The sequence below is a fragment of the Emys orbicularis genome, chromosome 25 (assembly GCF_028017835.1).
Source record: "Emys orbicularis isolate rEmyOrb1 chromosome 25, rEmyOrb1.hap1, whole genome shotgun sequence".
NCBI classification, from domain to species: domain Eukaryota; kingdom Metazoa; phylum Chordata; order Testudines; family Emydidae; genus Emys; species Emys orbicularis.
Window position 1 is genome coordinate 615430 of NC_088707.1, and position 143077 is coordinate 758506.

The 143077-nt window shown below is 46.3% G+C and overlaps 3 protein-coding genes across 4 annotated transcripts in view; 1 reads left to right on the top strand and 2 right to left on the bottom strand.

Moving 5' to 3' along the window:
- Positions 1–12468, bottom strand: part of TMEM106A (transmembrane protein 106A) — a 14762-nt gene extending 2294 nt beyond the window's left edge. Inside the window, exons 1-7 of the mRNA XM_065422616.1 lie at positions 12437–12468; positions 4957–5196; positions 4431–4494; positions 3768–3927; positions 3039–3179; positions 2535–2578; positions 1537–1590 (exon numbers count right to left, since the gene is read on the bottom strand). Coding sequence (XP_065278688.1) covers positions 1537–1590; positions 2535–2578; positions 3039–3179; positions 3768–3927; positions 4431–4494; positions 4957–5176 — 683 coding nt within the window. The 5' untranslated portion in view covers positions 5177–5196; positions 12437–12468. The remainder of the gene's footprint in view (positions 1–1536; positions 1591–2534; positions 2579–3038; positions 3180–3767; positions 3928–4430; positions 4495–4956; positions 5197–12436) is intronic.
- Positions 12469–14762: 2294 nt separating this feature from the next.
- Positions 14763–49930, bottom strand: NBR1 (NBR1 autophagy cargo receptor). 2 transcript variants are annotated; one of them, XM_065422801.1, is made up of 22 exons: positions 49824–49930; positions 47454–47564; positions 44515–44577; positions 43088–43106; positions 42333–42355; positions 41315–41533; positions 40478–40552; positions 38295–38512; positions 37106–37270; positions 36295–36501; positions 34892–35051; positions 34068–34355; positions 33281–33427; positions 32657–32732; positions 31981–32091; positions 31113–31274; positions 30852–30986; positions 23181–23544; positions 22812–22906; positions 21750–21831; positions 20798–20903; positions 14763–17683 (listed from the first exon to the last, which is right to left on the bottom strand). In XM_065422801.1, exons 2-22 carry the CDS (start codon positions 47553–47555, stop codon positions 17510–17512), a joined length of 2991 nt encoding a protein of 996 aa, XP_065278873.1. In that variant the 5' UTR covers positions 47556–47564; positions 49824–49930; the 3' UTR covers positions 14763–17509. The 2 variants fall into 2 exon arrangements, with proteins under 2 accessions (XP_065278873.1, XP_065278872.1); XM_065422800.1 differs by having other exon boundaries at positions 14763–17686.
- Positions 49931–52125: 2195 nt separating this feature from the next.
- BRCA1 (BRCA1 DNA repair associated) lies at positions 52126–98316 on the top strand. Its single transcript, XM_065422547.1, has 23 exons — positions 52126–52209; positions 53773–53872; positions 59225–59278; positions 59630–59710; positions 60250–60338; positions 61528–61667; positions 62700–62805; positions 63788–63833; positions 67248–67393; positions 68756–72214; positions 73425–73510; positions 75647–75821; positions 77394–77526; positions 80597–80796; positions 81332–81657; positions 83566–83653; positions 85244–85321; positions 85626–85666; positions 89633–89716; positions 93486–93540; positions 96391–96464; positions 97032–97092; positions 98210–98316. The coding sequence occupies exons 2-23, from the start codon at positions 53793–53795 to the stop codon at positions 98314–98316; spliced, it is 5709 nt and encodes a 1902-aa protein (XP_065278619.1). The 5' UTR covers positions 52126–52209; positions 53773–53792.
- Positions 98317–143077: the final 44761 nt, after the last annotated feature.

The following is a 143077-nucleotide window of genomic DNA, read 5'->3' on the forward strand; positions in this document are numbered from 1 at the left end:
CATGCCAAACAAACCGAGCACTTGCGTAGTCGAAGCGACAACGTAGCGCGACAGCAGCACCTACCTTCCCAGTCTGTTCTCAGTGTTACAGCAAAGAACAGGTTGTACCCTACCATGCCAGGCACCACAGGGCTAACGCCACTGGGAAGTGGCACAACACAGAAGAGAGGCAGCAAAGGTCACCTCCTGCGAGTGACAACGATGGCCAGCAGATAGATGGTATGGCTGCAGGAGCTGTGGCCGCTTGGCCCAGCGCCACTGCAGATATTCACACCATCCTACTCGATACTCAGCCCCGGCAACACCAGGTCTCAGTACAGAGGGGATACAGATTGTTTACCTGCTAGAGCAGACGGGCCAAACCATTCTCATCCCAGAATGTACCACAAGGACTTGGCCGCACTATGTCTAAGCCAGTGGTTCTCAACTTATTTACCATTGCGGGCTGCATATGCAGCCCACAATGTGTTATGTGGGCCGCATCCAATACTACCTGTATGGCCCCGAGGATGTCACATGGGCCGCAGCTGAGAGCCGCACTCTAAGCCATGGTTCAAGAACAGTGTTGGAAATGGGTTTGTCGTCACTGCTCCATTGGCCGCCAGACAGGAAACTGCTGTCAATGGCAGGTCAGTTTCTGGGTCATGTTACTGACCAACCCCTGGGAAGGATTGTGTGGGCCCACACTCACTCCCACCTCCGTAGGAGGCGGCGGCAATGCTTTCTTGGTTTGCCTGGTGTGGGCTGCTCTCACTGGCTCATTCAAAATACAGCACAATTCATGTGCAGTCAAGCTGAGTGCAATGCACTCAGGCCATCTTCCTGGCCAGGACCTCCCCTGCGGCCAGGGCAGGCTGGCTGCAGGAGATGGGGCCAGGGCAGGCTGGCTGCAGGAGATGGGGCCAGGGCAGGCTGGCTGCAGGAGATGGGGCCAGGGCAGGCTGGCTGCAGGAGATGGGGCCAGGGCAGGCTGGCTGCAGGAGATGGGGCCAGGGCAGGCTGGCTGCAGAAGAGAGAATGTGCTTTGTTCCTTCACACCCTGGTATCTCAGCCATCCGAGCAGCTGGGGTCTTTGTTCCAATGCTGAAGACCTCAAGCACCAGTCTGAGTCACTCTGCCCCAACACGGTGGATGTACAGGATCTATCCTCTGGGGAACAGGCCAACTCATTCTCCCCCTGCACCATTCACCCCAGACACAGGTATAGCTGTTCCCAATGCAGGCAGAAACAGTACCACTGTACAAGTCACCTCACCAACACGCTGGGTTTGCACTGCTGGAGCTCCCTGGGGGCTGAAGTCCAGGCATGCTCCTCTGCACCAATAGCTTGGGTGACTTTCCCCTTGAAATTAAAATAACTGTGACACCCACGCCAACAGTTGCAAACCTACCTGAGGAAAGACTAATTACAACTTCAAACAGTCTTGGTCTCTGAAAACACTAATACAAAGGGAAATCCAGATTGCCTCAGTGAGGAATGTTTGGGACCGCGCAGATCAACAGCGAGTGATTCGCTTTTAACCAAATGCCACTTACTGTATGTGCAGTAGAACGTTGTGGACTTTGATTTTGATCCAGGTGCAGATGTTGCTTAGGAGACAGAAAATAGAGAATTAATTTTGCAGTACAATGTTTTCATCACACAAGACCCGTCCTGCACCACAGAGCAACCCAGGCCTGGGGAGAGAGCGCAAGCTTCTCCGAAGTGCTTCTCCGATCAGGTCTACACTTGGAAGACTTTGCCTATGTGGCTGGACCGATCGGCTTACTTGGCAAAGCACTCCTTGTATGGAGACTGCTTATACTGGCAAACCTTATTCCTTTAAACCTTTAGCTGACAAAGCTTATTCCAGCCATGCCCCCCTCTCCTCCTTGAGCAATATAAGCTATTCTGGTGAAAGTGCCATTTTGCCAGTATAACTGCATCTACATCAGGCGCTTTTACTGACGCAGCTAATTTGGTCAGAGATCACAACCTCAACAGACATAGCTATGCAGCAGAAGTTTGTAGTGTAGACCTGACACCCTTCCTGCAAATGCATCAAGCAGAACAAGATGGGAGAATTCACATTCCGGCAACACCTGACATCTCCCCACCATGGGCAGCGCAGGAAACAGATCGCCCAAGGTGCCTGTGGAGAATCAGCAAACTGCTCATTCACAGAGATTGGGGTGGTAGATACACTTAACTGCACACAGATGGACTAATTTGTATCAGGCATTTCCAAATCAGATTTATTAATCTGTGGGGGGTATTAGATTTGAAAGTGATACAGTCTTGTCAGTTGCAGGCTGGGAAAACATTTAATGCAGAAGAACTAGAAAGGAATGTAAAATGGACATGCTGGGTTTCTGTCCCAACATGATTACATACACGAAAATCAAAGGGACACATTCTCAGCTGCACTGCAGGGTCAGATAGAATGAGGCTACTGCCCAAGTTATAAATTTATGCCAGACTGCCCCTTGAGAAAAGCCCAGAAACATTAATGCTACTTATCAGCCAGGAAAGTAAGTCTCTGAGAAATACTTACTAGGTACTATAGTCCCGTATAATACTGGAGACTGCATAATAGATCTGCAAGTAAAACAGACGAGTTAGTTGGAGATTTACAGAGATTACAGTAACCATGTACAGGTGCAGCCCAGAGAGCCGAGCACAGAGAGAATTAAAGATGATCCCATCAATTCCACACAGCTCAGAGCCAGTATTTAAAATCCAATCCACATTGTGTTGGGACCAAGTTACAACATGGCAGATCTCGACAGAGTTACAATACGCAGCATGAACCGGTGCAGGAAACACCCATATGAGACCTCAGCATTCGGTCTTTTGCCTCCCGTGTTTGCTAAGTACTGCCCTGGGCCAGCAAGTGAATGGGCACCTGGAAAGACAGAAATGGGGGGGGAGGCAGTAAAGGGACGCTCTGCCCCTGGGGCAATAGAACTACAAGGCGACAGAGAAGGGGACCACTATTTCTCCCCACCCAAAGGGGGCCAGACATTTCGATAGGGCAGCAAGAGGCAGCAGCACCCACCTGGCCGCTGTGCAAAGGGCCGATATTCAGCAGGTACTTCTTGGTGGTTTTCCCTATCACCACGGACAGGTGTAAGACCTCAATGTCCAGTTGGGTGACAGTGACTGGGTAGAAGTTGTTGTTGGTTACATTCAACACGTTCTAAGGAGAGAGACAAACTCAGCCCGAAGCCCTCACACAGCGAGGGTAACGCGTGTGCTGGATTTCCATACAGTGACCTTGCAGCAGCACACTCCTCCAAACGCCAGTCCTCAGACACTCGTAGCTGGGCCGTGGCAATTCCCCTCTGCTGAGGATTGTCCCAAGGAAACACCCAACATCACATTTGGGTGAGAGTCACTAGCTCTTTACAGGAGCAAAGCTGCTCACCTGCCCCAGAGCTGCTCTGGGGATCACTTGCCCCCTGCTCTGCTCCCTGTGCCGCACAGTCATGGCTGGGCTGAAAGCGGAGGGAAGATGCAACACACAGCGACAAAATTCCCAACATTTGTTACATAGCTCACTTCCACCCAGCAGCACCTCCTGCTCCATCACACACTGCTCCAACATGCCTCATTTCTGATGGGCCACTCCAGTCTTGCCTGCTGTCCCGCTATGTGCGCACAGCTCTGCCACCTAGCTCACTACTGACCTGCCGCGCTATCCTCAAGGCTTAGAAGCGAGCCAAGCTATGGACTGATAATGAGATACGAGCTCAATGTCACCGTATGCGCCGCGCTGAGAACTCACTGTCATGTTGAGATTGATACTGGGAACGGTGGAATCAAAGGCAATGGAGGAGGCATTCAGCCCTGCGGGCTGCACAGCAATGGAGCGAGGGAACAGGAAGAATATGATGAGAGATGACATCAGCAGGCAAATCGTCACGGCAAGGGACACATAGAGCTTCCTGCAAGACAGCATCAAAGGACCATAACTCGCCTGGTCCAGCACTGCCTGCAGCACTGTCTCTACAGGGCTGGACAAGCACAGGGTGGCGTGAGCGCCAGCTCAGACACAGTAAGCACCAAGACATGAGGGCCTGCAAAGGGATTGTGTAGTAGTGGCAGCACGTTCACCTTGGGGCCAGGAGGGGGTGGGTTTCAGACCCAGAAACATGCTGCTTGTCACTGCTGGAAGTTAGCAGTCCCACGTGGCCCTTTTCAAACAGAACTAGTCCAGAATCGCAGCCCACAGTCCCTCCTGCATCAAGAAGTGCTAGTACAGCCCACTGCCAACACAGAACAGATGCCCTGCAGGCATCAAACCCACCGCAGCTCGGGGCCCAATGAGCAACGAAGCTTTTAAATGAACCTCTGCAAACAGATTCCTCCTGTAATGCTGCGCCCCCCAGCTGCACCCATTTCAACGCAGCCAGAGCATTAAAAGAACAAGGGAGAAACAGGACTTTACGTTCGTCTGGGCTTCAGCCTCTGGTCACCGTATGGAATCAGAGCCACCAACTGCTTCTCCTGCTCTGAAAGACAGAAGAGAAGAGGCGCAGGTCAGAAGAGCTGCATCGCACTGGGTGCAGTAGTGAACGGCACATCAGGCCGCAGAGCACCACACTACAGTTTAGGGTCCATCAGCATTCTCGTTACAAATGCTGCCCCATTCAGAGGGATGCAGGGGTCTAACTCAAATAACCCTTGTTGGCTTCGACCAAGCACAGAGACAGACTGAGTTTTGCTAACTTAGGGCTGCACGGATACCTTCCAACAGCCCCAGGTCTTGCACTGATTAACACAAGATGGAGCCGATTGCAGGCTCTCTCTTTAGTACAGAGATGGAGCCTGCAGGTCACAGCATGCAATGCTCCATCATGACTGGTGTTCCATAGGGCACACAGCTGAGCGAGACGCAACAAGCAGAGGTCTGTTTGGTGAAGTGCCTGGAAAGGCTGGAAACCACTGACCAAGCACACACAAGAACCACCTACCCCTGGGGATCCTTCCCGTTCCCTGGCACGTTGGGCAGTTGATGCAGCCCCGACTCACAGTGCCCACACAGGGCATGCAGGATGCGGCAGAGTCTCCTCCATTGATAGTGCCATAATTGGTGACTTCATCCTCATCAGCCGATTTCCTGCGCAGAATCGATTTCCCTCCCCTCTCCTTCTGGTCAGAGACCTTCCAGAACTGGGAGAACGTTTCGCCCATAGTTGAAAGAGAATTTTTCACTAGATCCAAAACCAAAAAACATTCCAGAAAAAAGTCTCTTTATTAATCAATCCTGCTAACTCTTGTGTTTTTAATAGCAAATATTGCACTAGTTGGAGTACTTCCTAAAACCCCACCTCCTGGAGTCATGGGAATGTGTCAGAATCTCAGCTTTCAATTTAAAAAAATTAAAAGTAAGTTTTTTCTAGCCCTAGTGGTTACAGGGAAAAACTTGACTCGAGCGTGAGCTAATGGCTACAAAAACAGAAGGTAAATAAAAAGAACCCATGTGTTTTGTTTTTTCCAATCATTAATTTTGGGGGTCTGACTCATGAATTTTTGAATTCTAGGGGGTGGCAACAACACTGCAAAAATCTACAAGTAACAATTCCGAGGTTCTTTTCATATGGCAGATCACTCACCCAATTGGCAGCAAGAATACTACACACACACTCACTCACTTTTGAATGCATCAACCCCTCACCAAACTTAACCTTACTAAACAAATGTCTAATTAAAATCAGATCAGTGTTTGTCTCTCCCCTTTAGTTTAAACCAAAATGACTTCTCAGATCCTCTTCCTGGCTCACTGCAGCCACTTGCAATCAGAAACTCGTGAATCAGCTGTCGTAATGAGCCCACAGCCAGGCTTATTATTAAAGAGAATTTGCAACAAAAGAAAAAAAATAGCAGAAGCGAAAGAACAATATTCTACCACCAGACCATCTGAATGCAGCTTCCTCCATGATGTCAGCAGCCAGCAGAAAGGAGCGAGGATTGCTCCCTAGTCTAGGCAGCCTTGCTTTAATGACTGAGAGACAGGCTGCTTCTCAACAGAAAGGGCCTAAAGGAAGACTAATTGCACTCACCGAGAAGGTTGAGAGGCTGGACATAAAGAACCACTCTTGATTCTTGCTTGAAACGTGCTGGAGAAAAGAACTTGGGGATGTGGGGTGCAACACCCACGGACACATCCAGACCTCTCCTTTAGTCCCCAGACCTCAGAGACCAGCGCTGCTGAGAGCTCAGTCTCAGAGTCTCAGCAAACTCCGCTTATATTTACCAGGTGGAGGCAAGCAGTGATATTCCTGGTGACAAAGGAAGCCTCTGGACTTCATTCAAGTAAGGAGGTAAGATAATCAACAGTGCTGCAGTGGTTTGATCACAAGGGGATCTCCCCACAGCAGCTCCCCGAGACCCCATTTGCTGAGTTACTGCATCCACTGAGCACCCAACCCTTTTGCAGTCCTGCAGTTTGGAAGGTTGTAGGGGAGAACATGGGCCCTGAGGCCGGAAAGATTCCAGTGACTCTGCGATTTTTGATCCCAGGCTTTTCTGCTAAGGACCCATCCCCTGCTCTGCAGCTTCCTTTGGAAAGCTAGGCAGTGGTTCTCAAACTTCATTGCACCATGACCCCCTTCTGACAACAAAAATTACTACGTGACTCCAGGTGGGAGGGGGCCAGAGCCTGAGCCCCCCCACCCTGGGTTGAGTTGGGGGGGCAGAGCCCTGCTGCCCCAGGCTCAAGCCCTCCAGCTTCAGCCCCAAGCAGCGGGGCCCAGCGAGTGTAACGCTGGCTCTGGTGACCCCATTAAAATGGGGTCGCAACCCATAGTTTGAGAACCGCTGAGCTAGAGGCTTCAAAGATTCCTCTGGCCAGTTCGGTCTCAGCCTCTTACCCTATTAATACCTGTACTTTGTTTTCCTGTTCCAGGAGTAAAAAATTAGGAGGAGGAATTAAAGAGGTGGTTTTTCATCAACTAGGACAAAAGACTATAGGGGCTGGGAAACCCCTGCTGATGTCAAGGGAAAGCCAAGCATAAGATTAACCCTTTCCTTTGCTGATTTGCAGTACATTAGAACAGCACTCTTAGCTGTGACTTTCATTCCCAGTATAAAATCACTCTTATATGCTTAACCCCTGAGGGAGAGAGCTTGGGCTGGTGTAGTTTGCAAGGTACAAAAAGATGTCCTAATAACGTATGTAGATAATCTGGGTGCTGGGAAGAAGCCGCACTGACTGTGTAACTATTATTATTTATACAGCACCGTGTGCGTGCATGGCACTTTACAGACAAGAAAAGAGCAACTCCTTGATCAAAGAACAAAACACATTTGAAGGATGGTGCTGGAAGCTGATAAACAAGTATCTTTTCAAAAGGCCCAAAGGACTGACAGCTTGCTGCCTATCACAACAGACAAGTGCATCACTAGTGATGCTGCATGCAAATGCTAGGCCAAAGGGGCAGGAAGGCTTTGCTTGTTAAAAGCAGCAACCTGGGTTGGAGTTACTGAAGGCAGCTATAGAAAATAATAAATGGAAGAAAGGGGAAGCTGATGGTAATGTATATAAATTAGAACTAAGGAACTGTAGAAAATCAATAAGGGAAGCACAAGGAGAAATCTATGGCCAGCAGAGTTAAGGATAGTAAGAAGTTTTTTTTAAATATATTAGCAAAAAGAATCCTGACAATGGTATTGGTCAATTGCTAGATGGAAACAGTAAAACTCAGCAATAATGCAGAAAAGGCAGAAGTGTTGGATAAATATTTCTGTTCTGTATTTAGGGGGGGGGGGGGGGGGGAAGAGAGACGGACAAATGGTGCAGTCTCTTCCTAGAGTGATATCATTCCAGTAATATCTCTGGAGGATGTTAAACAGAATCTACTAAAATCAGAGGTTTTTAAATCAGCAGGTCCAGATGACTTACTCCCAAGAGTTTTAAAAGAGCTGCTGATGAGCTCTCTGGACTGTTAATGATGATTTTCAGTAAGTCTTGGAGCACCAGGGAAGTTCCAGGAGACTGGAAGAAAGCTAATGTTGTGTCAATTTTTAAAAACAGTAAATGGGATGACTTGGCTAATTACAGGCATGTCAATCTCACATGGATCCTGGGCAAGATAATGGAGCTGCTGATATGGGACTCAATTAATTAAAGGAGGTAATGTAATTAATGCCAGTCACTAGGGGTTTTAGAAAATAGATCCTGTCAAACTAACTTGGTATCTTTTTTTGACAGGATGACAAGTTTGGTAGATAAAGGTAACAGTGTTAACATAGTATACTTAGACTTCTGCAAGGTGTTTGGCTTGGTATCACATGACATTTTGATTAAAAAAAATCTAACAATATAAAATTAACACAGCACACATCACATGGATTAAAAACTGGTTAACTGGTAGATTTCAAAATGTGAATGTAAACGGAATCATTATCAAGCAGGTGCGTTTCCCGCAGGGCTTTGGAGCAGAGCCTGGAGCTGGAGCACGGAGCTGCAGGTTTTTGCCTGGAGCTGGAGCGGAGCCAGAGCACAGCTCCAAAGCCCTGGACTCCCGTGGGGTCCTACAGAGACTGATTTTCTGCCCTAAGCTATTTAACATTTTTATCAATGACCTGGAAGAAAACATAAAATAATCACTGATTAAGTTATTTACCAAAAATTGGGAGAGTGGTAAATAATGAAGTGGGTAAATCACTGATTTAGATCGCTTGGCCAACTGGGTGAAAGCAAACAATGCGTTTTAATACAGATAAATGGAAATGTATCCATCTGGAAACAAAGAACGTAGGCCATACTAACAGGATGGGGGACTATATGCTGGAGACCAGTAACTGAAAAATATTTGGGGAGGCATCATGCTGGACTGCTGCTGGAATACTGTGTCCAGGTCTGATGCCCACAATTCAAGGACATCGATAAACTGGAGCGGGTTCAGAGAAGAGCCACGAGAACAATTAAAAGACTGGAAATGCTGCCTTACAATGACAGACTCATTATTCAGCTTAACAAAGAGAAGGTTGAGGGGTGACTCCATTACAGTCTAGAAGAACTTACACAGGAACAGAAATTTGATAATGGGCTCTTCGATCTAGCAGACAAAGGTCTAACATGTGACCGCAATGGCTGGAAGTTGAAGCTAGACAAATTCAGCCTGGAAATAAGGTGTGTGTTATTAACAGAGAGGATAATTCGCCACTGGAACAATTTACCGAAGGTTGGGGTGGATTCTCCATCACTGACCATTTTTAAATATAGACTGGATGTTTTTCCAGAAGATCTGCTCTAGGAATTATTGTGGGGCAGGTCTCTGCCCTGCGTTATGCAGGAGATCAGACCAGATGGTCACTGTGTTCCCTTCTGGCCTTGGAATCTATAGATTACTGGCCTCCAATAGGTATAGCAGAAGCCCCATAGGAGGCAACACTGCTTCCCCAAGAGGGAGATTGTGTCTGGGTTTGGGAACTTCTACCATGATTTCTGTTCAGTTCTCTCAGTCACACGGGGTTTCCTCGGGATGGGCAGCAAAGGGGTTTGAACTACAGGCTGGTTTGGCAGGGATGACACAGCTCTAGACATCCAAGGGTGCCATTCTCACCTCTGCAGTGCCTACTAAACATGCTGCCATTCGCTTGCCTGGTTAGTATTGAACGTCTGCCCCGCCATTTGCAATAGTACGGTCCTGTAGGCTGCCCCAGCACCTGTGCCATTCGCTCCTCTGTTCCACTGTGGTGTTTGTGAGCTTGCACCAGTGGCTAGGAAAGAGCAGGACCCCTTTTCACAGGGGCCTATGGGCTGGGGCTGCATGAGATTTTTCAAGCTCAGCCCTTTTATTTGGGACATGTTTCTTGCTGACAGGGCTCATCGGTTTCCTGCTTCTTTAGGAGCCAGTTTCAGTGTTTTCAAACAGAGCTATGTCATTTCCTACAGGCCCTATGGGGTGAGGGGAGGAGGTAACAGATTTGGGGGTTGGATTTATCTGGCAGGGATCCCCCACTGCTGGCTCTGTGCATGGGGAACAGGGCACCAGTGTATTGGAGGCAGGAGGTGCCAGTACAAGGGGAGCAAGTTACAAGTATTGGGGAGGGTGTGGGGGCAAGGTTCCTCTATAGCTAGCTCTGGGCACAGGGCTGGGGGTGGCTGGGCCTTGGCATGTCTGTAGAAGGGAGCTGAGAGTACATGTAATGGGAGGGCAGTTCTGGGTGATGGGATCCCCCACACAGGGCAGGGCCCACATGGCTGTGACTGGGGGTGTCTGCAGAAGGGACTGGAGGTACATGTGACGGGGTGGTGCTGGGTGAAGGGGTCCCCCACACAGGGCAGGGCCCCCATGGCTGTGACTGGGGGTGTCTGCAGAAGGGACTGGAGGTACATGTGACGGGGTGGTGCTGGGTGAAGGGGTCCCCCTCACAGGGCAGGGCCCCCATGGCTGGCTGGTCCTAGGGGTGTCTGTGGAAGGGAGCTGGGGGTACATGTAACTGGGGGCAGTGCTGGGGTCCCCCACACAGGGCAGGGCCCCCATGGCTGGCTGGGCCTGGGGGTGTCTGTGGAAGGGAACTGGGGGTACAGGTAACAGGGGGCGGTGCTGGGGTCCCCCACATGGGGCAGGGCCCCCATGGCTGGCTGGGCCTGGGGGTGTCTGTGGAAGGGATCTGGGGGCACAGGGAACAGGGGGCAGTGTTGGGGTCCCCCACACAGGGCAGGACCCCCATGGCTGGCTCGGGGTGTCTGTGGAAGGGAACTGGGGGTACAGGTAACAGGGGGTGGTGCTGGGGACCCCCACACAGGGCAGGGCCCCCATGGCTGTGACTGGGGGTGTCTGCAGAAGGGACTGGAGGTACATGTGACGGGGTGGTGCTGGGTGAAGGGGTCCCCCTCACAGGGCAGGGCCCCCATGGCTGGCTGGTCCTAGGGGTGTCTGTGGAAGGGAGCTGGGGCTACATGTAACTGGGGGCAGTGCTGGGGTCCCCCACACAGGGCAGGGCCCCCATGGCTGGCTGGGCGTGTCTGTGGAAGGGAACTGGGGGTACAGGTAACAGGGGGCGGTGCTGGGGTCCCCCACATGGGGCAGGGCCCCCATGGCTGGCTGGGCCTGGGGGTGTCTGTGGAAGGGATCTGGGGGCACAGGGAACAGGGGGCAGTGCTGGGGTCCCCCACATGGGGCAGGACCCCCAAGGCTGGCTCGGGGTGTCTGTATAAGGGAACTGGGGGTACAGGTAACGGGGGGCAGTGCTGGGGTCCCGCACACGGGGCAGGACCCCCATGGCTGGCTGGGCCTGGGGGTGTCTGTGGAAGGGAGCTGGGGGTACAGGGAACAGGGTGGTGCTGGGGTCCCCCACACGGGGCAGGACCCCCATGGCTGGCTGGGCCTGGGGGTGTCTGTAGAAGGGAACTGGAAGTACAGGTAACAGGGGGCGGTGCTGGGGTCCCCCACACAGGGCAGGGCCCCCATGGCTGGCTGGGGGTGTCTGTGGAAGGGAGCTGTGGGTACAGGGAATGGGGTGGTGCTGGGGTCCCCCACACAGGGCAGGGCCCCCATGGCTGGCTGGGCCTGGGGGTGTCTGTGGAAGGGAACTGGGGGTACAGGTAACAGGGGGCGGTGCTGGGGTCCCCCACATGGTGCAGGGCCCCCATGGCTGGCTGGGCCTGGGGGTGTCTGTGGAAGGGATCTGGGGGCACAGGGAACAGGGGGCAGTGCTGGGGTCCCCCACATGGGGCAGGACCCCCAAGGCTGGCTCAGGGTGTCTGTATAAGGGAACTGGGGGAACAGGGGGCAGTGCTGGGGTCCCCCACACAGGGCAGGACCCCCATGGCTGGCTGGGCCTGGGGGTGTCTGTGGAAGGGAGCTGGGGGAACAGGGGGCAGTGCTGGGGTCCCCCACACGGGGAAGGACCCCCATGGCTGGCTGGGGGTGTCTGTGGAAGGGAGCTAGGGGTACAGGGAACAGGGGGTGGTGCTGGGGTCCCCCACACGGGGCAGGACCCCCATGGCTGGCTGGGCCTGGGGGTGTCTGTGGAAGGGAACTGGGGATACAGGTAACAGGGGGCGGTGCTGGGGTCCCCCACACGGGGCAGGACCCCCATGGCTGGCTCAGGGTGTCTGTATAAGGAAACTGGGGGAACAGGGGGCAGTGCTGGGGTCCCCCACACGGGGCAGAACCCCCATGGCTGGCTGGGCCTGGGGGTGTCTGTGGAAGGGATCTGGGGGAACAGGGGGCAGTGCTGGGGTCCCCCACACGGGGCAGGGCCCCCATGGCTGGCTGGGGGTGTCTGTGGAAGGGAGCTAGGGGTACAGGGAACAGGGGGTGGTGCTGGGGTCCCCCACACGGGGCAGGACCCCCATGGCTGGCTGGGCCTGGGACGGGGGTACGTTTGGGACGGAGGCGAAACCAGGGCAAGGGGCGGCCAGTTTCCGGGGGCGGCTGGGCCGCTCAGGTCCCCCCGGGATCCTCCCCCGGCCAGGGGCCAGGCCCGGTCTCTTACCCCGGCGGCGGCTCCTCCAGGCCCGCGGCGGCAGCAGCAGCCGAGCCAGCCCCGCTCGGGCCCGGGGCAAAGCGGAACCAAAAGCGCCTCCGGCTGGGGGCGGGCCGGACCGGCCCCGCCCCGGCTCCCCGCCCCCGCCGGCAGGTGCAGCGCGTGGTTCCCCGCCCAGGCGGCGCAGGCCCGGGGAGCCCCGCCAGGGCCCGCGGCGCCGCTCCCTGGGGAGCGGGGCCCCGAATCGCGAGGGCCTGGGGGCAGTCTGTGCCCGGCAGGTCGGGGCCTGCGGGTTTCGGTTCCCCCGCGGCCACAGCCGGGGGCGCGGGAACAGTTTGTACAGAGAACAGCCAGACCGGGTCAGACCCAGGGTCCATCCAACCCAGTGTCCTGTCCTCCGACAGCAGCCAGGGCCAGGTGCCCCAGAGGGGATGAACAGACAGGAATCATCAAGTGACCCATCCCCTGTCGCCCATTCCCAGCTTCTGGCACCCAGAGCCTAGGGATACCATCCCTGCCCAGCCTGGCTACTCGCCATGTATCCTCCAGGAATTTATCTAGTTCTTTTTTTAACCCTGTTATAGTCTTGGCCTTCACAACATCCTCTGGCAAAGAGTTCCACAGGTTGACAGTGGGGGTGCTGAGAGCCATTGAACCAAACGGTAAACCCTGCATATAATGGAAACTACTTCAACCCCCGGGGGTGTGGCAGCACCTTCAATTCCAGCACATCTGGCCCTTGCATCTAAGCACCCTTTGAAATCCCAGCCCCACCCTTGGATTTTACACAGCAGGAACAGAGCAGCTCTACAGCCCCTCTCAGCCCACTAGTGGGTTTCAGAAGTTTCCTTACACCTACGACCCACTTCCTCATAGATTCTAGGACTGGAAGGGACCTCAAGAGATCATCGAGTCCAGTCCCCTGCCCTCATGGCAGGACCAAATACTGTCTAGACCATCCCTGATAGACATTTATCTAACTACTCTTAAATATCTCCAGAGATGGAGATTCCACAGCCTCCCTAGGCAATTTATTCCAGTGTTTAACCCATCAAGTGGGCCCTTTGGAGGTGGAAATGTATTTCTGAGATTGGGACCAGGGAGCAGGAGTAGGGAAGCATGCCATACTCCCACAGCAACACCAGGGGTGTTTTTGTGCAGGTGTGCAGCAAGCCTGTAGCCTCATCAGTCCACTGCCAGGGAGCAAACTGTGCCCTTTAACAGAAAAGAGAAGAAACTTTATGCCTATATGCAGAATTCTGTACAGTAGCAGAGGGTGGTTTAACATTGATATTACCACCACTGGCAGATTTGGTGCAGACTGCACAAAAATTTCACTGACAGGGGTGTCATAGGAAGATTGATGCTGGCTGAGAGAGGAGAATGTTTCAGGAAAGTTGAAACAGTAATTAGATAGAAAGGAATAATACAAATAAATACCAAATGGATTTTACCTGCCAACACTACAAAAGGATGATAGAGTAGATCAGCACATTTGGGTCCATTATGTGATAATGTAATCCAGCAGGCACAGCTACGGTTATGCTATGGCCACAATCACACTTCATTATTTTGGTGTTTAACATTGTCTACACAGGACTTTTAATCCCCTGCTGTAGCTCCCCCACTACTACTGTAAAGAATTGCTGAGTATCTAGGATTAGATAAAGGTGTCCTGTTTATACCATTCTTATTCTCCAGCACTGCCTCCAGCTATGGAATTGCAGAGGGTTGTACAACAGTGGGAAGTTTTAGGCTGTGTCATAGCCTATGTGTCGCTGTTCTTACTTGGTTGGCTCAGGGCCTCAGCACGCCTTTGGACACTGGTTGCAGCTCAACAGAACTATGATAAAAGTCAAGCAGCAGCAGTTTCTACCAGAACAATAGTAACAGAATGAGGAAATGAACCAAGATGTCCACTTAAATCACAGCTGGGAGTAAGAAGTTTGGCACAGACTACATCTGCAGAGTCATAATGCTCAGCAGCTCTATAGAAACATTAGTTAAGTGACCTCACCATCTTTATTTACCCTTGCTGTATTTCTCCCCTTATCCGTCAAAGGGATCGCACAAGGGCCCTCACCAAAGCTGTGCCAAAACTGGAATTGTTCAGATGCTTTGTTCCCTGCTTCCTGCTCTCAACCCTGCTATCTAACGTAAATGAACTTGTTTCTTGATAAGTAATCTGCATAGTGGGATATCAATCACTAGTTAAGTGAAAGAAAAAAAAAAGACAAGGTATCCTACTAGTTCATAATATTAAAATGGTACTTGTCACCCCCATGGTATCACTGCAAGGCTACCAAGTGCGCTTTAAGAGTTTGATGAACAACAAATAGTTAAGAATTTTATTATAAGGACTGAGGCAAAGATTTTTTTTAATTTTTTTTTTACATCACATTTGAAGACTTTAAAGTGCTTATTCTAAATAATATACAAAGACCTTATCTGCACTATGGAATATATTATAAATTATATCATGCATCCATTAACAAAATATACAAAGCCAACAGAAATATATCTTAAGTCCAAGCATACATTATCTAAAACGATCAGGATACAGGAGAATGGCTTAGAGTTATAACAGTAAAACTAACCCAAGCATTATGGAGGGGGAAACTAAAGAGAATAGGTCTTGCAAACTTGAAAAGGTTTCAATCTCAAATGAAGTGAGTTACTTGCAAATCCTTCAGTGTTTAACAATTACTTAAAGTAGCTCAAATGGAAAGTTGTTTAAAAAGGAACCAAAAAAAAACAAAACAAAAACCACCCACTCTCAGTATGAAGGTATGTATTAAGAGCAAAAAGTTTTTCTTGTTGAACAATCCATTTCAAAGTAAGATGCTTACCAGCATGAACTTCATCCTCACCATTTCATTCTCTGTAAGCTTGAGCTACAACACTACACATACAGTTTGCACACATACTGTAGGCAGTAGCGTAGCTGGGGGGGAGCGGGGCAGCGGCCGCTCCCCCACTGAGCATCTTGGCGTCTTTTTAATTTTTACTCACCCGGCAGCGCTTCGGCGGCACGCCCTCACTCACTCCAGGTGTCTTCGGCGGCACTGAAGGAAATGCCGCCGAAGACCCGCGGAGCGAGTGAAGGTCCCGCCGCCGAGGTGCCGCCGAAGACCCGGAGCGCCGCCGGGTGAGTAAAAGCACCGTCCCGTCAGTAAAAGCACAGCAGCGGGTGGCGCCTTCTTTTTTGATGCTCCCCCTGTTCCCTCCACCTGGCTACGCCACTGACTGTAGGTGATGGAAAAGTATTAAACTGCAGTTTTATCAAGTGAGGAATTATCTAGAATTGGTCCACAGCAGATAGAAATGTACTGGGGAAAAACACTGCAAAATAGTCTCACTGTATTTCAAAATAAATGTTTAACAATTTGTTATCTTGCATCTTCTATAAAAATAGGTTTTAAACAACAAAATTGTATCTGATACATATTTTCTTTTAATACTTTATTTAATAGAATCTAATTTATATTTGTACGGCTAATGATTATTATATAGTCAATCACAATACTGATACTGCTTTGGACTCTTTAGCCACATCCTGTCAAAATATTAACACCTTAAATAGAAGCAGCAGAGATCAGAATTTAATATGTTTTCAATACTGTCAATGGTCTGAGTTTTGCTGTAGCAAGGAAAAAAATTCACTTAAACCATGACAGATTCAAAATAAGAATGTAGTCAACACTGCCGTCAAATCCAAATGGCTGGGTTCCAAGTTACAAAGTACCGGCACACTACTGCACAGCAGTGGATACTGATGGTTTCTTGTCATTCCCAAGAATCAAACCCTAGCCCTGACAGGTTTCAAGGGGAATTATTTTCTCAGGTTTTCATCTTTCTCAAATACTGCACATAAGCCGCAATGGCATTGTATCATACAGTATAACTGTATACAATATACTGTAATTGTTACACAGTATAACCTGATTCATCAAGAGACTGGGTAGTTAATGCTGCTGGAGTTAATGCTTTTTTTAAAACCAGAAGTCAACCAAATCCTACCTCTCACTCCCACTCACATTCCCAAACATAACTAGAATTCACACCCCCATATAGGCCTGACCTATCACATTCTTCAGTTCTTTATCACTAAAACAGAAGGTTTGCACTGCAGTGATTTGGAAAAAGTAAGTGTCAAACCTTCATCCTTTGCAAAAGGTCCCTAAGGATTCATAGGTGGACTTTTTCCTACAGTTCTATTCCCCTTTTAGGAAAATATCTTATGTAGGCTATGTGACTTTTTGTTTCTTTGCTGAAGAAATACATTTTGTACTATTCACCATTACAGATACTGTTCAGAAGCTGCTGGTGAATTAATTCTCATGCTTCATTCTATCTACAATGAAATTAAACAATGAAATTCCTGACCTTCATTAAGTACATTTAAATTAACATTGGTTATACTTTCAGTATTTTAAAATAAATTTTAATCATGGGTTTTTTTAGGTGTCTTTCATGTGAGCACCCCCCTTTTAAAAAAAAAAAAAAAAAAAAAAGTGCTTAGGATGTATTTTTAATCTATTAGTACTTCTATCATGCATTAGAAATGTCAATTACTTTAAAAAAAAATCTCAGCAGAAGTGCCAACCTGCTAGCTGTGTGCAGATCTTGAAGATTAGGTGAGACTACATTTCACAGCAGTGTCTGGCCCCTCTTCCCAATGTTTGTTCATGCTGAGGTCAGCAAAACAAAATCTCCCAACTGCCTAAAAACAACTTACACAGTAAAAGAGGAAGTTGTCACTTGTGTTGGAGAAGTTTAAAATAATTCTACTGATCTCCTAGATACAAGAGATTTAGTATCAAATCAGATTTAAAAGTTATTCAACTATCTATCCAGTGTCTAAAGCAAAGTTAAAATTCTGGTCTTTGATTCATAAAATTCTGAGACGCGGGTGGTGTGTTTGAGATTTCAGTGAAGGAACAAATCAAGAATTCAAGAAAAACGGAAATGAAGTGCTTCTATCCCTCAACCCCAAAACAGAAGGAAGCCTGGGAGTAGTCTGCTGCTGTGGTGTTTAATAACAGTCTGGTCAAATACGGGCGCTTCGGCTACCAGGAGGAGTCAATATCTGCTGCTGTACCAGTCATTGTTATTGATCTGAAGCAATTCGGTAACTACTTGCACTATGTTATAGTTGTGTTTCTTCAGCAGTCTCAGGTTTAACTGCCTGTCACAGAATCCCATCTCACACAGATTGGCTAGGAGAGTGGCAGTCTGCTCTTCTGTAGTTGTAGGCTGCTTAAAGAAAAGAGAACCCTTTAAATTCAAAGATGGATTAAAGTGTCGACTCATGTTCCAAATGAATCAAGGTTACCATGTCCTACCCCACTGAAGTCCAACAGGAGGATCACCCCTCAAACTATGCTCTTTGGGGCAGGGACCAGGTACAGCCACCCTTTATATGTGGTTGTACATTTCATCACCCTACATACAGAAACTGTGTATGAAGAGCAATCAGAAAGGGGTAGAACTGAAGTCATGTTGGGGAACCTGAAGTGTCTGCCAGCACTATGGCTAGTACTAAGCATTTCACAATAAGCACCAACTGTCCTAGTTTACAGAACATTTTAGAAAAATCAGTGATCTCTACCCGGAAACACCTGGTTTATTTTATTTTAATGATATGATATCAGCATGTGTTTAGAAATCAATGCAAGTTACTTGCTGGAGAAAACCCAGAATGATCCTAGGACCGTGAGCAAATCATTATTTTAATGAGTAACTTGGTTATTTCCATGAGTAACTAAAGAACCATTATATGCTCCCTGGCCAGAAGATGGACTAGATGGAAAAAAGACCTCAATGGATACGTCTACGCTGCAGTTAAAAACCCTGGGCTGACCCATGCCAGCTGACTCGGGCTGTCGGGGCTCAGGGGAACAGGCTGTTTAACTGCAGTGTAGACATTCAGCCTCGGGCTGGAGACTGGGTTCTAGGACCCTGCGAGGTGTGAGGATCCCATAGCTCAGGCTGCAGCCCAAGCCCAAACGTTTACAGCGCAATTAAACAGTCCCAGGAGCTCTGCGAGCCTGAGTCAGCTGGTACAGGCCAGCCGCAGGTGTCTAACTGCAGTAGAGGCATACCCTAAGACAGGGGTCGGCAACCTTTCAGAGGTGCTGTGCCGAGTCTTCATTTATTTACTTTAATTTAAGGTTTCGCGTGCCGGTAATACATTTTAACGTTTTTTAGAAGGTCTCTCTCTATAAGTTTATATATTATATAACTAAACTATTGTTGTATGTAAAGTAAACAAGGTTTTCAAAATATTTAAGAAGCTTCATTTAAAATTAAATTAAAATGCTGATCTTACGCCACCAGCCTGCTCAGCTCGCTGCCAGCCTGGCGTTCTGTTCACCTAGGCCGGCAGCAGGCTGAGTGGGGCCTGACCTCTGAAGCCCCCACACCCCCAGAAGGGTGGGTGTGGGGGGCTTCAGAGGTCAGGGCAGAGGGCTGGAGGGGTGTGGGGGGGTTCAGAGGTCAGGGCAGAGGGCTGGGGGTGTGGGGGGCTTCAGAGGTCAGGGCAGAAGGCTGGAGGGGTGTGGGGGGTGCAGGGCAGAGGGCTGGGGGTATCGGGGGGTGCAGGGCAGAGGGCTGGAGGGGTGTGGGGGGGGTCAGAGGTCAGAGCAGAGGGCTGGAGGGGGGGTGCAGGGCAGAAGGCTGGAGGTGTGGGGGGCTTCAGAGGTCAGAGCAGAGGGCTGGAGGGGTGTGGGGGGGTGCAGGGCAGAAGGCTGGGGGTGTGGGGGGCTTCAGAGGTCAGAGCAGAGGGCTGGAGGGGTGTGGGGGGGTGCAGGGCAGAAGGCTGGGGATGTGGGGGGCTTCAGAGGTCAGAGCAGAGGGCTGGAGGGGTGCAGGGCAGAGGGCTGGGTGTTGCGGGGGAGGGCAGAGGGCTGGGGTGTGTGTGGAGGTGCAGGGCAGAAGGCTGGGTGTGTGTGGGGGGGTTCAGGGCAGAGGGCTGGGGTGCTCGGCTCGTGGGGGTGCTCCCAGCCCCCTGCCCTCTGCCCTGAGCGGCTCATGGCAGGGGGCTGGAAGGGATATGTCCTGTTCCACCCCCTTCCCCAAGGCCCCGTCCCTACCTCTTCTCTGCCTCCTTTACCCAGGGCCGGCTTTAGCAAGGGGCTGCCGCACACCGGATGAGCGGGGCCGCGGGGCTTTTGCGGAGCAGCAAACACGCTGCCACTCCTCCCCCCTCCCTTTGCAAGGGCCGGCGCAGGGAAGGAAAGGAGAAGGGGCAGGAAAGCAGGCTGCACCACGGCTGGGGGAAGAAGCGGGGGAGGGGGGGAGCTTGGCTGCTGCAGGACGAAGCTTCTGCCTCCTGCTCCAGCAGGGGAGAGCGGTGGGCGGGGGGGCTGAGTGCAGCTGGGGGTCGGAACCGCGGCAGGCAGCCACGTGCCATTCAAAATCGGCACGCATGCCATAGGTTGCCGACCCCTGTCCTAAGAGGTCTCTCCCATCTGCAACTTTTATGGTTCCATGCTGTCAGGAAAAACAGTGCAAAGAGACTTATAATAGGGAGGTAACTCAGTTCCTAGCCATATTGGAATATACAAAGCCTTAAACAGCTGCTGAGATTTATTAGTGGTGGAAATAACGGTGAGATGATTAGCCAATCCCAAAAGGCATACACAACCAAGCAACAGATGACTTATTACACTAGATTAAACAAGGGCCTGCAGACACTCTAAAGAAGTCATGGGCTGAATGGGACACAGGTGATTCACTGAAGGGCAACTGATTTTTCTGGGCTGAGTGGTTGAAACAATTCTCCTTCTTGCAATTGGCTGAAAGTTACATTACACTGGAATATTATGACATCAGCTGTCCAATCCCATCGCTATCTTATACAAGTCACTCTCTCCAGTAACTTCACCTCCACTCAGTCAACAACACATAACTGTAAATCTTTCCTGGCAAAGGAAATGGCATATCCCTCATTTTTGCATCTTAAACTGCAGAATAGAAATAAACCTTCAAGACACTGGAGTCAATGTGATAACCATACAGAGCTCAGCTCTGACAGTTCAGCCCCCTTTTGACATGATCCAACTTTTCAGATTTACTTGGTATTCAGCCAGTTATTGCTTTGTATGAACTGCTAGGATTACTAATGCCCCCCAATTAACCATCTGTTGTTTGGCTTTCCTGAAGTAGTCAGGGAAGCTGTGCTTGAGTCTGCCGTTGAAACAGTTACTGCCAAACCTGTTTAATATTTTACTGTTCCAAGAGTAAAAGGACAGGAGTTTTACCCCTATACAGGGTAACAAACTCACATAATTAACATTTTAAATGCAAGGTTAAAGTTCTAAACAAACCCCTCCCACACAGTGCGTCAGAAACGAGAGATGCACTGACCTGTTCTGCAATGGCCTGTCCAGCAAACAGTGCTTTGTAGGCAGAGGCAGCAACAGACAACGCTCCTTTAACCAGCCCTCCTGCAATGCTGCTTCCTGGGGGGTGTCTGTGGGGAAGTGGGAGGTTATCTGGAGTCAGTAAAGGCAAGAGTGTGTTTCACTTCCGGTATCTCCCGCTTACAGAACCTACTGAGATTTAAGTCTCATTGGAAAAAATGGGGTATTATCCAAAGGAATCATTCAGAGGCTATTTGTGGAGGTCAGTCCATTTCTTTCAAGAAACCTTATCAACAAGTATAGAAAGAGTGCATTCAAGACACACTCAACAGCTTTCTACAGTGGAACTATTATTTGCTTGCCCACAGAGATCTACAGGGTTGTATGTGGGTATGTAGCAGCATACTGTGTTGCCTGCCAAATACCTCTCTCAGAACAATCCTAACATCCAGATTTGCCATTACCATTTCTGGTCTCTGTTGGTCCCATCTACTTAACCAGATATTGTGCCTGGTCTCTTGACCCTTTTCTGTTTAGATTACTATGCTGTACATCCAACTCCCAACATCTTTATAAGTTGGTTGCATTCTCACTGTGTCTTTGGTTTCATTTTTTCCCCAAGAATCTGAAAGACGTGGAGGCAACAAACCAGATTTTCAGAAGGACTCCGCTCCAACAGAAGCATGCAAGTCAAGGGCCAGATTTTCAAAGTGCTCATCAACTTTGGCCCCTTCATTTAGGTGCATAAATCAGAGCAGAGCTCTTTTAAAGATCTGGCTCCATTGAAATCAGTAACTGAATTTCTGAAATCTTGAATTGAACGTTGCTAAGACAGGCTCCCCCCATCTCCACAGCCTACAAAGAGAACCTATGCCCTTAATTGCTTCTCTTAGTTCAAAGAGATGCGAAGCCAAGATGCATCAATTCTGAAGTGATAACTGATTGGTTTCAATTACCTTGTGTATTCTGGGCACTTCAATTTATTATTATTTACAATTCTTGAAGGTCTTGGTCCAGGAAAGTCTTCATATCTGGGCTCTAGAAATAAATCAAAACAAGTGAGCAGGTGCAGTCAACAAGCATAGTAGACAGCTGTGGTTTGCGTATGCGAACTGAAGTGAGTAGTGAGGTTCCTACAGGCCACAAGAAACTACGTTTAACACAGATATCACAAGCTTGTAGGCAGCCAGTTCACCATACTCTAAGCTGGGTGCTGCAGCTATCCAGTGTTTGGGGATCATGGGATAAGAAGAGAAGGAAAGTACAGGGGTACTTATCTTTCACCCCCACTGCCCTTTTCCCCCTGCACCCTCTAATAAATAATAATAATAATAATAAATTGAGATATCCCATCTCCTAGAACTGGAAGGGACCTTGAAAGGTCATCGAGTCCAGCCCCCTGCCTTCACTAGCAGGACCAAGTACTGATTTTGCCCCAGATCCCTAAGTGGCCCCCTCAAGGATTGAACTCAGAACCTTGGGTTTAGCAGGCCAATGCACAAACCACTGAGCTATCCCTCTGCATTCAGAAAGCACCACTGAGACAGACTGATTTCCACGGGGCCTTTTGTGGGATGCCTAGGAGTCCCACCTCTGCCTCAGCAACATCTGCCTCAGCAGATCTGTCTTTGCCAGAAAATGTGGACAGGATTAGTTAGCACATCTCCAAATCCCTCTCTTCAGGCACACTTCTACCCAAACAAGAAGTTAACCATTGCTGGTTGGATAAATTGAAAAGTAGAAAGGGATCATTTGTGTATAAAAGAATCATTCTGACTGTATACTGTACTACTTTACCCCCAAAGAATTTATAGTATAAAAGACAACCATACGAAGAGCGTGGGGAGAAACTGCATCTTCCTTTGCCTCTATGGCAACTAGCAGATTTTAGACACTACTTTAATAGAAATAATATGCTGCAGAACCCAACAAACAGGTGACAATGAGTAGCGCATGTAGTTAACAGTGTATGTTACGAAGCAGCCGCCTATGGAATTTATAATATAGGCTGCAGGTACCTTCTCTTATTTGATCAGGAACAGTTGAAGGTATTTCCTCTGTAAATGGCAAATTTGGTTTTTGGAGACTATGACTCTGAAGAAAAGAGGGGTTCCTGCAAAGAAAAGTTATATATAAAAACCATGTAGAAAGATATAGAAGCAAAAACCGCAAACTTCAGTTCTGGAGTCAGTACAGGCTGTACAGAAGATTCTTCCTTAAACGGTACAGCAGGATCTGAGACATTCAGACTTGCATATACTTTTCAAACAGCACAAATGTAACTTTTTCAGTTTGCACACAGGGCTCAGGCTCAGTGCCCCATAGACATAGAATTTCTATCTTTAGCATTTTTGTTCTTGTCACAGAAGCACCCACACCCTCCATACCTTTGTGGCTGGGGTAGGGTGCTGACGATCTCTGGGGTCAACGGTACTGCATCCAACGTCTGTGAAGTTGTTAAGATATCGTTGATGTTATGGACCTGAGGCTGGCTCTCTCCTTCTGGGATCACCATCTCCATTTCCGTGTCCATCGCTCTTTCCAAACTGGGCTGAGAGAGGGCAGAGCTATACATAGACTCTCCCAGCGGACGGCTGGTATCGAAGCACTCAGGGAGAATAATGATATAATCCTCTGAAGAAGCAGAGGACACTTGGCTTTGAACTTCATCTTTAACATCCTCCTCCTCTTCATACTCTGCGTCACTAGGCTCCGCACTGAGATTTGCTCCCTCAGACACTGCAAGTTTCTCTAACAGAAGAAAAAGAACGGTGTACTAGAATTTTGCCATTAAGACCAGCTTGGCAACAAAGGCACCATTTGCCTACAAACACAAGACCAGAGCTCAGAAAAAAACAGCAGGACCTTTGATGCCAAGGCTGGCCAGGTTTTTTTCCGTGTGCACGTGGTGATGGTGTGGGCTTTCAACTGGCTGGGAAGCAGACCTTGTCTAAATGACCTTTGGCATGAGATTAGTGGGGTTGCACTTTGTCTTTGCTACTGCCTGGCCTTCCGGCTGTATATCAGGTTGTTTATCCAGTGCTCACACAGGGGCAGAGGGGCGAAGAACTGCACTATGCCTGGGTACTTTCAGTTAGAAAGGCACTGTGACACTGCATCCCATATTCCTCACAGTGATATTATAATAATATGATTATGGCATAATTATGATGCATTTTGTACAAGATGGGCCATGTGAGGGGTCATTGGAAAAATTATGATTTGCTGAATATGATTATCCTATTTGTATGCATGTTTCATTTTTGTATCTAAAGTTATGAATATTGACTAAGTATCTGTATTTCAAATGTGCTTACTCTGGGCGACACCCACAACTAGCCTTCCAGGTACAACAATGAAGAAGCCAGACAGTGCTGATGGCCCATCAGCAAAGACAATGGACCCTGAAAGAACTTAACCTTCCTGTAAACGTTCCAGACAGTCTATAAGTAATGACAGGTTTCAGAGTAGCAGCCGTGTGAGTCTGTATTCGCAAAAAGAACAGGAGTACTTGTAGCACCTTAGAGACTAACACATTTATTTGAGCATAAGCTTGTAGCCCATGAAAGCTTATGCTCAAATAAATTTGTTAGTCTCTAAGGTGCCACAAGTACTCCTGTTCTATAGGTAATGGCTCCTATGACTCAGAAAGGTAAGCAAGGCCATGTGACCAGGCCACATGACTCTGGACTTCCATCTTGGGAGGTCTGTATTTTTCCACAAACTGGTCTAGGAACCAAGTTTAAAACAAAGGGTTCCTGCCATATGCTACAGCAATATAAGGCAGACAGTGACATCCTCTCTTGTTCTTTACTCCCCACACAAGAGGACTCCTGGAAACACCTGAGGAACAAAGACTGAACTGGGGGAAGTGCTGGACCCAGGCTAAAGGGATTTCTAGCCTGCGTATGAAAAACTTGGGGATTCCAAGCTGTAAAGCAAGTGCAGCTTGTGCTTTATGAATCTGAAAGCCTATTTGTACCATCACTCAGGGTGAGAAACTACTAATGCATATCCAATCTACCTTTTTGCTTGCTTGTTTGTTTGAAAAGTGTGAATTGGGAGTGCTTTGTTCCAGGTGGGCCTTGAGTGGGCCTGACTGGTATATAAGGGCAGTCAGCAGCGAACCAGCTGAGCGGCGAACAGCAGAGGCTAACAGAGGGAGTTTGCCTGGGGAGAGCTCACTGAGGCTGTCATCTGCAGGTTTCTCTGAGTAGTTCCTGCAACAGCTGAGGAAGCTCTGAAGAGGAAGGTGATATGGAAGGTGAGCGATCAGCTGTTGTAACCTGCACAGGTTGTGCCATGTTTGTCTTTCTTCCACAGGACAGAAGCGACTTTGTCTGTACAAAGTGCAAGCTGGTCTCCATATTGGAAGAGAAGGTTCGAGGTCTGGAGAAATGAGTATCGACTCTGCGTTGCATAAGGGAAAATGAAGATTTCCTGGACAGACGTCAGGAGATGCTTCTACGGCCACAATGTTCTGAAGATTCAGAGCAGGCGCAGCAGGTACAGACGGATGATGAAGAAGTTTGGCAGCATGTGACCTCCAGAAGGAGAAAGAGGAGCGTCCATGTACCAGCAATGGAGATACAGGTGAGCAATCGTTTTCATGTTCTCTCTACAGGTACTAATGCGGAGAGTGGAGTAGATGACCCATCTGAGGGAAGGGAGCAGAAGGAGACTCCACCGATTGGAAGGCAAAAGATGCACTGTCCTAGGGATGGGGGTTCCACGACCACCACTCCCAAGAGGAGGAGGAGGGTGGTGGTGGTCGGGGACTCCCTCCTCAGGGGGACTGAGTCATCTATCTGCCGCCCCGACCGGGAAAACCGAGAGGTCTGCTGCTTGCCAGGAGCTAGGATACACGATGTGACGGAGAGACTGCCGAGACTCAAGCCCTCGGATCGCTACCCCTTCCTGCTTCTCCACGTGGGCACCAATGATACTGCCAAGAATGACCTTGAGCGGATCACTGCAGACTACGTGGCTCTGGGAAGAAGGATAAAGGAGTTTGAGGCGCAAGTGGTGTTCTCGTCCATCCTCCCTGTGCAAGGAAAAGGCCTGGGTAGAGACCGTCGAATCGTAAACGAATGTTTACGAATGGCTACGCAGGTGGTGTCGGAGAGAAGGCTTTGGATTCTTCGACCATGGGATGGTGTTCCAAGAAGGAGGAGTGCTGGGCAGGGACGGGCTCCACCTAACGAAGAGAGGGAAGAGCATCTTCGCCAGCAGGCTGGCTAACCTAGTGAGGAGGGCTTTAAACTAGGTTCACCAGGGGAAGGAGACCAAAGCCCTGAGGTAAGTGGGGAAATGGGATCCTGGGAGGAAGCACAAGCAGGAGAGCGCAAGAGGGGAGGACTCCTGTCTCATACTGAGAAAGAGGGACGATCAATGAGTTATCTTAAGTGCCTATACACAAATGCAAGAAGCCTGGGAAACAAGCAGGGAGAACTGGAAGTCCTGGCACAGTCAGGGAACTATGATGCGATTGGAATAACAGAGACTTGGTGGGATAACTCACATGACTGGAGTACTATCATGGATGGATATAAACTGTTCAGGAAGGACAGGCAGGGCAGAAAAGGTGGGGGAGTTGCGTTGTATGTAAGAGAGGAGTATGACTGCTCAGAGCTCCGGTACGAAACTGCAGAAAAACCTGAGTGTCTCTGGATAAAGTTGAGAAGTGTGAGCAACAAGGGTGATGTCGTGGTCGGAGTCTGCTATAAACCACCAGACCAGGGGGATGAGGTGGACGAGGCTTTCTTCTGGCAACTAGCAGAAGTTGCTAGATCGCAGGCCCTGGTTCTCATGGGAGACTTTAATCACCCTGATATCTGCTGGGAGAGCAATACAGCGGTGCACAGACAATCCAGGAAGTTTTTGGAAAGTGTAGGGGACAATTTCCTGGTGCAAGTGCTGGAGGAACCAACTAGGGGCAGAGCTTTTCTTGACCTGCTGCTCACAAACAGGGAAGAATTAGTAGGGGAAGCAAAAGTGGATGGGAACCTGGGAGGCAGTGACCATGAGATGGTCGAGTTCAGGATCCTGACACAAGGAAGAAAGGAGAGCAGCAGAATACGGACCCTGGACTTCAGAAAAGCAGACTTTGACTCCCTCAGGGAACAGATGGGCAGGATCCCCTGGGAGAATAACATGAAGGGCAAAGGGGTCCAGGAGAGCTGGCTGTATTTTAAAGAATCCTTATTGCGGTTGCAGGAACAAACCATCCCGATGTGTAGAAAGAATAGTAAATATGGCAGGCGACCAGCTTGGCTAAACAGTGAAATCCTTGCTGATCTTAAACGCAAAAAAGAAGCTTACAAGAAGTGGAAGATTGGACAAATGACCAGGGAAGAGTATAAAAATATTGCTCAGGCATGCAGGAGTGAAATCAGGAAGGCCAAATCACACTTGGAGTTGCAGCTAGTAAGAGATGTTAAGAGTAACAAGAAGGGTTTCTTCAGGTATGTTAGCAACAAGAAGAAAGTCAAGGAAAGTGTGGGCCCCTTACTGAATGAGGGAGGCAACCTAGTGACTGAGGATGTGGAAAAAGCTAATGTACTCAATGATTTTTTTGCCTCTGTCTTCACAAACAAGGTCAGCTCCCAGACTGCTGCACTGGGCAGCACAATATGGGGAGAAGGTGACCAGCCCTCTGTGGAGAAAGAAGTGGTTCGGGACTATTTAGAAAAACTGGACGTGCACAAGTCCATGGGGCCGGATGCGCTGCATCCGAGGGTGCTAAAGGAGTTGGCGGATGAGATTGCAGAGCCATTAGCCATTATTTTTGAAAACTCATGGCGATCGGGGGAGGTCCCAGATGACTGGAAAAAGGCTAATGTAGTGCCCATCTTTAAAAAAAGGGAAGAAGGAGGATCCGGGGAACTACAGGCCAGTCAGCCTCACCTCAGTCCCTGGAAAAATCATGGAGCAGGTCCTCAAGGAATCAATTATGAAACATTTAGAGGAGAGGAAAGTGATCAGGAACAGTCAGCATGGATTCACCAAGGGGAAGTCGTGCCTGACTAACCTGATTGCCTTCTATGATGAGATAACTGGCTCTGTGGATGAGGGGAAAGCAGTGGATGTGTTATTCCTTGACTTTAGCAAAGCTTTTGATACGGTCTCCCACAGTATTCTTGCTGCCAAGTTAAAGAAGTATGGGCTGGATGAATGGACTGTAAGGTGGATAGAAAGCTGGCTAGATCGTCGGGCTCAACGGGTAGTGATCAATGGCTCCACGTCTGGTTGGCAGCCAGTTTCAAGCGGAGTGCCCCAAGGGTCGGTCCTGGGGCCGGTTTTGTTTAATATCTTTATTAATGATCTGGAAGATGGTGTGGACTGCACTCTCAGCAAGTTTGCCGATGACACTAAACTAGGAGGCGTGGTAGATACACTAGAGGGTAGGGATCGGATACAGAGGGACCTAGACAAATTAGAGGATTGGGCCAAAAGAAACCTGATGAGGTTCAACAAGGAGAAGTGCAGAGTCCTGCACCTAGGACGGAAGAATCCCATGCACAGCTACAGACTAGGGACCGAATGGCTAGGTAGCAGTTCTGCAGAAAAGGACCTAGGGGGTCACAGTGGACGAGAAGCTGGATATGAGTCAACAGTGTGCTCTTGTTGCCAAGAAGGCTAACGGCATTTTGGGCTGTATAAGTAGGGGCATTGCCAGCAGATCGAGGGACGTGATCATTCCCCTTTATTCGACATTGGTGAGGCCTCATCTGGAGTACTGTGTCCAGTTTTGGGACCCACACTACAAGAAGGATGTGGAAAAATTGGAAAGAGTCCAGCGGAGGGCAACAAAAATGATTAGGGGGCTGGAGCGCATGACTTATGAGGAGAGGCTGAGGGAACTGGGATTGTTTAGTCTCCAGAAGAGAAGAATGAGGGGGGATTTGATAGCAGCCTTCAACTACCTGAAGGGGGGTTCCAAAGAGGATGGAACTCGGCTGTTCTCAATGGTGGCAGATGACAGAACAAGGAGCAATGGTCTCAAGTTGCAGTGGGGGAGGTCTAGGTTGGATATTAGGAAACACTATTTCACTAGGAGGGTGGTGAAGCACTGGAATGCGTTACCTAGGGAGGCGGTGGAGTCTCCTTCCTTGGAGGTTTTTAAGGCCCGGCTTGACAAAGCCCTGGCTGGGATGATTTAGTTGGGAATTGGTCCTGCTTTGAGCAGGGGGTTGGACTAGATGACCTCCTGAGGTCCCTTCCAACCCTGATATTCTATGATTCTATCTCCCCTTGTAAGTATTCTCACACTTGCTTCTTATCAAACTGTCTGTACTGGGCTATCTTGATTATCACTTCAAAAGTTTTTTTCTTTTTTTTCTTTTTTCTTTTTTCTCTTACTTAATTGGCCTCTCAGACTTGGTAAGACAACTCCCACCTGTTCATGCTCTCTGTATGTGTGTATATATATCTCCTCAATATATGTTTCACTCTATATGCATCCGAAGAAGTGGGTTGTAGCCCACGAAAGCTTATGCTCTAATAAATTTGTTAGTCTCTAAGGTGCCACAAGTACTCCTGTTATTTTTATGATTCTATGATACCTAGTATGTTAAGCTTAGTTTGCGTTTTTGTTTATTTACTAGGTAATCTGCTTTGATCTGTTTGCTATCACTTATAATCTATCTTTTGTAGTTAATAAATTTGTTTTTGCTTTATCTAAACCAGTGAGTTTGAATGAAGTGCTTGGAAATCTTAGCTCAAGGGGCAAAGGCTGTTGCATTTCCCCTTCACATTGATTGGGAGGCGAAGTGGATAATAAATTCATACGGGTCAGGGTTTTGACCAGGGCAGGATGGTACAACTCTGGGGTCCTACACTAAGAAGCAGGTGGTTATTTTGGCTGTAGCCTCTCTATTGCATGTAACTGCAGCTGGGTGTGTCCCTGCCTGTGTGATTGCTGGTGGAGGTGTAGGACCGGGAGCGGGTCTGCAACTTGTCACAGCAGCATAGTGTGAGAGGAGCCCAGGCTGGTGAGTCAGAGCGCTCAGTGGTACCCCAGTTCCAGGTGGCACCCCGGGGAGAACCCGTCACAGGCACCTCCAGAAGTGACCAGGTAGCTGAAACCTCACAACCACACAGATCAATTGGGCTTGCAACTCACCTCCTTAGGGACTGAGTACAGATCTCCAGAGTGCACCCTAGCCCGTGGAAAAAGTGAGGGGATGTGAGAAAGGGACAGGCCATATTATTAAGTGAATGCAAAATGCAACATGCACACTAATTACAGTGAGGACTTAGAAATTTGAGCCTGATTTTCAGTCTTTGGCTAGGCATGCACCTATACACAGATTACCAACTATCAACACAAAGCAAGAAGTGCTCCCATCTAGTTGTGCACACTGGGGTCATGTCTACACTTACAAGCTTACTGCTGCGCCGCTGTAAGAGCGCTTATGTAGCTGTGTTATGTCGACGGGAAAGAGCTCTGCTGTCAACATAATAAAACCAGCTCAATGAGCGGCGATAGCTAAGTTGGAGGGAGAGCGTCTCCTGCTGACATAGCACTGTACACACGAGTGCTTCTGTCAGTGTAACTTATGTTGCTCGGGGTGTGTTTTTTTCACACCCCGGAGTGACAAAAGTTTTTCCGACATAAATGCTAGTGTAGATATGGCCTAACGTGGACTCAGGCTGAAAACCAGGCCCTTCGCCTAGTGTTATAACAGACACCTACCCAACTAGAATTCCCCTTTCAAGTTTTCATTAGCCTGCTATAGTTTAATTCCATTTTGCAGAAGAAAACTGTTTCAAGTGCTGCTCCGTTAGAGTACAGACACAGATTTTCTAACGCAACATGATTCCCTTCCACAGACTTCTTATTGTACTTCAGAGTTTATCACGGGATCCATTACAGCCTTAGAGTCAGGCATTCAAACACACAGTTGACCCCACTGATTGTTTTTTTGTTTTGTTTTTTAAAGGCAGTTCTAAATCAAAACGAATTATTTTGAGAGAAGTCCTATCCTGTGTTAAGAAGGAGGTCAGATTAGATTATTACAGTGGTCCATTCCGGACTCAGAATCCATTTCACTTACCAAACCTATTTTCTTCTGTCTGTTGGCTCTTTGACCCCATTTCCTTGGGTTTGGAAGCAGAATTACTTTTTGTCCTAATAGCTTCTTCACTTTTTACACTGTAACTGAAGGTGTCTTGTAGTGTTTGCAGGGAGCCTAACAGAAGAAACAGGAAGAACAGTTAAAATGCCGAACCCACCTTCAGGGGAGGCAATTTAGTACCAAGGTTCAGCTGCACAAAATTAAATCCAGCCAGAGAACTCAGCTGAGGGGAGCACTCACTCTGCAGCGATTTCTTCCTTTGAGGGGGTTTGTGGTCAGGGGCAGCATCCAGGGTGAGTGAGCGTATGACTGTTTCACATACAAACTGAGTCCCACTCATGTCTTCTTCCCCTTCTTCCAAGTTCACTGGATGTTCAGCCTTCACTTTCACCATGTGAGCATCTGCAGGACAGCAGGCTTCAATTAGCACTTTGCAAGTGCAGTACTCCAGGTTATTTTAGTACAGCTAGAGGAATGTATCACATGGACTGCGTGAAAGGCAGCCTGACCAGGGCAGAGGCTAGCACAAGAAAACCTCTAGGTTTTCAAATGTGATTACTTCTTTGAAACAGATGCATTCCAGAGTTCACTTCCTTTAAGTTAAATATAAGTGAGTAGAATCTTGAGAAAAGCGTGGACCAAAGAGACTGCAGTGTCTGAGCATAACTCAATGCACAACTGCGAGGGGGAGTTCTGGATCAATTCTGGGGATTTTCTAACTGCTGTTTCTCACTGGATCTAAAATCCACGTGAATCCTGCAATCAGAGTGGATCAGCCAATGGTAGATTATGAGCCAGGCATTCTCATTTGTGCCTCCTTAGAAAGGGTTAACAGGAGTAAACATTTGTTTAAGTCACTAAAGTAGTTTGGACTCAGACTCAGTGAGCAGAAATGCTGAATAAGGAGGAACCATTTTCGCTGCATTTCAGGCTACAGCGGCAATTTAAGGCAATAAAAAGGTAGCAACAAATGCAGCTGGAAATACACACGGCTGCATTTGGTGGTGGCAGCAGGTAGGGTTCCTGGTTCCCACTTACAGATCTTAAGCTGCTAGCAACCTAGAGAAAATGGGAAATGGTCCTGGGGACTCCAAGGGTGACTGCTTACCAGGTACTGGTTTAAATCCACTCCCCTCATTCTCCTCCTCTATCTGACCCAAGCCAGGCTTCTCTATCAGAGGGCTATCATGTGGCAGAGGAGACATGCATGGAGTCATGTCTGGAAAATAAAGGCAAAAAAAAGTTTATTTGCATTACAGGAGAAGACTTCCTGCTAAACAAAAGGCAACCTTTCAAGCAATTAGCCATTTTTAGGTTTAGCACCCCCCCTCAGGTTACTTGCTGCAAGGTTGATGGGGACTGTGGGTGTCACGAACAAGCACCTCAAACAGGCTGATCTATGATGCTCCATTGACACTGGCTGGGTGGGTGGACAGAAGTGCAGCCTCCCTTGAGGTCCATCACCTTGTTCATAGTGACGTGAGTGAGAAAGGGAGTCAAGAATGAACGCACAAGGGACGCTCAAAATTCCCCTTGGGCCAGAGCAAGGGGAATTCTGAGTGAAGTGCAGAGAAGACGCTGGAGCTTGGAAGAGCTCATTACTCTACCTCTGTGTCTCAAGAGGCAAAGTCTCGCATGCAGAGTGCCAAATCGCTTCTCCAGCATCACAGTCCATGGAGACCCAAAGGGAGAATCAGCTGTCTGCGTGACCACAGTCATACGCCTCTATTGTAGGCCTCCTGGAATGGGAGATGCTGTGCACCAGAATTTAAGAAGTTCCTTACCAACAGGAGTGTTGTGTGGCACTCGCTCCAGTTCCTGCACAATGTTAATGTCCAGCAGCTCGAAGGACAGCAAATCCTACAGGAGGAAACCCCAGACCATTTCCATTAGTGTGCCCTGCACTGCACCCTCCCACAGAACCTAGCAGCACCACATTTATTATAAATAAATCTACTCCACTTCTCCAGGGGCCTCAGAATTTCAGGCAGACCGCAGCTCTCCAGTAGGACTCCTATGTCCAATGTAGAAGAATAGCTGTGTTTTTAAAATCAGTGAATGGCCAGAAAGAGGGAGACTATACAGTGGGAGCAATGCACATACAAATGCCTTTTATTAGAGGCAAAGGAGGGAAGGTGCCCATATAACTCAGTGTGGAATAGGTTCTACTGGGGTAACAAGATGGGTGGCATACCTATTGTAGTGGCAACAAGTTCCCACTACTGGTTGCTCCAGGGAAATAGTAGTTTTACTGAATCAAGAAAGCTGTGGCCTGTATTTTCCTGAACCCAAAACAGCTGACAGTTCAAGAAGACAGAGGCAACTAACCCCTGTGAATATCTATGCACTTTACTAAAACTAGGGCACAAAATCTTCTTTCTTCTTTTGCCTTTAATTTAGTATTTTACCTGCGCAGTAAGGAGATCAACTGATGGGATGTAAAACTCTCTCTCACTGGGGATATTTTTAATCTTCAGAGGGATGGCTGGCACTGGCAAGTCTGTCTGCTCCATCCCCTCACCAGCCTGCTGGCCTTCTGCTTCTGAAGAAACCGCCTGCAGAAAACCAAGGGCGGGGAGGAGATACATCCCAGGGGCACCTTAGATTAACATCCTCTGATGTTTGCAGGAGGCTCAAAAATATAGGTATATAAAATATGAAGCCAGAATGTTAGGCAGAAAGACAATATGAATATGAAAAAAGCCTCATTCCACCTACTTGGAGCCTTATGGACAAGTGCAAATATCATAAGAATGGTGTCTTGCAAGGTTTCAGTTACAAAATAAAAAAAACCCAGCTGTAATACACTGCAACAATTAATTCAAGGTTCGGCAAAGCAGCAGGTAATACGGGAGGGAGGGATAGCTCAGTGGTTTGAGCATTGGCCTGCTAAACCCAGCGTTGTGAGTTCAATCCTTGAAGGGGCCCATTTGGGGATTTAGTTGGGGATTGGTCCTGCTTTGAGCAGGGGGTTGGACTAGATGACCTCCTGAGGTCTCTTCCAACCCTGATATTCTATGTCAGCAACTACTACAGCAACAAAGTTAGGCCATCTTTTTTAAACAATGGGAAACAACTGAAACAATCCCCAACACTGCGGGAGGATGGAAGCAACTACACCATTGCACCAAATAGAAACAGACACTATTCTTTCTTCCATAGGCAGATTCCATCATATCAGTTTGGGATACTTGCCTCATTTCTACAGGAAGCTTTATCCTTTAGACTGAAACTAGAGGTCTTCTGATTCCTCTCCAGGCAGGCAGTGACTGGGGAAGGATCCACAACAATACTGCACCAAACTCTGGGCCCAAACTGCTCCCCCTTGTGTGACAGCCGCCAATGAGAAGCGTAGGTCCCTTCTAGAGCAGGAGCAATAAACTCGACCGAGACAATCCCCACTTGCCCTGCTGGCAGGGATGGCACCAACACGTCCTTTTTTTCAGAAGACCCCAGGGTCAGATTTCCCCACATGAATTTCAGCTGAAGGATAAAAAACAAAACCAACTAGTTTATTGGCACCCTAACCTCCCCCACACTCACCAGCTCTACTCGACCCTTCTAATGAACCCTTCAGACTTTCTATGTAAGTCACAGTCACGGCAAAGGCTGATAAAATATTGATGTTTCCGTTTTAATTTTGGTCTAGACTAATGAAAGAAAGAGGCTGTGGTGCTATGGTCAGATGTTTGTATGTGATAGAAGCAAAAGCGGATGTATGACAGAACGACCATGCTGTGGGACCCCTCCCCCCCTTGGCAAGTCACTAACTCAATATAGTTTCCCAAAGTTATGGCGGTCATTAACCCCTTTTTTTCAGTCCTCTGCCATCTATTCCTGAGGAGTGCAAGAAGTGTACTCTTCTATGAACAGACTAGCCAGAACCTGAGGCAGGTGTTGCTTTGACTGCAGTCAGAACCAAAATCCCCGTCCATAGCCAATACATACAAACTTTACCTCCTGGAACTTACTCAAGTGATTTACGAGTGTAAACAAAGCAATAGCAAAGGGGGGGGCACCTTGGTGTCTGAGCTCCACTCCACGTTGCCAGTATTCTTCATTCGCCAGTGCTTGATAAACTTTGTCCCTGGTTGTATGTGAGTCCCATCAGGCAAATTCTCATCCACGAACGCTGCACTCAGTGTAGGGACAACAGTTGGGCAGGGCTGGATAGGACTCCTGAGTACAGAACAAAGCACAGAAGCCGCTCTGAAATTGACTGAATGAAGCAGACTGACCTATTTCAGTTGTCATCCTCCTCCTCAGCCTGTGGAAGGCAGATCCAAAGCCCTAGCATTTTAAATAAATATCTTCAACTTAAGTTTTAAAATCCACCACTTAAGCAGTTGGTCTTCCTTTGCTTATAGGGGTCAAAATAAAACACTTTTCTGAAAATTTCCCCTAGTATAGTTACAACATTTAAAGATTTATATTAATGAAATAATTTGTTCCCAGCTGGTTTACTTTCATTTGACAGTTCTTTGGCCTAGATTCAGCAAAGCATTTAAAACACATACTGAAATGCTTTGTTGAATCAGAATACTAGTATCTGGTCAGCCTCATCATTTCCCCTGTAAGGACTCTCCGCAATAGAGGAGTTTAAATGTTCCCCACCCACCCAAAACTTGGAAGGAGGCTTAGGGACAGGTCAATTTAAACACAGTTTCAGGTCCTGCACTACATTTCAAATTGGTGTCCTTTAAAAAAAGTGGAAATATTTCCTACTTAGCAAATAGGTAACACAATTGGATCTATTAAACTCTCCACGAGTATAAAGTAGCTCCAACTAATGTTAATTGGATTCAGACATATGTAAAGGGAAAAAAATACACCCCAATGATTTTAAGGGAATGAGAAACCAGAGATATTACATGTTTTAAATCCGTACATGCATAAAGTAGAATAATGGAAAAGCTCAAGCAGACTTCTCTACATGAAAGACTCCCATCTAATGAGACAAAAGGGTGCTATAGCCTCCATTCTTACCTCAGCATGGTCTTGTGCAAAAACGGTGCACATGGAGTACGGACTAGATTCCAAAAGGAGCCAGTCAGGAAGACCATAAAAAAATGCAGTCTGTTCAACCTCAATTTATGCTGCCCGCCCTCCCTCCCTGTTACACCACCTCAAATTTAAACCCCTCACGCTCTCCCAACTCACAACATGCCCAGCTTATGCTCCATATACACCTGTTTTCAGATTTTTGGTAAGGGATAGGATTTTAACCAACAGCATCAAACCTTGCAGTCCTCACTAGGTCAAAGCTCTCATGGACTCTCACTGCCACCAGTGAGAGTCTCCAGGATTTAGCCTTTCATTATTTCATACAATTCTACATGACATTTTAACCTCATTGCCTCACAGGATCAAGGAACGGCACAGCCATGCACGAAGCGCTGCTCTGGCTCCCAGCATTCCTTACGTGAGGGCACTGGGCTGCAGGCTCTCTGGTGTGATAGCGGGTGAGCCGGTGATCTCCAGCGCATGGGCAGAGTTCCACAGGTGAATCTTCCTGTGTAGCTTGAGCTGCTTTTTGAGCTCTCGGACTTCAGCCTTGCGCTGTTTCTTCTCCGCTCGTAATCTTTGCTTTTCTGCCTTCAGAAATCTTTTGTCCATCTGTTTCTGGAGCCTGCAAATAAAGACATCCAGCTCTGTACAACCTACACTTAGCAACCAAACTGGAGTTCAGCTTCCAACAACATAAACTCTCATTCTGCCAGGAATGTTTCATGGAACACTAAATGAAAAACCTCAGGCTTCTATGAGCAATATCCCAGTGACAGCTTCTGAAGGGCACATTTCTCAAAGGAGGGAAATCTGCGACAATGCCTGAAGAGTAGCTGGTGCAGATATTCAATGTGGCCCTGATGGAAGAGCGAACTCATGGAAGCCACATTACCATACGTGGTATCACAGGGAGATCCTGAACTCGTTAGGTGCTGCAGAACCCAGCTATGAGACGAGAAAGGAGAAGAAACCTCTGCCTAACGATCTCGTCCATCTTCCTGCTGAAGAGTCTAGGACAGTCTTGGATTTCATGTGGCACAGACATATGCTACTCTGCTTAGTCATCGGCTCCATATTCTGGAAATAATGCACATGCCAGTTTCCACTTCTTGCTTTCTTCTATAGCCTCATAAAACCCTAAACAAACCCCAATTATAGGCGTTTTCAAACTGCCTCCTGCAGGCCAGAAGAACATTGCCATGGAACTGAGGCAGCTACGCATTTACCTAACTTGCTCCAGAGCAGCAGGGAGACGAGGAGAGAACTGCCCAACGCTGTATGTCTCAGAGACACACAGACCAGGTCTCCGCAACTTCAACAAGACATGATTGGGATCATGTGCATACGTCCCTGTCTCACACGGGTCACAGATACTGTAGGCTGGGCACACACTGCAAAAGAAGTAAAGGCAAGCAGGTTACTTAAAGGCAAATAAAGGAAGGTGTGTGTGTGTAGGAAAGGAAATCCTCATATGGGTAACACCCCCATCTCCCTAAAGAAGCAATCACTGTATCGGAACCTCTGCATATTAGGCAAGATTACTTGGGTGGAGCAGGAGTCGGCTCCATCATTTGTGCAGCCACCTCTATCGGGAACATTCTTTCCAACCCAACTCCATCCAAGACACTGAGTCATTTCCTCTTTAGTGTCACATCTTGAAACAGGCCTTCCTCAACTCATGAGTGACTGACTGCAGATTGTTTGCAACAGAGGGTAAGAAAAACGAAGCAAAATTCTCTGTAAAATATACTGCAGTACAGTGGATGATACAGTGTAGGGGACAGGACACCAAAGCTCTTAGCAGCGTCCCAGGGCTGTAAAGCAGATGTACTGATGAAATGAAATTAATGGAAGTATCTCAATCTGTACGCTCTGAGTGACAGAGGAAATATACATCAGATTGAACTACGTCAATTGCTACAGTTGCTATTTAGGCCATAAGAACGAAGCATTTATTTTGACAGGAACTCAAAGGGAAGTTGCCCCTTTTTATGGGATTTGTGTTATCACACAGCACTTAAGATACCTATCAGTAAGGTCCTTATAAATGTATTTGTAATGCAGGATTCAGTGCTTTGAATTCTGGTGTGGCTATGGAGAGGAAGAGGAGAAAAGCCTAGTAACCAATCATGACCAACAAGAGAACGATTTACTGAAGACATCATGATCTCAGATCTAGGCCCATATGCCACTGAGAAAGTTGTCAAAACACCAAAAGCACATGTACTGGTACAGCTGCTGATTATACCAGACATGCAGCAATGCACACAGGAGCATCTGAGACAAGGATCACACTCTGGGGTCTTCAAACTTTGGAGATTTTTCCAAGTGACAACAATTTCTCATCCGATAATGCATAGGCATGCAACACTGATAGGTCACTCTTCTAAACCACCAGACGCCATCAGACTGTACCTGCACTGGTAGCGGATCCCCACAATCCGGGCGTGGCAGTTGCTGCAGGAGATCAGCCAGTCACACTGGCTGCCTTGTGTCGACTGGGTCTCTGGAGCGGGCTGTGCTATTGTGGTGGAGCTGCTGGATGAGTCTGGGGGCTGATTATGAAGGATGAGCTTCTCACTTAGTTTTTGATCAAGTTTCTCAACAGTTTCTTTAACTACTTGTTCCCTAAACTGAGGAAAAGAAGGTGGTCACCAATGGTACCTGCCTGGACTTTAGGTTTCGGTCCACATAGTCCCAATATTCCCAATTTTTAAGACAAAAAGTTCATTGTTAATTCCTTTCCCTCTCCTGGCAACTTCCAGACTGAAATCAGTGGAGTATCACCCCCCTCAGACAGTCAGTTGGCATTTTACAAAATACCAAACTACTTATTTAATGAATCAAGTTTATAGCAGAAAAGCAAACAGAAGATTCTAAATATTGACTCTATGGCACAGCTTCCCAAGCAAGTCAGGTAACGGGGAGTTAGGTAAGTCTAGTATTTTCCCTTAAACTCCGGGTTTGCATGGACCTTCCCAGACAGCAAGCAGGCCTCCAGCCTTCATTTTTAGAGGATCCCTAAAAGTCTGAATCCTGCCTTTACTTACTAGATCCTACTTTAAATATCACTAGCTAGCGCCTTATAAATAAGGGGCTGCTTAGTTTGTGGTGCTATTATTACAGGGATCATTATGACTTGGATTAGTTCAGGAAGGTAGTAGCTGATTATTCCTGGCTAGTCATCTCTCCTGTGAACTTGTGTATTAAGGAGCTGATCGACAACAACATTCATAACCCATGTTAACAGTCTATATGTTATACCCACTGGTCTCCAAGGAAGTGTTACCTTTAGTGGCCTAGCCTCTCTTAATTGCTCTGTTTATGTTGTGGTTCCAAGTCTTAATAAACCCTGAGGGCTATACCTGTTGAACTGGTCAAACAGGACTTTCTAAAAGCGACACCATGTTTTATTTAATTCTTCAGGACAATGACTAGCATGAAATCCTAAGGGCTGTGTGGAATTAGGGTTACCATATTTAAAAAATAAAAAAAGAGGACACTCCATGGGCCCCAGCCCCGCCCCTTTCCCACCCCAGCCCCGCCCCAACTCCGCCCATTCCCCACCCCTTCCCCCAAAGTCCCCGCCCTAACTCCCCCTCCTCCCTCCCAGCCACGCGAAAAGGGCTGCCCGAGCGCTACCGGCTTCACGGTTTGCCGGGCAGCCTCCAGACCCTGCGCCCCCGGCCGGCGCTTCCCCAGCGCAGCTGGAGCCCGGGAGGGGAAGCGCCCAGCCGGGGGTGCAGGGTCTGGAGGCTGCCCGGCAAACCGTGAAGCCGGTAGCGCTCGGGCTTCGGTCAGCCCCCATGCCTCCGGACCCTGCGCCCCCGGCTGGGCACGTCCCCTCCCGGAATCCGGCTGCTGTGCTCCTCCCCTGACTCTTCGGCTCTGTTTAAGAGCCGAGCTGCCCGACCGCTACCGGCTTCGGGCAGCCCCCATGCCTCTGGACCCTGTGCCCCCGGAGCCCGGGAGGGGAAGTGCCCGGCCGGCGGCTCAGGGTCCGGAGGCATGGGGGCTGCCCGAAGCCGGTAGCGCTCTGTTAAGAGCCGGTAGCGCTCAGGCAGCTCAGCTCTTAAACAGAGCCGAAGAGTCAGGGGAGGAGCACAGCAGCCGCGGGAGGGGAAGTGCCCGGCCGGCGGTATTTTTCCCGGACATGTTCGGCTTTTTGGCAATTCCCCCCGGACGGGGGTTTGATTACCAAAAAGCCGGACATGTCCGGGAAAAACCGGACGTATGGTAACCCTAGTGGAATGCAACATGGATTCTACCATGGGAGTCTCCCAGTGGAAAGAGTGAGAATCCCTAAACTACTCCAACCTTTGTGAAAGCTAAGTTTATTTAAAATCAGATTGGACAACCCTTGTAAATGTTTAACAGGGAACAATCCAGCTTTGACAAGGGATAGAGCAGTTGTAACTTTCAATGTGGACCACATTTCAGGAACTGTAGTGGCTTCTTGATATTTAGAAGCCAAGTGCCATCTGCTTTAAGGAAACCAGATTAACCAGACCTATACTTGTAAGAAACAAAATCCTCCCCCCATCCCCCACGGTGTCTCACAAACCTTTGAGAGGACAAAGATCCAAGGAAACACTTACTGATTCCAAGTAGCTAGTAAACCACTCTGGAGGCTTTTCATTGGTGCCTTCAGATTCGTTTTGATTTAGCTTTTTCTGTAGAACCAAAAATAAATTGCAAACCTTAAATACATAATTTCCTTGTATGTATCTCCAATTAATTTGGGATTAAGCAGCAAAAACACCAAGTCCAAATACATACCCCACACCCCCACCCATGAACAGCTAGGAGAGTTTAGAACATATTCCCCTCAAACACCTTTCACCATAAACAGAGTTTCAGTCTCCTAGAAGAACACTGGAAGCCACATAAGCAAGCCACTGTCTGCATAGACTAAGTTTACTGAAAGCTTCCTCCATTATTAGCATTAGATGCAAAATTACACACTGAAAGCTAGAGAAAATTATTTGAGAGCAGCTAGTTTGTAGCTGAGAATTACAGAGGGAATCAAGTTTCAGAGTGGTAGCTGAATTAGTCTGTATCAGCAAAAACAAGGAGGAGTCCTTGTGGCACCTTAGAAACTAACAAGTTTATTTGGGCATAAGCTTTCATGGGCTAGAACCCACTTCATTAAAGCTTTAGGAATCTAACAATCACACCTCTTATAATGTTTAAGACTCTGTCCTCGACATTAAGGATTCCTTCATCCTAATATCGGACCAAACAAATCTCCCCTCAGTTACATCCAATCAACTTTACTGATTTCAGTGGGTTTGAACAGGTGCGACCGAGAGGCAAAATTTTGACTCAAACCTCCATCTCATGTACAGGTAGATGACTACCAGCCTGCAATAATAAGCTATCAAGTGAAACATTTCAGAATCATTTGTTTTGAACAATACAGCTCTGTATCCTACCTGTGCTGTGGTTTCCCTTTCAGCCTTTAAGTCCTGCCCTAAGGCCTGAGCAAGCATGGAATAGTGTGAGAGAGGTCTCTTTCCATCTTTGGGAATGGACAGTTTTTCTGTCCCAGCTTTTTCACAGACTTGCGTGGAACAGGAATGCGAAGTTTCACTTGGAAGGGAGTTTACTTGATACACTTTCATTTGGAGCTGATTTCCTTGTGTAACTGCAATCTAAGTAAACAGTGCATGATACATACACTTTCCATTCTCGCCATTTCACAAGCAACAAGCAAGTTTTCCTGCAGAGACATATACTACAATGGTATGACAGAAAAGCCAAAAAAGCAAGTGACATGCCAGATTACAGTCAGCTGGTCTCTATTACCAAATAAAATCATAAGAAAGTCATAATATAAATGGAAGGGAAAGTAGACAGAGCTTCTCTAGGTTTTGCTAAATCCACAACAGAGCAGTTTATCTGACCTGATAAACAGGATGACTATGAAAAACTTTAGCCCTGGAGCAGTCAGGAGATTACTTCACAGTTCTTTTGTTCTTGAATATTTAAACATTATTTCAAGAACAGAAATTCAAAACTGAAGCAAGTGATGAAAGGATTTTTCTTGTGCTAGTTACACAGCAAGTGGTTTACAGCTGCTCTAACAAATTAACCTTAGATACAGCAGCTGAGCTCACCACCACTGTAGTTTACATTACTCAGGAATGCAGGACTGGACCTTGTATGTGGTAAGGCCTTTAAGAATCTGCAAGACCAAGCTTTGGAGTCCCTTTTACATTCTCTGAATATTGTTTTGTTTTTTAAGATGGGAAACGTTTGGGAAGTCAGTGTAACAATATTTTGGCCTGGAAGAATTATTCTAATAAAGTCTTCAAACTAGCATCTAAAACTAGGCAACTTTATAACCAGGTTGTTCTGATTCCCCACGTGCCTGAGAAAAATCCAGCACTACGTGGATTTCCATTATAGAGATTTTTGAAGATATCAGAAAAAGTTACAGGGACCAGTTACCTTCAGAGCTTCTTCATATTCCTCTAAAAGAAAAAAGAAAAAATGTGTGACTATTTCCATGTCCCAGACATAACATGGTGCTCTTCCTCAGGGACTCAATAGCATTTAAAGGGCCTTCTGCAATTTACAAAAGACAGTATACGCACCTGCAGACTGGCAATGTAACATTCCTCCCTTCATTTCTACCCATTTCTCATAATTCCCATACAACCAGCCAATGGATGACAAAAAAGCCCCTTAGAACTCTGCAGAAGACCTGAGCGTCAGGACCTACCCGGGTAGAAATTCATGACATCAGTAGCCTTGACGGACCAAACAGCCCTTCATTTGTGAAGAGCTTGGGTGACGAACATGATAAAGTCAGCATCCAGCACCCAAGCATGGATTCCCCGTCCAGGGAACTTTAGGGGGAGGAATGATCAGATGCCACTCACACAAAACAAAAGCAGGACAATTCCATGAGGGTGACAGAACTAGCCAACACTCCACAGGCTTTTTAATAACTACAATTTAAAAACCATCTCTCTACATAGCTTCCAGCAAAGCTCAGAAGTCAGGGAGACAACAGAAGGATGGTTAAAAGGGAGTCTATAGCAGTGCTATAGATTTTCAGAAGCCCAGACCTTCCCTCTTCGCCACTGAGATGCCCTGACTTGGCACTGCCTAGCAGTACCACGTTTCCCCAGAAATCTAAGCAGTGCTATTCTTTTACTGAAAATAATAAACCAAGTATGAAAAGCAAAGTAATAACTTACCTTCGCTATTGACAGAGACCTGTGAAGAGAAATAATAGTGAACAAAAGCCCCCACATCATTAATATTTCCTATTACTACTCCCCATATGTTCCAACTACATTTGAAAATTTATTCAAATAAAATTATTTCTTATTCTGAATTTCAGAAACTGTCTTACTTCTGTTACCTCATCCTCATCTCCACCCAGGTGTTATTTCATCCTGCTGCATCTTGTTATTAACCTAGATTGTATGGTCTTTTTACTAGATTTGTATACCAATCCCCAACTGAGGCCTCGAGGCACAACCCCGTCTACTAGAAGCAAGTTGGAGAAGATTCCATCCGTGTCTTTGGGCCATTGACAGAAACAATCACACGAGCAGGGTCTGACCTATTACCTTTCAAGGTGTAATGCTCAACTGAATTAGACACAAGCCAGCCCCATCTCCTACAGTTTGCCTGATTAGTAAGTGTGCACAGAAAAGTTACTAATCTGTCGCATAAGAGAGATCCTATTTCATCACTACAGACTGTTGATTCTGAAGATCCTGGGCAATGAGTCATCAGTTAGCATTTCTGAATGAAGTTTAACAAAGAGAGTAGCTAGTCTTCATAGGTGTGCCTTAAAACATAAAGGGAGACTCCATTCCTGTAATCTTTTTCTCGAGACAACACAATACTGATCTGTTTGCTAAAGTAAGGTACCAGAAAGGGCTCTCCTCAAAGCTTCCAGAAGTGTTGGCTTTTCTCCCAGCATACAAGAAGAGCTGTGAGCTATCCAACAGGGGCAGTGTTCAGGAGCTATCTGATGTATGATGCCTAAGAGTTTTATTGTGATCTAAACCTCTAACTATATATTGAGAGGCAGTGAGTGAGTCAGGTTATGCCATGCAGGAAGTTACCCAAAAAGAACAATTACAAGTAGGTAATTTACTCACTCAGGATGGAAGCATCACTTCATAGAGACCATGGAGTTTGAATAAGACATGCAAAGAATTTGAATGCTTCACGTCATAGTAATAAACCTAAATTTTCCATGAGAAATGGCATGGACTAAGTAGCTAGGGCTTTGCAGTGGCTGACAACACAAGTAGCTACAACCCTGTGAGTCTTCAGGAACAGGAACATCCCTCCCACATAACAGCATGGAACGACTACAGGTTTTCAGTAGGCCATGGGAGATGGCAACAGGACAGCAGTTTTCCATCTTTTTTAAACAGGAACATCTCATTTTACAAGAGGGGAAACCAGCAAAGTGAATCCTGCATGTGGAGCTGCAGCGTTCCAAAAGGAGTTAACTCTAACCTGTCCAACACAACACACACCATTTGCCTGAACAACCAGCTAGAAACCATCAACTGGTTACTGGCCTCACACTAATGTTTTTTTTTTGGGGGGGGGGGGGGAAGAGACACACACACACAACAGGAATCACTAATATAAGTACCTCATCATTATCCTCATCCATGTATTTGATCTGTATGTTGTTTAGATCAAATGAAACTTTCACCTGCAAGTAAAAATAAAGAGAGTGAGACAGGAACATGGTAGTTCTCAGCTAGTCATAGTTATTAATAGGGGAGATGGTTAAACTCTCTCCCCTCCCATTGTCTCTCATTTGAGATCAATTAAGTTTTATTAAATCCATTTTTCTGCAGTCACGTTACATCCCTCTCTCTGCCTTTTCTTTAGGCCTTACACAATTTAAATACCTATCATGACCAAGGGCAATACTCCCCTTTGATCCCTTCTTCCTTAGTTAATATGCACCTAAACCCAAGCTTCATTTAGCAACCTTTCCACTGAAATGGGATTTACACAAGGTAAATGGTCCTATTCTGTGTAAACACCCTGCAATAAAGAAAGGCTGAGGCAAACTATTCTTAAGCACCTGCACTTTTACACAAACAAGCAATCAGGAGACAGTTTACTCATGTGAAGAGCCTTTTTTTCCCACATACCTGCTTCACTTGTCCCCTTGGGTTTTCAGATACTAAAGCTACACAAGCACTCGGAGTGAAGTACCTTACTCCTGCATTACCCACTGCCTGATACTCTGCTCCCTGGGACCGCACAGAATCTCTAACTTCATGTGTTTCAGATTCAGGAAAATGGTTCGATGCAGCCATTCTGTATTTTGCATTCGCCCTGAATGGCTCCAAATGAGCCATAAACACTGGCAGATGTTTCCTACTGTGATAAGTCTTTGAGGGCCATGTATGTTTTCGCAATTATGAAATTTACATAAGCAAACAATCCTTTTCTTTCCCCAAGCAGATTCAAATCTCTCTACTTGACACAAGGAAGAATTACATATGGGCCAGGTTTCTGCAATTCTGAACCTAGTAGAGACAACCAGTGGGGATGGAAGACAAGTGAAAGCTGAGTTTCTTATACAGTAGTTTCCTGAGAAATTGAGCAACTCCCCAGTGTAATAACTACAATCAGTGTAGCGTATCAGGACAATAAATGCAGTTGTCCCCAGTAATATACCCCAGAATCAGCACCTTTGAAAAGTGGTCTCAGCACTCCTAATAGAATCCTTCTCTGCAGGTTTATCATTGCAGATAATTTATAGATAAAATGGCAAAGCTCCCAGTTGAGAAACTGCAATACTGAATGTTTTGGAGCATCTGCCCCAGCACTCAAGTATCTCATTGGAGCTATAGGAAGCACTGCAATTGACTTATGTCCCTCACTCCCAGTGTGAGTAGGAAATGGGAGTACAGACCTGATGGTCCTGTCCTTTTCTGCCCTTTAGAAACATCTGAATAGCTTGTCATGCCAATACAGGTTTTTAAATCTGAACTACAACTCCTCCCAGAACATTAAAGTGCAGCTCTCAAGGGAGTTAGTGCTGTTCAGTTCCTGAATACAAGGATGAGAGCTGTGAAGCAGGGCCCTCTCCCAAGATGTATCATTCAAAGATAATAGCCAAGTCTTAGATAGTGATGGAAAGTAGAGATATAAGCTGATAACTGCCCATTATGTCAAGATGCATCTTTGTGAGGGTATGAACAGAAGAATAAACAAACAAAAACAGGAAAAAGATGGGGAGTTACTGCAGATGGAAACGAATTTGGTGCATTATTTCTGCTATGGCTAATGGAATTGTGAACTCTCCCAGACAGCTATCCCAGTGAAAGAGTGTAACTAGAAAATGTTGGAAATGCAAATCCAAGCTAATACTTTTCAGCGACCAGTCACCTACCATATGATATACAGACTGGTACAAGTGACTGTATGAGTCTACACACACAGCTTATATGCAAGATAAACACTTGCATCCAAAAGGCAAACCAGTCCATAAAAAACCACTAACATAACAAGAAGCTGATAACTTATGTCAGCAATTCCACTGCACCTCAGAACAAAGATCAAGTTTCAGGAGAACCAGTCATAGCCAAGGCAGAGAACCATTAAGGTACGTCATTTCCCTATATCTATTTTGGTAGGGAAGGGAATTAAGAGGTTGAGGACTAGTCAGTGCATTTGATGGTGGAAAAAGCCTAAATTTGAATCCTTAGTAATTGTTAGTGCTGTGGAAAAGAACAGGATATGGAGACATTACCTCTTACTTTCAGATAAGCCAAATGAAAGATTCAAACTTTCACAATAAAATATAATTTCACCCAAAAACTAGCTTGCTGCAACCAATTTTAGAAAACACAATCAACGATAAAAGGCAGCCAGATTGGTGGGGTTTAGAGAGACGAAGAGAAAAAAAAAACAGATGATAGCATGATTATGACCCCCAAGGCTGAAAAGGAAAGGGAGAGAAGCTTCATTTTTAAAGTTTTCACAGATTAATCAAACATAAGAACTTCACTATGATTTTGAAATAACATAACCAAATTGGATTAGTATTCAAGGCAACTTGAGCTTTAGGTTAAATTTACTAAGGCCATGTCTACACTGTATCAGCCATGTGCTCCTAGTGTGGATGCAGTTTATAGCAGCAAAGCTACACTTTTACCATACTGCCACCACTAAAGAAAACAAGAATATACCAGTAAAAGTGCAGTTTTGCCAATATAACTGCATCTACGCTAGGGGCTTCTATGGGCACAGCTACATTAGCCAGAGATACTTCTCTTCACATCCCTGACCAACACAGTTATGCCAGCAGAAATATGTAGCTTAGACGTAGCTAATAGCTTAATGAAGTCTAGAGGATCTTGTGTTTAACTGCATCAATAAAAGGAACTTTAAGAACTTCTTCACAGTGGCAATTATCTATTTTAACATTCCCTTTAATTTGCTTTTCTCAAAAGAAATACAATTGCCTATATTAAAAATAAATGTTCTTTAATTCCTAGATTTCTATGAAAGTTGGAAAGAGACAGGATAGTATACAGGATCCATGAACACAATTACAAAACTCACCATGGCTTCCACATCAGCCCAGGTAGTGTTTGATGAATCTGAAACCAGGAAACTCTGAGTCTCACCTCTAAAAGTCACACTGAGGTTTACCTGGGGCTCCATGCTGTGGGGCTATGGAAAAAGAAAGATTGTTACCCTAAAATATGTTAAGACATTTCAGGCCAAAGTCTCTTCTGTGGAAACGGAATGCAACTCCACTGACTTCACTGGAATTGAGAATTTAGTCCTTAATATTTAAGATTTGAACAAAGAGGTTAAAACAACAAAGGTGATCTTAACTGAAATGCCTGTACCTTTGTTTGTCCAGGAATTAACAATACTTTGCCTGTAGAAATGACACCTTTGCTCACACAAAGGACACAGTTTTCAGCTACACCTCTACCCCGATATAACGCTGTCCCTGGGAGCCAAAAAAATCTTACCGTGTTATAGGTGAAACCGCGTTATATTGAACCTGCTTTGATCAGCCAGAGCGCGCAGCCCCGCCCCCTTGGAGCATGGCTTTACCATGTTATAGCCGAATTCGTGTTATATTGGGTCGCGTTATATCGGGGTAGAGGTGTATTTCTCTTCACAAATTAGCCATCCAACAGAGACTTCAACTGGAGTCTTGGCTCCATGTCAATACTGGAAATTTGCTACACCTCTTCCAACAACTGTTTACATTGCAACCTAGAGTCAGGTGACTAGCAGCAATTCCTTCCCTCAGTCCTGAAGGGGCTAGAATGTATTCATGATTGATCACACAGCTGAGTGAGGGCATCACTGCCCTTTCAGGCAATCTCCACACAGCTTTTCTCTGTGCTTCAGGTAACCAAGCTTTTCTGGCACTCTGTTTTTTAGTCAATACATTTGTGAGAAGCAGGAAACAGTAACTAGATTTTGCAGAACCTGCATTAACCCCATTGCTGCTAACCTTAGAGCATCAGGCAAGGCCGCTTGTGGTCCAGGGGTCCGCTCCCAGGCCATATCTCCAGAGGAAGCTGCCCTACAGCTGATGCCAGCTGTGAGAGGGCTGCCCAACTCTTCGATAGGATTTCAAGCCAAGGCCATTCCTTTCAAACTTGGATGCCCAGAACCCAGCTTTCAGGAGCTGAACGGTCTCTGGGATAACAGCTACCAGAGCTCAGCACCCATGCAAGGCAGAGTGGGTGCCTGACTCCAGGGGCGGGATTTGCTGCCTGTGGCCATAACGCAGGCCCGCAGGGTGGCCAGAACGAGAGTGCAGTGCATTGTCCATGCCTGGGGGCTGAAAGCGGCAACGGGCCAGGTAGAGGGTACAGAGTCAGCTAGGGGGCAGAGGATCAGGGCAGGCAGAGGGCGCGGGGCAGAGCTGGGCAGGCCCAGAGCGCGGGGCCGGGGGGGATCGGGGGGGGGGGGGTTGGGACCGGGCCGGGCCCCCGGGGCCGGTGGGGGATCGAGGGGGGGGGGGGGTTGGGACCGGGCCGGGCCCCGGGGGATCGGGGGGCTGGGACCGGGCCGGGCCCGATGGGGGAGGGGCTGGGACCGGGCCGGGGGGCTGGGACCGGGCCGGGCCCCGGGGCCGATGGGGGAGGGGCTGGGACCGGGCCGGGCCCCGGGGGATCGGGGGGCTGGGACCGGGCCGGGCCCCGGGGCCGGTGGGGGATGGGGGGGGGGGTTGGGGCCGGGCCCCGGGGCCGGTGGGGGATGGGGGGGGGCTGGGACCGGGCCGGGCCCCGGGGCCGGTGGGGGATGGGGGGGGGCTGGGACCGGGCCGGGCCCCGGGGCCGGTGGGGGATGGGGGGGGGCTGGGACCGGGCCGGGCCCCGGGGCCGGTGGGGGATGGGGGGGGGCTGGGACCGGGCCGGGCCCCGGGGCCGGTGGGGGATGGGGGGGGGCTGGGACCGGGCCGGGCCCCGGGGCCGGTGGGGGGGGGCTGGGACCGGGCCGGGCCCCGGGGCCGGTGGGGGATCGGGGGGGGGGGGGCTGGGACCGGGCCGGGCCCCGGGGCCGGTGGAGGATGGGGGGGGGTTGGGACCGGGCCGGGCCCCGGGGCCGGTGGGGGATCGGGGGGGGGGGCGGCGGCTGGGACCGGGCCGGGCCCCGGGGCCGGTGGGGGATCGGGGGGGGGGGCGGCGGCTGGGACCGGGCCGGGCCCCGGGGCCGGTGAGAGGTCCGGGGGGGGGGGGCTGGGACTGGGCAGGGCCCCTGGGCCGGTGGGGAACCTGGGGGGCTGTGACGCTGCCACTCAAGATGCACACACAGCCCGGGAGCCTGCCCCGAGAGAGGCTTGTGACCTGCCCCCGAGCACGGGGGGCGGATCGCGGAGCCGGCTCGGAGTTCATGGATCTGCCCTGGAGTCGGGCAGGGGGCACCGGGGGAAGTCACACCACCGCGGGGAGTCCTTACCCGCCTGAGGCCGGTCCCGGCAGGGAAGGGGGGGCAGTTCAGCGGTACCCTGGGCAGGGGGAGGCTCCAGGCGCCGCTCGCTCCTCACTGTTGTGATAGAGGATCCTAACATGGCGGATTCACCTCATCTGGCCCGCACCATTTACTGCCACCCGATTGGTCTGCGCGCCTGCCACTCACAGCCTCCCTCCTTTGGATTGGTGGAGTGGGTGGAGCCACGTTTCTGGGGACCACAACAATAAACAAGAGGGGAGAGGGAGGCTGGATCCGGGGCAGAGCGGTTCCCAACACCCTCCACTTCCGGGGTGAACTACCGCCTCCGGCATGCAGCCCCCTTAGGACGGCAATTCCCGGCATGCACAGCGTCGTCGCCGTAAGTTTCAGCGCCCGACGTTCCCCGCCTCACCCGGAACCACAACTCCCAGGATGCCTCACTCTGACTACTACAGTTCCCAGCATACACCACTTCCCAGAGGGTCCGGCGTGTGCAGTGCACTCTGGGAGTCGTAGTCCCTGTCGGGGCGGCGTGTACCTCCTACGCTGGGCCTGGCTCCAAACAGTGCCCCGCTCGGTGAGGGAATCCAGGCCTCGCCGCTCGCTTTCCGCCCGTGACGGAATAAACAAGCCCAAAGGTCACATGGGGCAGCACAGCCAATCAGGTGTTCTCCTACCCTAAGTGACCCTCACGTCCGGGTGCGCGAACAGTCATGTGGCTGTAGTGGAGCCAATACGGAGAAACTCTTCTCCCCGTGTGACGCGAACTCGGCTGTGTGATTGGCTACTTGGGTGCGGTGGTTTCCTAGGTGATGGAAAGGGCGCGAAATACCTTCAGATCGAGTGAGGCGCTTGGAGAGTGAGTGCGCGAGAGGGATGGGGGCGGGTGTCAGGGCCGGCGGGGAAAGGAGGGGATGGGGGAAAGGGAAGAGGAAATGTATGGGGCCGGACCTGGGGGGGCGGGCGCCAAGCTGGCAGGGCTCGCCGATGGGGCAGGACGGGGGAAGGGGTTAGGCCTTAAACTGGCATAGCTCGGGGGTGGGGTAGGGGGCCCCAAGCTGGCATAGCTCGGGGGTGGGAGTGCATGTGTGGGGTAGGCCTTAAGCTAGTAGAGGTGGGGCAGGGCAGGGCCTGGGGGGGGTTAGGCCCTAAATTGGCAGGGTTCAGGTGTGGGATAGGTTCCTAAGCTGGTAAGGCTTGGGGGTGGGGGTGCATGTGTGGGGCAGGATGAGGGGGTAGGCCCTAAACTGCCAGCGCTTGTGGGTGGGACAGGCCTTGGGGTGCAGGCCCTAAACTGTCAGGGTTTGGGGATGGGGATGCATGTGTGGGGCAGGGCCCTGGTGGGGGGGGAGTAGAGCTCTAAAAGGACATGGTTTAGGGGCGGGGGGGGGTGTTCAAGGCAGGACCTCTGGGGATTAGGGGCCAAGCTGATGTAAAGGGTAGGCTTGATTCTGGCAAGGTTTAGGGTGGGGGACATGTGTGGTGCAGGATCTGTAGGGATAAGCCCTAAGCTGACAAGGTTTGGGGGTAAGGGGCATGGCGTGACAGGGCCCGGGGAATGGGGTGCAGTGAGTAGGAGCAGGAGCGAGCTCTGGCTGGGGGAACCATTACACTCTCTTGGTTTGGCTGCCTGGGCTTATTGTTTGTCTGAGGAGGACCCCCACTGTTGTGGTTCTGGGGTGTCAACACTCTCATTCTCTTTAAATGAGGGGCTGCTGTGATTGCCCTTGGGCTCTGCAGTTTGCTTGCCTGTCTATTCCTCCTTTCACCTGTTCTGTTTGTGAGGACAGTGCTAGGCTGTCTGCCTCTTGCTCTCTTGGTTTCAGTGTGGTTGATTCTCCCTCGGTTTTTTCTGTGTTTACTTTTGTCTTTGCTTCAGTGTAAATTTAAGACATTGCTGCCCCCACCTGTCTGAGCTTCAGAATTGAGTCTATGCAATAATCCCTTTCAAGTGAAAAGTCTCATACCTAGAAACTGCCATCCTTGAATAAGGTGGCACAGAGCGTCCTTTTGGTTCAAAATCTAGATCTGATAGTTCAGGCTAACACTAATCCGAGCTTCTGCAAGTGCCACCTGCTTTTGCTGCTGAGTGCTCACTGTGACTATATCATGTTTTGTTTCTGGTCTCCAACTGCACATCTTTTGAATAGCCCATACTTGTAAGATTTAAACTGAGTTCAATCAATTTTGATTTGTGTACTCTTGTCCTGATACCCACAACTCCAAAAGCTGATTTTATTCCTTGTGTGATCTAATAGGTTTTCCAGATTCCGAGTCTACTATGCCAGCCAAGAGGGTATAAGATTTCTCATTCTGCAGACGTATGATGTGCATTGCCACTTGCTCAGCTACAGACGACCTATACTGGAATCATCAGCAAACTGCAATAAAGGTAGCATTAATTATGTTTTTCTCCCATTAGAATCTTTGTAGTGGCCTCTGTAAAGTATTTCACTATGTAGGTATTTAATTTAAAAAAAAAAAACTTTGTAGAAGGGTGGTGCCCAGAAGCCACACCTGAGACGAGGACCCTATTATGCTAGGCACAGTGCTTACACATTGTAAGAGACAGTACCTACTCTGAAGAGCTTATGGTCCAGATGCTCAAATAATGGGGAGGGGTAACAGGCACACAGAGGTGAAGATCCATTTTGTACTTCCTTGCATTTCATGTGAGCAGCAGAGCAGTTATGTACACATAGGGAATTATTTCTAAAGATTATATGCCAGTGGCTAAAGGGACTACCATTCAGACAATTTCTCATGTTTTCTGCAAGTTAATGTAAGAAATATTAAATGTTTTATGTAAATCTATTTAGCTTTTCATTAGTTCTGGAAACTGTTCATGCGCAAGGCCCCGATCCTGGAAGCATGAGTCAGTGGAGCTCAGGATTGGCCCTCCTCACAACTAAGGGTATGTCTACACTGCACTTTCCTCGGTAAAACTTTTGTCAGTCAAGGGTGTGAAAAAAACACACACCCCTGACCGACAAAATGTTTACTGATGAAAAGCACTTGTGTGGACAGCGCTTTGTCAGTGGGAGACGCTCTCCCGCCCACAAAGCTACCGCCCTTTGTTGGGGGTGGTTTTATTTTGTCGGCAGGAGAGCTCTCTCCTGCCGACAAAGAGCAGCTACACTGCGTACCTTACAGCAGTATGGCTGTAGTGGCACAGTTGTGCCGCTGTAATGTGCACTGTGTAGGCATAGCCTAAGATACTTGTGTCTGCCCTAACCATTTCCTGCTTTGAATATTACAACCTCCTCTTCTTGACGTGCACCTCACCCATTTCTCTTCTGTCCAAAATTCAGTTGACAAAATAATTTCCTTGTTAGCTGCTATAACAGCATTTTCCCCACAACCCTGAAAGCCCTGCACTTGTTCACCAACCCTCTGCATATTAAGATCAAATTCTGGCCTTCAAGACTATGAGATTCAGTTCCTCCCTATATCTTTAGTATAGCCTACTTTCATGTCCTCATCTGTTCTGTCCACCAGCTTTTGACTTCTCACATAAATCTCTGCTGTTTTCTATGCTGCCTTCTGTATCTAGAAAACTCTGCTGAAGCCTATTCGCTAAGGCATCACCCTCACTGCATTCAGGTCCCTCCTAAAGACTCACATCTGCCCCAAAGCCTCAAAGAAGTAAACTAATTCATATTTTAAATGAAAGCTTGAAAAAAAAGTTGTTCATCAAGAAGTGTACATGAGTTCGCTGAGTCGCCATATGATCTTATTTCTGTTACTTTCCCCACGCTACTCTATTCCTCTAGTTTGTGGTCACCTTGTAATGTTAAGTCTATATTCTCGATTGTAAACTCTTTAGAGCAAGGATCCATCAAATTCTCTGAGGAGCCTAATACATGCTACATAGTACATATGAATGTAGTAATGTTCACATTGCAGGCAAATGTGAATGAGATACTATGTGCCAGAATAAATTTCTTTTTTGTAGATTGTGTTTGGAATTGAGGAATGGACTCGTCTGTGGCTGCCATTGGAGATGTGCAAAATGTGCTTTTGGCTATGCAGAAGAACTTGGAGTGCCCAATATGGTATGTCAGGGGAATAATCTGGACTTCATACTGCACCGGGGTGGGCAAACTTTTTGGCTTGAGGGCCACAGCGGGGTTCCGAAACTGTATGGAGGGCTGGGTAGGGAAGGCTGTGCTTCCCCGCCCCCTATCTGCCCCTCCCACTTCCGGCCCCTCAGACTGCCCTCCTCAGAACCCCCGACCCATCCAGCCCCAGCCCCCCCTGCTCCTTGTCTCCTGACCGTCCCCTCCCAGGACCCCCCCCCAACCGCCATGCCCCCGGGACCCCCCATCCAAACCCCCCGTCCCCTGACTGCCCTTACCCCTATCCACACCCCTGACAGGCTCCCCGGGACTCCCACGCCTATCCAACCGCTCCCTGTCCCCTGACTGCCACCTAGGACCCTCTGCCCCTTATCTAACCCCCCTACTCCCCACCCCCTTACCATGCCTCTCAGAACACCAGGACTGGCTGCTGTGCCGCCCGGCCGGAACCAGCCACGCTGCCGCGCAGTCTAGAGCAGCAGGGCAGGCCAACAGCTCTCGCAGTCACGCTGCCCGGCAGGAGCTTGCAGCAGAGCGCTGGCGGCACGGCAAGCTGAGGCTGCGGGTGGGGGGAGACAGCAGAGGAGGGGCCGGGGGCTAGCCTCCCTGGCTGGAGCTCAAGGGCCAGGCAGGACGGTCCCGCGGGCCACAGTTTGCTCATCGCAGTGAATTATGACAAATTGTTTACTATTTTTTTTTTTCTTGTATTCAGACACTACTTACTGTACGCACAGCCACAGCTGGGGCCATTTGGAAAATGAATATTTGGGTTTTGTGAGGTCCACGCTTTCTGTAGCTCAGAGAGCTTATTGAGAAAATACTTGCATCTGCTCAGATCTAAGCATGAAGAGTTAAAAACAGCACCTGGATACATATATTCAGAAATACTTGATGAATTTAGGACAGACTCTTAATTTCTAAGAACCACATATGTGGTAGATTTTGCATTTAATAGCAAATAATTCAGGGATGAAAGGTCTGAGTTGAGTTTTAAACAAGCTTAACATCTAGCTTTTGCCCCAGTGACTAGAAAATGACTTGGCCTAACTGCAGTGGACATGTTATAGTGTGATCTCTTTCATTGTAAAGCCACAGTGTAGAAGACTCTATATTCTTTATGACTAGTCAAATGTCATTGTACTACCTCTTCTGGAGCATTTAGGGTGTAATAATGCTGGTGCTTCTTTGGTAAATCTCTGAATCACTGCATGATTTGTTACAATGACAATAAATAGTGAACCATTTGAGAGCAGCAAAAATTAAAAGGTCATAATTACTCAGAGAGAAAATATAATCCAACACAATTGTCAAGGTTTTGCTTTCAGGTTTGCCTGGTGCACATTTTCTACCATGTTCTGTTTCCCATATGTGTGTGGAGCTCCCTAAGGGACAGTAGAATATCTTGTGTGAGGGGAGAGTTTTGTCCAGTGCAACTTTCACCTCTCATTGATGGGAGAACTCTGAGAGGCAACATGGATTTGATTCTTAAAGCTAACAGCATATCTGCTAAATAATAAACCATGGAAAAGTGCATAGTCTAACTTAAGAACCACTATGCTAGAGAAGCAGTAGATGACAATATTAAAAAATACTTCTGGGATTTTACAACACTTACTAACCTCTCATGGTAGTAATTATAAAGTGAGCAAAAAGCTATGGATACTGTGGAAGTTGGGCCCATTTATTTTGCATTTTCATGAGAATCTAAGGCTTGGTCTACACTTACCCCCCAAGTCGAAGTAAGGTACGCAAATTCAGCTACGTGAATAACGTAGCTGAATTCGACATACCTTACTTCGAACTTACCGCGGTTCAGACGCGGTCCACACGCGGCGGGCAGGCTCCCCCGTCGACTTTGCGGTACTCCTCTCGTCTAGCTGGAGTACCGCAGTCGACGGGGATCAATTCCTGGTTCGATTTATCGCGTCCACACCAGACGCGATAAATCGAACTCGGAACTTCGATCCGCAGCCATCGAACTACCCGGTAAGTGTAGACTAGCCCTAAGTCATAAAAGTGTAATGTTCTTTCTTTATTACTCTAGCAAATTATCAATTTTAAAAGTTAGGAGACTCCTAAAAATTAAGGATGCAGGAATGAGAGTTAATGCTGATGCTGCTTTTTTGGCTACTATTGCTGTAGATTTTGGTATTAGCAATTATTATTTAGACTGTTTTGCAGCAGAAACTGCTTTATTTGCTTTGACCAAGTAAAAGTCATTTTGATGTGGCCTTTTAATTGGAGTCATTGTGGTACTTGGCAAAGTTTATATAGCATGTTTTTCTTCTCTACATTATTCACTGAGGTTCATTGAGCTGAAATCCATTTCTGTGGCAGCTGTTGAAGAAGAATGGTAGCAGTGAACAAAAAATACTTAGCCTGTTCTTACATGCCGCTAATTTCTGAGATTCTGGGATTCTGAATGATCTGTCCTCCTGATGTGGATACAAGAACTGTGAAACCCTTAAGGGTTTCGCAACATGACTCGTCCTGTTAACACCATGCTTGCCTAGATGTATGACATTTTATCTAAATAAAGGGGAATTTTCCCACATGTTGAAGGTAGGTTGTACTTGCTGATTTTAAGATGGCTAAAGCATGGAAACTGTTCAAGTAAATCCATTAGGATTAGGAGCATATCTCAAAACCACAACAACAAAGGACTCAGGGTCAAAAGTGAGTTAATATTTTGAAGCCATTCCTGTCTAAAATGGCTTCAAAGAGTTGAAAGAGTTAAAATGACTCAAGCCAAGTTATTTACTGAATGTTTCTTTCTGCACCAGGTGGATTTTTGCTACTGTAATTCCCTACTGCATGTATTCATTTTATTTTTGTACCGAGGCTAGAACAGATTTGACTGTTTTGACCTTGTCTGCCCATGCTCACAAGAAATGTACGATTCCACCTGGTGTGCCATAACTTGGTTTTGAAAGGTAGAGGAAATGGAATTTAACTGTTATACTAAAAATCACAGTGTGGCAAAGGACTATCCCCAGTGGAATAGTTTTTCTAATCCCTTTCTGGTTTTCTTTTGTTCTTACTTATTTCCCTCTGTCTTGCTTAGAAACTTATTTCATATCTTCCCTCTAGTGATGGTTGCTTGTGGATGGGAGTGGGGGAGGGAAAAGGTGGGTTGGTGGTAGGAGATCTTTGAAGTCCTTACTTCCTATTAAAACATAGTGTGTATTGGATTTTTGGATGGAAAACGGGGGGGCTTGGTAATATCATTCACTGATTGGGCAGGTCCTGTCTTTATGAACCTTCACCAATCCAAAGATGGGTGTGTGAATGTTCATTATGAAACATGTCCTCCTGAAAAATAAGATGCTGAACACAGTGTGATGAGCCATTTTAGTAAAACATGTGGCAGAGGAGGAAGTGTCTCTCTTAGCCTGTTAGTGTTTGTAAAACAAACTACAAGAATGGTTTCAATCCTGTTTGGTTTTTTTTATTTATTTTGTGTTGAAATTTTCCTGTGTTCTGAGTTTGTTTGCAGGATGTCTGCCTGGTTTGGATTATAATTACTGTGCTGGCATGTAATTATTCCAGTTCTGTGATATTAGATGAGCATGTGGTACCCTAGCTAGAACTTGCTTCCCAGTAACATTGATTTCTGCTCTATGTGCTGTATCTCAAAAAGCAGTAGGGTTGTATTCAAGCAGGAATTGTCTGTCTGCTTCAGAGCTTTGAGTTAATCTAGCTAAGACATGAGAACCCTCATAATCATAGTGCACATTTTGAGGAGTTTCCAGCATGATGCAGTCTCTATTAATTAAAGTTGCACAACTGTACTATTCAGTGCACAGTTTAGGGGTGCTTCTAAGTAGCATCTGCAAGTCACATGTACTAGGAGATTGGGTCCCATCTTAACAGGCTAGAGGAATGCTGTCTAATTGGGAATGAAGCTGTTGGCCCTCTGGAAACTACAACCAGTATGGAATGTGGCAACCCATCTCCCCAGCAACATGAGCTACTGCAAACACATCAAATTTGTCTTCTGCTCTCTTCAGGGGCTCACTATATACACCTCTACCCCGATATAACATGAATTCGGATATAACGCGGTAAAGCAGCGCTCCGGTTGGGCGGGGCTGCGCACTCCGGCGGATCAAAGCAAGTTCGATATAACGCGGTTTCACCTATAACATGGTAAGATTTTTTTTGGCTCCCGAGGATAGCGTTATATCGGGGTAGAGGTGTACTACTATGTCAATTCAAGGACTCAGTCCTTATCTTCGAGACACTAAATGGTTTGAGTCCAGGATATTTAAAAGATCCCTAAAACTCTAGGATGAGGACTGCAGATGAAAGCGCTACTTCTCTGGTGAAGGAGACCGAACTTTCACAGGGGGGGTCTATCCAAGACTGGAACAGACTCCCACAGGGACTAAGAACTACCACAGCCATCTCCCCCTTCTGCTCTAAATGCAAGATTCACATCTTTGACCTTGCTTTTGCTAATGTAAACGCACAGCACAATGTACATATATTAAATTGATATAAATAAATAATTTTTTTAAATAGAATAAACCACTCCCCCCACACAGTTTCTCACTGGGAGAAAAACAGAAAAAGAGAATCACACATGACAGATACTAATCATATCCCTTAATGCACTTCTGGAAAATGATCATATTGCAGTGATGAGGGTCACATAACAACCTGAGTAGAATAGAATTGGTATAGGGAAGGCTTGTATTCCCAGTGTTTCCACAAGGGGTCAGAGTGGAAGAGGACATCTTTTGTAGCTGCAAAACAACTTGTCCCTTGCCATACTGAACTGGCATCTCCAGAAAGCATACCTTTTAGGTAGAGAGGAAGGAAGAAAGAAATGGCTTTAGAAAAACGAATACTGTGCAATAGGCTGCACAACTGGAAAAGTCAGCCACCTTGCCTGGTGCCCAAACAAAAATTATGTTGAATATAATAGCCCACCGTAACTGATTACTCTTGTTATAGTTAGTATGGCAACACCCATTTTTTCATGTCCTCTGTGTGTGTATATATGTGTGTGTGTGTGTGTGTGTGTATATATGTGTGTATGTGTGTGTGTATATATATATATATATATATATTCCTACCATATTTTCTACTGCATGCATCCGATGAACTGGGTTTTAGCCCGCGAAAGCTTATGCTCAAATACATTTGTTAGTCTCCAAGGTGCCACAAGTTCTCCTCATTCTTTTTGTTGAATATTCTGCTTTTCTTGGCAAAGATTATGTATTTAGTTCATCTAGTTCAATGAAGTTTTTGCCTTTCTTTCTTTATTTTTGTTGTATTGTCTTTTCAAATGTATAACAGTAAATATTTTTTTTCCTCTTTCAGTTTGGAGTTGATAAAAGAGCCAGTCTCAACAAAATGTGACCATATATTCTGCAGGTGGGCCTCCAAACTTCTTCAGCACATAGTGCTCTCTGAGCATACTCTCTCCCAGCAATGCTAATGGAGTATACTACTTAATAAATTAATGATTAGCTATTTCAAGAGAAGAAAATCCATTCCAGCTGAGAAGTAGCTGCAGCTTCGGAGACCATTTCAGAAGCAATTTGCTCAATTTGGTTTAAACTGTAGTAATAATGTAGGTACTCAGCTTGACAATGACAGATTTGTACAGATACGAGGTTATCCTAGCAAAGTGAAACCTATCAAAATGGGTGCAGCTTTTTAGAAAAACCAATTTCTTCTGTTAAAATATATTACCAGCATGATTTTTCCTCTTTCTTTTAATAGATTCTGTATGTTTAAACTTCTCAGCAAAAAGAAAAAAGGCCCAGCTCAGTGTCCACTGTGTAAGACTGAGGTTACCAAAAGGTAATGTACTCTGGGGACCATGGCGTTGGATAGAGAGAGAGCAGATGGAACTCTAAAACAGAAGATCCTGTTTTGTGCAAATGTCTTCGCCAATAAGGAACAAAAAATTGAAAGAGTAGAAAAATAGGAAGAATTGTCTCTTAGCGTTTTCTGTGACCATCTCCAAAACAGCTGTATGGTTCAGAATCTACTCTTAGGAAATGTTTGTGCTGTAAAATATCTCAGATTTCACCATTGTTTAACCATAACAGGCAGTTTCTATGCTAAAGCTACATTAGAATAATTAAGTATAAAATTGTAAGGATAATGTGTACCACCTCTTGGTTTATTCTGAAGTGAATAATGCTTTAATTACAGTAATACCGGCTATAGCATCTTGGGGAATTGAGCCTCTGCTCCTTGGAAACAGTTCTTAGCACTGCCTCATTTTCCACATACCCGGTTGCATCCCCCTCCTTACTTAGCTCAGATTTCCAGGAAACTACTGGTAACTTACCCATGTCTTCCTCTTTGACACACATCTGTTGTTTTTGTTTCAGAAGTCTTCAGGAAAATCCAAGATTTAAGCAGCTAATTGAAGGGCTACTGGAAACTATCCATGCTTTTGAACTTGACACTGGAATCAAGTGTAGGTATTGCTTGTCTCCAAGGGTCTGCACTCATGGTAAACTTTTGGGTATTTGTGTCAAATTATATGGCCAATTCCATAGTCACTGTGTAAAACTCCATAGGGTGGGTTTTTCAGAAGTGCTTAGTTATTTAGGGCCGTAAGTTGTAAAGAAAGTCACCCGGGCACTTCTGAAAATCCCACCCCAGGACTTCGAGGACTGTTCTGTGTGTGGAATGACTACGGTATCAGACCATATTTTCAGTGTTCATCTGAGATATGTTTGAACTTGTTAGCTAATTTTAATTCTATAACCATATCAAAAGTCTTATCCTGCTTCCTCTCTTTCCGCTGCCCCCAACTCCTCTTACTGTGTCTTTGCTTTCTTCTATTTTTTTTTTTTTTTACTAAACTGTGATATAATGAATTTTTAGCCTAATGAGACTGAACTGTGAATCACTGCACTAATTACATTTAAATGTACTCTCTCACACAATCATGTTATTCTGATATGAAACGATCCTTTCTAGCACACTGGAACTGGTAGACTTTTAGATGCATATTTTTGTTCATATTTTGGGATAGGGCTTTTTTATGGGAAGGTGTTTTGATATATGGAGTTGGACAGTTCCTCTCAGGTTTTTTAATTGTTTTGCATCACTTTAAAATTACTAGTTTTAGGCCCTGATCCTGCAAGCTGATCCATGTGGTCATACTGATTTGCCTGGGCGATCTGTTTTTAAGATTGGGGCTTCAGTAAATTAGTTTGTAAGGAATTTCTCATGAATCTAGGTTAGGGATAGTTTTGTAGTGTAAAATTAATGCTAGTAATTTGTTCATTGCTAGTCTTAAAATCAATAACTTTATTTTCTGGGGCTTGGAGCATTATGTATAAGATACAATTGTACATACAGAAGCTCCCCGACTTAAGCAAGGCGTTCCGTTCCAGAATGCCTTGCGTAAGTTGAGTTTTGCGTAAGTAGGGAATGTACCTTCGACAATTACGCGCAAAAAAAAAAAAAAAAGGTGCTTACGGAACTTTTTCCGTAAGTCCGGATTTCCGTAAGTCGCGTTTGCGCAACCCGGGGAGCGTCTGTACAGGACTTCTGTTACTGTTGCAAATGATGTATTAGTGTCCAGTTCGTGGTTATTTAACGGTTATGGTGGAAGAAAGTTTGTTTCCTAATATTTTTCTTCTATCGTTTCTCAGTTTTAAACAGTCAGGATTTTTCTAAAAAACCTCTAGAAACCAATTCTGCTGAGCTCCTGTGGAAGGAAGGTTCCATTATCCAAAGTAAGGGCTACAGAAACAGACAAAAAAGAATTCAAGAACAAGAAAATCCTACCTTGGTAATTTTTCTCTTCTATTTATTTTTAATCTCTCTTGCATCTGGAATATCATCTGATGGCTAGTGATTTAGGAATGCAACTCTGAATTAATTTAAATGAGCCAAAATCCTTATATTGTGTTGGTTTTTAAATGACTATTTGACTGAAATAACTCTCCTTAAAGATGTTGCTTGAATAAAAGGGCTTCATTACTTTTTATTATGCAAGGTTGTAATATATTAATTATTGCTGAAATTACTGCTATGAGGTTTTTTTCTACTAATGTATAAAGGCGAATCCTAATTGAATAACTATTAAAAGGACATTGCAGACTTTAAAAAAAAAAATTATAAAAGAAAATTACTTGACATTGTAATAGCCTGTAATAACCTTGAAAAATAAAACCTTTTCAAATGTTGCCTTTCCACTTGCTTCAGTGTATCTCCTGTGAGAGCTGACAGTAGCATGAGCTTCTGTTGGGTGTTTTTTCTACTCCTGTGCAACTGGTGATGTTGTGGGAAGAACTGATTTTTGCAGCAGAGCTTTAAAAAAAAGTTGTTTAGTTTACAGTCTACCTTAACACTGGCCACTGTTTAATGTTTTGGTAGTCAAGTGGTGAATTTGAAGAAAATATTATTGGCTATTTATAATCAAAAAGATATTTCCCAAATGGGTGGTAATTTTTTTTGAGCCTAAGCTCGTTCCCAGGACCCATTAGGACACTTGTCTGATCTGTCGGATATTGAATATAATCCTATGCTAAATGTGGCCGAACTGTAACAGAAATGCTTTGAAATGTTAAATGACTAAAAATTACATTTCTGCTTTTACACCAGAAGAATGTCTATTAATTGCAGAATACCTCTCAAATAAATCAGTTAAAGCCACTCTCACGAACTGCACATGTTAAAGTTCTGTACAGTCTCCAGATACAAACATTCACCCTTATGCTCCATAACACATCTGACCGTCCTACAGATTATATAATTCAGCCTGACGGGCTTACTTTTGTTTTTTGCAGTAACCACTTCCTCTGTACTCTTTTATTGGCAGGAAGCTAATGCTGGTGCCCAGGTTGCAGACAACATGGTCAGGAGGAGTTCCCTCAGAAACAAAAGGCAGAAATGTGAATCTGGTAAAGCAGTGTACATCGAATTTGGTAAGAACCCCTGTGTGCAAATGTACTAATCTAAAGCGTAATAATGCTTGTATAGCACCTTCTGCCTGTGCATCGCAAAGTGTTTTACAAGCAGTTCTCTCTGTTTCATACACAAGAACAAGGGGACATTTTAATTGTATTGGGTGGGAAATTCAAAACTGATTAAATACTTTTTCAAACAATGTGTAATTAAAATATGAAACTCACTACCACAGGCAGTCTGTGAGGCCAAGAACTTAACAAGATTCAAAAAGGATTGGATAGTTATATGTATATCAAGAATATCCAGACTTGTTAAAAATAATGATGGTAATTAAACCTTGTGCTTCAAGGCTTAGGCCAATCTCTAACTGCTAGAGATCAGGATGAGACCTAATGTCCGGGGCAGACTATCCCACATCTGCCTACTGTGGGGGTTTTGACACCTTCTAAAGCAGCTGGCGCTGTCCACTGTCAGAAACAAGATACTGGACTAGGTGGACTTCAGGTCTGATTCCATATGACAGTTCCTGTGTTCCTAATTAATTTAGACTTGCACCATCCTTGGGAGTGCGGAATTCTCCACTTATAAAAAGGAGATAAACTGAGCCATAGAAGCCTGAGCTGGGATTAGAATATAGCTAGAGCTCCCGACTTCCAGTCTCATGCTTTAGACACTACCCAGTGCCTTCTGTATTGGGTAAAAAATTAGAAACTCAAATCAGAACTTTTCTTTCACTAGCTGGCTCTGTATAAAAAGCTTTAGTACATTGTTTTGTGCTGGGGGCAACAATGTATCTGCACAGAGAAATTACATCCAGCATAAATCGCTGGCATGATCAAGATGGAGTTCACATAGTACAAGCTGAAAGAACTTAACTGTGAAAAACACCAAGGTATAAGTGCTTATGTGAATACAGCACATTGAAACAATGACAAATCCTGGTTTGCTTTTTGAATCTTTTCAGCCAGAGTGCTAACAGCTGATTTGTTTTTTTTTCAGGATCTGATTCTTCTGAAGATCTTTTTAAAAAAGCAGGTGGTGGTGGGTAAGTAAAAGAGAACAATACTTGGAATGTGGTTGGTATTTTCTAGTTTAGCTCATTTAATTCCTCCCTGTTGGGTCTTAGAGAATCAGATGTGCTGCAGTCTGTCAAGAGGGACCTACAGCATTTAGCGGCGCTAGGCACCTTTGATGGACTTTTCCAAATAGATGACAATGCTGTGGTAAACATTATTCACAAAATGTGTCTGAAGACATGTTTACAGTTAAATCCAGTTTCTAGCCACATTCTGCATTCCCTTGACAGCTAACATTAGTGTCCCAGGATTCACATCCATAAGTCACTATGGAAAATATTACGCTTTTCACCAGTTGAACCTTCATACATTTCCAGATACCATGGTTTTTCCACACTTTCAAAAGGGAAGCCATTCCTAGTCTTCCAGTTTCTTCAGAGTAGCCTCCTTGGTTGGATGTATATGATCCCAGATAATTAAATTCATCTACTGCCTCTACAGCTTGACCATTAATCGTCATGTCTGCTTGTATCATGTTATTGATCATGGCAACATACATGCATTTCATTTTTGCCACATTCAGGAATAGTCCATATTCCTGATTACATGTTTTTACAGGCTTCATTATTCATTGCATTGTGTCCGTGGTTGCAGCAAAAAGTGTCATATCATCAGCATATCTGAGGTCAGTTAAGAAGTGTCCACCAATGGAACCTCAGCTCCTTCCACTTTTTCAAAACTTTCTAGAGCTTGAATTGTAATAAATGTTGTGAACACGTGGAAAAGACTTGAGGGAAAAATGCACCCTGGTCTCACACCCTGCTCAATGGAAAACCAATCGCTGCTTTTCACACCGTGGCCTGTTGTTAACAGAAGAGACTTGCAATAAGTTTAATTAGATGCTTTGGAGTCTCCGTGTCTGCCTGTATCCTCCAGTGATGGTTGTGTCAGATGGCATCACGTGATCAATGAGTGTTTATACTCCTTGGGTTTTTCAGTGATATGGATATTTGCAAATTTGATCCCCTGTGTCTCATTCCTCTCTGAAATCACATAGTTGTGCTGGTAGTTCTGCTCCTATCGTACTTCATGGTATCCTGAATTATGTAGAGAAGCACTTTGCTCATGTGCGATATCAGGGAGATGGTACAATAGTTACTGCATTCTGTTATATCCCTGTTCTTTGGCAAGGGCAGAAAGATTCCCTTTGTCCAGTTGTCCAGCCAGGTTTTAGTCATCCATACATCATTGCAGATTTTCCACATGAGGTCAATATTGTGGACACCAATTGCATTTAGCAATTCTGCTGGTATGTTATCCACCCATAGTGCTTTCCTAGGCTTAATTTTCATAATATAACACCCCGCTTCCTCTCAGGATTTATGGCTTCAGCTCTGTATTCTCTTCTCTGCTGTCAGGTATAGTAAGTGATTCTGATGAAGCATATAGATTGGCACGGTAATCGCTCCCCTTGCATTTGATATCATCATCTTCAGTAAGAACTCTGTCATCGTAATCTTTTATTATGGTTGGTTGTGGGGAAACCTTTTTAGTAAGGAGACTGACCACTGGGAGAATAGCTTTTGTAATATTACTGCCTTTATAATTCTCAAGTTCCTTGCATTTTGCCCTATTGTGTTTATTCTTGTCATAAGAACATAAGAATGACCATACTGGGTCAGACCAATGGTTCATCTAGCCCAGTGTCCTATCTTCCGACAGTGACCAATGACGGATATTTCAAGGAGAACAAAAAGAACAGGGCAATTATCGAGTGCTATAACTCCTGTCCTCCAGTCACAGCATCTGGCAGTCTCCTCTAGTCTGCCTTTGAATCCATCTGCTCAATTCCTTGTATTTTCTCCTGCATTCTTCAGTCTCCACGCCTCTCTTTCACTCTGCATTGTGTTTTTGCCAGCTCAAACACCTCCATTAACTGTAGTGCCATCTGATGCTGGCTTTTCAGAATGTGTGGTTTGGGGGCTTTGAGCGTGATAGTTTTTCATTTTATCCCAGAGTTTATTCAAGTTGTTCTCCTCTTTCACCTGTGACAACGACTCAGATGCATTCTTTACAGAAATCATGTAGTTTTCGTTGATTTTGGACAGGTCCAGATGTAGTGGACCTGCCAAACATGTTATCCTAAGTTTTAATTTTATGTTTGTGAGTCAGACCATCAACTGTTTGCCTCAATCTGCAGTCAGGAAAATCTTCGTCCATTGGATGCTTGATCTCCAATGTCCTTGTATCATTACATAAGTGATTTGGATCTTTGTCACACTGTCAGGTGACCTCCATGTCTATAAACATCTAGGATGTTGGGTGAAGATGATGACTGTAGTGACTAGATGATTAAACAGCAGAATGCAACTAAACACCTTCCTCTCTCATTTTGTAAACCCAGATCATTGTTTCCCATTACTTCTTTGAGAGCTTACAGCTCCAACTTTCTCATTCAGGTCTCCAGTTACAAGGGTGATGTCTTTACTTGGTGTTTCAATGGGTGTCTTTTCAAACCGTTCATATAACTCATCAGCTGCATTGTCATCAGCTGCTGTCGTAGGAACATAAACCTATATGATCAACGTTAACTGGCTTATCTCAAAGGCAAATTCTGATTATTCTGTTGCTGACTAGATTATGTCCAAATACATGCTTGGATGTCTCCTTGGATAAGATAAATGTAACCACTTTTTCTCTCACTTTCACAGAGCCTGGATAGTACATGGCATACCCATCCATCATCGTGAAATGGCCCCTGCTATTCCATTGCAGCTCTGAGATTTCACATATTTCTATCTTACATCTTTTCAATTCTTTGGTCACAATGGCAAGCTTCCCTTCGTGCACAGTCCTCATGTTCTAGGTTTCTATTCTGATGATTCATTTATGAAGGTTCAGATCATTCTTTTCCATGGTGCAAACATCAAGTACTGTATTTTCCAAAGGATTTGGTACAGCATCATCATAACCACAACAGTTCGTGTTCGTTCTCTCTCTCTCTCTCTCTCTATATGAGATAGTGAAAAATCAGTTGCAAGGGGGAAAAAGACTTCAGAAACAGTTACCCACACTCTGAGGGGAGCTGGGTTGGATGAGAATGAATCCTGCAATATGATGTGGAATATTGAGCTGTGGAATCTCCATCTCTGGAGATATTTAAGAGTAGGTTAGATAAATGTCTATCAGGGATGGTCTAGACAGTATTTGGTCCTGCCATGCGGGCAGGGGACTGGACTTGATGACCTCTCGAGGTCCCTTCCAGTCCTAGAATCTATGAATCTATGAATCTATGTCTTCAGAGGAGCAGAAATAATAATTATTATTATCTGGTAAATAATCTTTGTTTGCTATTGGGTATAAAATAGTATTTTCTGATTATGTCAAAGCATTATTGCACTTGTGACTACATGGATTTTCTTTTTCACAATCCTTCCGAACAGAATGGGAGATAAAGGATTTCAGACTCCACCTCAAAAAGGAGAGTGTGAGGAAGAACTAAAGTATGCTGAGAAGGAAAGTGAAAGTCCATACAACATGTGGCCTATCAAGTCAGATGCAGGAGAAATACTCTCGTCAGATATCTTAGGTATGTGTGATATTTTTGTGCCAGATAATACATATGGACAGGAAGGAAGTTTGAAATTAGTGTGTTAATTTTGGCTTCCTATAAATTAAAACTTTCATTTCCATGTTTAGGTAATGTGCACTCTCAGTACTGTACTGAATTCGTTTTTGTTGATGACTTTGGCTAGAGTGTGTGTAGTTATGAGGCTAGCTGTTTACAGATTAGACACACAAAAATGTTAGGCATTTGGTTGTCTGTATCAGACTTACTAGCAGATATTTAACTGTCTGTGTGCATGGAAACAGAAAAATGAACTTGTTTAAAGTGAAAACAAAATCTTCTCTGCATGGGTTCCTATATCACCCTCATCACAGTAGTATCTGAGTACCTTCCGATAGTGCATTAAGCATCACGGTGAATATATGTCACATGGGTTCAGTGTTTCTCCCATCCTCTCCCCATATGGAGAATAGTGTGTGCAGTGAACTATATTGGTAGGGTTTTGTTTTTGTTTTTAAATTAAAGACGACAAGTTGAAAAAGTGCGTCTTGCACTTGGAGTGGAAAGTGGTGAGGTTTGTGATGGTCCTTAGTTCCTGTGGGAGTTCATTCCACAGTCTCAGAGAAGCCTCTGCCTCCTGCACAGATGAGCATTACCCTTATGGGAAAAGTTCCATTTTACCAGGGCAGCAGAGTAGTCGACCAGAATCCTCCTCCTGGAGCTTTAGTCATGTTTTAGGTGTCCTGTGCTCAGGCCAAACAGCACCTTGAAGATAAGGACAGAGACCTTGAACTTGATTCAATCCAGAGAAATTTCAGGAGCTGCAGGGGTTAGTGAGGCTCTTTCATGCCTGTGTAATCAAACTACTCACAAGCAGTTCTGCCTTTCTTTTGCTGGTGAACTTTCTGTTAGTTCCAGGTATTCAAACAAAGACTGCTTTTGTAACTTACTCATACTGGTTGTCATAATTATATTTCTAAAAATGTTTTGAAGGATTGGCAATTGAAAGACTCATTGTAGTTTAAATGGAATAACGTACCCACCTAAAAATGCAGAAAAATGAATGACTTGGTGTTAATTAGCCTTTGAAGATTAGGGAATAGGACAGTGTAGAGGGAGTAACAAAAACTCTGAAATTAAGTATCCTGAAAAAATGAGAGATGAGCTAGGTCTGGAATAATTAAACAAAAGATATCTAGTGAGTATGCTAGTTGTACCTGAGTGTGCATGTAGGTAGGTTTTTTTAAGCTATAACTAGTTTTTATGAATAAAATTAAGATTCAGTGTATTTGCAAACAAAATATTAGCAGTTAAGCACTTCATTATTCCTGTGTATGCAAACCCTGAGGTGCTTAACAGCTTGTAAGTCTTATGTATTTTCAGGTGAATGTGGTGTCTCAGAGGAAGACAGCAAAGGCACTGGGAACGGCATCGAAGACTTAGAGGCTGCTCAAGTGAATGTGGCTGAGGGTCATTTAAAGGAGAGCCAGGGCATTTCTGCTTCAAACTCACAGGCAGAGCAGTGTGACAGAACAGCCAACTCCAGCTCTTTACTGAACGAGGACACAAGTTTATTCCACAGTGCAGAAGAAATGGATGTTGGGGAAACTCCATTCAGTAGTAAAAACAAAGAGTCTGGCTTAGCACACAGCTCAGAAAACCAATTAGATAAAAGCAAGAAGACCGGTAATGGTGTCCAGCATACAGAAGCTGTAGAAACATGTCAACCTGAGAGTAACTCCCTGCATGAAAGGGAACCTGCTTCGGAGAGTCTGTTGCAGCTCAAGACTCTTCACGGCAATCCTTTGAGTCAAGTTTCTGGGAAAAGACTGAAGAGAAGCATTCAAAAAGTCAACGAGTGGTTTTCTAAAAGCAATGAGATGCTCTCTTCTAGTTCCTCCCAGGATGCTCCTGCTGGGGCAGCTGACACAGAAGATGGAGATTCATATTTATCAGATAGAGAGTCCTGTATTTCAGAGAAGACTGACCTGATGGTAAACTGCATGGAAGTTGTGGTGGGATGTGAAAATGATAGGAGTTTGTCAAAATCAATTGTGCATAACATTGAAGATAAAATATTTGGGAAAACTTATAAAAGAGAGAGGAAGTCAAACCCCCTAGTCCACCCGAGAGAGATGCCACGGAGTCCAAAAGTGGAAGATGTTACTACTGATGTGAAACCCTCAAATAATTCCGGAACAAGTAAATTAAAACGGAAAAGAAAGACTGCCTCTGATCTGCAACCTGTGGACTTCATCAAGAAGAGAGATGAAAAGGATCTAAAGAAGCACTCTGAGGGTGTTAATCAGTGCCCTGTTAGTAGAAATACTGAAAGGAAAAAAGGTGAAGGTTCCACTGTTGTTAATGGGAGTCCCATGGGTGTGAAAAATGGGGACACTATACCAGCAGAACTTCCCCTCCAAGAGGGGAAATCCATATTGAAAAATGATACTGAGAAAGTAACTTGCAACAGCACTGATGGAGAGCCAGCACAGAATACCTGTGACCGAAAGAGTACTAAAAAAATGAGAAGCTCACAAACAAAAAGAAGCAGACATTCAAGTAGGCCCGTGTGTGCTCTGCAGCTTGTAGTGGATAGAAACTCAAGTTGCCCTGATCAGACTGAGCTGCAGATTGATAGTTACCCAAGCAGTGAAGAGCCAAGAAAAGTTGATTCAGAAAAGAAACGCGTCAGACGCAGCAGGAGGCTTCAGTTACTGTCTGAAAAAATGACAAAAGAAACCAGGAGAAGAGGTGAGCCAAATGAGGGAGCAAGAAAGCATGCCAGTGAAAGCAAAGATTCCTCCTCTGGATTACAGAGGAATGTATTGGTCCATGTCCCTGAATGCAAAGGCCCTGATGAGCAGCAGGATGTACTGAACCATACCACACGTCTGTCAGACACTGATCTGAAGGGCAATGACTTGCAAGCAGATAAAACACACCCTAATCCTGAAAATTGTTCTGACGGTATGCAAACTGGAAAGGGCCTCTTGTATGTCGAAATATCAGTGGAGGATTTAAATGCTTGTTCTGTTGTGCCTGATACAGATTCTCAAGTTAGCGAAAATCAAGGCAGCCATTCACTCCTGCAGCCTCATTCCACAAATGTGGATCAAGCTGCCTGCCCAGTGCAGAATTTGTCTGAGAATAATCAGTGTGCTGCCATCGAGCCTAAAAAGAAAGAGTTGTGTGCGTGTTCACCCAAGACCAATAGACATTGCACAGAAAATGACTTGGAAAGGTTCAGAAACCCAAAGTCATATGAAGCTAAAATCATTTCAGAGTTGAACACAGAAACTGAAGACAGTGAGCTAGATACACAGTACCTCCGAAATATGTTCAGACATTCAAAAAGACTGTCATTTACCCTTCATCCTAGTCCAGTGAAGGAATCAGTGACAGAAAGCACTGCTTCTGAAACTCTAAGGAAATCAGGCGCTAGCTGTGTAGAATATAGGCATAACAATAGAGACTTAAAAAATGAACCTCCATATGTTAAAAAAACAGTGGGCCTGGATGAGGTTTGCGAGAGAGAAGAGCCTAAAACGTGTGAATCTGCTAAAGGTATTTCTGGGCATAGTCCAGGAACTCACTTTTCCAGGGACACCGACTATGGACATGTTAGTGACGATGGCAAGACTATTTCACAAATTCCAGATCAAGTGCAATTACTCTCCCCACCAAGAGCAGCCACAGCCAAGATTAAGAGTAGGGGCAGACTGCAAAAACGAAGACAACCAAAGGAAAAGAGAATTTCACCTGAAACGGTGATAGAAAGTCAATTAAGTCAGAACCTAAACAAAAGTAATGGAAGCCTAGGTGACCGGAGTAATAGAGAAGAGCGAATTTTCCAAATAACTGATTTAAGCACAATTAATGAAACAGGAAGCAATCAAGGAGTAAAAGCTGAAGAAGCTGAAAACAAAGGGCCGGTATTAAATTTACAGCCCAAACCAGTGCTGGTATATCCTGTAGTTTGTCAACAAAGCCCTGCTGAATTTAGCTGCAAAGTAATTGAAAAGAACAGTTATGAAGGGGAATGCAAACAAGTAAAGAGTGATGAAGAACAAGTATCCCAAATTGCCAGCGTAGGTGTGCCTGAGTGCTTAATTTCAGAGGAGGCTCTGGAACAATCCACTGAAGATACTAGTGGTTTTCCATTGCTGTCTGAGACCCCTGATGGCTTATTGTGCTCTGCTGGTGACGTTAAAGAGAACATAAGCATTTGTGAAATCGATAGGAAAGAAATTTCTGCTGTATTTGTTAAAAAAGGTCAGAATGCCTCGTTAAGAGAACTGGACAGTGGCAGCAGTAGTTCGAAGTCTAGGTCTCAAAACTTTGTTCGGGAACCCAGAAGACCGGCCTGGAAATTGCAGTCCTCCGAGGAGGATTCTAGTGAAGATGAAGAACTACCATGCTTTCAGGCATTAATATTTGGCAAATCAGCAAGCACACCATTGCAGCCTACAGAACAGATCATGTCTACGGTAGGGTCTTCATCCCCGGCAGAGATTCTAGCATTGCTGAACAGTAGCAGTGGCAATAATAAAGCTGTACAGAAAACGCCTGGAGTCATCTCGAGAGATACATGTGTTTCTCCAAGCCAAGAGTCAGAATGCTCAGTTAACTTATTTTCTTCCCAGTCCAACATGTCAGAAGATTCAACCAATAGACCACAAGAGTTGAAGAAGCCCATAACATTTGCTCCTTGTTCCAAAGAAATGAGCAGTTTCAATGGAAGCAGAGAAGCTAGTCCAAATGGTAATGAAGAGCTGACAGGAAGAAAAACTGATTTGGAAGATGGACACCAACGAGACCAGAATGTGCAACCAAATTTAGGTACAAAGGAAGATATCCTTGCTCCAATTTCTTATTTGTATTACTGAATACTTAGGAGTCCCATTGTGTCAGGTCCTGTACAAACACAGAACAAAAAGACGGTCCCTGTGCCAAAAGCTTACTATCTAAGTAACGTGCAATCAAATCAGAAGTATAAATAAATTATTTACTTTTCTGCATTTTTGTTTCCTTTAAGTTAAATTCTCATACTAATTCTTAGCGCAAAGAGGAAATTACTAAAATAGAGCCTGGAATTAATTTGGCCCCAGCACCTGTTGACTAAAGGGTTGAATTTCATATAAGAATTGGATTCCTGGATCTGCTGACAAAACTTCACTGTTAGTTCTAAGGTGGTTTTCCCAGAAAAAATATCCATTGAAATGGAAATTGATATCTTTTTGTTGTTCAGCTCTACATTACTTACTACTCTAAGAGAAGTTTTAAATTCACAGGATAATTATTATTTTTTTCTAAAGATGCTTGCATAAGCTATTCTTAGGATACAGACCTAAGGTAAAATTTTCAAAAGCTCTTAAGTTCCATTGATATTAAGTGAGACTCAGGATGGGCATAACTAGGACTCCTACGTGCTACAGTAATAGAAATAAATAAATATTTTTCAGAAGTGCCCAAGGGACTTAAGAACACCAGTCCCATTGGAAGGGACTTGTGCTCTTGTTACTTTGACGCTTTAGTACAGGGGTCGGCAATCTTTCAGAAGTGGTGTGCCGAGTCTTCATTTATTCACTCTAATTTAAGGTTTCGCGTGCCAGTAATACATTTTAACATTTTTAGAAGGTCTCTTTCTATAAGTCTATAATTAATATATAACTAAACTATTGTTGTATGTAAAGTAAAGAAGGTTTTTAAAATGTTTAAGAAGCTTCATTTAAATTAAATTAAAATGCAGAGCCCCCCAGACGGGTGGCCAGGACCCGGGCAGTGTGAGTGCCACTAAAAATCAGCTCGCGTGCTGCCTTTGGCACACGTGCCATAGGTTGCCTACCCCTGCTTTAGAAGATCACTCCCTTAGGAATCTAAGTCACTTCTGCATATGGGACTTTTGCTCCTAAGTAATCTAGGTGCTTTTGAAAACACCACCCTTAATCTCTTCATTGTGAACATACAGTGATGGACCCTGTGGTGAGTGAGAGACGTTGTTGTTGTTAACAGTACTTTTATATATGAATCCTAGCTTCTGTTTTTCAAGGTGAAGCATCCGGATATGACAGTGAAGCCAGTCACCCAGGAGATTCTTCTGGGCTGTCCTCCCAGGGTGAGATCCTTACCACACAGGTAGGCAAGTTCATGCACTGAGCTCTCTAACTGCTTAATGCACTTTCCAGATATGGTTGGATAGTATAAAATCTAGGAACTAGACAGTCATGTGGAAATTATGGAGCTACCATCACTGGAAGCCACAGGTCTACAGAAAAGGTGCTGTTAGTTTCAGGTACTAAACTATCCAGAATTGCAGAGCTGCTTTAATGCTGATATTTGACAGATTTTTGCCTTATGCATTAGCAACACATTCTACTACAGGTTATTCACCATATAGCATTAAGATTTTGATGCTTAATTGTGGGTTGTCTGTAACTTCCTTTCTGCATTCGATTAGTGCTGGCAACTTGTGCTTCCTACACCAAAGGTTTGCATTGGTAGGAATTGATATTGGATTTATGGTAAAAAGACTTTTAAAATTATAACCCTGGTTAACTGTATTATTATCTGAGTCCAGTTGTCTGTGGGGAAAGAGGTACTGGATTGCTATGGTGATTAATTAGAAGCACAAAGTCTTTGCCTTCTTGGTCACTGATTCCAGACCAGACCACGTTGAAAGGGTGGCCTGGGTCATATATACTGGGTGGTTGACCTCAGTACAGTTTCTAGTGGACAGGTCTCCCCACAGAACTCCCCCTTGGCCTCCTGTCACACCCTGTTGGCTGTCTCAGCAGAGAATCCAAGGAAGAATAAACTTCACCTTTCTGTTGTGTGGGTGGTCCTTCCATGTTCAAACCAGTGTGTGCTGCACTATTGCAAGGCATGGTTCGTACTGGCGTAGCACAACTATGCTGTGGGTTTGTAGTGGTGCTACTTCATTGGTGACTGAGGCTTGGTCTACACTATAGAGTTAGATCGACACAAGGCAGTTTTCATCGACCTAACTATGTAAGTGTCTGCACTAAAATTTCGCTCCCGCGATGTAACTACCCAGCTACGCCGACTTAATAACTCCACCTCTATGGAGGCATAGAGTCGATGTAATTAGGTCAATGCAGTGTTGGTGTAGACACTGCTTTTCTTTCATCAACTGTTACTGGCTTTCAGAAGCCATCCCACAGTGCCCCACACTGACAGTACAATCGATACAAGTTCTCCCGGTGAGGATGTGCACCGCCGACACAAGGAGCCAAGAGTAGACACGCACAAGCAATGTAATTACTGCAGTGGCTGTATGCCAAAGTAAGTTATGTCGACTTAATTTTGTAGTGTAGACATGCCCTGAAAAGCCCAGTGTAGACAAGCCCTAAGAGCTTTGGGCTGGAGTTACTCTTATTCTCATTTCTAGCTTGGTCAGTGATACAATAACCAGAAAGTTCCACGTGGTGGCAGTGGTGGAACTGGTAATGTAATAGCTACTGTTGTTATAGAAACCACCTCTGTCAAGCTTGCAAAACTGTTTGTTTATAAAAGCATCCTTTGAAGCCATGTATTCTGTGTGGTGTGAGAAGGTAAATGGAATATTTTTAGTAGAGGGCACAGCAGTTTTCAAGGATCAGAGACAGCATTAAGAAGGGAAGGGATGCAATTTTTTCCTATTTGAAAACAGCTGTTGGGTTTCTGAGTCACAGTGGAGAGTGAACATAAATTTTAATTAGAGGCTCTGTACTACCACTTTCTAAATAAAGTGGCCTATTAACCCTTCATGTACTAGGCTCAGTATGCTTGGAATTCATGTAATAGGGACCTTTTCCACTGCTGAATAAATAGCATGTGCAATTTAGGACCAATTCAATGAGCATGCAAGGACCACTTTGTTAGACGTGTTGTCTTAGGGCATTCAACAGGTTCAGATGACTGGAAGGAAAAAGTAGTAATCTATTATTTGAATTGTGTAAATCATTCTGTAGAAGCCAACGCCTATATTTGCTGCTCACTGCGAGGCTGTGATAACTTGGAGTCTATTTCAAAATGTTTTGCAATTGCAAAGTGAATGTATTTTTTTTCTTCTGCCATGACATGGTTTGTTTTTACATTAAAAACTCACTGTAATTTCCCAAGCACTCAGGATGTAAATGAATTAGATTCAGTATTTTGGATCAGAGTTGTTCTGCTGTGGTTCCATTCACAAGTATTTGAATAGAAATTATTTTTTACTGTTTAGCAACTGAGCTGACTCCTGGTAGCACAATGTAGTTTCTTCTATTGCAGCAGAAGGATGCCATGCAAAACAACTTAAAAAAACTTCAACAGGAAATGGCTGTGCTTGAGGCTGTGCTGGAAGAGCATGGAAGCCAGGGCTTTGAATTCCCACCCCCACCCTGTGAACTGCCTCATACCAGAGTGGAAGAGAGACTCACAGTGGGACAGATGAGACCAGCTAGAGGTAACAGAACATCAATGAAAATTATTTTTAACCTTTATTCCAAACAACTCGCTGAGAATCTCATGATTATTTTTTCCCCCAGAAGCTGAGGTGTTGGGTTGAGCTGGCTTAATCTTAATATAGTTTTGCTTAAACTCAATTATTCAGTGAAATGCACAGGACAAAGTAGTGGCTTTTTTGTATTTATATGGTTTACACGGTAAAATTCATAGGTTACAAAACACATACTTATCTATTCCTGACTCTCTCAAAATTATTCTTGCTTAAGATATTTTCAAAAAGAAATTAGGTAGGCCTCATGGCTTAGCAATACCATGCTGCTTGTTTTGTGGGCATTCATTCCAGTCTGACTGTCTTCTGTCCCTTGGATGGATGGGGGCTGTGAAAGCTGCTAAATCCCCAACAGGTTTCCACCTTCTGTCACTGAAGGACTGTCCTTTGGCAAAACAGAATGGAGTTGATTTCAGTATCGGTTGGCTGTAGGAGGTGATGCAGGACAGGTCCAGACTGCTGACAGGTAGAGAAACGGAAAAGTGTGTTGACACTGGTGGGCCTAATTTGATAAGAGAGATACATTATTCCTGATGGAGCTAACTTTTGAATGAGTGTTTGTGTGACATTTCTAGATCCAATAAGCCAAACTCATAAGATAACTATAAATACTGTGTTTGAGGATTAAGTCGGGAAATCAATAATTAGTTTCCTTCAGGCTAGAAAGTGACTTAAAACAATTTAATTAACACAAACCTTGTTTACATTGTCATGCTAGAATATGGATTTCAAGCTTTCTCATAAAAGCTTAAAACTGATTACAATTATTGATGGTTTGTTAAAAATTACAAGCATCTCCCAGCCATTAAGTATTTGCCTTTCTAAAACACTTACTGGTGAACAGAGATACGTTCATGTATTTCTGAGGCTTTATAAATAAAAAGTGTATAAAATAGCGGAATTTTGCCTTAATGTTTCTACTTTTCCCTATTATTTCATCATTAGTTCCACCTAATGCATCAGTTGACACCTTGTTTTTGTAAATGATTGAATATACGAAGTTTGCTATGTTTCAAATGGGGTAGTATTTTATACACATTTTGATTTGGGGACATTGGGATTTTATAGTCTGTAAGATGTAACTTTCTTTTGCAGGGGTCAGAAATTAATATGGCTCCATTTTTTTCATGGTTAATGCTGCATTATAATTCTGCAGAATACTGAAAATTACGTAAAAACTAATCTCATTTCACCATTATTGACAGTAAAATGTGCCACTGGCACTATAGTTCACTCAAACCACGTATCGTTCGTATGTATCTGTCTGTCCTTAGCCTAGAAAATTGTTCTTTTTCAGTCATTCTCCTGGTGATAACAGTTGCATATATACCTGTTGTTTTACTTGATATTTTCCATTTATTTTTTTATCTGGAATTCTTTCTCTTTTTTAAAAACAAATCTGATTTGTCTAAAGGTTGCTGCTTTGGAGAAATAATTGAATTCTTACCTTAAGAACAAGGTTGAAAACACTAGTGTTTTTATTTCTCTTGGATTTTTGTAAATATTGTTTTTCTTTTGAAGGAACAGCATTAATTTCAGAAGTAAATCTTGAAAATCACAAAATCAGCAGTTCAAAGGGACTTTCATCTGATGGGTTCCATGTAATGCCAAGTGATCATTCCAACATAAACAATAAAGAGCTAGAAGAAGAAGGGTAAATGTTTTTGTTTGTCATTTATGGTCTTCTATGAACAATTAGCCCCTTGAAGAAGAAGAGCTGCATTTTGTTAGTATTTCCTTGATTGGTGATTCCATCTCTAGCCAAAATAATCTGCATTTTTTTATTTATATAGATTTCATGTAGCTTGTTCTGTCATCTCTGTTTAATGACAGACATGCAAACTATTTCAGTGATGCAGGATTAACCCTTTTGCATGCATGCATACAGGAAACCGGAGTTTAGAGCAGACTTGTTTTTCCATCATTTGGGATAGAGAAGTAGGGGCTGTTCTTGTGTTGGCTGTGTAGAGATCAGTGGGACCTGGAAGTTTCTTTTCAAGGCCCTCCAGTCTATCAGTTCAAGCAATAGAGATAAAATCCTGTCCCCACTTAAGTCAATAATTGACTTCAATTGAGATGAGATTTAACTAGAGATGGACTATTCCACAGAAGAGTGATTAGTTTACAAATGATCCATATTGTATTGTGCCCTGAAGTTATTTATGGCCAGTGCCTTTGGTTAGTAGAAAAGGAAGAAGTTGGCTTGCATTTTTAAAATGAAGACAAGCAAACACTGCACAAATAATTGAAGGGTGTAAACGTCAAGGAAGAAGAATAGTTCAGGTTGATCTGAGGAAACTTAATTACAAGTAACAGAACCAAATTGAGCAAAGGGGAAAACTTCAGGCTAAATATCATGGAAACTTGCCCCAGCAGCTAGATTTGCTAGACTGGAATAACAAAGCCCCATCAACTGGATCCTTTAAATTTGGACTGTACAAAATACTAGAAAACAAACTGTAGAGAGCAAGTCTTCATTGGGCTTTGGAGATGGTTAGTAGGTCTTTTCCAGCACTAATTTCTATGCTGTGTGTCCAAAATTAAAATGTTAAAACTAAAATTACTAGCAGATATTTTGTCTATAATAAGATGTAAGCATAGGGAAGACAAACCTCTTCTATGTAACTCAATGCAGGAAGATAGTTTGAAATATATATCTGTTCAATCACCCTTGTTTAATTACTGTTCGGTGGTTGATTGTGTATTTCCTAAATGTAAGCAAACATTGCATGTGTCAGTCAAAGACAGCTGGGAGATTAAATAGGAACTTGAGGTATTGGTTGGAGGAGGTAGAGGAGGAAAGATAAATTGGGCTGTCAAGCGATTAAAAACATTAATCGTGATTAATCACGCAATTAAAAAGATTAATCATGCTATTAAACAATAACAGAATACCATTTATTTAAATATTTTTGGATGTTTTCTACATTTTCAAATATATTGATTTCAGTTACATCACAGAATACAAAGTGTACAGTGCTCACTTTATATTTGTAATAAATAAATATTTGCACTGTAAAAAGCAAAAGAAATAGTATTTTTCAGTTCACTTAACACAAGTACTGTAGCGCAATCTCTTTATCATGAAAGTTGAACTTAGAAATATAGAATTAGGTACAAAATAAAGGCATTCAAAAATACAACGATGTAAAACTTTAGAGCCTATAAGTCCACTCAGTCCTACTTCAACCAATCGCTCAGACAAACAAGTTTGGTTACAATTTGCAGAAGATAATGCTGCCTGCTTCTTGTTTACAATGTCACCTGAAAGTGAGACTAGGTGTTCACATGGCACTGTTGTAGCCGGCGTTGCAAGATATTTACGTGCCAGATGTGCTAAAGATTCGTATGTCCTTTCATGCTTCAACCACCATTCCAGAGGACATGCGTCCATGCTGATGACCGGTTCTGCTTGATAACAATCCAAAGCCGTGTGGACTGATGCATGTTCATTTTCATCAGCTGAGTCAGATGCCACGAGCAGAAGGTTGATTTTCTTTTTTGGTGGTTCGGGTTCTGTAGTTTATGCATCTGAGTGTTGCTCTTTTAAGACTTCTGAAAGCATTCTCCACACTTCCTCCCTCTCAGATTTTGGATGGCGCTTCAGATTCTTAAACCTTGGGTCGAGTGCTGTAGCTATTTTTAGAAATCTCACATTGGTGGTACCTTCTTTGCATTTTGTCAAATCTGCAGTGAAAGTGTTCTTAAAACGAACATGTGCTGGGTCATCATCCGAGACTGCTATAACATGAAATATGGTAGAATGCAGGTAAATCAGAACAGGAGACATACACTTCTCCCCCAAGGAGTTCAGTCACAAATTTAATTAATGCATCAGGTGACATTGTAAATAAGAAGCAGGCAGCAGTGTCTCCTGTAAATGTAAACAAACTTGTTTGTCTGAGCAATTGGCTGAAGTAGGACTGAGTGGACCTATAGGCTCTAACGTTTTACATTGTTTTGTTTTCGTGTGCAGTTATGTAATAACAACAAAATCTACATTTCTAAGTTACATTTTCACGATAGAGATTGCACTACAGTACTTGTATGAGGAAAATTGAAAAATACTATTTCTTTTGTTTATCATTTTTACAGTGCAAATATTTGTAATAAAAAATAATATAAAGTGAGCACTATACACTTCATATTCTGTGTTGTAATAGAAATCAATATATTTGAAAATGTAGAAAAATATCCCAAAATATTTAATAAATTTCAATTGGTATTCTATTGTTTAACAGTGCGATTAATCATGATTAATTTTTTTAATCACAATTAATTTTTTTGAGTTAATCTTGTGAGTTAACTGCAATTAATCGACAGCCCTAATAAATTGGTCCTGTGAAATCAGCAAAGATTTCTGTTCTTTTTAAGGGAGACCCAGGTTCTAGCAAAGTTTCTGGAACATAGATGCATGGAGGAGAGACCAAAATTAAGTTTGTTTCACAAGGCTGGATAGTGTGGTGAAACACAGCTGGTATGTTGTTAAGCAGCAAGCTATTAGCATTTATCTTTTGGGGTTAGTTTGAGAAAATTTACATGACAGTTTGACATGTCAACATACAGTTTTTAAAATATTTTAATCAATTTAAATTCAACAGTACTGCTTTTGTGCCTTCATACCAGTTCTGTTGCTAATCATTCCCCAACACGTAATTCCACTGTTGCGATCCAATGTCTCTGATAGCTAAGGAGATGATAAATTGTTCATAATTTCTTTTTAGTTCGAGGTCGCCTGCTTTACAGCTTTCCCATCCTAAATCCCATCTATTAAAAAAAGAAGCTCTGGAGCAAGGTCACTGGTGCCCGAGCCTTTGGAAAGCCAGAACTCACTCTCAGGAGGGAACATTTCAGCGGGTTGGTGTGGCAGTGCTGTTGGAAGAAGAGGCAATGAAACAAAGTAATCAGTATAGAATTGAACCAGGTAACACACAGGACTGATCAAACCCAACACATGCATTTTGGCTTCTACTTGTACCCCAGTCACTGGTCTGGTTTATATATCCATAATGAGAGAAATCGTAAAGAACATGTGTTTTAATTAACTATATAGTGTTTTCTTGTGAATCAAGAGACTTTTAATCTATTGAAACATTGATAATTCCTTGTGAGATCCCATGCTATCAAAAGGTGCAGTTTGGGAGGGGGTAGTACTCTGATACAATAATGAATTTTAATGTTTTAGTCCCAAATTCATAGTATTCTCAGGAAATGCTAATTGTATCCTGAAAGGTTTCACAGGCGTTTGAGCACCTTAGCTTTAGATCAGGAAAAATTATGATTCCTGGTGATTTTAAATAATGAATGAGGTAAAGGTGAAATAGTGAATAACTAAGCAGAGAAAATGACTGTAGCCTATAAATTTAAAAGATGGAGCAACATCCTCCAACATGACTGCAATGAGAAACTGTAATTAAAGACCGGGACTGTTTCAGTGACTGATTCCTCCTTTCCTTCAGAAAATGCAGCTGAGCAGGAATTTGGAACAAAGATAAACAGTGCAGCTGTTCCGTGTGAGAATGTGAGGAGGACTCCAAACAGCTCTCCCTTGAAATTTTCTGAAAGACTTACCCACTGTCAAACTGCAGAATCAACTAATAGTGTAGCCGTATCGTGGAATGTTGTTAATGGGAAGAGTACTCAGGGATGTAAGCAGGAGAGAAGGGCATTTTCCTCTGCATCTGCTCTGCACACTGGAGTTGTAAAAGAAAATGCCAAAAGCCCAGTTGTGACCTGTGGAAGACAAATGTCAATTGTGGCATCAGGTCTGAACCAGAGTGAGCTTGTAAGTGTATTTCACTATCTTTGTCAATCCCCTGTTAATATACATGTACCATGACGTCTGTGATCCTAAATAAAATTTTAACCTCTCCCTAAAGAGATCCTATATGCAACAAAACTTAATTTGACATGAATTACCCATTAATAATACCAGAGTATTTGAAATTAGATACTGCCTTGTTTGCTAGTAATGATAAATATGGGGGTTTGTATGTAATGATGCAATTAAGTAGGGTTCAGCGCTTCTAAACGGGTTGGAAAGCCATCCACACAAGCAGGCAAAAAGAAGGCTCATTGTTCCAGAGCAAGGGAAACTCTCACCTCAAAGAACATAATTTATTCATTTTTTATACATTCGAGTAGACTCCTTGCAAGTTTTAGAGGCTCATATTGTGGTATATACTTAAAACCAACTTACATAGAGCAGTGCTTCTCCAACTGTGGTGTAAGCAATTGGACTGACTTTCTGAACCAGTCGTCACTAGCATAAAATCATATCTCAGTTGTCTGTGCAACCTCTGCCCAAAATTGGTGATGTTATGACTTGGCATGCTTATGCCTACAGTATCTCCCTCCTGAGTTTAAATGTCTTGGAGGGTGTATTCACAAGAGACTCAATAAGCTGCAGCCTCCCCCTGATTTGCACTCGATACCCAAAGGTCTGATGGCCAAAGCTTTCCTTGCAGTCACACAAAGTGCTTGCAACTAGTGTATCTGAGGCAAACCACTTGCTTAAAATTTTTCAGGATATTTAGTCAGTTATCATGCAGCTGCTACCCAGACATTGGATCTATTGTATTGATAATTGCAGAGAATCCAGTTTGGCCTAATAAAGCAAAGGGTTTATTAGCTGCACTGGCAACAGCTAGCTTTTAAGCTGTGGATTACATCACTAATGGCTAAGTATATCCTAGCTTTAACTAGCGAGGGAGAAACTTTCGGTGCTATTTGGATTTGTTGAAATGTGCTAAACTTATTATAAAAGCTGCTGACTACTATTTTTTGCATGAATAATTCTGAAACTTTCATTAAGTTGATCTTTTCGGCGGTTGCTGCTTTAATTGAACTCTGCTCCATTGTGAGGATTTCAGCAATTAATTCTAAATTGCTAATGATCCTGGTAGAGGGCAGTGGTATGGGGACATCATTGCCTTTTCAGCCTGGCTTTCCCCGAGTCATGTAGACTACTGGATGAAGCAGCATGAGAGAAATAACTTAAATTACAATATTTGTACAATATAAAAATACTAATTTTGGTGCTTCGTTGATAAATAGTGGCTTCTAATAAAGAAAGTTATTTACCAACCAATAGTTACCAGTTACGATGCTGGAGGAGTAACAGATCTGAGTATATGGCTATTAATTTTATTTAGTTAATAGGTAACTGGAAAACTCTAGATTTCTACAACAATGAACGTGCTGGTTAAAACCCTTCTCTGTAAGTCGGTTGAAACGGATGGTTATATCACTGAGCTTTCACGTCATCTGGACTTTTAATGTTTTGTTGCCATCAGAAGTTGAATGTTGGCTTAATGCCTCAGATAACTGCAGCACGTGTTTCCATTTCACTTAGTTCATAAATTACTGATTGATCTGAATTATAGTATAGTAGGGTATTGCTTTACTTGAGTTTATGTAAGCCAATCAAATAATTTCTGTTATTAAAAGCAAAATGAACGTCATTTTTGAAGTAACGGTTGTATCTGTGTGCCTGTTGGCATAGAATTTCTCCATTTGTTTCAAAGTACCTCTCCACTGTATGTTGTATTTACAACTTCCATTGACATATATTTAATTTCTCAGACATATTAGAAAGCTAATCTTGTAATGTGGAAACTCTTATTCAAAGCCAGAGATGTCTAATGTTCCAATTAAATCAATTCTTTCTAATTCAGTATTTATTTGTTTTCAGTTACTGGTGCAGAAGTTTGCCAGGAAAACCCAGAGCACTTTATCTAATCAAATTACTGAAGGAACAACCCATGTCATAATGAAAACAGGTGTGTTGGAAGCTCTGTGAACAAACCAGATATTTAATGCCACATAAAACACTTAACTCCAGGCTAAACAAAGAGCACATTGACGGTCATTCAGCATGATGGTCTGAAGGTGTTTGATTAGGATGTGGGATTTAGAGTTCACTGCTTTTTTATTCTGTATCAGAGTTTGTGTGATCCCAAGTCTAAACTAAAACTTGACCCATCTGTCTTTTATTCCATTTCATGGAGTCCAGATGAGAAGTTTCTATTTTGGCTGCTTGTTTATATGGTATCATTGACGTGGTTACAACTAGAATTTGAAATTGATATATCATTATGATGAGCGATTGATGTCATGTCACGCCTGTAAATTTAAGAAGGTGTCAGCAGCACTTTGACTTTAGATAATTCACAACCAACCAAAGGGAGAGCAAGACATTTCCTTCTTAAAACATCCTTTGTTTTTGTTTTTAAAAAGCTCACTTAAATTCTTTCTCAAAAATCCAAATAGTCTGATGTAATCAAAAACAGACCAAAACTGAATTTTATTTGGCTTTCTAATAGTAGCTGAGAAAACCAATGGAGGCCATACTTCCATTGGAACAAAGTAACAGTGTTGCAAGATCACATTAACTTCAGAAAGTAAAAGATGTAACTTTTTTTTTTTTTTTTTTTTTTTTTTTTTTTTTAATTATGGCACTTAAATTGCTTTTTGTTCTTTAGTAGAGCTCACTCATCTCTCTTAAAGACTTGAATAAACTTTATATAAACTTTAGTACCAGAACAGCTTCAGATTTTACAAATGCAAATCAAACTCTTAACTGATTAGCATAAGATTGATTGGTTTTCAAGAAGGCATCAAACCTCTCCGTTCACATTTGTTACTCAAAATTTAAAATGACTTGGCATAGGTTAGTTTTAAGCTCCTTACTAAATCTATTTTATCAGCAGATGTTAAACAAAAAACTTGAAAAATTAAACTGTAAAGTATTTTATGAGCTACTGCTGTTAGTTGATCTGCTGTGTTACAGGATTTAGTTATTTATAATATTAAAATAACCTACTCTGTCCTCAGTTTGCTTCATAGGAACATTTCAAAATTCTTCAAGATCCAGAAGTGACTCTTATTACCAGTTTAAAAAAATGATGTAGAAAGGGAAAAAAGTCTTTATCATTTTTAATCCATTAGATCCTCAACATATTCTTTTTGCCCTCTCCTTATGAAAGCTGGTGAGGAAGCCACAAGGGGAAAATCGGGAGGGTTTGAATATTTCACTTGCATACAAATTCAGAGTCTTGTATTTTGCCTTTCCAACATCTCTGAGCTCAATTCAATAGGAAACCTGGGCTGGAGGGAGAGGTGTACAGTCAGAGACTCTCCACTGACTACCATACTAGATCCCTCCCTTTGAGCAGACCCAGGAGGGGGCAGTGTTAGGACATTGGTACTTTGAACCCCCTTGAAAGTGCGTTCGTCAACCGTGTCATTGGGTGGTATGTGTTTTTCTGGCGGCATATCACTTTAAATATGAATCAACTTTCAAAGTTGCTTTACGTTATTTAGATGGCAAAACTGAGAGAGATCCCAGTATATTTCTACTTAATCTGCAGATATGGAGCTAGTGTGTGAGCGGACACTGAAGTACTTTCTGGGCATTGCAGGAAGAAAATGGGTAGTTAGCTATGAATGTAAGTATAATACTCTTTGGAGCAGCTATGTGTCCCGTCATCCCCGGTTTCCTAACACCACCTACTTTATATTTCATATTTAACATATTTTAGCATCTGGTATTTTTCAGAGTACCATCTGAATATTTAGACATTTAACGATAACACTCAGCTTCTTTTTTTTTTAAGTATCCATTGCTTCATTCAAATAACTGTAAGTGATTTCTCCCAAAGAAATACTTTCTCTTCATAATTAGACTGAGACTGTTGGTGCTGATCCTGCCTGATTTAATGTGATCTGTTCTTCTCTGCTCTTTTTGTGTAGGGATTGTTCAGTCTTTTAAGGAAGGAAGGATACTTGATGAGGTGGGTCTGATGTCTTAAGAGTGAAATGCAAAATACGTCCATTGCACTAGCATCCAGACACTATGGCGATGAGCATATTAATCATGTCTGAGACAGAAACAGGAAATAAATATTTGAAACTGAAAATTAGTTGGGGGTGTTTGGGACAGAGGATAATTTGGCATAGGACCAGAGTGAGGCTTCTAGGCCGTACCAAGAAATGTCACTCAAACCCACAGTTCTGCAGAATGCAGGTATTCCATGCTGCTGAACAAAGAGCCTCCCCTCTGATATTTTCTTGACCTTTTGTCTAGCAACGGTTCCAAAGATAAAATATGACTGTTGATGTTGGCAAATGCAGGGTGGAGGTAATTACCTGCTATGTGTATGAAAGAATAATGTTGGAACACAACCACGTCCAAGCTCTTGCACTTAATTAACTGATCTATAGCCAACTACTGAAAACTTCCCATTGCAGCATCTTCTAACTTTGTAGTGCAGATAGCTATCTGAGACTAGAGCATGGATTAGGTGGTATCTGCCTCTCTATGTATAGTGCTCAGATTTTCTGCCTCAGGCACAGATTTTTGCAGAACCTTGCATAAGGAACATAAGAGTGGCTGTAATGGGTCAGACCAAAAGTCCATCTAGCCCAGTATCCTGTCTTCTGACAGTGGCCAGTGCCAGATGCTTCAGAGGGAATGAACAGGACAGGGTAATTTCAAGTGATCCATCCCATCTTCTGGCAGTTGGAAGTTTAGTGACACCTGGAGCATTGGGCTGCATCACTGACCATCTTGGCTAATAGCGATTGATGGACCTATCCTCCAGGAATTTACCTAATTGTGTTTTAAACCCAGTTATACCTTTTGGCCTTCACAAAATCCCATTGCTGTGAGTTCCATAGGTTGACTGCGTGTTGTGTGAAGAGGTACTTCACAAACTTTGGTCCAGTGCAAAATTTCATAGTTCTGATGAGTAGAAATGGATGTCTTGCTTCCGCTCCACCCTCCGCTTCTCTGGTCAAAAACCCTAGGCTAGCATCTAAAGCCAAGGGAGAAGAAAAAACTGTACTAATCCCATAAACTCTCTGGGAGACTTCATCATTCTCCAGCTGGGTCCTACTTTACCCTTTATGGAGGCTCCTGAAACTCTGGTCTCTCCAGCCAATGATATGGGGCATCTACTGGATGCCCTTCGGTCTCAATTAATCTTCTGTTTCAAGCAATGTGAGAGGGGTTTTCAGGACAGATTCAGTCTCCCTCATTATGGAAACTACATAAGTCTGAAGTTGGGTGAAAATATGAGTTGTGTGTTTTTTGGTTTTTTGGTTTTTTTTAATTCTCTGCCAGTTCTGCATAGAAATCTATGAAGGAGCTTTCTTAAAGTAGTGAATAATAGACAATTGATTGGGAGACAGATGAAGGCCTAAGATTATCAAATAAAGCATTGTATTTACTATTAATCTAAATGGCAAGTGAATGCTTTGAAATAAAATAGACGTTGAAAATTAAATAAATTAAGTTCTAGAGGTTATGTACTGATAGAGGCAAATCTCATTCAGTAGAAATTAACTATCAACTGACTGCTGCTCTTCTGAGTCAGTTCAATGTGTTGAATAGAATTTGATTAGTTTTTTTTAAAGAAACATTTATGTGATTAAGCTGCAGGATTCATAGATTCAAAGCCCAGAAGGGACCGCTGTGATCACTTAGCCTGACCTCCTGTGTAACACAGGCCATAGAACTTTCCCACAATGATTCCTAGACCGCATCTTTTAGAAGAATATCCAATCTTGATTTAAAAATTGCCAGTGATGGAGAATCTACCATGACCCTTGGTAGATTTTTCCAGTCATTGATTACTTACCTGTTATAAATGTACACCTTACTTCAGCTTCCAGCCATTGGATCATGTTATATCTTTCTCTGCTAGATTGAAGAGCCCATTATTAAATATTTGTTTCCCATGTAGATACTTATAGACTGTAATCAAGTTGTCCCTTAACCTTTTCTTTGTTAAGCTAAATAGATTGAGTTCTTTGAGTCTGTCGCTATAAAGGCATGTTTTCTAATCCTTTAATCATTCTCATGGCTCTTCTCTGAACCCTCTCCAATTTATTAACATCCTTCTTGAATTGTTGGCATCAGAACTTGACACAATGTTCCAGCAGTGGTCATACCAGTTCCAAATATAGAGGTAAAATAACCCCTCTACTCCTATACAAGATTCCCCTGTGATCATGGGATGCATAAACATTAGCTCTTTTGGCCACAGCGTCACACTGGGAGCTCATGTTTAACTGATTATCCACCACAACCCCCACATCTTTTTCAGAGTCACTGTTTCCCAGGGTAGTCTCCCATCCTGTCAGTGTGGCCTACATTCTTTGTTCCTACATGTATACATTGATATTTAGCCATATTAAAACACACATTATTTGCTTGCACAGTTTACCCAGTGATCCAGATCACTCTGAATCAGTGACCTGTCCTCTTTGTTATTTACCACACTCCCAATTTTTGTGTCCTCTGCAAACTTCATTAGTGATGATTTTGTGTTTTCTTCCAGGTCTTTGATAAAAATGTTAAATAGTGTAGGGCCACGAACAGATCCCTGCAAGACTCCACTGGAAATGCTCCTGCTCAGTGATGATTCCCATTTACAGTTAAATTTTGAGACTTATCAGTTAGCCAGTTTTTAATCCATTTAATTGTGCCCTGTTAATTTTATTTCATTCTAGCATTTTAATCATAATGCTGTGTGGTACCAAGTCAAACACATTATAGAAATCTAAGTATATTACATCAACACTATTACCTTTATCAACCAGATTTATAATCTCATTTAAAAAAAAAAAAGATATCCGGTTAGTTTGACTGGTTCTAGTTTCCATAAACTCAAGGTGATTTGCATTAATTACATTACTCTGTTTTCATTCTTTATTAATTGAGTCCCATACAACTGCTCTTTTATCTTACCTGGGATTGATGTCAGGCTGACCTGCCTATAATGACCTAGGTCATCTCGTTTAGCCTTTTTAAAAATTGGTACATTAGCTGTCTTCCAGTTTTCTGGAACTTGCCCAGTGTTCCAAGACTTATTGAAAATCAACATTAATGTTCCAGCAAGCTCCTCAGTCAGCTCTTTTAAAATTCTTGGATGCAAGTAATCTGGACCTGCTGACTTAAAAATATTTAACAGTAGTTTCTGTTTGGTATCTTTGGAGGATGTTAGTGGAATGGAAAGAGTGTTATCACCATATGGTGAGACTATATCATCTGTTTTTCCTCCAAATACGGAACAGAAATATTTACTGAACACTTCTTCTTTTTCTGCATTATCAATGATGATTCTACTATTTCCATCTAGAAATGGTCCAATACCATTGGTAGCATTCTTTTTGTTCCTAATATATTTTAAAAATTCTTTCTAATTGTCCTTAACTCTGCTGGCCGTAAATTTCTCCTTGTGTCCCTTTGCTTCCCTTTTCAATTTTTCTACAATTTCTAACTTCTGATGTATAGGCAATTGGAGCATTTCTTCTCTACCAGTGCTAGGAGCCTGGGTAGCAAACAAGAGGAATTGGAATTGCTTTTTTTTTTTTTTTTTTAGCATAAATTCAATCTAATTGGTATTACTGAAACCTTGGTGGGACGAGTCTCACAATTGGAATGTTAAAATCAATGCCTATAACCTATTTAGGAAGGACCAAATGAGGGAAAGGGGGAGGGGGAATGGCATTCTATGTCAAAAATAGCATTACTGGTTACCGAGTCACTGATAACTCGGAAGAAATTTATCTTGAATGCTTGAATGTCCTAACTGATAATGGACAATGCCTTTTTAGTCAGGCTTCTGCGTGTGTTTGTTGTAAGGTTTCCAGTTTCTGAAATCTGAGAACCATTTCCTGCCTTGGCCCAATGGGCTCACCATGCCGGCTCACTTTTCTGTCTCTGACTTCTGATTCTTTACATTATCTTTCAGTACGACTTTGAAGTGAGAGGAGACGTGATCAATGGGAGAAACCACCAAGGCCCTAAGAAAGCTAGACGATCCCAGGCTGGAAAGGTACAGGCACATCAGCATAAGAAACCATTCATAGATTCAGAAGAATCCCATTCTATATAAACTGTTGTTTATGATGCCAGCTGAATAGCTGAAATATTTTTAAATTGTCTTTTATCCTCCCATGAAATCAAATGTACAGAATTGTACATAAACGGTGTAGTTGGCTCTGTCTCTGCAATGCTGCTCCTAGAGCTTGCCAGTCATGCAACAGAAATATTCAAATGTTTTTGCATACTATGAGTGAATTACATCTTTTATAATACAGGTGTGGGCTGGCTCAAAGGAAGTGCTCTGCTAAAGAGACAGCTCCCTGGGAAGCTATTTGCAATCCCTCTGCCTGATTAAGAATCAGTGTTGATAGGATCTCCCTTCAGAACCTATCATCCTTCTACAGAAAGTAGAATGAGTGTGATACAAGACATGTTTTTGCAGGCAGGGTGAATCTTAACTAAAAATATGGGTAGGTGATCCTCCGGGCTCTGGGAAATGGAGGCCTGGGGGAAGGAAAAGGTATAACCAATTTACGGTAATTCTCATCTAGAAGAAACAGGCAATGTTTCCATTGATCACCTGCTGTTTAACCTCTGAAACTTTCTCTCTGTACATGAAACTCTGTTCCCATGATTTAAGCGTAGGGTTTTTTTTTAAGATGGTTATTTATATTCTGTGTGTAGGGACCTTTTGACTAAACTGCTACAGAAAACAGTTTGCAGAGTGATGGAATTGTAAAATACTAAATGTCATGCTGTCTTGCCACTGCAGTAGGAAAGAAATGGGTTTGTACAAAACCAAATCTCAAAATGATAAATGTTGTTTATTCTTGGGTTTAGGGCTGTGTTCAAATTGCACTTCAGCTGTTACAAAAAGTGCAGCAAATTTGAAATTTTCTCTCTCATTTATCGAATCTAGGTGTTCATTATCTTCAGGGTCCTGTGCAAATAGTCTGTGACCTTAAAATGTTTCAGGCATAATTGGTTGCTGTTTCACACCACATTGTTTATGCCATCAGATGAGACCCCAATCATCTAAGTTTGGGGAAAGCCCAGCTCTTATCCTGGAACCACATGGGTTTTTCCTCAAGCTCCTTCCCATTAACATTTGCCATTGTGGTACCAACCCCTCCAGTTGGCTGGGGAAATGTGCCATGTTCTCATAGAATGGCATTAATAATGCTCTGTGTGACTGCCATTAGAAGGATGGCAGAGCCATCAGCTGGAAACAGTCTGTTGTCTCCACTGGGCTGGAGAATGAGAAGCCAGAAGTTCTCTCTTGAATTGAATCCTGCACAGGAGAGAGAGAGAGAGGCAATTCATCCCTGATCTCCCCCCCCCCCCTTAGTTATACATGCACGTGCAATGCACTTATTTGGAGACATTTCTCACCTTGCTCTCTGGTTAGCGTGTTTTGGTAATATTCATTAAGAAACTGTAAATACAAGAATAACCTTTACCAAGATACAAGACTTCATACGGTGTTCCTCTCCTTTTTGTAACACAATTGCCAAACTCAAGTGTTAAACCTAAAGAAACTCCAGCTTTATCCATTTTTATAGCATATGGGTTGCTTTGTGGAGCAGCAGTGTCTTGTATAGTTCTCTGGGCTGGCACTTCTGGGAAGCAGCAGTAGAAGGAGAAAAATGAAAATAAATGAAAAGCAAGATGTCATATGCATGTACTGTCGAAAGAGCGTGCTCTTCAGTCTTTGCCAGCAATATAATTGATTTTTTCTTTTCGCTCCTATAGGAGCTAAAATAATATTTTTCAATTCTGTGGTAGCTTTCATCCCAAATTTTCAAAGTCCCATATTTTACCAATATTAGTGAACAAAGCCTTGTAACACCCTGTGAGTGTAGATAAAGATTAGCACCTCCTCAGCTACATCTGCAATGCTGTAGGATACTGCATCCATTGAAAATGCATAGGAAATTTAGATAGTGTAATTACTCACTTTGGAAATTAGGCAGGATAGCCCTACTCTCATGAAGGGTGCTATTTTAATATGATCAGAAGGGGTTTTATACCTCCTTCAGAAGATGGCATCTCTGGAAGCTCAGTGCCCCTAACATCATGTTGGTGTTTTATTTCAGTGCTGACTTGGAAATAAGTGTGCCACATTCTGTTGTTAACACCACTTCTGTAGCACCTAGGTTGGGTAGTTGGAAGTGTAATGATTTGGTGCATTCCTGCCTGCCTTGTGATATCTGCTGGGCTCACAACACAAGAAGGTCTGGCTACAGCTGTGCTTGTTGATTTATGATCAGTATTCTGTGATGTGTTTTCTCTGTGTGGTGCCTGTAAAATGTCAGGATCAGTGTGATGTTCACACTACGCTACTTCTAAATCTTGTGCACATTCTTGGGTGTGCTTGCTCTGACTTTCTGAGGACAACAGCCCTGCAAGGGCGGGGCGTGGTCTGGCAACTCTTCTCGCTCCCGATTTAGAATGGTCATTGGAACTTCAAAAATCTTTAAGCAGTTATCATAAGTGTTGCAGATTTTAATTGAATGATTAAGCAAGAGAGTTATAGAACAAGGATTAATTGCAAAATAGCTCTCTCCTTGACCTAATAAACCCTTTCCATAGAAAAGAAGAAACTTTATACCTTGCCTATGGGCCACTGAAGTGAGGGTGGCTGACCCAACGCTTCGTGAATGGGAATTTGTTTCTGAAACAATTGTTGAAATAATTCTAGCAGATCTCAAAAAATTCATTGTAGGCATGATCAATTTCTACTGTCCATAAGCAATGCAACATAGAATGTCAGTTTTAAATTAACCAGCTAGCAGTGAGGAAATCCACTGATGTTCAAGCTGCAAGCATAACAAATCAGATAAGTGAGGGGTGTATTTTCCAAAATCTAGAATCTAGACTGTGATCTTTATATATATATATATATATATTGGCCTCAGCTGGAGTATTGTGTCCAGTTCTGGGCACCGCATTTCAAGAAAGATGTGGAGAAATTGGAAAGGGTCCAGAGAAGAGCAACAAGAATGATTAAAGGTCTTGAGAACATGACCTATGAAGGAAGGCTGAAGGAATTGGGTTTGTTTAGTTTGGAAAAGAGAAGACTGAGAGGGGACATGATAGCAGTTTTCAGGTATCTAAAAGGGTGTCATAAGGAGGAGGGAGAAAACTTGTTCACCTTAGCCTCTAAGGATAGAACAAGAAGCAATGGGCTTAAACTGCAGCAAGGGAGGTCTAGGTTGGACATTAGGAAAAAGTTCCTAACTGTCCGGGTGGTTAAACACTGGAATAAATTGCCTAGGGAGGTTGTGGAATCTCCATCTCTGGAGATATTTAAGAGTAGGTTAGATAAATGTCTATCAGGGATGGTCTAGACAGTATTTGGTCCTGCCATGCGGGCAGGGGACTGGACTCGATGACCTCTCGAGGTCCCTTCCAGTCCTAGAATCTATGAAGCTATGAATCTATTAGCATAAGTCATATACCAAAGTCACAGGAACTAACATTTCCCAGAGTATACCTGTATACTGTTGTGCAGGGGTCTCCAGTGCTTTCATTCTTCAGACAACTTCATGAGAGAGAGATTCCTCTTCCAGTCCCAACCGTCCCCTGCTTGGTTGTCAAAACATTTAATTTGTGGACTACCAGGAAGAGTTTACTGCACCACAGCTGCTTCACAGAGCATAGCTTGAGAATCCCAACCATAGAGGGACCTCATACATCACTCTAATACAAACATTTCATTGAATGTCTGTTCTGCCCTGGAACCACTACCCTCTGTTCACATGTGCCTTGTTTTTCAGCTCTTCAAAGACTTTGAGATCTGTTGCTATGGACCTTTCACCGATATGCGCACAGGTGAGGGGTTCTGGATTAAGGGAATTTACTATCATTTCTAGAATCCACAGAAAATATCTGCAGTGGCCATTGCAAATTCTCCAGAATTGTTCCCTTTGCTGGCTCTTTCATGGAGACCCACCTTTTAGGGCTATTTAATCTGCAATTTACAGTATAGCACAATGAAACATGCACTAGGTGTTTTTTCCAGTTTTATCTCCTTAACTCACAAAATGCTGCTTGACTTTAAAAAAAAAAGTTTGGATGCAATTCTTTGTTTTGGGGGAAAGCTCATCATACCATCATACGCAGTCTGTCCTCTGCTGATCTCAGGAGAATTCCATCTCTGTGTTGGTGACATACGGGTGGCACAAAATAGAATAAGATTTGGCTTTACAGAACACTTTTCATCTCGGAAGTCTGTCCCCAAAGCACTTGCAGGTGACTAGAGACCCTAACAAATACTGTGATGACCGCCAAGCACGCCTTACAGCACAGAAATGCATACCATGATGTTACTAATGTAATGGTGTTTTTAATGTAAGGTGATGAGCCCTATAGAAATGCCTATAGGTCAACTGAATAAAAAGGAAAGAACTAGAGCCTTGAAAATATTGCATGGTTTAGGATTATGGAAAGTAAGATCTCCAAGTTCTCTAATGCCCACCTATTCCAATTAACTCTTACCACAAGCAACAAATTAAAGCACTCGAGACCAGTAATTACTAGAGTGCAGTTGCAGTGATGGGGTTAGAGCAGAAATATTTTATTTAAAAAATTTAAAAGAGTCTTGACAAATCTGGCATTTAGATTTCTTTTCCTGAATGTGGCAAGTCTCAGTCCTCTAAACTGTCAGAAATATCAAAGGGCTGTCACCCTCAAAAGGAGCTGTACTTTTACGCTGCATGTAGATCCACTGAAATAAACATTACTTGTGAGGTCAGGTACTACCCAACCTGAGGTGAGGATGGAAAAGTCAGGCCTGTGTGAACAGCCCAATCAGAGAGATGGAATCTTGTCTCTCCTGGCCTCATCTGCCCAAGTGTCTGTAGAAGACTGTTCAATTCTTCTTATTACTCAGTAGGCAATTCTTAGAAGAATCTACTTAATCATGAAATTAGGCATTTCTGGCTCTGCTCCCTGATTGTCCAAAGATTTTTGCATAATGTCTCTAGGGTTGCCAGGTGTCCAGTTTTCGACAGAAACACCCAGTTGAAAAGGGACCCTGGCGACTCCAGTCAGCACCGCTGACCAGGCTGTTAAAAGTCCAGTTGGTACGGGGCTGGCAGGCTCCCTACCCGGCTCTGCGTGGCTCCCGGGAAGCAGCTGGCATGTCCCTCCTGCTCCTAGGCATAGGGACGGTCACGGGGCCTCCGTGTGCTACCCCCGCCCCGAGCACCGGCTCTGCAGCTCCCGTTGGCCAGGAACTGCAGCCAATGGGAGCTGCAGGGACAGTGCCTGTGGGTGTGGGTAGCACATGGAGCCCCCAGGCCCCCCCTATGCCTAGGAGCTGGAGGGACATGCTGGCCGCTTCCTGGGAGCAGCCTGAGGTAAGTGCTGCCTGGAGCCTGCACCCCTCACCCCCTCCCACACCCCTGTCCCAGCCCTAAGCCCCTCTCTCCCCCCCCCGCACTCCATACCCCTTGGCCCCAGCCCGGATCCCCCTGCCCCAGCCTGGTGAAAATGAGCGAGTGAGCAATGGAAGGAGGGGTGATGGAGTGAGCCGGGGGTGGGGCCTCAGAGAAGGGGCGGGGCAAGGGTGTTGAGTTTTCTGCAATTAGAATGTTGGCAACCCTAAATGCATTCCCATCAGTGTCTGCCTTGGCCACGTAAAATATTTTTAGAAGTAATCCTTCCATTCAATGTTTGACATTTTTTTTTCACATTTAAAAAAAAAAAAAAAAAAAAGCACGCAGATGTGTAAGCACCACTCTCTCTGGAAAAAGTTTATGTACTCACTGTTGAACATTTGAAGTTATTTGAGTGCTTTTCTACCCTCACACACAACTCCTACCCATTATCTTCTTAACAATTGAGACAGCCACAGTGTAACTTTATCTCTTCCTAATCTTACAAAAGAGCAGTTGTGAAAAGTAAAACACATATTAAAGCCTGCAATTATGCACCTAGGATAAGTAGATGAAAACGATTGCAGCTTTCTCATTAGTTTAAAGCTGCAGGTATGTGGTGTCTCTTATGAAGACAATTAAGCAGCAAAACTTGTAGCTTAACTTTTCAGTAGTAAAAGCACATATCTTCCCATCTTTGCTCTTCGTTCTCTTCCCTGCAACAAGCTCTGATTTGTCCAGTATCCCATTTATTTCTGACTGGATGAATTATCCCCACATCTCTTGACATTTACAGTAATTACCACAGCATGTGCAGTGCTCACTCCTAGTGCTGTGATGAGCAATTACAGGCTCCTCTGCTTAGGAGATTTTGTTATGTTTTTTCATCAAGAGTTCAGCAAATTAATGGGAATTAAACACTCTGGCTAGTTTGTGTTGATGAGAAATTATCACAGATCTGTAACTTTTGATTCCAATTGTAATTTCATGCTTTGCCTCTAAGTTAAGATGAACTGACTGGCAGCATTTTTTCCAGGGGTGTCTGTTGTCTGCCTGGGACCCTGAGGCTCCCCTGGTGGTTCTCCCTGCTGCAGAACCTAGGATAGGACTGTGGCCTGCACAGACTAGTAAGAGCAGGGCTCCTTGTTCTCTGCTTATGCCACAAATAAAGGGGATAAAATTATTTCACTTGTAACAACCACACTAGCAAGGTGTGGAGAACCAGGGCTGGATCTCTGACATGCTGGTCCCCAGGGCAGCGCAGTCATAATTGTAATGTGATACTTTTGTGTGACTTAATCAGGTGATCTAGAATGGATGGCGGAGCTTTGTGGCGCCTCAGTGGTGAAGCAGCCTCATCTGTTCACCCACAAAGCTGTAAGTATTCAGTGATGATGGTGTAAGGTAAACTGTCCTATTGATTTCCCCCCGCCCCCCCTAAATACTTAGTGATTTTTGGTGCTTGTAAAAGACTGATGTATCCAGATATAGATAGAGGTAAGTGCTGTTCACACTTCTGTGGGTGAACCAGAGGTTGATCTATAGCAGCCCTTCTGTTCCAAGCTTGGCCTCCCCTGAGCACAGTGCCAGTACTGCCAAGATGCATTTTGGTCTTGCTGTGTTGAGGTTCACAGAACATTGTGTACAGTCCACTTAACTCATCTCATTGGGGCTCACCTCCGGCTTCGGCTTTCGGGAGCAAAGTGGCTCTGGTGCATTAACTTATAGTCACCAAGTCTCCCTGAACAGAAACTCGTGTAGAATATTCTTACGAAACTTAATACACTTTTTATTTTTCCTCCTCTTGACTCCTTCACTGGAGCTATGCAGTGAAGCAAAGAAATACCCAGTTATTGCTATCTGCAGACAGACGGGAAGGGTTGATTTTATGTAATACAAATAACGGTCGCTATTTTTATCTTGTTTCTTATCTTGATATCCTAGAACTCTACTGCTGTAATAGTTGTACAGCCTGATGCTTGGCTCGAAAACGCAGGGTACAGAGGTAAGATTATATGGAGCTATGGATTGCTTTGTGGTGCACATCGTGAGTGGCTTATGATTCCACTGGTTCGGGTAATAAAATAGTAGTAGGGTTCTATAAAGGAAGCAGAATAAAGTCCTGTTATGTTTGGAATTGGGAGCACATCCTACATTTCAAAACAGACACAGTTGGTCATTCAAACTTTTCCCTTACCTATCTTGAGAGTAAACAAAGTCCTGAGAGGTGGTTTGCCAGGCAGTCTCCTAGCCTGATGTGTAGTAGGAAGGTTGTGATGAAATGTGAATGTAAATATGCACTAAAATAAACTGCCCGTCCATGTATCCTGCATGTCTCCAGAGTCGGGTTTAGCTGAAATCTATCCCTGGCAGCAGGGCTACTTTCTAAAATTTACAGAGTTTAGGAGAGGCTTTGCGTTGTAGAGACCAGTGAGATCTAGTAGAAAACCTCAGCTGAGACAAAGAATACCCAGCAATAAGCGGCCAACAATCTTCCTTTCCCAACCATTCAAGCACCAGTACCCCAACCCCAAAATAAAATATAAAAACCTCACTTGTCTCTGGCCATCCATCCCACTTATTTAAAAAAGACACAGCCCCACTTGGCATTCAGCCTTCTGGGCAGTGGTTGGGACAAGAGGATCTCTTAATTTCTTTCTCTCCCCACCTCACCTAAACTGAAAAATGGATGTAACCTGGGAGCATTTTAATGCCACAAACACCCTTTTGTGCCATCCTCCCCTATGAGTGTGTCCTCACATGTCTAGAAACATGACCCACACACTGAATGTGTGTGTGCATGGAGAAACTTGAGAGTCTGTGATTTGGAAATCCTTTAGCGATGCTTATCAAAGACTGCTCAGCTCTCTTACCTTTATTAGTCTCTCTTGTATGGCAGTTTAAAGAGTTCCTGTGTAGATACTGGCAGTTTGTCAAGTGGCCATGAAACAGCTGCATTTTATGCAATGTCGGGACGTGTAGAGTAGTAGCCACCATGTAACTGATTTGAAATGATATTTTGAACACTGTTAATGAAAATAATGCTGAAATAGAATAGCTCACAATCTGAATCTCACCCTGACCTGCAGATATTATTTTATCATTCATATTTTGTTTTGCAGCAATCCAACAGAAGTGTACTGCCGTGGTGACCCGAGAGTGGGTTTTAGACAGCGTTGCATGCTATGAGTGCCAGGAGTTTGATACCTACCTTGTCTCCCAGTCATGATGGTGCTGCTGCTCTTCTGTTCCCATTGCTCAGAAATCCTTATCAGTGCAGGCACTTAAGGACCAGGTATTTTTAGAATATCTTGTACACCATGTGTCATTAATAAGCAATGTTGTTTCAAGACAAATTATCCAAAGTTTTACTTAAATCAGCACAAAAAATATTTAATTCTGCCTTTGCACCATAAAAGTTGCTTAACTGCTACTGTTTAAAGACTGTAAAACTTCTTCTCAAAGTAGCCCTATAAAATGTATGTAAAGTGAGTCAAACACATCTGTCACCTATCAGGGATTTAAAGCCCGACCTCCAAAGAGAAACACTGATGCATTATTTACCACCCCAGCCAGGTCCTGACTATTTACTCCAGGATGTTTTGGAAACATAACTATTTACAAGAGTTATATGGAGCTTGGGGCTTGAATTAACTCAGCAGTGCAAGTGCCATTTATCTCTCTGATTTTTGCTTGCATAAATTCCCGCTATATAGTGCTTATACCAACACACTGAAATATAATCGTTTTGGGATCAGTGGTACATCAACTCATTTTATTCTGGACCATGGAAAAAGCTGTTTTGAAAATAGTACAAACAGCTCTTTTGTTGTTAGTTGGCACTTAACACATAATTTCTCTATCCTAAAAACTTATCTACAAGAAAGAGCCTAAAAAAAGAAGCCAACTTAACCAACAGTCACTAACAAGTTAAAGTAAATCAGTCCTTAACCTCTATTAGTGATTGCTTTGTGATAATTTTAGTTCTATATGAGAGTATTTGTAGCATCCTGATGTAGTAGTGAACAAGATGCATTGTCACATCCCTGCTACCTATAATAAGCCCTAAAAAACTCTTTGATCCTAATACTTCATGCCTGCAAAATGAGAGGTCACAAGGAGAAAGAACATATTGCTTTTGCCTGTTGCCAAGGAATCCACCTTCATAAATAATATTGTACTTTCAGAGCAGAAAGAGAAACTGTTTTCATAAAGTTATATTTTTAAAAAATTGTTTATAGTACAGTTCAAAGAATTGTTTGATACAATGACTTGCAGTAGGCTGGTCTAGAATATTTGTATAAAGTATATTTGTAAATGTTAGAATATTCAAAGCAAATAAATGTGACTGGCAAGTATTTTCCTTAGTTGTGCAGCTCTCTGGGTGTGAATCAGCCATTCAGCCTTGGCACTGAGATCCATATGGAAATATTTCTAAAGTCTAATCTCCTGGCAATGGGGGGAGGTGGAGGAGGAGGCCAGCTGGAAGAGATTTTATAATTATAAATTGGAATTTCAGAGCGGGAGACACAATTGTATGTAGGTTCCATCAGAATGAGAAGCAGATGTGTTATCAAGTGTCAAACACAGGCAGATATAGTCTAGCTAGGGCTTACTACGAGTAGGATGAGTGCTGGGAGCATTTGCCTCAATTTGCTTATATTGCTGTTTTTCCTTTTTTTTGGTTCCTTTTTCAAGCTTGTATGACAGTATTTCATAACTGTCACGGCTGCTCAGCACAGCCTCACCTTCAGGCTGACATTACTCTTATCTCTGGAGTCCACATTGGCTTTTTTATCTACCTTTCAAAAGATTATAGCTATTGGGGTAAATGTTGCCTGCTAGATGAGAGGGAAAGGCCAAGCCCCTCTCGCAGCTGCCACTGTGAAATTGTTCCTCTGATCTGGACACGAAAGTTGTCCTTTCCAGGAGGTAATGTAATAGTTCCTGCTAGATTACTGTCAATAGGCACAATACGTGTGACGCTGTCGTCCTCCCTCCGTGAAAAGCTGCTGTACAGGTGACAAGGTCTCTGGAAGCTGTTTCTAAGCAGTACCATGTGCAAATTTTGCATAGTAATCTGCATCTGAGTGAAAAGTTCAATTATTTTGAGAACCCAGTTGAGGATTACTTACTTTTTTTTACGTTACCATAGGGATTAATTGGAGCTACAACTTGCCCCTCCGCCCTAAAGTGTATTTTCTGGTTTTGGATGCGTTAGAACTTTATGTTCACCAGATCATTTTCTCTTTCCTCCTCATTCTGTTTGCCCTTTAAAAAAAAATTACCAGGTTTAGGTCAGCCCAAAGGCAGTGCCTTAAACTGGAGACTAGGTGCAAGTTCCCTCACTCTCATGCTTCAGGTCAGGAAGGGCTGGCAGTCCTGCAAGGGCAGCCTCTGGAAAGAGGGAGAGTCACATCACATAGTGGTGACCCTCCACCTCATGGGCAAAGTTTGTGGATGTCATAGGGAGCTCCCAGGGTGAGGGTGTGAGCCTAGAGCTCAGAGAAGGACTTGTAGAGCCTGCAGGGGGAAATTAACTAGCTTCACCCAATTTAAAATCTGGTTAAATTATATGGCTTCAATAAATTACAGTTGGCACCTCATTCCCCATCATAAGGGACTCTTCGTTAGCATAGATTCAGATTTCGTATTGTATTGGCATGTTTCTTGCAGCTTTCTAGTATCTCTGTCCTGAGACTTTTCTCTGTTCCCTGTGAAAAGGCTGCATTCCGGCACATCGTTGATGCGTAACGACTGAAACCAAGCCCCTAGGACATAGCAGATTAGGCAGCTAAACTATGGGCATCTGCTCTAGTCTGACAGTACTCTGCAGCTAAAAGCTCAACTGCCAGCTTCATCAGGACAGTCTGAGGGGAAACTCCTTTGTGATATTCTGTGGTGACTTTGTGCAGTAGGTGAATCCAAAAAAGATCTTAGACATATCTAAGGCACTACAGCTCCTTAGGATTAGACACGGAACAAAATTATGGATGAGCATGAAGCTCCAGAGAGGCTTTTCTCTCTCCATGCGCCTGGATTGCCGGGGTTGTGCTTTGCCAATGATTTATACTGATAAATGTGTTATTGCTGGGGAAAGCATTATCAAAAAGGTGTGACTTACATTTCCATCTGAACACAATAGGGCTGAGGCTCAATCAGATCTCTAGCTCAGCATTTCTCAAACTGAGGTCCGTGACTCTTCCCCCTCCCTCCCAGTGCCTCCTGCACGCCGTGGAACAGCTGTTCAGCGGCGTGTAGGAGGCGCGGGGCGGGAGGGGGAGGAGCGAGGAGGTCAGGGGTGGGTTCTTGGGGGAAGGGGTGGAGTGGGGGCGGGGCCTGGGGCTGAGCAGGGGGCTCGGGGGTCCACGAAATTTTTTAAATCAAAATGGGGGTCCTGGGGTTGCTAAGGTTTGAGAACTGCTGCTCTAGCTAACTAATTCCACTAAATAGCAGTTGGCAATTGCTAGCTTGCATGGCGTTGAAATTATTCAAAACTAACAAGCTTCCCTAGGATTTGAGCAGTAGATATGAATTTAACTGGTTCTCAGGCATGGAGAGGGCTGGTAACATCAGTATGAAGTCTGAGTAAACAATATTGTGATGACAGAACTAACACTTAGGTTCAAGTGTATACAGTGATGGAGAAATTGGAAGATTCTTGAGAAATATCTGCATTCATGTCAGAAATGATCATTAATTTGGATGTCTCGCACTACACCAGCAGAAAGGTTGAGCCAAGTAAAATCCTTGGAAAAACAGCCATGTCTGTAACTACCGCTGCTAAAAGAGAGGCTGAAGTGAAGGGATACTCATCAAGAGCTTAAATAGTTTATAGCCACTGTAATAGGGTATATGCCTGGTAAAGGTCTGAAAATATAATTACATAAATTCCAGAGGAAGCCCCTAAAAGGAGTAGATGAAAATAGCACCTACCATTTGAGAGTGTGTCCACAGGTCAAAATCTCCCGTATCAGTCTGCATTGCAGGAAGTGTGAGAAAATGAATGCTGTTTCATCGGGGGGGTGATGAAAGCAGCTATACAACCTTCTGTCAGGGTAACTCTCCCCCACCCCTACCTCTGTGGCCCACTGCAGGATTGCCCAGCCAGGCCTTAGGTCTCCAGCCGTTGCCTGTCTCTGGGCACTCCCTTCTGACCAGGCCGTTTTAAGGCTGCACAGCTCCCTGCCTTACCCTGTGATATCCCCAGCAAGCCAGACTGTCTACAGGGCAGTGCCTGCGTTTTTCTCTCTCACAGGTCTATGAGCAGTGTTTTGCCAGCAGTTACAAGTGATCACACAGCTCTTTCTAGTAAACACCTTTGTTCTTAAGGTAACAGTATTATAGAGAAACGTAATAAACAGATTTCAACACCCAGGAAATATAGCACAAGTCATATATCAGTCTGCTGGGGCCCTTCTGCAAGAGTGGAGGGCCCCCCTTGGACAGACAGTGCTGTCCATTTGATGGATCAGAAAGAAGGCCCAGAGTGCATTTAAACGCAGCCTTTTTATGCCAAAAGCCCTTTCACTGTTGGTCTCTGCAAAATGCAGTTTGAACCAGTATACACCAGCATCCCTGAAGGGTTGGGGGAGTTAAGTGACACCTCTCTGAAGGAGTTTACAACCTAAGTGATTCACCTTAATCTCCCTCACTGTTTTGGTTCCTGGGAACCTTCCCTGCTGGATTTGCAGAGAGCCCCAGGCCCACAATGATGCATAACTATACAGTATGGTCCCCAAAGATAGCGCATGGGATTGCAATATCTGTCACATACCCTGCACCCATGTCATCCCCAGAATGAGCTAATCATGACTACAGCCATTACAGAAAGGCCACACACAACAGCCCATAGCATACATGGGCTCTGCATAAAGTTACATAAAATGCAAAACTCAGGCAAAGGGCTGAAGAGAAAGGACTTGAGCAGTGATTCTTTGTGCAGAGGTTTCCTGTTTGTTTTGGGTGAAAGTTGGATTTTCCTAGATTGCTGAGGGATTAGAACAGTTATGGCTGATGTTGCCACTGCACTTTCTTCCTGTAAATATGCATGACAGTATGTGTGTATGGGTTTGTTTGGATGGGAATACATTTTGGTGGATTCTTCTTTATTTTTGTTTGTGGTTGGAATGTTTCCTTGATGATCTGCTCCCGATTGTTACAACATACAGTGTAGGGGAAATAAGGAGAGAGAATGCAGGGACAGCCTGTCAATCACTGTTAAAATAACAAGAAAAAGGGGGAGATTCAACTAATAGAATTGACACTGGCTCTTTAGTTTGCCAATGAGTTGGAGCCTTTCATCTCCACTGGTTCCAGTCCTGCTCTGGTGAGTGGGCCTCAGAAGTCACTACCATTGACCCCTGGGAAGTGAACTGGGTGGGGTCTCAGTCCAATTCCTAGTAGTGCAGGTGTGAGAGTCACAAACACAATCCTAATTAGATTGTTCCCTTTGTTGTGAGCATCCTGGCAGAGGCCTGCGATTGATTGAGCTATGGAGACTGAATGCCCCTCTCGCACCTGGAAAGGTTTCATTGAGATTGCTCTCCAAATAAGGTAGTAGTAGAGCTGCATCTCCCTTCCTCCTCCTATGTCTCACTTTTACACCTATTGCAATGATGGTGGTGGAGTCTAATAGTAACTACAGCTGCTAAGAGCAAATTTCTACTGGCATGAGCCCCAGCTGTCTGCATTCATGTCAGAAATGATCATCACCGCCTCTGCCTTGGAGTCTTGACAAAAGTTGATCCAAAAACAGACTGTAGCTTCCTCCAGAGAGGAAAAGGCGACATTTGCTTTCCCGGAGGCTGATCGGAATTCTGAAGGCAGCAAAACGGGCATAGTCACCATCACCCCTTCTCTGCATAGGCCCCCTTTTGTTCAGTGTCACGAGTATGTGCTGGGTTAATGCAGGTGACTTGAGAGAAGATGCCCTACTCTACCTTGTAGCGCTAAGAATCAAAGGGCCAGGCTGAAATAACTTGCCCACGTGGAATAGTAACTTAAAGCATCCCAATCTGGCCCTAGGTGAGCAGGGCCATGTTTAACCATCTTTTCTCTCTCCCGTCTCTGCATCTGTTATAGACTCTTCTCCTTTGATGCACTTTGGTTTTATGTTTTCTCGGAGGAACCACATCACGCTTCTAACTTCCATGTTATTTGCTGCTGTTGTTCCCTCTCTCCTCCCTATGTCTGTATAACAGTTTTTATCTTGGACTTTAATTTTCTCCAGTTACTTCTGTTCTGTACAGCTCCTGCCCCCTTGCTACAATCTCCCAGCAGCCACACTGCCTCATCAATCTGAAACCTGTTCTCTTTCGAATTTCTCCTCTAATGAGGTTATTACCTCCTTCAAGGAATCCGGCCTCTGTCACTGCTTGGCTGCCTCTAGCAATCAGGAACGTTTTACAAGATTGTAACGGCTATCACAACCTGAAAGGGGCCTAAAATGTCACGTCAGCTCTTGAATAAGTTCCAGCTCAGCTAAGCAAACTCTGCTTTGATTTTCCTGGTTTAATTTTTGGCCCCTTAACTTTAGATAAACAAAACAGTGAGGAAAACTTAAGCGAGATGTAAAGAAGGCTGACTTGAAACCATGCTCTCTTGCCCCATCTCCTGTTTGCTATTTTCTGTGTGTCTAGCCTCAGTCCTCTTGCAGTTTGGGAACATGAGTGTCATCTCATCAAGTCCAAGTTCAGTCCCTCTCCAGAAATCTAACCTGACTTCCCTGGAGTGTGAATGTGGGATCCTCGCTGAAATAACGGTTTGTCTTAGACGTACAAATATTGCATTAATGAGGGCCAGATAGAGGTCTGGATAGACAGTCTCTTTAGGCGCTGGTGAATAAGCGGGTGAAAGGATTCTGTTTTCCTATAGCATGTGTGTGCACATGCAACTAATGCTAGACCAATGGACTGCATGTAAAAATGAAAACAGGAAACTGGAGCAAGAGGCTAGAGCAACAATGAGTATTGTCATGGCATCTCTGCTGGGTTAGACTGGCTGATCCTGCGTATCCATAGCTACTGTGAGCTCATGTGCCTGTCACTCAGAGGCCTGCTATAATAGAGACCTACAGGGATCAAATTCAACTATATGTGACTTAAAAACAAAAAGTATGTCAAGCAAAATATCTGATTCATGGCTGAGCATTACAGCAGAAAGCTACATGGTTTTGTGATGTTAGAAGCCTGTATTGGGAAGTGCTTGACCATCTTGCTTATCAATGCACTGATAAGCAAGATGGTCAAGCACTTCCCAATACATAGGGAAAAGTGACTCTAGTTTCAAGCTCTCTCTCTCCTAGAAACAAGTCTTGGACTGAATTAACATTAAGGCAAGGGATTTTACATGCCACATGGTAAGCTCTGGAACGCATCTCATGAGCGAGCAGTAAAATCCCTTGCCTTAATGTTAATTCAGTCCAAGACTTCGCCACCCAGGTTTGAAAATATTGGCTTTGGTCTCCCGAAAGTGTCTTTCTCCCTGTGTAACTAAACATGGCTCTCCAAAGCTAAAGACTGAGGTTGAAAGCGCTGCCTTTGTGGAGGGAAGGTTTAACAACACAAAGCAGCATTGTAAGGACTCCAATTGTCTACTGAAGATTTTGCATTGCTTAGTTTCAAATGGAGGAGTCAAGCGCTGCTACAGTTGACATTCTTGTGGGAAATGCTCTACACTCAGCAGGCTTAATACCAGGCACACAGAATCTAATTGGAGTTTGCTTTGTACCTTGTGATTTAGGAATGGTAAATGAAGGCAATGGTAGCCTGTAGGAAAGGTACGACAAAGCTGACAGCACCTTCTCTGAGGCAGCATGCAGGCCTTGGACAAATTGCTCTGTCCAGTTTATTATTTTGCAGCACTTCTGGATACAATCATGTGCATCTGTATTAAATATCAGTGTTCCCCTCTCACCAGGAAGGCCGGAGAGTTTCAGTCTCCAGCATGTATGTGCGCTTAATGCCGAGGCAGCTTTACCTCTTGGTGGGGCCTTGGAAGAATCACTTCTCCTTGTCTTCAGAATTCACAGTGTAATCCACCGAATATGTCTTGGTCTGAGTCAGTCTGAGAGACCCCCTCAAACTAAGGCAGTCTGTATGTAGCTTTATCACTGGCTTGCTGGAAAAGGCTCACTCCAGCAGACAGGTTTTCCCGTGTTTCGTGATTTCTGTTGGTCTGCCATTGTGTGACTTCAGCAGCCCCGGGACCCTCTGAAAAGGTGGGGCTGGGTGACATGCAAGTATTCTGGGAGTCTGGCTAATGGTGGGTTTAAAGTTGGTGTCAGCAGGCAGCAGCCCCCTGAACCATCCATATTTTAAAATTGGGAATGATAGATTGTCCTACAAGACCTTACGGCCATTTGTTACTTGGAGAATCTCCCTTTTATCTTTTTTTTTAAACACAAAAGCCCTGGATGCAGGTTCCCTGGGCCAGATTCAGTAGTGATGTAAACAGAGGTGTACGCTACAAGCTAAGGGAGCATGGCGGAGAAAGAAATTTTAAGTGGACATGAGATAAAGTAGAGGAGGCCTTCCTTTCACTTACACTTCCCAGTTACTCACCTTCCCTGCATCACCTCTTCCTCAGCGTATCAGGCGCACTCACTCTGCACACCAAATCAGTGCAAGTTATGCTGCTCGCAGTAGCCACCTACGCCCTACGGGGGGGACAGGACCTGCTCCTATTTACACCAGGTCTGGCCCTGGAAGCTCTGTGGCTTTGTAAGAGTAGCTGGTTCTGAATGACGGGCGGTGGCAAAGAGCCCAGACCACGTCAGGTGGTTGTCATTTGGCCCAGCAGTTGCCATGGCAACCTGACAGCATTTTGCTTTTACCCGGTGGCATAGATGTAGATGGGGATTGCGGAGGAAAAAGCAAGACGACTGGACTGCTACTCTTCCAGGGAGCAGGAGAGGGAACTCACTAGTAGGAGTGGCAGGGCAGGGGAGGAGGGACAGCCAGATGACATTTCCCAAAGGAGTTGGCAGACAGAGTATTAGACTTTTAGCAGCTAGTCGGACTCCATGTACAGGATTGCTTAACACTAATATAATCGACCGCGGGCTTTTCAGCTCAAGCCAAAATATCACAGTGAGCAAGACGTATAACACCGTAAAAAGTGTCTGTAGATTTAAACTCCATTGCCAATTTCACTAGCGTGGTAGAACTCTGAGTAGGCCAAGTGGCAGGCTGCATATGGTGGTTCGTTCCCACGTGTGTTTCAGAGTTGAGAGGCATTTCCACTCTTGTTTCAGCAGGAGGGCTGTTCCGAGGGTTCCAGCCTGTTTCATCTACTGCTCCATATCAATGCCCTGGCACTTCCAAGTGTTCGGGAAACTCCACAGGGCTTCTGCACAGCAGCCACGCTGCTCAATGGAGCTGGTCAGTTTCCCTCAGCCCAGCTTTGCCTGGGTGCAGGAAATGTGAAGTCAATTATTGTCCACACACCATCAGCCGCCTCCCTGGTGTGCAGCCAGGACAGAGGGAAGATTCAGGAGGCTTTGTCACAAACGCAGGCCTCTTCCTGTGCCACTTTACGGGCTGTGCCTTAGACATCTTTAGAACTTGCTGATTGGATTTTGAAGGTGGAGCTAGTGTATTAACGGGAATCAGGGTGTTCCTAAGGGGCAAGGCCTACAGTACGTGACCTGGAAGTGACTGCTCCATCTCTCACCTGCATACTTAATTATCTCTTTCCTCCACTGGGGGATGGTGCTGCTGAGATCCTGGCATGTGGGAGTTACAATCTAGGCCTGTTTCCAGTTGGGCTCCTTTACAAAGGCATTGCTAAGGACTGAATGGGACCAGGGAACCTGGTTCCAGTTTGGTCCAAGGAGGTAGTGACCTAAATCCATGTTACCATCTGTGGAATGATTTGGTAGCCCCAGCTGCCTCCCCCAGTGACTAGTGAACGCTTTGTTAGCTTGTGTCACAGCAGGTATCCTGGGTATCACAAAAATCAGCAGCATCACAATTGCCACTAGCTTGGCTGCCTTGTCAGTTTCTGCACAGGAGGCAATGGCTAGATGGACGTGGAGCCTGACTTACCTTCTTACCCCTTCAAAGTGGTACTCCAGCCAAAGGCTGAGAGGCAACGATGGGTCAGCGTGAGGAAGCTTGTGTAGGGGACTGTTGTCCCCATACTAACACTCAGTGGGGGTGTTTTGGTTGCTAGCTCCTAGTACCAAAGGAAGGGGAAGGGTCGATGGGAAATCGGGACCCTGAGACTGACAGTCCCCAGGAACAATGGGGAAAGGCCAGTGCTCCAGGTCAGCCTGATTGACAGGACGGGCAGGCTAATCATGGAGTCAGGAGGCCAAGGGGGTCCCATCCTCCGTATGAGCTGGAATTGCCTGGGTCAGACAGAGTGGGGCTGAGCTAAGGAGAGAGCAGGGGCCTGAGCTGAGCTGAGGAGCAGAGCCCTGCCGGCCAGAGGGACCAGAAACGCAGCCCGGGAAGCTGGTCAGAACTGGGAGCAGAGTCAGAGAAGCAGCCCACAGAGCAGACCTGTGCTGGGAGCAGAGATGCAGCAACCAGAGCCAGAGGGGACAGAGAAGCAGCCCAGGGAGCTGGAGGCAGAGCAGTGGAGCTGGAGCTGGGTGCGGTGAGCAGCTGGGGAGAGTGAGGGGGGACCCTGGGCAGCAGGCCGAGCGCAGGGAGACCCCCCCAGCCAAGAGGCCTTGCAGGCCAGACTTGGGGGGATTTGTAACCCCGATGGGGTGGGGGCAACACTGGGAAGAAGGGTCCTGCCACCTAGAGCCTGAGGGCGTGGCCACCGCCAGAGCACGTGTCCGACCCGCAACATCCCTGCAGCACAGCCAAGGCCTGAGAAGGAGCCTGGGACTTGTGAGGAACAGACTGAACTTCCCTTACGTTCCAGAGACGCTGGTTGTGATGTCCCCGTGCCACAGAGTAGGGTGATGGGTTTTCCTTTAACCTTTCCCATTTTTTCCTTATTTTTGTTAATTGATTGCTGTTTAATAAATTGTATTTGCTTTGAACTGTATGTAATGATCAGTGGGTCAGGGAAGCATCCAGTGCAGAGAGATCATCCCGGAGTGGGGACACCCTAGCCCCTGCCCTAAGTGACCACGACAAGGTTGGGGGTTGAGCCCCCCCAGGAATCCTGGGCCCAGCCTTGTCGGGGGTACAAGGACTCTGCCACACAGGAGAGCGGAAGGGGAGCCCTCGAGGTCAGGCAGGCCTCTGGGTAAAGGAAGTGGGAGCGAGGACTCAGATCCTTTCACTAGCCCACTTCACCGGGGTAGTGCATAAGCCAGGAAAGTCCCCCACAACAGTGCGACCGTTCCTCTGCTTACACTTGCTTTGCCACGGCCAGTGCAGCAGGGCTGGTTCTCTGGGAGGTGTCAGCGCAAGCATTGCTTCCTAGAAACACCTGAACTGCTGGAGTGAAGTCTGCCTGGGATCCTGCCTGCCCAGCTGCTCTGCTGCCAAATCACTCGTGCCCATAAGTCTATATGGGGATTGGCTCACATGTTAATACACGGAAGGAGGAAATTCAAATTCTGCCATAGTGTAGCCTAACTTCCAGCCTCTTCTGTGTGTCCTAGCCCTTTCCCAGGCATAGCAGCAGGTGCAAATAATGTGACGTGGTTTATGCGTGCTTCACCTCCCTTGTGCCTGGACCGAGCCGTGCCGTGTGATTGTTTGTAGCATCTGTGCCCAACAAAGCAAACTAACACCAGCCTTAACTCTCAGGTTCCTGTGCACGCGGCAGTGTGCGTCACACAGCTAACAGTGTTAACATTTAGAGAACCAAGGAGGGTGAAGTAATATCTTTTATTAGACCAACTTCTGTTGGTGAGAGACACTAGCTTGTCTCTCTCATATCCTGGGACCCACAAGGCTACACCAACCCTGCATATAACAAGAGTGTTAAGTTTTTATTAGTTCACAGCAAAGTTTGCTATAAAAGAGAGAGAGTGAACATGTCCCCTTTAAGAGTCCAAGGAGCAGATGCTGTCCCCCAGGGGCCACTGGAACAGCCCAAAGAAGTCTGGCAGGAAATTAGACTGAACATGAAAATGTGTGCATGAATGGCATCTTCAGCTCATTTGCTTACTGGGGCAGGGTGGGAGAGAGAGGGGGAAGCTGTTACAAGTGTTTCAATGTTTTAGATAGTCCTTGAATCTCTGCTACGCCCACCTTTTAAAATAAAAACAAAAGGAGTATTGAACAACGGGCTATGACAAGACAGCATTCTGAGAACAGAAGGAATATTGCTTTTAAAAAATTAAACTGGAATTTGATTGTTTTATTAATATTTAAATTACAATTAATCCACCAAGACTGTCTTACATGCCAATATAGAAATATGCAAATACAACTTAAAAAAGCAATTACAGGCTTCCCTTAAGGTAACAAGAGCAAATAAAACAAATGGTTTTGTAAGTCACTTTTATTGACTTTAATGATGTGACATACACATCTGCGATGATTAGTCAATGCTTCAGTTTGTGGGGAAGGGCTGGGCTGATTCAGATGCAGAATGGATAGTCAGCATCGCAACAGGGTGTGATTAGCAGTGTGCGAAGGAGTACTCTGAGCCCCACCATCTGGAGGCATGCAAGCTGGGAAAACGGAGCTGCCGTGGCTTAGTGACACTGAAAGCCTGAAAAGAGGGGATAAAAGTCCCACTGCAGCTGCCGGCAAGTCAGTGCTTGGTTCTGCAAGCTTGATGGTAGAGCTGGACGGGAAGAGAGGGTTGGGCCTTGTTGTAGTATCGGGGGTTTGTTTCATGTGCTCCCAGCCACGCTGCTCATTGCAAATGGGAAAGAATGGAGCCCAAAGACCAGTGGCCCAGGCCAAGTCCATAACATTCTGCAGCAGCCCTTCACCATGTATCCAGCAAATGGAAAGAACTTCAAGCCGAGAGAGAATCTGGTCTCGCTGGTTGAATGTAATATGGGAAAGTCATGCTAGATATTTGCACGCTGGATGAAACAATTCTCTCGCATTGAGTGATCACCATGTTAGTAGCAAACTCCTGCCGTTCTGCCTCTGAGATCTTTCCCACTCCCTAGGACTATGCATTTTGGCACACACACATCTCTTGTAACTAGAGTGGCAGAGATGGTGGAATAAACTGAGCACAGGCAAACCAGGTGCAGCAAAGCTCTTCATGAGACATCTTGGCTGGAAAGAGGAGAGCCTGGGACAAGCCCACATTTTGTGAGTGAGAGAGAGATGGATGCCCTAGTCTCATCACTTGTAGGAGCTCTTGTCCATACCTGATAAACAAAGCTTGCATAGTCCAGACTAAGGCAAAAAGTTCCAATTTCCATGTCAAAATCACTTGCTGAGAGGAAGCACAATCAAGTGGACTCGGGGGGGGGGGGGGGGGAGGGGGAGAGGGAACAGATGCTAGGAATCCCTGAACTCTAATTCTGTATTGGCCACTGTGTGACCCCCATTGATAAAATTGAATAGGAGGATCCACTTAGCAGGGATGTTGTGAGGATGAATCAGTTTGTGTAACACTTTGGAAATAAAGAGCAAATGTTTGTGTAAGTGGTGCAACAAAATCTAAAATGTCTTGATTGACCATTATCAGAGGGGTAGCCGTGTTAGTCTGTATCCACAAAAACAGTGAGGAGTCCAGTGGCATCTTAAAGACTAACCGATTTATTTGGGCATAAATTTTCGTGGGTAAAAAAAACACTTCAGATGAAGAAGTGGTTTTTTTACCCACGAAAGCTTATGCCCAAATAAATCGGTTAGTCTTTAAGATGCCACCGGACTCCTCATTCTCCTGCCCGCGGAGAACATCTGCCTGGGTCATGACAATGGCCAGAATTCAGGCTCATATTTTCTTTTGTTTTTCAAGAAAATGTCAATGCTTGGTTGCATAATTGGATTTTTTACATTTACTTGCACGTCAGTTGCCAATTTGCCATTCCACATGGCATCCAACTGCAAATGTGCAAAACCACAGCTGATAAGGGTGCAGAATTACTGGCTAATTCATTGCATCGCTCACTGGATCTGAAATAAATTCTCTGTTATCATGGAAAATGCTGCAATGCACACTAAGGCTGTCACAAAGGTGGGAGAATGGCGTGAGATTGGGTATCCATGCAGATTAGCACAGCTAGTTGTTTGTTTCAAGTTTCATTTTGCAGTATTTTTTTACTCTAGTAGTTTTATGACTTCAGGTTATTAAATGGGTTGTAAATTAGAACTGTAGAATCTGGGTCGCACTTGGTCTCTAGTAAATGGGATGAGTCAATTCTTCTTGTCAGGACGGTGATACCAGTTTTTATTTGTCCCAGGGAGACAAGGATTTCAGGCCTCATCTTTCTGTCATGCTGTGTAATTATTGAATGGCTGATTGCTGCTGCAGTGGCTGGATGGGCACTGACTGGGAGGGAACTAGACAGACAAGGTAGGGGAGGTAACATCTTTTATTGGACCAACTTCGGTTGGTGAGAGAGATGAGCTTTTGAGTTACCCGGAGCCCTTCCTCAGGTCTGTGGGAGGAAGTGGCAGAGGTAGGTGCCAGAAGGGCAGGATCTGGGCAGACTCAGCAGTACCCAAATGTTCGCAGTTTCTCTTTGGTTTATCTTCTCTGTCCCTGGAGTCTGCACCCTTTAGCGATTTCAAAGGGCAGGAGAGGGGAAGTTAGCAGTGAATTTGCATAACATATTTGCTAGGAGCAGAATGGAAACGTAATTGAGACCGTGATCCTGTGTCCCAGCTGTTGGGTGTCTGTGACTTTCAGGCTTGAGAGGAGGTGTGGTCTCGTGGTCCTGGTGCTAGCCTAGGACTCGAGAAACCGGGTTCAATTCCCCACCCTGCCTGAGACTCCCTGTGTGACCTTAGGTCAGTTACTCAGCTGGTGTGTGCCTCTCTTCCCATCTGTACAATGGAGATAACAGCCCTGTGCTGCCTGCCAGGAGGCTTATGAGACGCTATGGCCACAGACAGACGTATCTGCACCTGCCTCTTTTACGCCTCAAGTCTCTCTCGAAGCAGAAAACACGCGTCAATTTTTCGGGTTCTGAACCCGATGCCCAAAATGGCCTCTGTTGTGGATGCTGTCACAGGTGGCCTCTTGGCTCTGGGCATTTCATTATTTGTAGGGAGGAGCCAGCCCCACTGTGCACAGCGCTGTACAAACATGCAGCGCGGAGACGCTCACAGCCTAAAGCTGGGTAGGTTTGGCAGGTGGTTTCAAACCTGTGTGGCTGCAGCTGATCTGAAATGCAGGCCGCCACCTCAGCCGCTGATCCAGGGCCGGGCACCAGAGGGACTGTGCTCTGTCCTCTGTCCTGGCTCTGAATCCCACGGACGCAAAGCTGCTCCCAGTGATGAGCTTCTGTTCTATTGGCATCTAGTGGAAATCCTCCCGTCTTTGCCCCCTCAGGGCTGCCATACTCCAGCCTCGGTTGGGCAGCAGGAATGGAGAGTGAAGCCTGTGAATCCCCTCCCCTCCCCCCCCCCCCCCCCCCCCGTGTCAATGTGTAAAACCCGCATAATAACCTGGGCCCAACTGGCCAGGAGCACCTGGGCTGTACTTGCATCAGGAGCAGGAAAGCAGGCTCTATGCAAGCGTAGTGCAAAGAGTCTCGGAAATCTGCTCTGGCTTCTGGTATAAAGTTGCTGGTGTTTCCACACACGCTGTTGTAGTTCATCACCGACAGGCCCAGGAGGTCTCTGGCACAGGGGTGCCAATCACGTGGGCTTTTCCTGTGCTCTCGTCTCGCCCCAACGCTTCTTTTTCTTTGTCAACGTTCGAAAATTTTTGTGCTTCCTGAACTGCAGCCCAGTTAGTGATGGCACCGCTCCTCAGTCAACCGGGGACGCGGGGAAGGGCAGCTCTTGGGCTGTTCTAGGATGGGAAGCCTGCCCACTCCACCAACGTGCCCTCATTGCCCGTCCCTGTCTGTTCAGATGGCATCATGCCCTCTCACAAAGGGCTTAGACTTTTGCCCTCTTCTGCAGGGATGCCAAGCAATGATGCATGGGGGCATGTGTCCTGCATAACCCTTCAAGAGGCTGCCCTCTAAAGGACCACGCCACTGAGCTGTTTGCCAGCCCATGTGCATCGGTGCTGAAGCTGGCAAGTGCTGGTGGGGTGGTCCTTTAGAGGGCAGCCTCTTGCAGGGTTAGGCAGGACACATGGCAGGACAAAGGCAGGGCAGCTCAGTTACTGGGAATGGAGACAATCAACCCAGCACTTCCCAGTCACTGTGGGGCCCGCAGATGTCATGTGACAGTGGGAAAGACTTGCTTTCTTTTAACACTGAACAAGGCACTAACAGTGTCCCTCTGTGCTCCATTACAGAGCTTCTGCCCCGACCTTGCCCCAGCCCACTGGCTGGCTCAGGTTTAAAGGAACAGCGCACAGCTCTTCTCAGCTATTCTAGAGCAACAGGACCTGGTTAGAGTGGAAAGCTGCTCTCCTGGAATCCGCGTGAGCCACATCCCTCCCTGTTCTATCGTGTGCAATAGCAATTTGCTCTCCAGCGTTGCACACACTACACCAGGTGTTTGCGTTTCGGGGAGGTGGTGCAGACCGGCTAGGCCATGTTGGGGCTGCTGTGGGAATTACCCAAGCGTAAGGAACAGCAAAGTCTCAAATACCATAAACTCCCCGAGCCCTAGGGAGAGTGGCTGCATGGAAACGCTTCCAGCTCTGATGAGCAACACGTGAGCCACGTGCCGGCTGCCAGGGGAAGAAAGCAGAAATGAAAGACAGGCAATTGCTACAGATGATGGCAAAGCCTCAGGCAAATCTAATTCTGCACCTGCAATTAAAAAGGCTCCTCTTTATATGTGGGAGCAGGCGCTCTTTGCTCATGTGAGGGGCACCTGGGATTCTTCCTGGCAGCCTCCGTACCTGCTTCTGCTGTTAGGTGCAGCCCCCGGGGGCTGACAGGAGGTGGCCTGGGTTGAGAGACGGTCTCGGACCTTTCTCCTTATTCGCTACATCCCATGTGTCCTCAGAACATCCGTCTGGCTTGGCTTGTGACTCTTTTCTCTGAGCTGAGGGCTCAGGGTAAGGCTACGATTTAGTCACGTGTATTTTTAGTAAGTCATGGACATGTCACGGGCAATAAACAAAAAGTCACAACCACTGACCGGTCCATGACTTTTACTAAAAATACCCCTAACTAAATCTTAGGTGCTGGGGGATGGGGAGTGCTCCCGCGGACGCTGCTTCTCTGGTGGGGGGGGAGCGGCACAGGGCACACTGCTGCTCTTGGACCAGCTGCCCGTGGCCACCCCAGCTGGTCTGGGGGCCCTGAGGTCAGCACACCAGCCGCTGCAGAAGTCACGGAGGTCACGGAATCCGTGACTTCCCTAACCTCCATGAAAGACTCTCAGCCTCACTCATGGGAGCCCAATGCCTGGAGCTGACCCCCCCGGCAGCAGGGGCTGGGAGGGCGGCACTAAGCGGGCCTGGCCCAGACGTTCCACTGCTGTTCCTCTTCCCCCAGCCCCTTGGCCAGTAAACACGAGCCCAGTCCAAGTGCAGAAGAGGTCATTTCTGCCTCTCCAAAAACCGAAGCCAAGCCCAGGTCCAGGGAGTGCTAGCCTACATGGGGGCATACACAAAGCTTTGCACTCCAGCATCGTGAGCTGGCATCGACCCAGCCTATCCTTTCCTCCCCTCAATGTGCCTCTCTCAACCCTTGGAGTCTGATCCTCCTTGGCCAGGGCGCTGCCCCACCCTGCCTGTGAGACACGCATGCCCTACATAGCTAACTGGCTGCCCCGTTCCTGTTCGCAGGGTAGTGCTATCTTCAGATCAACACGGCTACGAGAGAGACGAGGAGGGAGTATCTTTAATTGGACCAACTTCTGTTGGTGATAGAGGTGTGGGAACTAGGGGCACCGGGGGTGCTGCAGCACCCCCAGGTTTTACACAGGGCTCCGCTCCCGCCCCGCGCCCGGGCTTCACTCCTGGGCCTGCGCCAGGGGCTCCGCACCCACCCCCAGCTGTGGCCCCAGGCTTGGCCCCCTTACCCCTGTCTGTGTCCCCCTTCCCCCCCACCTGGAGCCACGGCCCTGCTCCCAGCCCCAGCTCTAGGGGGCACAGACGGGGGAGGGGGGGGCGTAGCCTCACTCCAAAAAGTGTTCCAGTGCCATTGAGACCTTTCGAGCTGCCCATCAGTGCTCCATTACTATCATTCACCAACTGAATTCCTGCCCTCAGAGACCACCCCAGGAACTGCTCCCAGCTGTCAGCTGTGATGTTCCAGAATGGGAGCCCTGTTGGTCCCCAGAAGAGACAGGTTTGATAGCAAAAGTTCTTCCTCTGGAACGTGTCTGGCAAGGGAGGCGAGAGCCTGCACGGCCCCGTGATCTGCAGGGTTGGGCTGGTGACCTGGCCTGCCACCACAACAGAGCAAACGCGTCAGCATCCAGGCCTGTGCCCTCTTAGAAACTGTCTGGTCTAGGCAGGGGGGAGGTGATTGTCCGGGGTCTGTTCTGTAATATATGGGAACGGATGCCTAGTTAACATTCATATATGCTAATTAGGCAGAGCTTTGTCTTGCATCCTTATCAGCCATGCTAATGTGGAGAGCAGCAGGGAATAGAGAGCGCATTAAGGATTCAGGCTGCCCTGTGTTTTGCTGCTAGGCAGCACGTCCTAAGGCAGAGACAGAGCCCTGCTCAGGTTATGTGAATGCTGTCGGAATAACTGTATAATTGTTGGTTGCTCCATAGCTATTGTGCAGGCAGCAGATTGAAGCAACAGGGAGAGGTTGTGGACTGCAGGGGGTAATTAAACATCAAAGGAAAAATATTACCAGCTAGTTAAGAGCTCTAAGTGCTTAGGAAGAGTGAGTTCTGATGTGGGATTGCACTGCTTAGTGAGGGGAGCGCCCAGCCTACAGGGGAACAAAACAGCACCGTTCGCAGCATGTCTGTGTGTCTAAAATAACAGTGCTTCGTCCTGCCAGGCCAGAAACCTGCTTACGGAGACAATATGGCTTATCCTTTCTCAATGATTCAGTCCCTCAGTTGGAGCTCATTAACCTGGACAGGAACCGAGACCACCTTCTGCAAAGTCAGCCTGGCCAATGTGTCCGACGCACCGGCTGCAGAGGAGAATGCCCAGTGGAGGGAGATAATGGAGGTTCCAGGCCTGCGAGACACTCTGGCCATGGGACACTCTCTGTAGAGAACTAGGCCTTGCGTGCCCAGACCGCTGTACTCACATACCGCAGGGTGCAAATTTAAACCAGTGCAACCAGTCTGGTACAAGGGGGGCTAACTGCAGTTTGTTTATGGTCATTCCTAAATGACTCAAGCTAAACCACACTGAGCTCCACCTAAGTCAGTTCGGGCGGGCTTAACTAAACTGCATCCCATCATTCTTACATCAAAACTGGCGTCCTGCAGCCTCTGGGCACCAGGTTACAAACCGATTTACCACCGTGGTGCATGGCCTCGTGCAGACAAGCTTTTAGGGGGCACAGTTCAGATGTAAAAAACTTCTCAGCATCTCATATGGCCGGAGCGGCCTGTCATAGAGCTCTCAGCCTAGTTTCAGGTACCATACAATACAAGGGTCAGATCCTGCTCCCACTGGAGTTAGTGGCAAAATCTCTCTGTATTTAATACTCAGCCCTGCTACAGAGCTTTAAGAAGGTGGGTCAGCATTGCCCCCACTTTACAGATGGGGGAACCGAGGCATGAGGCGATCCAGAGATTTGCTCAAGCAAGGGTCACGGGCAGACTGGAGCCCAGGCTGATGCCCGACCCGCTGGACCACACTCCCTGTTGCAGCAGAGACATCTGTGCAGCTTGCATGTCAAGCTTTCCTCCTCCTTTGTTCAGCAGAGGTTGTATATCAGGCCAGAGCTGCCGTTTTCTTCCCTCCTCGCTCCGTCCCCGCAGCAGGGCAGCCGAGCTGAAGCGGTCAGAACTGTGACCAGGATGAATTCTGCTCTCTAATGCTAGATGCCCCGGCTGGGTCCTCCCTTCCTGGGGCTGCGTGCCCAACACTGTCACAGGCCATTGCTGCGGGAGGGAGGGCAAGGGGGTTCTTTTGACTTCTCTGAAATGGACGCCCTGAAGCATGTTCCCCTCTGCAGCTTAATCCCAAACCGGCCACGAGTGCGCTGGGAAGTGCCGGAGGGACAGGAAGGATGGTCCGTCGGGGGAACTGCCTTTGCTCCTGTAGGAAGTGGATGGAGCCAGACAAAGTAAAGGATTGGTTGTCGATCCCCAGTCAGTGGAGCTGGAGGGCTCAGCCTGGCAACGTCTGGAAGCCACCAACGGCCAGGCACACGCCAGCCATTTCCACTCAAGGGATTCAAACAGTCAGACGGGCTGCAGTGGGGCACGGGGGTGCTGGAGTGAGGTGCGTTAGGTGGACAGCCCGGGCGGGGGATGCTGGACGTCAGCACCAAGACACCCTGGCAGAGCTGGGGGGGGCAGGGATGAACCGCTGGGGCCAGCTCACGGGAGGTTCTCTGGCCAAGCTGCAGGTGGGAAGCTTGCCCAACTTGTGCCCAGACCACAGCTGTGTTCGCGCCGCCATCTGTATCCTCAGGAGCTAAACTGACACTTCTAAAGGCTTTCGGTGTGCAGGGGAAGGCCCTTTGTACGAGTGACAATAATGTCACCCTAGTCTCGACCTGACTGCAGAGAGTGGCATGCAGAGCCCCTGGCTGCACCCGCCTCCCACCACCTGCAGCGCCTTCGTTCATTCCCGAGAGGTGCTGCCAACCCTGCCTGGTTGGCAGGGTGCTGTTTGACAGCCGGGCGAGCAACGCCCTGATCCGCAGAGAACCTGACCCTTTCTGTCCCAGAGCTGGTGGGAGGGGCCAGTGCAGTGAGAATTATTCCAGTCCCGCTCTGTAATGACAGTGATTAGAAATGTACCTACTAGCACAGTCGTGTGTACTCATTATGCATTGTAAACGAGCTCCTCCAGGGTTTGCTTTAATCGACTAGTAACGTGGCAAACCCAATTGCCATCTGCAGGAGGTGACGGTCGGAGAAAGCGGCAGCTGGAACTCTTAATGACACCAGTCTGTGCTCTGACACGGGCAGCAGGGAGGCTGGTTTTTCTTTCTTTGTTTTAGGGAACAGCAGCTTTCTGATCCCTCCCTGCCTGGGCCACAAGAGAAAACTGCATCCCAGGCCCAGAAAACAAATCTATTGCACAAAGCTCCCCAGCTCATTCCAGCCCCACATTCCTGTAGCAGCTGAGCCCAAAGGAGACTCCCCGCAGCTGCCCAACTGGTGGAGTGGAGAGGGGGTTGGGATGGAGGGAAATCAACTGGGCAGTGAGGGGCCCCAAATGAGACATAGGCAAAGGCAAAAGGCAGTCAAACTGTATCAAACAGCTTCACCCACTGCCTCAGGCCCAGCCTGGCAGATCAGTGACAAGGTCACACAAAGGAAGGTTTCACCGCTTTGATTCAAAGGCCTGTGTAAAACAACGAGGAGTCCTTGTGGCACCTTCAACTATGTCTACACTACAGGATTAATTCGAATTTATATAATTCGAATTTAGGAAACCGATTTTATAAATTCGAATGTATTCGGCCACACTAGGCACCATTAATTCGGTGGTGTGCGTCCAAGCTACCATAGTAGCATCGATTTCCAGAGCGTTGCATTGTGGGTAGCTTTTACATAGCTATCCCATAGTTCCCGCAGTCTCCACCCCCCTTGGAATTCTGGGTTGAGACCCCAGTGCATGATGGGGCAAAAAACATTGTCGCAGGTAGTTCTGGGTACAGCCTCCCCCTCCCTCCCTGAAAGCAACGGCAGACAACCATTTCGCGCCTTTTTTCCTGAGTGAACTCTGCAGACTCCATTCTGCATCAAGCATGGATCCCGTTGTGCTCCAGAACGCAGTCTTGAACATTATAAACACCTCGCGCTTTCTCGTGGAGTTTATGCTTACACAGGACCAGAAAAAAGAGGCGAGGAGGAGGAGGAGGCGGCGATTGCAGCGCAGCGACCAGCGTGATGAGGACATGGACACGGACACAGAATTCTCTGAGACCGCGGGCCCCGGTGCTTTGGAGATTATGATGTTAATGGGCCAGGTTATAGGCTTTGAACGCCGATTCTGGGCCCGGGAAACAAGCACAGACTGGTGGGACCGCATAGTGTTGCAGGTGTGGGACGATTCCCAGTGGCTGAGAAACTTTCGCATGCGTAAGGGCACTTTCATGGAACTTTGTGACTTGCTTTCCCCTGCCCTGAAGCGCCAGAATACCAAGATGAGAGCAGCCCTCACAGTTGAGAAGCGAGTGGCGATAGCCCTGTGGAAGCTTGCAACGCCAGACAGCTACCGGTCAGTCGGGAATCAATTTGGAGTGGGCAAATCTACTGTGGGGGCTGCTGTGATGCAAGTAGCCAAAGCAATCACGGAGGTGCTGCTACAAAAGGTAGTGACTCTGGGAAATGTGCAGGTCATAGTGGATGGCTTTGCTGCAATGGGATTCCCTAACTGTGGTGGGGCAATAGATGGAACCCATATTCCTATCTTGGCACCGGAGCACCAGGGTACCCAGTACATAAACCGCAAGGGGTACTTCTCAATGGTGCTGCAAGCACTTGTGGATCACAAGGGACGTTTCACCAACATCCATGTGGGCTGGCCGGGAAGGGTTCATGACGCTCGCGTCTTCAGGAACACCAATCTGTTTAAACGGCTGCAGCAAGGGACTTACTTTCCGGACCAGAAAATAACCGTGGGGGATGTTGAAATGCCAATTGTTATTCTTGGGGACCCAGCCTACCCCTTAATGCCATGGCTCATGAAGCCATACACAGGCAGCCTGGACAGGAGTCAGGAGTTGTTCAACTACAGGCTGAGCAAGTGCAGAATGGTGGTAGAATGTGCATTTGGCCGTTTAAAAGGTCGCTGGCGATCCTTATTGACTCGCTCAGACCTCAGCCAAACCAATATCCCCATTGTTATTACTGCTTGCTGTGTGCTTCACAATCTCTGTGAGAGCAAGGGGGAGACCTTTATGGCAGGGTGGGAGGCTGAGGCAAATCGCCTGGCTGCTGATTACTCGCAGCCAGACACCAGGGCGATTAGAAGAGCACACGATGAAGCGCTGCGCATTAGGGAAGCTTTGAAAACCAGTTTCATGACTGGCCAGGCTACAGTGTGAAATTTATGTTTGTTTATCCTTCCTGAAAACCCGCCCCCTTTATTGACTCATTCTCTGTAAGGAACCCACCCTCCCCCTTCCCCCAGCTTGCTTTCAAAGGAAATAAAGTCACCATTGTTTAAAAATCATTTATTCTTTATGAATTGATTATAAAAAGAGGGAGAGAACCTGAGTGGGGTTAGGGAGGAGGATCAGCGGGAAGGAAAAGCCCAGTAAAAAAAGGTTAAGAAAATGGCAGCCTTTTGCTTGGGCTGTCCACTGGGGTGGAATGGGAGGGTGTACGGAGCCTCCCCCCCCGTGTTCTTACACATCTGGGTGGGGAGGCTATGGAAAATGGTGAGGAGGTAGGGGGGTTATACAGGGGCTGTAGCGGCACAGAACCTGAGTGGGGTTTGGGAGGAGGATCAGCGGGAAGGAAAAGCCCAGTAAAAAAAGGTTAAAAAAATGGCAGCCTTTTGCTTGGGCTGTCCACTGGGGTGGAATGGGAGGGTGTATGGAGCCTCCCCCCCCCGTGTTCTTACACGTCTGGGTGTGGAGGCTATGGAACATGGTGAGGAGGTAGGGGGGTTATACAGGGGCTGTAGCGGCACAGAACCTGAGTGGGGTTTGGGAGGAGGATCAGCGGGAAGGAAAAGCCCAGTAAAAAAAGGTTAAAAAAATGGCAGCCTTTTGCTTGGGCTGTCCACTGGGGTGGAATGGGAGGGTGTATGGAGCCTCCCCCCCCGTGTTCTTACACGTCTGGGTGTGGAGGCTATGGAACATGGTGAGGAGGTAGGGGGGTTATACAGGGGCTGTAGCGGCACTCGGTTCTCCAGCAGCCGTTCCTGAAGCTCCACCAGACGCCGGAGCATGTCTGTTTGCTCACGCAGCAGCCCCAGCGTTGCTTCCCGACTCCTCTGATCTTCCTGCCGCCACCTCTCATCTCGAGCGTCTCTCCTCTCCTCACGTTGGTCCCTTCTGTCCTCACGTTGGTCCCTCATGTCCTCACGTTGGTCCCTCATGTCCTCACGTTGGTCCCTCCTGTCCTCACGGTCACTGGCTTCTTTCCTATACTTGCAAACCGTCTCCTTCCACTCATTCAGATGAGCTCTTTCATTCCTGGTGGATTGCATGATTTCGGAAAACATCTCTTCTCTCGTTTTTTTTTTACGACGCCTTATCTGGGATAGCCTTCGGGAAGGAGGAGGGAGGCTTGAAACATTTGCACCTGCTGGAGGGAGTGAAAAAAGGAGAGAATTTTTTTAAAAGATACATTTTTCAGAACAATGCTTATACTCTTTCACGGTGTATACTATTCACATTACATAGCACATGTGATTTCTGTGCAAGGTCGCATTTTGCCTCTTAATATTGAGTGCCTGTGGCTTTGCTGCTAGAGATCACAGACGCAGGTCGGGGCAACAGAATTCACCTTGCATGCTGCCATGGTAAGCCACTGTCTTTAGGCTTCTGCGCCCTGCTTTCCCACATACCAAGCAAAGCCCGTTGTGCTGCAGTTTTCCTGTTAGCTTGTTTTCTGCTGCTGAAGGTTAACACCCCCCCCCCCCCATCCAATTCTCTGGGATGAGTGCTTTATCCCTCCCCCCACCGCCTGGCTGGTATCAGGGAAGATCCCAGCAGGAACCAAACTAACCCCCCCCCCCACCCGCCATGAATTCTCTGGGATGAGTGCTTTATCCCTCCCCCCACCGCGTGGCTGGTATCAGGGAAGATCCCTGCAGGAACCAAACTAACACCCCCCCCCCACCCGCCATGAATTCTCTGGGATGAGTGCTTTATCCCTCCCCCCACCGCGTGGCTGGTATCAGGGAACATCCCTGCAGGAACCAAACTAACACCCCCCCCCCCACCCGCCATGAATTCTCTGGGATGAGTGCTTTCTCCCTCCCCCCACCGCGTGGCTGGTATCAGGGAAGATCCCTGCAGGAACCAAACTAACACCCCCCCCCCACCCGCCATGAATTCTCTGGGATGAGTGCTTTATCCCTCCCCCCACCGCCTGGCTGGTATCAGGGAAGATCCCTGCTAGCAAAACGCGAAAAGCTCTGGGCCAATCCTCCCCCCCCCCCTTGCACTTGGCTAAATGCAGGGAAGGATTTCTTTTCAGCCACAGGCAAACAGCCCAGTAGGAACGGCCACCTCAGTCCCCTTAATTAAATTCCCTTATTTCAACCAGGTTACCCTAAGCGATATCACTCTCCTGAGGATTACACAGCAAGATAAAGAACGGATGTTGCTTGAATGCCAGCAAACACCGGGACCATACGCTGCCAGGCTCTGTCAGGCAATGATACCAGATTACTTGCTACTAGCATGGCGTGGTCAAGTGTCCTACCATGGAGGACGGAATAAGGCTGCACTGCCCAGAAACCTTGTGGCAAGGCTTTTGGAGTACCTCCAGGAGAGCTTCATGGAGATGTCCCTGGAGGATTTCCGCTCCATCCCCAGACATGTTAACAGACTTTTCCAGTAGCTGTACTGGCTGCGAATGCATCCCAAGTGCTCAGGGCAAATTAATCATTAAAAATGCTTGCTTTTAAACCATGTTTTATATTTTAAAAGGTAAACTCACCTGAGGTCCCTTCCATGGGGTCATGGTCTTGGGTGCTGGCTTGGGAGGCTTGGGAGGGTACTTCAGTCAGGGTGAGAAACAGTTCCTGGCTGTTGGGGAGAACGGAGAGCTGGGTGCTCTCTGCCAGCTCGTCCTCCTCCTCCTCCTCTTCCCCTTCCGCGGAATCATCAGGTGTCCCTGATGAGATTATCCCCAGCTCGGAATCCACAGTCAGAGGTGGGGTAGTGGTGGCGGCCCCCCCTAGAAATGCATTTAGCTCAGCGTAGAAGCGGCATGTCCGCGGCTCTGACCCGGAGCGACCGTTTGCCTCCTTTGCTTTTTGATAGGCTTGTCTGAGCTCCTTGACTTTCACGCGGCACTGATCTGTGTCCCTATTGTGGCCTCTCTCCATCATGCCCTTGGAAATTTTTTCATAAGTTTTGGCATTTCGTCTTTTCGAACGCAGTTCAGCTAGCACTGAATCCTCTCCCCATATAGAGATCAAATCCAGTACCTCCTGTACGGTCCATGCTGGTGCTCTTTTTCGATTATCAGCCTGCATGGTTACCTGTGCTGATGAGCTCTCTGTGGTCACCTGTGCTCTCCACGCTGTGCAAACAGGAAATGAAATTCAAATGTTCCCGGGGCTTTTCCTGTCCACCTGGCCAGTGCATGCGAGTTCAGATTGCTGGCCAGAGCGGTCACAATGGTGCACTGTGGGATAGCTCCTGGAGGCCAATAACATCGAATTGCGGCCACACTAACGCTAATTCGAATTGACAAATTCGATTTTGGCGCTACTCCGCTCGTCGGGGTGGAGTACAGAAATCGAATTAAAGGGCCCTTTAATTCGAATTAAATGGCTTCGTTGTGTGGACGGTTCCAGAGTTAATTCGAATTAAAGCCACTAAATCCGAATTAAAGGTGTAGTGTAGACCAGGCCTTAGAGACTAACACATTTATTTGGGCATAAGCTTTCGTGGGCTACAGCCCACTTCATCAGATGCAGGAAGTGAAAAATACAGGAGCAGGAGAAGGCATGTGTGACACCTGGGCCTTGTCTCCAGAGAGATTTGGGCAGGGTTAACTACAGGTGTGACTTTAAATGGCTTAAATACCATGTGGCTGCTCTGAGCAGCTTCCTCAGGTTCAGCTTAAGTCAGGGGTTCCCAAACTGGAGTTTGGGACCCATCAGGGGATCATGAGGTTATTACATGGGGGTCGCGAGCTGTCAGCCTCCACCCCAGACCCTGCTTTGCCTCCAGCATTTATAATGGTGTTAAATATATTTTTTAAAAGGTGTTTTTAATGTATAAGGGGGGTTGCACTCAGAGGCTTGCGATGTGAAAGGGGTCACCAGTACAAAAGTCTGAGACCCACTGGCTTAAGTCCTTGGGCTCTGTCTTAATACTCAATAAGCTGCTTATACCAAAAGGGGAGTGTGCACACAGGGATTTGCATCAGTTAACCAACTGGTGCAGGTCTGAGTAGGGACAACGCCACGCTTCCCAGGGTTGGAAACGTTCCACTTTTCCCAGGAACAGACCCTGGCAGCCACGACCCCCCAGGACTGAATCCTCTCTCCAGCAGTGGACAATGCCTGCTGTTTCAGAGAGAGTCACACAATGCGCCTGTGGTGCTGTGTTTCTACATCACAGGACTGCAGGCTCTCAGAGCACTTTACAGATATGGAAAGGGGGGGGGGGTTGTTTTTTTGTGGTTTTTTTATAATTTAATTACTTTAATGTCATTTTCTACAGAGCAATATAGTTAGACTCATAGACTCATAGACTTTAAGGTCAGAAGGGACCATTATGGTCATCTAGTCTGACCTCCCGCATGATGCAGGCCACAAAAGCTGACCCCCCCACTTTCCCTTAACTCAGCTGTTGAAGTCTCCAGATCGTGATTTAAAGACTTCAAGTCGCAGAGAATCCTCCAGCTTGCGACCCCTGCCCTATGCTGCGGAGGAAGGCGAAAAACCTCCAGGGCCTCTGCCAATCTACCCTGGAGGAAAATTCCTTCCCGACCCCAAATATGGCGATCAGTAGAACCCCGAGCATACAGGCAAGATTCTCCAGCCGGACCCTCATTTTACCAGCGATGGCACGTTATTGCCTAATTGACTAAAATCACTTATCCCATCAAACCATTCCCTCCATAAACTTATCTAGCCTAATCTTGAAGCCAGAGAGGTCTTTTGCCCCCACCGTTTCCCTCGGAAGGCTGTTCCAAAATTTCACCCCTCTGACGGTTAGAAACCTTCGTCTAATTTCAAGCCTAAACTTCCCCACGGCCAGTTTATATCCATTTGTTCTCGTGTCCACATTAGTACTGAGCTGAAATAATTCCTCTCCCTCCCTGGTATTTATCCCTTTGATATATTTAAAGAGAGCAATCATATCCCCCCTCAGCCTTCTTTTGGTTAGGCTAAACAAACCGAGCTCCTCGAGTCTCCTTTCATAGGAAAGGTTTTCCATTCCTCGGATCATCCTAGTGGCCCTTCTCTGTACCCGTTCCAGTTTGAGTTCATCCTTTTTAAACATAGGAGACCAGAACTGCACACAGTACTCCAAATGAGGTCTCACCAACGCCTTGTATAACGGAAGCAGCACCTCCTTGTCCCTACTAGAAATACCTCGCCTAATGCATCCCAAGATCGCATTAGCTTTTTTCACAGCCACGTCACATTGCCGACTCATAGTCATCCTGCGATCAACCAGGACTCCGAGGTCCTTCTCCTCCTCCGTCACTTCCAACCGATGCGTCCCCAGCTTATAACTAAAATTCTTGTTAGTCATCCCTAAATGCATTACCTTACACTTCTCATTATTAAATCTCATCCTATTATTATTACTCCAATTTACAAGGTCATCCAAGTCTCCCTGCAGAATATCCCGATCCTTCTCCGAATTGGCAATACCTCCCAACTTTGTGTCATCCGCAAACTTTATCAGCCCACTCCTACATTCGGTTCCGAGGTCAGTAATAAATAGATTAAATAAAATCGGACCCAAAACCGAACCTTGAGGAACCCCACTGGTGACCTCCCTCCAACCTGACAGTTCACCTTTCAGTACTACCCGCTGCAGTCTCCCCTTTAACCAGTTCTTTATCCACCTCTGGATTTTCATATCGATCCCCATCTTTTCCAATTTAACCAATAATTCCTCATGCGGTACAGTATCAAGCGCTTTACTAAAATCGAGGTATATTAGATCCACCGCATTTCCTTTGTCTAGAAGGTCTGTTACTTTCTCAAAGAAGGAGATCAGGTTGGTTTGGCACGATCTGCCTTTCGTAAACCCATGTTGTAATTTGTCCCAATTGCCATTCACCTCAAGGTCCTTAACTACTTTCTCCTTCAAAATTTTTTCCAAGACCTTGCATACTACAGAAGTTAAACTAACAGGCCTGTAGTTACCTGGGTCACTTTTTTTCCCCTTCTTGAAAATAGGAACCACATTAGCTATTTTCCAGTCCAACGGTACCACCCCCAAGTTTACAGATTCATTAAAAATTATCGCTAAGGGGCTTGCTATTTTTTGCGCCAGTTCCTTCAATATTCTAGGATGAAGATCATCCGGTCCGCCGGTTAATTCAGTTAATTCAGTGTCATCAATATTGACCTTACACACATACAAGATTGAAGCCATGTCCTCCTCTGCTTACTGCCAAGTACAAAACAGCTTAAATAGGCTAAAAAGGTTTCACTCACAGAGCCAGGAGGTGGAGGACTGACTAACTTTGGCCTGTGGAGGTGGGAGGGGGAACGGCCCAGCAGATTGCTATGGGCAGGGCAGGGCTCTGTATTGTTACAGTTCTTCGGGCGTCTGCCAGGCTGCAAACTCCAGCCACCATTTTTTTCTCCAAAAATTAGTTGCTTTCGTAGATCAGAAAATTCGCCTGACTCCGGCTCAGTGAGCCACTGCCATGGAGGGAGCTGTAGCAGGGCCCCAGCAGCCAAATGGTTCAGGGAGATTGGTGTATTTTTTTTCCTCCCTGGAGAAGAATCCACAAGTTGCCAGCAGAATTTAAAAAAGGCATCAATCCTGTCCTGCTTCTCCCACTCCTACAAAGAACAGCTGTAGCTCCAAAGCAAACAGAGCGCAGGAGACGTCCGCTCTCTTCCAGCATGAGCTTTCACTGCTGGACCTGGCTGCGCTTAGCAGAGGGAGCCCAGCAGAGACAATTTCCCCTCTCCTGATGGAATATCTGGCAGGCACCCAGGAGGACATTGGCATTATCAGCTCATCTGGTCCCAGGCTGATTGCTGGGGTGAGGCCAGGGCAAGTGTGCATGTGTAATATATTCACACACGTGCACGCACACACACACACACACGTGCGCATCCAGGAGAAAAGGAAGGTGCTCTAACCCAGGCCGCATGAAGATAGCCCTGTCAAAAGTTTAAGAAGAACTTAGATTCCCTGCTTTCTGCTACAGTCTCTTTTGTTTTTATTGAGGCCTTTTCCACCCGCCAGACACAGCTAACATTGCTGCCGTGTTTCCATTTTTAAATAACAATTAAAAAAACCTGCCCATACAGGAAGCTCCTGGTGCCCAGATAAATAGACTTGTAACCCCCCAAAATAATCCCTCTACCAATAACGAATCAACTCAGCCAGGCAATAAATCAAAGCAGCGAAAGAGCCCAGTGAACATCCCAGTGCAGGAACATACCCTTGACCTACCCCCAAAACCCTGACGCATAAGTAGGTGGGTAAATAAATGTCCATACAAATAAAGCCATTTCAAGGTCAATTGCAGCACAGAACATCCCTGCCCCAGAACAGCAGGTGTATTCAGCTTCTTCTAGATTCTACAGCGAAGAATGTGACGGGGGTGGAGTGGGGAGTGATGTGGCGCCAGCTGCCAGGAACGAGGTTTCCAAACAGCAGTATTGTGTGTTTTCCTCCCAGGATCTCAAGGCATTTTACAAATATTAATTCATCCTCCCGATGCTTCAGTGGGGCAGCAGCATCCCCATTTTAGAGCTGAGAGGTCTGAGACAGACAGAGGTGTAGTGACCAGTCCCCGGTCACATGACTAAGTCAGTAGCACAGTTGGGTACAAAACCCAGGAGTCCTGGTAGCACATCTCCTACTCTCATTGCCAGACCATGCTGCCCTCTCTCTGTAAGAGCTGAAAATACAGCTGGGGGACTGAGCCTTGTAAGTGGCCTGGCACTGCATCATTCTTCTGTCTCTATGGCCCGGTGGTCTGTTATAGCGTGGTTATTTTAACCTGTGCTCCTGGGAATCCCATCAGGGCACAGGCGTTTTGGTGCACACTGTATTAATATTGCTAATGAGCAATAAGTAGATGAACGGCTCTTTATTTAACTAATTTACCCTTAAAACAATCCTTCCTTTGAACTGGGATCCAGACACAAAGGGTTATTTCCCTGCAGAGCTGAAGCCGTTCACAAGAGAGCAGCTTATTCATGGATGTAATTATAATGCTTGTCTAGCTCCTTACAAGAGTTAATAGTAAATCAAAGAAATATTCCACACACTCCTGTAATTATTCTCAGTGATTTGTAAATTGTATCTGTCTTGTGGCTGGTGTCACTTTATTTTGCTGCTATTATGAATAAAACCCTTCTGCACATGGTATGATCTAGCTTGGTACAGCGTGCTCCCATGGATTCTCCCTGCGTGGGGACTATGGGGATGTGGCAGCAAAGTGGTCTTAGCAGCAGTGACATTTTCCTTGGGCTCTCTGGAGCTGAGCGCTGCAAAGCTGCTTGGACAGATTTGAGTCTGAGATGCTGGGGGATTATTCATTCATTCAGAAATATGCTTGTACCTGCTGGAGTCGATCTCGTGCCCCGGGGCGGGGAGGGGGGAGCGATGGGGACATGAATAAGCATTTCAAGGCAGGGAAGGAAATGCCAGTTCTCTGCCTGTTGCTGCTGCCTTGCTGCAGGCAGTGGCCGGCGCAGAGGAAGGTCTCTGGCCCTTACTGGTGTGATGAAGGAAAAGTGCCGCCAGATACATCACAGGTCCCTGTTTAGGGAGCCAGCCTGGCAGCTCAGTGAGTGCAGCAAACGTAGCTGCGTGGGAGGCTGGGGTGAGACGGCAGGACAGCGCCGTGGCTGTGCGTACGGCTTTGCTGCTGTGATGATGAGCAGCATGCAGAGAGCTGACCTGTTGCAAACTCTGCTCTCAGAGGAAGCAATGCTGCAGAACTCGCTGTCACTCTTCCAGTGCCCTCACCAGACGATCTCACCCGTGTGGAGAAGCCTGTCTCACTCAGACGGAATGGGGGCACAGCCCATCAGCCAGGCACCCAGCACCCCAAGCCAAGGCTGCAGTTGTTGCCTGGTTCACTCTTGCTCTCACTGCCCCATTCAAAAGTCCCCGCATGATACAGCCACAAGCTGCTCCGGAGCAGCCCAGAGGGAACCCAGGTCTGAACCCCCAGCCAGTCCTAGCAACCCCTGAGTGCTGCTTCTATGTTGACCAGAAGTTGGAGTGAGAATAACAATAAATCCTGAGAGACCAGCTGGCTCCCAGCATGTCCCATCTCCTCTGCACTTTGGTATTAGACCGTCAGCTCGGGGACAGGTGCAGGCTTCTCTCCGTCCATGTGCAGGGCAGAGCATGTTCATGCTGAATGCACGCATCATAATGGTACCCAGCTCTGCTCCAATGCAGAGGTGCTGGAACTGGGGGTGCTGCTGCATCCCCTGGCTTGAAGTGGTTTCCATCATTTCCAGGGTTTACAGTTTGGTTCAATGGCTCTCAGCCCCTCCACTGTACAAATTGTTCCAACGCCCCTGCCCTAATAATGCCACAGAGAATGAGCTGCTGGTAACCAGAGAGGGGTGGGGCCTGGTTACTGAGCCGAGAGCTCCCTGCCGCAGCAGATCTGAACCACCGCCATCCATCCCACTCCAGTTGCAGGGGTTGGATTCCCCTCCTTGATGCTGCAATTCAGACTCCCAGCTCTCTGCTGCCAGAACCTTTGATCTGACAAACGAATCAAGTGGCTGTGGAGCTGTCCTTGATATGGAGCTAGGTGATGAAGGGAAGCCCAGACTAGAGCTCCTTAGATAGTCATGATAGTCTCCATCCTCACGCTCCCCTCCCCGTGCCACATGCTGCAGTTCCGAAGGATTGAAGGGGGGCGGAAATCAAAGCAGCAGAGAGTTGCTGTGACAGACATGCAATTTCCTGCAATATTCCTTACTGAAGTAGGTTTACGTGTCTTTGGGGTCCATTGAAATGAATGGTTTATGTATTGTTGTGGGCAAGGATTGTATGTAACCTCTCGGGGGGAGATTTGAGGCCTGGGGGCTCCAAGGACTATGCTGAACTATGGGCCAGACAAGAATGGACTCTTGGACCAAGGCTTGTGAAGTGGTTTTCCTGGGGAATAGCTAGGGGGAGGTGACGGCAAATTCCCCATCTCTGGTTATGCAAAACCCCAGCCTTTGGAAGCTACGCCCTGAAGAGGGCGCCACTGTCTGCTGATCACCTGTTGCATGAGGCCAAGATCAAAGGGCCAAGCTGTAGCAAGGAAAGACTGAACTATTCACGGTTGTTTTGATTCTGAGTCTGAGACAGTTCTGAACTTGTAACCCAGGGGAAAAGCCAGCTGTGCGTTTTGAAGGACGGACACCTACCGGAGCCTGAGGTTGGAGTTGGGGTGACCTTTGGTAAACTCTAGCCTGCATGTAGGTTCTTTTACTGTTTTTAGCATGTCGTCTCTGTAACGCTTTCACCTTAGCATAAATGCGCTTGCATATGAAGAGCTGTATGGTAACTTGTAACTGCAGCAGTGAATGTTCATAGCCTCTGGAGAGAAAGCAAAGCACAGACGCTGGCCTTTTAGGCCGTCTGGCTTGCTGGGGAGGATTTCATAGCATAGGCAGGGAACTGTGCAGCCTGGGAAAACTCGTCAGGAGGGAGAGCGAAGCGAGTCTCTGTCCAGGAAAGGTGACGGCTGAGCAGCCAGGAGCCTAGAGTGGGGGCCCTTGAGGGACCACAGAGGGGGAATACAGGTGCCGTTGTTCTGAACTGATAGTATGCTGCACTGGATCAGTGCAGCGTCCCCAGCTCGCTCTCTCCCCTCGGGCAGACCCAGCTCCCCGACCATTTCATACACCGCCTGCTCCAGAGTTGCCTTCCAACCTAGTCTATTCCACCTGGAATTTTACAGGGATGTCTCTTTCCCTTTAAAGTCCTGACACCAGCCAGGTCCCTGTGGCTGTTCCATGCTATGTCAGAACAGAAACGTCTGTGCACTCCCAGGCTGGCCTCACTCGGTCCCTGAGCCACCAGCGTCCGCACTGCCAGCACCCGGCTTGGGCTTGCTCTGCAGGCTGAGTCAGATGCGCACTGCTGCCTGAGGGCAGTGCCGTACGGCTCTCACTCAGCGAAGTAGTTAATGAATTAAACAATTTTGTGTCTGGGAAACATATGTCTCTAGCAGACTGTTTCCAAACTGTCTGTGTGCTGTAGACACCTGCTCCTCTCCTCCCTCTCCTCTGCCCAGGAATCGGATTGCTCTGGTCTCCTCATCCTCAAGTTCCAGGCCTCCGTCCTTATCTTCAAGGCATCAGTGACCTGGACCCAGAATACCCACTGCCCCGGGCGAGGGCTGTGGTTCGATGGCTCCACTTCTTGGGCACAGTGACGCTGCCACTGCAAGGGTGAAGCTGGTCTGTGCAGGAGCCGAAGCCTCCCCAGGGACCACACTGTGGATCAAATTCCTGTGGGAACTAAGAAGCGCCATAAACCTCCCACCTGCTGCTCCAGGTGCCACACACACGTCTCCGAGCTGCCTCTCCAAACACACGCGCAGCCCAGCAGCCAGGAAATACAGAGGAGTAAGAATAACAACCAAAAATCACATAATCTTCCCTTGGAGAAGCGAGGGAAGAGAGAGAATCCCCCAGGCTGTTAGTCACGTCAGTTCGTGCATGCCTGGAGCTCAGATCCTGCAGGGATAAGACCCTGCCTCCAAACACTGCTACAGTCCGCGCCATCTCCTCTGCCCTCTCTAGATCCGCTGGCGGAAGGGCCTCAGTCCTGCACACACACCCCAGTCCTGAAGCCTGGTTAAAGCCCAGGTTCTTGCCTGGCTGCTGGGTCCAACGATTCTCCAAACTTCGGGTTCTTGATTGGCAAGCGCAGTGACGAGCGAGTCGATGCTCTCGTCTCGTGTGAGGCCGTCCCTCCCAGTGCTGCCTGAATTCGGGGAGACTATCAACGTGTCCTGGTCTCGGTTGCTGCTGCAGGCAGCTCAGCAATGGCTGGGTGGCAGCCCTCTTGAAGGGAAGGGCAGCTGGGAAATTCATTCCAATCCCCGAAAATCCAGGCCTCTTTTCCTCTGCGAGGGGCAGGATGTTCCCAGTTTCCTCCAGGTGCCATGGGCTGTGGGACTGGATCCGTCTCCATGGCCCCACCTGAGGGTGGAGGAGGGGACTTACTTTCTGCCCCCTGTGCTCTCTCAGTGGCATGGACACCACCTGCGCGTCAGGTCCTGTGTCCCTACTCAGCTCGGCCATAGCGCTCTGGCGCTAACCTACCCCCCACCCCCCCGCTCTATCCTAGACTCCAGCTGTGCCAATGCACCTCGGTCCTGCCCTGCAACACTTCTCCCCGTACACACTAGTCTGGTCCCGTGAGTCACACACACACACAGGGACTGCCCCACAGCCCCCCCGCTAGCCCATTGCTGGGCTTCCTGAGCAGTGTGGGGTGTGGCACACAAATGTCCACTAGCGACTAGGGTAAGCCCCACCTGTGGCTGAGCCCAGCCGTGGAGCCCAGACGACTGCCGTTGGAGTTCTGCTTTCGGGCTAGAGGCGAGTTACCCCGGTAACTGGAGGCAGGTTACCCAGGTAACTACTCTAGAACATGTTAATTCCCCACCCTTTGATTTTCCCTGGTGCTGACTCCTGGGCGCAGCTCTGCAAACTCTGAGCTCCTGCTTGGAACCAGCTTCGCAGAGCCACTGACACTGGAGAGAGAGTCCATGAGCGGCCAGGGCAGCAGGAGTGCTCCCTACGAGACTCACAGACCTGGCAGGTCTGGCTTTAAACAGCCCAAGCAAGGAAGCTCCCCTCCACTTCCCTCAGGAGCCCTTCGCTGAGACACAGGCCACTCCGCTTCCCGCTGGCTTGTTGCAGAGCCGGGAAGAGCCGCGGGAGAAATGCCAGGATGGAGCCAGGCACCAGGATTACATGACAGGAGCTATAACTTGGCATCCGGCTCCCTCTCCCCAACCGGGCTGCATGGAGCCAGGGGCGAGAAGGGATGGGGCAGCTGTCTCAGGCTGCATGCGCCCTTGGGGGACATGTGGCATTTCCTAAGGATTCAAAGCCTCCAAGGTCCCCAGATGGCGCAGTGTCGGAGGGCAGCTAACTCTGCGTGGGGCTGCTGGAGCTGAGAAGGGCTGTCCTAAGGAATGCGAGTGATGGTGAGCCGGGTTGAATCCCTGGGCAGGGGCTGTGCATGTGTGGCATGTATCGGCTTGGAGCACTCGGGGTGTTACCGACTCCCAGGGAGCTGCACAGGGGGGGTGGAGAGGAGCAGTGGCCGAGCTGCTGTGGAGGGAGGCGTGTGGCGCCCAGCAGGAAGGTCGGCTTGCAGAGCTGCATTGACATGCTTTTCAGATGTTTACAAGACAGGATCTGACAAAGGGCAACGTGTGAACGCAGTGCGGCGGTTCCTGCATCTCCCAAAGGGATGCTGTGTCAAGCACTTTCCTGGAGTTTTCAGTTTGTTTTTCATCTTCCACTATTCATAAAAAGCCTTCTCAGGAGCTGGAGCACGAGGCACTTTCTGTGCTGGGGGGTTGTCCTTTTCCATCTGATGCATAGTGATCTTGCCTCACACACACCCCACCCCCCGCGCACACACTCCCCACCCACGTGTTGGGTGGAGCATTAACCCCACCCAGCTCTGGCTCCTTGACCCCTGTCCTGGGCACAAGCATCACTGACGGTGGCAGAACAGCCCAAAACATTGTTGGTCCTACATAAACAGCAGATCAGTAAATATTCCTAGTGGCCAAGGCAGCCCAGGTGGAGGAGCTGTCTGCAGGATGCGCCCTCACATCCCCTGGGAGCTGTCGGGTAGTGCTGGGGCCAGACCTTCCTGCACATCACTGAGCTGCTCTTCGGTTCTTGCGGTTTATTCCCACCCGCTCCCCTCCAAACCCAACTCCCTGTTTCTGTTTGGCACTTTTAATGGGCCCCGCAGTCCTGCGAGCCAGCAGCCACGTGCCCTCCTTTAACACCCCGCTGCAATCTCTGCGGGGGCGTCCTTGGCAGCTCCCGGAGCCTGCTGCTGCCTGGGCACACACACGGGCACTCTCCTGAAGGGGAATGAGACAGAAATAGAGAGCGGCGTTCGTTGCGGGGAGGGATGGCAAATCCTGCCTTTGCCCAGGGTGCCAATGCCCCATGGCCGGCCCAGCACAGGGGCGTGGGTTTGACCCAGATGTGATATTTAGATTTGGAAGGACATTCCCTGCAGGCTCACACTAGTTTTCAGAGAGGTGATTGAGGCACCATCTATGAGCCTCTGGATCAGAGACTGGTCTTTAGTGGAGTGAAAGGAATTTCTATGGTCCATTTCCTATCCTGCAGTTGTTATTTATATTGTAGTAACTCATAGGCACTCCTGCAGAGATCAGGGCCCGATTGTGCTGGGAGCTGTACAAATACAAAGTGAGGAATACTCCCTAATTGACAAGGGGTGAGATGGGAAACTGAGGCACAGTGAGGGAAAGGGATTTGCCCAAGGTCACCCAGCAGCTCAGTGGCAGAGCTGGGAATAGAACCCATGTCTCTTGATGCCCCGTGTAGGGCCCTACTTACAAGACCACACTGCCTCTGTTTTAGGCTTTTTGAAGAGCTGGTTGCTTGGTTCCCACCCATTCCCCCTCTGACCAGGCTGCCCGCACCAGTAAGAACTGGGAAGGCAGCTGTTAGGTTGGGGGGTGTAGAGCAGCCCCAGAATATATCTCAATCAGCAGCAAACCAAGAGTGACATGGGGTTAGTGGGAGATTCCCTCCAGGAGCAGGTTCCCTGTGGAACGTGGTTGGGCTGGAGGAGAATCAATCAGCGAATCTCTCAATGGGGGGAACAAATGGACTAGTCAACATGTTGGGTAGAAATTCAGTGATTCGGGGGAGAGCAGGGTGCAGGTTACAACAGAGGCCATTCCGCTGGGATTGCCAGAGGGGAGCAAAGGCACCAGGCACCCAAGTCCCATTCACTGTCACTGGGAGTTCACTGCCCCCTGCCTGTGTCTGTTGAAAATCTCCTGCTCTAGGGCATAAACCAGCTGCCACAGGCTATTCTCTCTGTGGGCAGCATTGCACCAGAGGCCAGGTGAATTAATCCTGGGGCTTCTCCCTTCATCCAAAGCATCAGGTGCTGGCCACTGCCAGAGGCCAGGATGCTGGTCTGGAGGGACCAACATTCTGGTGCAGTTTGTTTGGCAGATCCTGCAGCATGTTGCTCGGTTCGTTACTCGGTGATGCTTTGGGTCCTTCGATTAGCAAGTGAAGGAAGGTAAAATGAGTGCTGGGTATTTAGGAAAGATGCACATTTTGCACCCTGCAGTGCCTTGTCTTAAACACTGAATTTTAAAATGTTCCAGCCCCTTTCTCTGACTTGCACATGGGTTTGTGTGCTTCATTCTGCAATAAATAGCGCTTCTGAAACATGCGGGGTTTGGTTGGGGGAGGGAAGCGGAGGAATTCTGGATTCTCAGCCAAGCAGCCAGACATGTCTCTTTAATTGTGGGCTGACAATACTAATCCACCAACCAGCTGGCAGAGAGAACCGCCCGCTGAATGCACAGCCCCCCAGCTTTCTTCCCCAGCAACCCTGTTTCATTGCTGCTCCTCACGCGGCATCTTGCCAGCTGGAAAAGCCACCAACCCATCCTTTGTCTTTCAATCCCGCTCTGGAAATCAGACAACGGAGATGACAAACAATGCCCCAATCGGCATCTCACGCCCCTGGCCAGTTCCTTTGCTGCTGTAAGTCGACTTCATTGACTTCAGCAGAAACTCCCTGATTTACCCCCATTCGCTCAGACCAGTGGGGAAAGCAGCCCCCCATGCTGCCTTCACGCACCCTATCCCTAGGGACCCCAGCAAAGCCAGGCCTGGGCAGGGGAAGCAGCACCTGCAGGCAGGATCATGGCCAATTTGTAGATCATTTTCAAATTCTCCACAGTCTTGGAGCTTTATAACAAACACAGTCAGCTGTACCAACCTCCCAGCTCAGCCTTGGGACCACAAGTTAACATACGTGGGGACATGACTGTAATTTGCTCTGTACCTGCATCGACTGAAATCCATGGAAACCAATATCTCTGCATGAACTGCCTCCACTTTTCAATCAAATCTAACAAACCCAGCAAGTCAAGAAGCTCCATTTGTGTGGTCTGCCTTGCAAGGGCTGGTGGCTACTTCTCCATCCCTGCCACCCACCACAATGCCTCCAATTTAATACACACTCACTGCTAATTGAATCACAGAGCTCCTCTCATGAAATCCACTCCATTCGCCCTTCATTCCCCTGCCTCTTATTTGATGGTACATTTCCTCACTATTCAGCAGCCCCAGTTACTTTCAGGTGCATTTTCAAATGAATAGTGGATGAAGGGCTCGGGAAGACAGAGAGAGAGAGAATCTGTTAGGTTTATTTAGTATGAAACTACTATGCAAAGTGTGAAATGCAATTTCCAAGTAAAATCACCAACTCGCACATTTTGGGTGCTGTATAAATAACGTGTGTGTGTGTTGTGGGAGTCTCTGTATGGTGTCACTTGGTGCCCTCATTCTTTGTGCACAGGGGTGATTTTCTGTTAATTAAACTGTTTTTATTATACAAAGTATCTGCAATTCCTCCAAGAAAACAATTAGGCAAATAGCTGGAAGGGTGAGCTGGTAAGGGGGGCTGGGTGAGACATGCAGTATTCCTTCCCTTAGCCTTTGAGAACAGACCCGGAAGGTTTGCTGCAGTATTAAAATGAAGGTGAAATCTGATAAGAAATTACTGCTCGGGTGAGAGGAGGTGGAAGGCTGAAAAATTTCTCCTGGAATTCAGTGGCTCAGAAATACTCCCTGGCCCCAGACTGTGCAAGTGAGAGCTCGTAAGTGCGGGGAAGGGGCTGTCTGGTGGAAGGGAAATGAAGTGTAATTCTGAGTGAAAGGAGAGCTGACTCTGTTAAGGTGCTAAGTCCTGCCAAGTGTCTAGAAAGGTTTTCCCTTCACTTACATTTATAAATCTTGTCATAAAGCTAATAACTCCCAGAGAACGATTTGGAGCACGGCCAGACTTTGTGCTCGCTGATGGAGACCAGGAGGGACGAGGGGGGCTGCTGGGGATAGGAGAGAGAAGGTGTGCAGAAGGGATGAGATGAGGGGAAGTGCCAGAGGAGACACAGTCCTGGGACTGAATTGATCAAATTAAAGCTAAAGATCCCCCCCGAACGGGGCTGCTGCTTTGTCTGCACCTTGCACCTGGCTACCACCGCTCCACTATCCCACAGGGGTACCGAGGGCTAGAACAGATTCCTAGAGGTAAAGGCCAGGAGGGACTGTTCTGTCCCTCTATCGGTGACCTCCTGCATAATACAGGCCAGAGATTTCTACCTAATGGTCCCTGTATCCAGCCAATAACTCGGGGCTGGGCTAGAGCACAGTTCTCCTTAGAGCAATGTCCAGTCTTGGTCTGATACCCCACCTCCCTTTCCCCGCTCCTCCAGGGAGCTGCAAGAAAAGCACTCAGACTCCTCCATTTTATACCTTAAAACAGGAGAAACTGAACTGTACCGAAGTAAATGAAGCAGCTCTGGCTTTCCTCCCAAGGTTTCCGTTCTTCGCTTGAGGGAGTCCCGGGCCCCAGGTGCAGGGAAAGGAGAACGAGAGAGATGTTCACTGGACCTTTTTGGCAGCTCAGGAAACCTTCGGGCTGAGTTTGGGGTTTGAGCCGGCTGGTCCAGCCATGGCATAGGAACCCCGCGGGAAGGCTGAAACGTGCCCAGACAAAGGATGAACGGCGGGCGCTGATGCGTGCCCAGGAAGTTCACTAGGCCCCAGGCCCAGGAGCGTTCTCAGGGATCACTTGCTCTTGTGAGTTAGGCCTCTTTGTCCAGCATTGTTTCCAGCTAGGGCTCGGCTTAAAGACAAGTGTTGGTTTGTTAGGTGCCAACATGAAGAGGGGGGGCTGGTGTGGTTTTGAAAACAGACAGATTTCAGTGTCCCAGGGGCGGCGCAGCAGCAGGGCCTCCGGCAGAGCTCCGTGCACTGGTTCGCACCCTGTCCCCAGAACGCACCTGACCTGCAGCTGCAGCCTGCTGGGAGGCCATGGTGACTTGGGGCTCGGGGATTCTGGCACCTCCTTCGGACGTGTGCTCTGCTGCCAGGGGCTCTGGTGGTTGTGCCTCATTTAAAGAGAACCTGACAGCGCATGGGCCACACCTGGGTCCCTGGTAGCACAGTGGAGTCCCCAGCTCACGTTGTCTTTCTTTGCCTGGTCCAGCCTCCCATGACAGAAAGATGCCTGGGAACCCCTCACCCTGGCTCAGGATCCTGGATCCTGGGATGACTTCATTAAACCCCGGCAGGAGCGAGCAAGAGAGGCCTTCCCCTCTCCCAGGGGACTCGTTCTGTGGGCTCAGACCGTCCATCACAGACTCCGGGTCCTTTGGCTGCTTCTGACCCTGCCTTTTGCTGAGACGCTGCTGGGTGTGTAGGGCTGCCTGCTTTGCCAGTTGTGAGCTCCCTTCCTACCTAGTGTTTGGCAGGAGGCAGCGGGTGGGGGCAGGCAGTTGGTAGTTTCTGAACAGCCAGCTCTGCTTTGATTCCAGACTCTGCTTTACTTCATTTCTGCTTCCTCTCTGTGACCCTCCACCTCCTGCAGAACAAAGGCTTGTGTTTTCCTGCTGGCTAATCTCTTGGAAACAGTGATGCAAGCTGGAGGCACTGGGGCATCGGTGGATAAAGTTCTTAGGCTGCTGCTGATGTCCAAACTCCCCACCTACCCCACTGAGGAGGGAGCAGCAAGGCTGCTGGTGCTCTGCTCCCCTTGTCTCATCCGATGTTGGCGGGTTCCTGGTGCTGCCAGGCCACAGGCAGAGAGGGAGCGGGAGCTGTCCAGGCAGGACTCTCGGTTCCCCCGGAGGAAGAGAATGTGGCAGTTTGGCTGAGCAGCATAAGGGGGCCTGCATGTTGCCGAGAACCAGGCCCTCCGTCCCACAGAGAGGAGACAAAGGAGCCTGGTAGATGACCTGAGAGGTTCCAGGCCTGCCTCGTGCAGGCAGAATCTTCAGTGCAGCCCCCCAGGGCGATGGCAGGGGCTGGCGCAGGGACCTGCCTCCTGGGCACATGGAACCTTCCTGGGCAACACATTTTCCCCTTTTGCAAGCCATGACCATGGGACTTGCTGCTGCTTTGCCGGCCAGGAGACACCCCCCTCGCCAGCTTGTTCCTCTCGCCCGTGTCAGGCAAACCGGCCGCAGAGCAGCACCTCTGAGCCTTGGGTGAATGGGCACCATTACCTGAGGTGTCGTCAGCACCATCTGCAGCAGTGTCATCTGGTCATGGCTCCTTCTCGGTGGGGAACTCTGCCTGCTCAGAAACCAGCGACGCTGGTGAGACAAAGCCGAGCCCAGCTCAGCCAGAGACTGGACCTGCAGCTGGACTGCAGGGGGATTTGGATCTGGGACTCTGGTTCTCCCTCTTACGGAGCTAGGAGCCGGCTGTGGGATTTGGGTCTGGGCTCAGTTTCCAAATCCCCCCAAAGCCAAGGGCTGTTTGGATCCCGGCTGTTAGTCTGGGCAAGTCTCTGCTGCACTGCAAAGGAGAGAGGCAGCGGGTTTGCAGCGTCAGCATTAGCTGTACAATGTCTGGCCATGTGACTGCCCAAACTGCCCTCCGGGCGGGAGCCAAAGGGAGAGCCGGCCTGTCATTTTGCTGAGGCAGTGTCTGAGTGTGACTGACATGGCAGGAGAGATGGACTGAGACAGCAAAGTGATGAACTGCTCCCTTGGCGGGAGGTGAATCCGAATGGCCTCAGCACCCTGAGGCTGCCTGTCTCTTGCTGGACAATTGGTGTCAGTTCCTGTTAACGCCTGTGGCGTCTCTTTGTACTCGGGAAGGAAAGCTCAGCTCTAGTGCCCTGCACATGCTCAGGAGAGGAGAAGGTCTCGGCTCAGAGGGCAACAGCTGCACTGCCTGGTGGTCAGACCGTTTCCCCCTGAGCTCCCCTCCCACATCTCAGCCCGTCTCGGGAATAGGGAGGGAACGGGGCCGTTTCTCCTCTGGGCCAGCCCCGGCGTATTCCCAAATGCTCAGCAGCTCCACAACTTCAGTCACACTTGGATGCGAACCAAATGTGAACCAAATGCAAACAGATCAAGGCCCCTCCACCCGAGGGCTCCTGTGTCTCACTCACATGCCCCCAGCTCTCCCATGACTTCGGAGGAACGCCAGGCTGTTCAGAGCTGGGCCCTGAACCCCTGAAAGGCCTAAATTGCCCAGCGATGCCCTTCCATGGGAACTGGCTGGTCAAAAAGTGCCCCAAAGCCCACAAGGGTTCTGCTATCTTTGTCTTCCACATGTGGAAATGGTGCATCGCTCTGCGCCCGCCAGGCCATGCCTCTCTTCCCAAGCAGTGGCTGCAATGACCCAGCCAGCTCTGGTCCTGTAACAGGCTGTGTATGGGGTCGGTCTCTGTCCCAGAGAGCTAGCGCGCCATTGCACCAGGGCTATAGAGTCATAGACTCATGGGAGTGGAAGGGACCTCAAGCGGTCATCTAGTCCAGCTCCCTGAACGCAGGACTAAGTATTGTCTAGACCATCCCTGACTAGTGTTTGTGTAACGTGTTCTTAAAAATCTCCAGTGACGGAGATTCCACAACCTCTCTGGACAATTTATTCCAGTGCTTAACCACCTTAACAGGAAGTTTTTCCTAATATCCAACCTAAACCACCATTGCTGCAATTTAAGCCCATTGCTTCTTGTCCTATCCTCAGAGGTTAATGAGAACAATTTTCTCCCTCCTCATAACAACATTTTATGTACTTGAAAACTTTTATCATGTCCCCTCTCAGTCTTCTCTTCTCCAGACTAAACAAACCCAATTTCTTCAATCTTCCCTCATAGATCATGTTTTCTAGGCCTTAAATAGTTGTTGTTGCTCTTCTCTGGACTTTCCTCAATTTGTTCACATCTTTCCTGAAATGTGGCACCCAGAACTGGACACAATACTCCAGCTGAGGCCTAATCAGCGCAGAGTAGAGCGAAAGAATGAGATAACGCTTTTAAAATAAAACGTTTTTTATTTTTACAGGATCTCCTACAATATAAATGATCTCTAGAGAAACCCAGATTTGATATGCTCTGGCCGCCTCTCTGCTAAGTCTGCTTCCCTCGTGATGGATTGACTGCATGTCCTATGAGTACTTGCACTTTCTGCTTTGCTTATGGGAATAAGGAACAGACTAAGTGGTTTCCTTCGGATGTGTTTCAAAGATATTGTTTTCTGCTTTCACTCTAGCCACGCAATAGCTCTGCAGTCTGTCTGCTAAAGAAATTCCATGGGAATCTAGCCATTACAGAGGACATTTTTCTGAGGGTAGTCAGACTGTATCAGCTTTTCCATAAGCATCCCATGCCAAGGGCTCTTTAATTGGGAAGGTTTGGATGCTCAGTTTGGGTAAACACCCAAAAGTTCTGGTTCTCTACAAATTTATCTGCACCTCAGGCTGGGGATCTCAAGAGATGTCCAGCTGGGTCAGAGAAAATACCAGCCCAAGGACCAAGACCTTAGTACTTTTGTATCCAACCCCAGTAGGGCCATGAACATAAATATTCATAGATTATAAAGGCAAAAGGAAGCACTTTGATAATCTCATCTGACTGCCTGGGTAACACAGGACAGAGAACATCTCTGGGTTAATTCCTGTTTGAAATAGAGCATAACTTTGAGAAAAACATCCAGTCTTGACTTCAAAATTGCCCGTGACAGAGAATCCACCACAAGCCTTGGTGAGTTGTTCCAAGGGTTAATTTCCCTCAGTGTTGGGGGTTAGCCCAACTTTCTCCAGCCCCAGGACAGCTCTAGAATTCACTTCAGTTTCAGTTTTGGAAGGAGGATCAGGTGGTTTCTTATTTTATCCAAACTGGTTCACCCAGCTGGAGTTAAACTTCCTTATTAAAAATACCGACAATATTTCTGTGCTCAGACTCCTGCCTGGCCCCCGAGCATTGGGGCGTGTCCATGTGTGTAACCAAGTTAAAAGTATTTGGTCATTTAAAAAATTCCATAAAT

What these genes read in the sequence shown, in the direction of transcription:
- NBR1 (XM_065422800.1), bottom strand. Translation starts at nt 47,555, where the DNA reads ATGGAGCCCCAGGTAAACCTCAGTGTGACTTTTAGAGGTGAGACTCAG. An exon ending in TTACTAGCTACTTGGAATCA is followed by an intron (nt 38,513 to 40,477) that starts GTAAGTGTTTCC and finishes TCTTTTCCTCAG; the next exon opens with TTTAGGGAACAAGTAGTTAA. An exon ending in AAGGAAGAAATCGCTGCAGA is followed by an intron (nt 30,987 to 31,112) that starts GTGAGTGCTCCC and finishes TTCTTCTGTTAG; the next exon opens with GCTCCCTGCAAACACTACAA.
- BRCA1 (XM_065422547.1), top strand. Translation starts at nt 53,793, where the DNA reads ATGGACTCGTCTGTGGCTGCCATTGGAGATGTGCAAAATGTGCTTTTG. An exon ending in AAGGAAGGATACTTGATGAG is followed by an intron (nt 85,667 to 89,632) that starts GTGGGTCTGATG and finishes ATTATCTTTCAG; the next exon opens with TACGACTTTGAAGTGAGAGG. An exon ending in TTTCACCGATATGCGCACAG is followed by an intron (nt 93,541 to 96,390) that starts GTGAGGGGTTCT and finishes TGACTTAATCAG; the next exon opens with GTGATCTAGAATGGATGGCG.